Genomic DNA, 120,405 nt, shown 5'->3' with positions numbered 1-120,405 from the left:
TAAAGGCACTCATCTGCAATGGTGATGCTCTTTTAATTACACCAAGAACAGTCTCTTCCTCTTCCCCACCAGAGAGAATTTGATAGTCACTCAGCATCACCAACATCTCTGCAAGACACCTATAACTACAAAATCATGAAGAGAAAAAAGCAGAATGTGCTCACAACATCCTCTACTTCTGTCTCAGACACATCTTCCTAAAGACATCAACAATCATGATTTATCTTTAATGCCTTCTTCATCCAAGTTCATTTCCACTTTCTGTCCCAGCTGAGCTGTAATGGGTAGTAACATAAACACATTATAGTCCTGCTGTTATTTCAACCTAGATTGATTTAATGGGCATCTTGACTCCACTGTACAAATGTATCGGTACCAAGACCTCTATTTAGCTTCCTTTATACTGTTATTTCAGAAAATCTGCATCTGTTAAGTCTCTACAACATGAGTTTTTCTAGTTTCTGCAAGGTCCCAATTTGTTTAATTTTTCACGTACATTTAAATTTTCTGGAATTTTTAATAGGACCTCTCCAGTTCTCATAAAAAAACAGCATACCCTAGAACTGACTCCATTGTGCTAAGGAGAAAGATAATGTCCCATATGAGGCTGTACATTGCTTTGACCTTAATTCACTGAAGCATTTCTACTCAGAACAGTACACATGCCACATTTTGAACATCAGCCATATGTTTAAGTCCCAGTGAAGTTTAAATAGATAGATTACCTGAGACTGAGATGTTTTAAAGCCATCAACATAAAAGTGGTTAACAGTTAACATTATGGTGGATAACTTCAGCGCATCACACAGAATCACACAGAGTCATGTAGGTTGGAAGAGACCTCCAAGATCACCCAGTTCAACCTCTGACCTAACACTAACAAGTCCTCCACTAAACCATACCACTAATATATATCACCATATCACATAATGCACATCTAGAAAAAAAACACTTGAATTATTCTATTTTTGTGCTTTCTCATAACATAAAAAAGAGATAAGTACCACAGACAACCTAAAAAGACTTCAACTTTTCAAGTGTGTCACTGTGTTAATGTAAACGAGCTAGCACAACTTATGAAGGGTAAGACAGAAAATAAAGAAAACATTCTATGAATCAAAAATTTTCTATTAACTGTAACAGCTGTGGCCACCATATTTCCAAAGAACATATAACAGATGCATAAAAAAACAAGTTGCTATTACATAATGAAAAAAAATGAAAATAATATCTAACTATATTGAAAGACAGCAAAACTGAACAGATGGAATTAAAAGCACATTAACTCATAAAAGGGAAAAACAACCTGGTATTCTTAAGCTATCGGATAGTACTGGGACCAATGTCATGCAAAAGCAAAAAAGTAATTGCCAGGAAACTTACAGTATCTGCATTTGAGAGTGGGTTTAAAATGCAATAAGGTAGAAGTCATCACTATAGTGGGTCACAGTCCAGTTAACACATATTACAAATGAAGTTCCCTTGTACACAAACACAACAAAATTATTTAACTTTCAAGTATTTATTTTTGCCCATTTTAAGATTTAACTGTTAATTATAGCAAATATGAAGTTTTGTCTTATTACCTACAGTTTTAAAATCAACAGATAACCGCATTTTTCATCTTTTTGTTTGTAGCATCAAAGTATATAAATACCCTGTATTTCAGAAAAACGTTTGAACAGGTAACTGAAGTCATGATGTGATGTGATGTTATGGTGCCACCTTGTGAGATTTCATCAGAAATGCCTCTAACGGGTAAGCAAACAAATACTAGCCCTGGGAAAAAAGAAAAGGAGATTGCGTATTTCAACAGCAAGCTACACTGCAAGCTTACCAATCATTACAAGTTCCAAAGTAGAGAGCATTATCACACCTACAGAAATGGCAGAAGGATTAATTTCTATATTTTATCAGCTATTTCAATAAGTGTAACATGTTTCAGCCTTTGAAAGATTTAACTTTACAGTAGTTGGAATAATGAGTAGAATGGAAGTTAATGTGCTTAGCCCAAAAATTCTCAAGGCACAACAAAATGCGTCAAAAGTTTTAATTGTTATGACTTTGATACAGAAGCCATGTAAGTGACAGAGCCCTTCTATTAACTGTTAGAACAGTAATACACGTATGATTGTCTTCAGGCCGCAGTACCTAAACAGTACTGGAATAAAATAAAAAGAACATAGCTGATTTCCAGCTGAAGAGGAAGGAGAAATACAGAGCTGCATTCATGCATTTTATGGGAAAGATTGCATAGCTCATTTAGAAAAAAATGTCTTTTCATGTCCTTAGTAATAGTGCTGTGCTTCTTTAATTTCTTCATAGGTAACAGATGATCGTATTCTTCTATTCAACACTATCAGCCCATAGAATCAGTAAAATGCAAGACTTCCTTTGAGATTAAGGACACAGTTTTAAAGTTCATCTTGGAAAGAAATGAATCACATATGCAGTTATCATAAACAAAAGGCAAATATTTCAAGTTTCATAAGGACATGACAATCCATAAAATATTGGTTGAAGGTAAGCACCAAACCCAGCACCTGCCATTTCAGCAACTGAAAGGCAAATCTGGGATGTGGTTGTCTTCAACACTGGGAGTTTGATCTTGACTGCAGTTCTTTCATGTAAGAGTATTTCCATGCAAGACCCCCAGCTGTACACCACAGTGATAGAGGCATCTCATTATTTAAGGCCCATGCTTGCTTTCTCTTGGAAAAGTCACCCAAGTTCATCTTCCTGTCAATCTTCTTTTTTTTTTTTTTTGCTTTTAAGAATAGTATTAAATATTCATAAATATAAAAACTATGTGGAAATACCTTTAATAATACTCTGATGATATTCTGCCTGTTTTTAAAAAAATAACCACAACCCAACCACCTTTGCCAGAGTACTTGGCCAGCAGTGAAGATAAAAATGCAACTGTTCCAAATATCCTGTAGATCAAATGATACTTCTCTCCCTTTGTGCACCAGAATTATTTCAACACTTTTTGCGTTCTAAGAAGCCACAGTTAGAGGACAAAAGTCCCCAAGGCGCCTGAGATTCAGGAAGGCTGGACTGGCAAGTCATTTCTGATAACACCGGCTCACAGAAACATCTTCAGATTCTTATGTGGAAAGTACTGCAAAGGAAAGAAAAAGATTAAGAGAGATACATAAATTTGTCATTATATACAATGCTTTCATTAGAGTATATAAAGAAAGGTGCTGCATAACAAATCTGAATCTCTGGTCTTCTTTGTCCTGTCTCCTAGCAAGGACATTTGAGAAGATGAAAAATTGAAGCACATTCTCATTTACACTGAAGTATTTCAAGATGAAATGCATTTTTAAACCTACTAAATTCTACTTCAGAAAGTACAATCATTCTTTTACTGAATGCCTAACAATTAGGAAGATCAAGTACTAAAATATAAAAATAAAAATTAGAACAATGATAGAATGAACAGAAACTGCATTTAGAGAATTTCTCATTTTGAAATCTTTTACTTATCAAAGAGGCAGATCTAATACTTTAAACTTCGGTTTTATTAGAAAGCTTAAGATCTTTTGGACAAGGGAGACATCTTCTATTTACAATCACGAATTGTTGATAAAGACATGAACAGACTGGCAACAAAACTACTCAATGACTTCCATACATCTACACCATCTGAACTGCAGAAATCCTGCTCTACTGTTCTGGTTTCAGAACATGTCAGAAGGACAGATCTTCCCATAACCTAGAAGTCACCTGCAGAACATTGAGCTACAAATGCAAGGATTGCTAATATTCAGGCATAGGCAGGATGCTTGGCAATGACACAACAGTCAATCGTAAGGCCTGATCTAACCTACAAGAACAACAGCGAAGTGTTCAGGGACTCTTTTCATCTGTAAATTACCACCATTTCGATGGACCTCTGCTTTGTTGTGATAGGAATAATCTAATTTTTCTTATGATTACAATAATACAATATTAACTCGAGAAAACTGCCAGAAAACTACCACTGATTAAGTCACTTGGGCAACTGCTTATAACATTAATATATCTATTAATATCTCTATTATATCTAACAGAGGAAATGAGTAGCTGACAGAGCAAAATGTTAACTCTCAATAGGCAAATGGACAAATCAAGCACCTGGCAAAGCTATAGAATGTTGGATAGGTCACTATATTTTCCATTGATTTTGCTAAGTTTCTCCTCTGGTCAGGCACAGGCAGCGCATGAACAGAACCAGTCAGTGTGTTGTTATACTGCGAATTTTTGTAGACCCACAACTATAGTACTTATGGGGGAATGATCCCAAAAAGTTTTTCTTATCCTATATAGTAAAAAAAAATAAAAAATAAAAAATACTCTGCTTAAGTGACACTTCAGACGTCAATATTTGGAAAATAGTAAACTTACTCAAAAAGCAGAAATGCACTATAATCTTGAAAAAGATGTAAAAGTATTATTGAAATTCAATATTCTGAAAACCTGACTTTACAGAAACTGTTCTGCTGAAGATCCTACAGTGACTGCTCTGGCTGGAATGCCAGCATTGTAAGAAAAAAGCATATACTAGTATGCTCATCCTTTCCTTGCATTTTGCAATAACAGTGAGTAGATACAGGATGGCGATGCCACTTTAAAAACATACCAAAGGTAACCTTCTGGTCTTCTAGCATAGCAGCATCACCTCCACAATTTCACAGAATAGTAGTGAAACAGAATAGTAGTGATTCATCTCTCCATTTCACAACTTCATTTTACAGTCTGCGTTTAATTGAAACTGAGCTCCAAGCATTTCTCAAATGTACTGTCCCTATGTGCAAAGTATCACACTGTCAATTAGACCTAAAAGAACTTCAATTCTAGTTGCAGACTGAGACGGTAAGGTTAGCTAAATCATCATGTTTCCTTCAATCATATAAAGTTTCATTAGCCAGTCAGCAAGAAAAAACTCTGTGTCTAGAATGACCTCTTTGTGTGTACAAGGTTCTCATCACTTGTCTAACTATAGAAATTCAGAGGAACTCATAATATTTCTTTCAGATAAAAAAGTTTATCCCAGAGCACAATATACAATGGGATATTGATTTCATAAGAAAAATTAAATCTTAGTGCAGGAGAGATGGTCCCAAAGATCTGTGATGCGGATATAACAATATCTGAATCTGAAAATGTGCAAACATCTTGCAGTCTTTAGACTGAGCCAAACCTAGATGCTAGCACTGGAAACCTCAAATCTTTCTGTAACAGAGAAAAGAAAAAAATACAAGAATATCTACTTATTTTCTGGTTTGTACGACAGCCATAGAGTATAGATTAATTACTGACATTACAAATTGTCCCATTCTCTGGGACAGTTAGAATCCATGATTGGCCAATGCATTTATGACTATCAGTTATCTGCAATAACAAGTTTTCTCTCACAAAGATTTACATCTCTTGAACACATTAGATCACAGGGCAGAGCACAGTACTGGATTAAATCAATTATCCATTGGCTTACTTATTGGATATACAGCAGAGTGCCATTTCCCAGTTGCACTTTTGATATAGCACAGCATTTGGGTTTCTATGCACATCAAACTAGGTAGATAAATTTATCATTTCTCTCGCTAAGGAACAAGACATTTTGATTATTTATCCATGGTTTGCACTGTAATAGAGGTAAACAGCACAACACATCCTACAACTGCTATCAGTTTTCAGAACTCTTGAGAAACTTGTCAGGATGGTAAAAGATACAGGGAAGGCTTTTCTACTTGCCCTCTAGGTGATAATCTCTGCTCAATGTTGTGACAGTGCCTACAGTGTTACAAACTGGATGTTTCCTTCTTGACTGATATCAGAAGGTATTCATCACGTTTATTTACATGCAAAAACTGTAATTTTGGTGCCTATATGGAAGAAAAGAACTTTAGAGGTTTGGAGCATTTGAGAGGCTGAAGTGTTCTGGACATACGGTTTTGGATTATTTTCCAGGGAGGCTGCAATTTGATTACAGCTATTTGATTTGAATCAGGAATTCACTGAAGGAAAGCCTGTGGTATGTATACAGAGGAAATAAAATTTTATGTTCACAGTAGTCCCCAGGAACTTCGTATCTTGAAATTTATTCAGTCTGGGTGACACTGAAATGTATAGAAAGCATATTGTAATGCAAAGAGCTTACCGATATTAACACTTCAGAAAAAAAGAATAGTAAACATTTAGTTCAGAACTCAAGAGATGTATAGAGACCTGCACTAATCTAGGATATTTAAAATTTAAGTCACATTGGCAATATCTACATTCTAAAAATAAAATTTAAAAAATCAGCATTTGAACACATTTTTACAAATGACACCTTAAAAAATTCATGTAAATCTACTTCACTGGAAAACTGTTTAAGGTTGGGTTTTTCTTGATATTTCTATCAGACTGTCATTTTGGCCTTTGGAGATAAAGCATTTTACTAATGAGAAACTGAAATACATTGTGAAAAATACTGATAAAAATCATTTCTTGTCATTGTTTGCTCACTAATCATCTCTTATCAATTTGTCAATAGCTTTGACTTTAATCCTTAGAAACTAGATCATCTGCAATTTAGGACAGGTCTTTTGAGATGCACATTTCTTGAGAGAGAGCTCCTGTCACATCAGCTTTGGGTAGGACTAGAGTCATGACATGGCCTGTTACATAGGTAAAGGCCCACAAAGGTTTCACAACAGTGCATATCCAATGAAATCTTTGTTTTATCTGTTGTTTCTGTCTAGTTTTGGCACCTCCAAGGTGTTGTTAATGCCATGATCTTCTCAAGCTCCATTTTAAATTGTTATAGTATGTTTCACCCCTGGGCCTTCAAATAAGTTTAAACTTCCAGGATGATTTATAAACCAATTTCCTGTGGAAAACGTACCCAGTCTTGTAGAACAGAACACTTAGCTAGTGCCAGTTCAGAGTGCAAACGCTTCCATTAAACTGCAAGTGGCTTCTTGATAACAATTGAGTGAAATAAACCTACTGCAATCAAATTGTCTGTACTAGCGATTGTCATTATTATTTACAGCTTACTCTACATTCAAGAATAAAAGCCAAAACTGTATACATCATCTTCCCTGGTCTACAATGAGCAATATTTTCTTCTAGTCTTAAAAAAAAAAAAAAAAAGTGTCATCAACAGCAGCAGCACAAATCAAGCAACAGACTTTACTGCGTCTTCATTTATTTGACAGCAGCCCAAAGCTTGCAAAGACTGTCTGTAGGAGATTAAACCTACATGGGGCCATTAGAGGTTTGAGAAACAAGTGGTGAGATAATGAAAATCAGTCAACACAGAATGGATGAACTTTAGCTCATAGCAGGTCAAAGCCTGGATCATAGTGCCAAAATTAATGGTTGCTGTATATATTATATGCTGTATATATATTATGCATGATAGTATGGCAGCTTAAAAGATAATACATTGAGCTGTGTGAAAAAAGTGCTTCAAAATAGGAATTACAGAAAACCTTTAAAGGTAAGATTCTTATCAACAGGGTAAAGATATTCCTCCTCAGTAATTTTATACCTCATTTTAATGATGATGTAGATTTTATAGTTGGACAGATCATCTTATAAAAGTTCTCAGTGTCTGTCAGAAGTCAGGTAAGCACTGGACCCATATAACAACAAAGGGAAAGTAATATCACCTATGGCTTAGCAGCAATCACATAGTGAAATAGTGGCAAAGCCACAGAAGAAAAAACTTGCATCTAAGCTTCATAATCTTTTGTTTTAATGAAGTGGTTTTTGAAGACAGGAAAAAGGTAAAGAATAGAGTAAGAATTTTTTTACTGACAACAAAAATTATCTAGGGTTTGGAAAAGCATTTAACATTTTTAAAAGGATCCCATATTAGGTACCCATGTGGTATTCTAGGATCCAGTATTAAGAAATACTGTACATAGTCTCTGAAAACTGCAGTTGCCCAGCATCTCCAGTTGCTCACTGGCTATCATTTTCAAAGGCGGCCATTGCTTCGATGCATTGGTGTCTAATTTTCAGAGCTGCCGAGCAGCTGAAAGTATAAATCAATAGGCACTTTGTTTTCCCTGAAATTAAAGTTTGGAGTGTATTCAGCTGGGCACAAAATGTGGAGATACACAAAACCAAATTAAAATTACTGCTGTCTCTGGACATGTGTAGGTTGGTGTTTCTTCCATGCATCTGCTAAAGACTTCAAAAGAAACAATTTGACTAAGATAAAAAAAAAAAAGTTTTCATATTTTTTTGTACTATCAAGAAGATGGTTCAGGCATAAGTTTAGCATTCACTTGGCAGGGTAGTTCATGCCTGCACCAACACATCAAAAGCTTGTAAAAGAAAAATAATTATAACAGTCATTCCAGTGGGTATGGTGGAGAATATTCTTCTTCTCTGCCACCTTCTCAGGAAATGATTTGGTTGCACAGCATCCACAGCTTGGATTTCAGTCAGCAGTTTGCAAGCTTATACACCACAGCACTAAAGTCAGTCATGGCACAGGAAACCTCTGAAACTACAGCTTCTGCTGAGTCTTTACAACGGTCTTCAATTCTTCACATTTGATCTGTGCTATCTACCAGATCTGTAGGTACATTTCATGGCCTTTTCGTTGCTTAAAAGAAATTCAGCCTGATCCCAACAGTTTCTTTATGGAGAACAGTGTACAGAGAACATTTTTTTTAACTAGAAATATGTATAAACACAACATTGGAATGCGTACTCAGCTGAACCTCACCATAATGATATGTACATGTATCTTGTTTTAAAAGAATTCCCAGAGACACGCTTGGATTGTCAAGTAGTGCCTGATGTGTTTCTATAGTATAGAAGACACTCACATTGACTTGTAACGTATCCTCTTGAGATGCTAATGTTTCCTAGGATTCAAAGGAATGGTGTCCTCATGCTTTACATATCATTTTGTTACAATGCCTCTCCTCAGAAATTTAATTTACCAAAGAAAAACTCTTCTGTTTTCTTCAGGACGCTTCAAACTTGAAATCATACCATATACCTGCCTGCAGTCCAGATGATTGTTAGATTCTTATTTTCCCAAATGTTAGAACTTATGTTACTGTCAATTATCACCAGTCACACTACCAACTTGGCAATACTGTGTATGAACAAAGACTTTGAATTTTTTCAAGTTATCATGCACTTACTATTAGATGTAGATAACACAGCCCACTGATATTTGGTGAAAAACAGACCTAGGCTTTAGCTTCAGCCTACACTGCCAATAGATTCAAAATCCAAATTAAACTCTTCTCAGTCTTGAAGTATCTTACTTTTGCTGGCTGTTCCACTGCAATTTCTTAAAGAGGCTCTATCCTTGTATTACTTGAGTAAGTCTTATCCATAACTTATGTAGAATGTTTCATTAACATGTAAAAATTAGAAGCCAATGGTATTTTTATAAAAGTTCCCTTTAAATATGAAACACGAAAGAAAAGTTCTACCTTAAGAGAACTGGGTTTTGTCTACAGAACATTAAGAACAGACAGAAATCAATTAAAGAAAATAGTAAAATAGTACTTTTTTTAAAGTATTATTTAACAGCACATCCAAAAAAACCCACAGCAATAGATCATTTTAATCAGTTTTCTGCTACCAGTATGAACCTCTAGCTCTCACCTTCTCAATGAGAATAATCCATGTTTCCATGTAAAATGTATTTATGCACATTTATAAAATCTACGTAGCCTTCACCAATAAAGCAATACTTTGGTATTTTCCATTAAGGGAAAAAAAAAAAAAAGGGAACTAAACCTGCCACGACACTCAACATGTGTAATTTTATGAATAAATTTTAAAAAACCTGGCACATTGGACACACTGTGCCACACTACACAGTCATCATCCAAAAAGAATACCTGAAAATACCTAGTGACATACTTTTTCTTAAGGCAATACCTGAGAAAGTCTGGTGCTTTGGAAATCATGTTTTCAAAATCTGCAAATCCTAGCTTCCCATCACCATCCATGTCAGCTTCTTCTATCACTTTCTCACAAACTAAAGTGATTTCTTCTGCTGTTAGCTCTTCTCTAGTTAGCTTATTGAGGGTTTTTTCCAGGTCTGCTTTACAAATGAAGTTATCTGTGTTAAAATCTAAACAGTAAAAGAAACAAAGAAAAGATCACCAGCAACTCTCACTTTAAACAAGCAGGGCATACAAAAGCATCTCAATACTGTACCATAGATCTTAAAGGCATAGATTGCTTTCAGCTCTCTGGGAGCCATTTCACTGAGGACAGAGAACATGTCCACAAAATCATTGAAGCTGAGGCTCCCCTCTCCATCTTCTGAGAAAGATTCCACAATTCTTTCCTTGAAGGGATTTTCCTGTAAAAACAGAATTATACTTTTTTATTATTTATTATTTAGAACATCAACAAAAACACAGACTCCCTGCAAATAAACAGTAGTCGGATGCTTGAGGATCACTTTCTGAAGACAACTTCTTTCTCCCAAAGCACATCCAAAAATTGACATTTGCACGCTTTGGCACAAAGTGTCAGTAAAATATACTGCCACCACACCACTTCTCACCCAGATTTTCTCAGTTCAATTGTTACTAATTGTTTCTAAACCGATGGTCACCTCATTTCTCCAATGTGAAACACCCGCTTTGTAAATGTTAGGATAAGGCCACTAAGACTGTGAATATCATTTGCACATAACTGGTTCCAGACCAGCTGTCAGACTAACAGAGCCTAGAGGATTACTGCTCCTGCATTAAGATGTTAGCAGATACAAACAGGGAGTGACACAAGAAGGGAACTCAGAGACCAAGGTGGAAAGTCAATGAAACAAACAGGGTCTTTACATCACCTGGTAATATCTTGCTGGAGGAACAACTATTATTTATGAAAGCATGTTAGGAAGTAAAAATCTGTGCTATCCATTCTGTTTGATATGAAATCATCAATCTACTCATTAAAGATGTAGAGGCATACCCCCAGTAGCATCTTGTAGAAGGTTCTTTCATTTTCACTGTTACCAAATAAATAAATAAATAAATAAATAAATGATATCCAACTTCTGCTTGAACTCTGGTTGAATTCAAGAGTTTTGAACTCAATTTCCTCTGTACAGAGATGATTCTGAGATTCTATTCTGCACCTCACCAACCCAGCTGGTGACCAAGCCACTCTAAAAAAGCCAATATTCTATAACCATAATAAATACAACAGTCAGGAAGCATGAGAAAAGCTGCTTTAGTACTCTGAAGTCCAAAAACACTGTTTTCATAGGAACAAAGCAACAACTTTCCCACAGCTATATAAAAATCAAGATGAATTTGTAGCTATGTCTATAAAACTGGCAAAAATTAATTCAATTGGATAGGAATAAAACCAATGAACATCATCTGGACTGCAAGCAGCATCTCATCAAGTCTGTTCTATAGACCTTGTCTGAAGCCAAGAATGGCAATTAAAATATTGATCTCCTATAAATGCAGTCAGCTTTAGTCATTATTTTTAATATGCTTGCAATGTTTTGTTTGCTTTTAAAAGCAGCAGTATTGTGAAAACTCAAAAGTTCACTCATATCCATTTCAGTTTTTCCCCACAAAAATTTAACTAACAAATATTCATAATACCTTCCAATTATTTTAAATAAAATTCCATAAAACAGCTATATTAGAGAGGTAAATGGCCAGAAAGCGTTAATCTTCAGTTTACTATAATTATTTATTGATAATACACACACAGCACATATGCTCATACAAAACACAGTATTTCCTGTGTGCCCCCGGAGGCTAAGTACCAACAGCATGTACAAAGCAAAGTTACATGAACAGATTGATGCTTTATATTCAAATATCCTTCATCTTACAGGAGCACAAACTTCCTTACGAGAATTGGGTTACTTACACTAATATGCAGCCACCTCTGAAGTTAAATTCAACAACTGTTTAATGGTGCACAACAGCTTAAAACAAGAGCTAAAGATAAAGACATCCAATTGAAATCACAGGGGGATCTTGGAAGCATAATGACATTTGTCACACATACACATAGATAACATTTAAAATATATTTTGTTACAACCTCAAGTAATGAAAACTTTGACATAGTTCTAATCTACCAAAAATTTCAGATCAAGTTTATGAGGGAAATGAAAATTAATCTAAGCCAACATGGACTGAGATATCATAAGGCAATTTTAAATAAAACTTGTGCCTAATCTTTCTAGCTCATGCTAGTTAGCACAACTCTGACTTATTGCATTTGAGGACACAGCCTGGTAGAACCCAAATTTCAGGCAGATACAGATTTTGTAGTTTAAGTTCCAATAAAGAATTGTAGCTAAGTTCCAGGAAAACCATTGTTCCTCTGTAAGTGTTATAAAAGTGCCTGTTGTATGACCACTATGCGGTTACATAACAGGCTTCTGAGCCTCAGCAGTGACTATTAAAGTATGCTCCCCTATGGCCTCTTTCATGTGCCAGTTACATGTTACATAGGGGCACAGACCAACATGCCATTTATAGATCATTTTAGCTTTTAAGGATTCTTATTAAAAGGCTAGCGTAACATACAACAGCATAAATGCTCCAAGAGAAACATGAGGTGTGACTGTGCACAAGGACAACATTTCAAAGGACATCCAGTTCCTGGAAAGCAGCATTTCTTTCTTCTTCGGGTGATTGGTCATGTGTGGACTCTTACTGTTGGATGACTCCTTGCAGTGTCTTGCTCCAGGATGCAAATACAGAGAAGTGGTTAAACATTTGGTTATGTGGCCTGGATTGAAAAAAAGCTGTCCTATATCTACATACATTTAGCAAGACATACAGCCTGGCAAGTATAAGAACATGTTTTGGCAGCCTTATCAGCTAGAATTTGAAGATACTTTCATGCAGAAGCTAACAGGCTATTCATATCCTCAGAGCATACCTGATTTTATCAGATTTCTCTTCACTGGTATCATAGGACTCAGCATACACTAACAACCTGAGATGCCTTTGAGCTTTTCAGTTTGCACTCTACAACTACTTCCATGGTAGAAAGTGATTGGAGTCTGCCAAAAGCCATATAGCCATCCAGTGCCAAACAATAGAAGCGTGTTTGTCAATCTTTTGCAGATGAGTGAGGCTCTCAGAAACCAAACTTGGAAGCGTAATTAATCTCTTGGGACAATCAAGATTTACAGAATAGCCTTTACCAGAGATTTTAAGTACTGCTAAATGCCAAGATCTCTCCAATCTTTCTGGCTGAGATAACAGCCAGAAATAAGGCTGTTTCAAAAGATAGCTGAAGTAGCAACCACAGAGCCATGGTCTCAAATAACAAAGCATTAAGGCCATCAATACTAAATTCAAATTCTGCTACATTGTTTAATGAGTGAAGTAACTCCGCAGTACGGAGCATGGCTACAGATTTCAAAAGGTAGAAAATTAATGACTTCACTGTGCTCTGAACTTAATATGAGAGTCTGAGCTCACTATTCAGATGAGGAAAATACAGGCCAATTTAAAATGAGAGAAATTAAATACAGATTAAAAAAGGGGGATTCCTGAAAATAAAAAGATGTCAAGCTCAAAAACGCAACAGGGTCACAGCTGTAAAGAGTTACAGTACAAAAAATAACTCCCCAGAATAAGCCAGGTGGCTGAGAGGAAGTGTTGTAAAAGGATACAAAACGATCCCTCCCATCATTTGCATGATGTGTAGAGGAGGTATAGGTGTGCATCAGTGGGTACCACTCAGAGCATCTGACTCAAGTGCTTAGAAGTACACCTGCCTTGGGTATGAATATACATATAGAAGGCCACTCAGTGGAAAAATAGCTGATTCTATAGTTTCAAATGGTCGGTTTATCGTGAAGACAAAGCACGATTCAGTTGGGCTATACAAGATATGACCAGTTTCTTTCTCAAAGGACACAAAACAGCGTGTCTGTTAAACGTGTAGTATTAGGAAATGCTCGGTATCAGGCTGGATGAGAAAACATGTTAGATACACTGCCATTCTGAACTGCTGTATTGTTTTCTTCAAAACCAACTCCATCAGAACATGGTGGCATGGCATCAGCTGGAAACTGGCATCTTATTGGCAGCATAGGGCAACAAGCAGGGACTACACAGAAGCAAATATCCCTATGAGCAGTGAATATAAAACCAAGGACTTTCTGCATCGTAATGTTAGTCACAATCTCACTAATATATTGCAGTTGCTTAAGATAAATTATCTATTTGGCATGTCAGAGGCCTTGAAATTACAGATAGGTCAATAATCAATTAAATGGACCTAAGCATACTTCTTAAGTAACTCTTTGCCAAATGGATCTCTAAAGTCTAAATGAAAAATAAAATCTTTCCTCATATTGATTTCTTTCCTTTAACTTTCTCATATTGTGTGTCTTCAGGCAGTATATCTGCGGTTTACACAATGGAAAGTATTAGTTTACCTTCACAGATACTTTTCACATCCTTTCTGTAATTTCATTACCTCTACTCTGAAGAGCACAGATTAGGCTTCCATCATATTTAAAGGAAAAGCCATGGGGGAAGGGAATAAAGTGGAAAATGATACGGTTCCCTCATAGATTGTTTTCCTTCAAGCACTAATTGTTTAAAAAAGAATCCTTTTACAACTAGAAACCTACATTTATCTTGTTAAAAAGCTTTTTCAGTCCTCTCATAATAAAAATGAGAGTGGAGACAGAAACCATAAAGAACTGTTACAGCCAAAACTTGGCTGTTTTGCTGATTGCTGCTGTTTAAGTGGCTTGAAATCATCTTCCTCAACATGCCATCTATCTTCTTAACCATAGCTTTTTCTACTCAATTGCGTTTCTAAACATTTTTAATATGCTGTTACATCTATTCTGACAGAGACTTAGAACACAATATGATAAATCATGACTTAGTTTTCTAAGACTGTGATTATAGGCCTCATGCTTGTGATTACAGTTAAATCTTACTGTGGCATTTGTTATTTACACCCTGTTCTCTCACTTCCATCAGACGCTCAAGGAAAGCACTGTGTTGTCCTTTTGCCCTATCTGTTTTTGTAATCATCCTGCAGCTTGACCACTGAATTTGAAGCACTTTGTCCACCTTTCACAAGCTGACTGCATTTTCAAAATAAGGTGCCGCAAGTATAACTATAACAATTCTCTTTAGATCAAGATAACTAAACTAGAGAGGCTGGGTAGTCATTACAAAATGCTCAAGTTTCAGGAGTTACTCCTAAAAAATAGAAATGTTTTTTTATTAGACAAATATTAACATAAAAATGGCTAAATTGTTCATTACTAGACATCCAAAGGAATGGCTGGCACTATGGAAGAAACATAAAAAGTGCAAGAGCAAATTGTCCCTGGAGCAGACAAAAGCACATTTCCATATTTTTTTTTTTTTTTTTTTTTTTTTAAGTCTAACACCTTCCTCAAAAATCAATTACAATTTTTATTTATGTTTAGATTGTTTTATTTATGTCATCCCAACTTCTCTACAGCAGCTACAACGCGCTGCATAAGAAAGTCCTGCACAAACCAAGGCTAAGATACAGCTAGATTGATACATTTACATCTTCAACAAACAACCATATCTGTCTGTACATGCTTAATAAAGCTCTTATGCTTATTAAAACTCCTAGAGTTTCTAATGAGAAATGCAAAATGCATTGAATTTCAGTTTTGTTAAATATTGTAGATAAAACAGGTGAATGGAGTAGGCGACCTTTTGAGGTCTATTTCAACTACAACTTTAAAAGTCTATAAAATTTAAGCCAAAGTGAATTTTACAAGGTTTTGAGCAATTGCACCTGTGCAGAAAGCAGAGATGTAAGACAGCTTGGCAACAAGCTTACCTATTTAATGATGATTGCACCACGGTCATGAGGGCCAAAAAAACAAAGATGCCAGTTGCATATGGGATTGCTGATTCTTGCAGAACATAGTAGTCCATCATGGCAATATAAGGCATTGAAACAAAACCTGATTCACTACAGCAAGAAAGTGTAGAAAATACTAGTATAGAGCATCAATAGGTACAGATTTAGAATTTAGAGAAAAAACGGCCCTCACTTGTTACACTTGGAGTGCTCAGGGTTAACTTGAGAAACACTTGTTAAAAATGACCTTCAGAAAGACAAAAGGAAAAGTCTAAAAGGCATAAAGCATCCCACAATAACTAGAAACAACTAACAGGATGCAGGGACAAGGATGTCAGGATGAGCTAGAGGCAAACGTTAGCCAGAGCAGGGTGAGGGTCTGGGAAGACAATCAACCTGCTCTCTTGGGTGACACCATCCATTACACAGAAAACTTTAAAACTTTTAAAACTGAGGACAGATCTTTACTTAGCACCAGTGCAACAAAATCATTGGAATGACTTCTAAAACTCAATCCTCTTAAAATTATAGGAAATTATTTTATTTTTATTTTGAAGCAGCATGTATGTGTTCATGTTTAAACTTAGAAAAAAACAGGGTGCTAACACTGATTCTGAAGTGTGATCAATTCTCTGTTCCCTGTGTGTCCTTTTTTTCCCCTGACTGATTCCTGTGCCTGCTGGTCATTCTGTTTCAGTAGTGTGTGGATTTATGAACTACCTCACTCACCACTGCAGCTAATGACAAGGCCTGTGAGGATCAATGAAGTTACTGCACAAGCCAAAAATGGAAAGCAACAGACTGTAAAGTGAATGAAACAAAAATGGTTCCCCTCCAGAAAGCCCTTTTATGACCTCGTCTTGACGCAAAGATTGCTACGCTGCCACAACCAGAAACAGCCGTGTGCCAACTTGAAGGTTCTTACAGTCAGAGATTTATATATCACAAAAACGGCAGCCACACATGTAGTCCTGCATCCTACAGAACACGTGTGATCTCTGTGATCAGGTTACATTCCCACATCTAATTATGCGGAAATGACAGGGATAATGCAAGTGAAATCAGCTGTGTTTTGAAATAAAGGCATCTTCCCTTTTTACATGGCCTCATACTCAGCAATTCGTATGGTTGTGACAAATTTGCAGTATTAATTAGCATAATCTCAAATGTTCTCATATGCCCTTGAATGAACTTAGTAGATTTTTGCTTGTGTAGCCAAGATTGTCAAAATTAGAGGACAGAGACTCCAATGGAACAGATGGAGTAAACTCGATCTGTTAACTTCAGTGTAATGGTAGAACTAATCAACTTAAAGTATCTGCCCCTTCTTTATTTATTTGTTTCTTGCCCTGACTTTCAACTTAAGGACCACGAATTAGTGAAAAATTCATTGCCAATTTAAGTTAGTGAAGATCTTTTTTTCCTTTGAAACACAGACATATTTAAAAACATCCTGGCTCAAAACATTAATGCGTGAAGTAAAGATATTTCTTTATAGTAGCAGAATCTAATTTAGAAAAGTGCATTATTGATTCTATCCATTTGTCAGAATCTGCAGTGGTATTAAGCTCAACATTGCCAGTAACTAGAAGTGTAATGTGCATATGAAAAAAGCCAGGTGCATTGAAATTATCACTAATTTTATTAGAATTCAATAGACATTTAGTTTGTTTGTTTCTATTCTGAGATTCAAATGTCAGTTTTGTCTTCACCTTGATGAAAATTTACTGAATAAACAATATCGATTTATTTAGCAGTCTGGGAAAGTTGCAAAGGTTAAGGACATTTTTTCTTCGTGTATGATCTGAAGTCAATACCTAGACTGCTTGGAAAATGAACTATAGGTGAAAGACTTGTTCCCCTGTCTTTATAAGAGATAGGGAAATGCTTCGTGACCAACGCTGGCCCAGGTTTATGACTGAGATCTTAGGTGACATTTTAAAACCTTTAACTGTCAATATTTTGAAAGACCCTGGGAGGTGGGGCAGATCCAGTCTCCTCTTTTAACTGTTATTTTACTGGAAACAAGCTCACCAGCTATGGAAGGTACTCCCCAAACTCAGTTCCTGAAATGATTGGTTTGACAGCAGTATTTCTAAGGGTTTTCACAGCCTTGGGAAACTTGGGAGAGAATTATTATTAAATTTGACACTGAGTTTTGTCCTGCCACTTGCATGAAACCAAATTCAATTTGTCTCAGGACAGTCTATAGCTGGGTCAGAAAGCTTCACAGATTTGAAGGGGTGAAAGAAGATAGATTTTGATCCACCTTAAATACACCTATGCAAATTTATTACACCACTACCACCTAAATATGTTACAAAAGTGACATACGCTCTTGTATCACAAAATCTAATCATGGGTCAACATAAAACCTATGTTTTATATCTCAGCTTACGCACCACACTGTCATGTAAAAAAAGCAGTCCACCACTTAACATTTTCACAGAACAGCTGTTCCCTAAGTGTCTCATCCTTTATCTCTGAAGACAAAAAAAGTACGTGTGATTACCATCACTTATTTTCTTTTCTGAACTGTAGGCTGAAATCAGCCTGCCAATGTCTCACAAAACAACTACCAGCCATCTGGCAGCTAAGCCCTTCAGAGTTACATAACTGAGCCAGAAAATTCCCTATCACGCTCTCAACATCCTAGAGATTCTGCCTTGATAACTACGTAAAACTTAAGGAATAGTGAGTCTCCCGACCTGAAGTGCCATTACAAACACCTAAGATGCTACAGTGATGAAAGAGTTGCAGGCATGACATGATAGCGATATCAAACTACTTGCAACAAAGAATGAGTCAATCAAAAACCCTTAAGAACCATGTATTTTAATCACAAATCTAAAAAATCAATATTTGTGCATAAGCAAAACACAGCAGATGGCTTAATACAATCAGGATACTTCAAGATACTCCCATGTACTTGACCACATGAAGCACATACTATTTTATCCTGCCAGCTACTGGAAAAGCTGATGAGCTTATTTTAATTTTTATTCATATTGGTAAGACCATTAGTAACTTCTGCTATTGCATCTCATACAAGACTAATTTGCATTTTTATATACAGCTGTCCATCCAACATGTCAGCAAGTCAGAAATATATTCATATTTTAAGATAGGTTCCAGGTAACTGGCTGGTTCAGGATAACTGTTAAGAACTGATCCTTTAACTAATCTAAAGCAAATCTCACTGGGACATTAAAAACAAATTCAACTCATCTAGGGATCACCTCTAAGAGAGAAAAAAAGAGTAACCATCAAAATCATCAGTCCATCCAGTCCACCAGCCTAACTCTAACTGGAACCAGCAGCAGATGGAAATAAAATTCAGAAAGAAAGAGATCAGTGCAACGAATATGAAGGACTTCTGAGTTACAGAGATAACATCCAAATCATAAATCTAGTTAGTAATCTGTGGAATTATTCTCTGTATGAGCACTTAAATAGTTTTTGAAGATATCAGTGCTGTCTCATCCACAATGTGGCAACGGGTTCTCATTGTTCACGTGTTGTCAGCCATCTCTCTAATAACTTCTTGCAGTAAACTCCTTGTCTTTCTGAAAAGTAGTGCATAATTGCGCTCAATTCACCTCTCACCACTCATCTGATCCCATCATAACTACAAAAGATAAAGCTTAGAGCAAGCTTTCTACTTTCCAACTTTTAGCTCCATTAGCAATTTAACAATATACTTCAGTATACAGCCTAGGGGCCTAATTAGCTCTGCTTGTGCTAGCTACTTATCTCAGGCTACCAATTTAGATGCCTAATTATGTTTTAAACAATCTAATTCTAGATAATCAACTTAGAAATCCGTGTTGCTATCTCCAGTTTAGACTCAATTTGAGAGAGGAAAAATATAAAAAAATACTTTGCATTTTTGCAAAGTATTGCTAACTTGTCCTGTTGCCTAATTTTCTTATCTGTACAATAAGAAAAGAGTATAAAAACATCTGTGTGATGCAAAAACTTGCAGTATATATTTATGGTATCTGAACAGTTAACATATAGTAAGATATTTTATGCCAACTGATGAACTGAAAAGAACATTTCAGCAAGATCTTTATACCATCCATTTTCAAGCTCCATGATTACTTCTCCGGATGCACTTTCTTCTTCATTAACTCCATAGGCACATAATTTAGGCTCTTTCATAGATATTTCAACATATTTACACACATAATATTGTTTAAAAAAGGGTTTATAGAATGCTGCTGCTGTTACAGTTTCATACATAAACAAACCTTAAATTATACTACTTGCACATCCTTTTCCTAATTGATGCTGAGTACTGTAATGGGTGAAGAATAACTTTTTAAAACTGTAATACCTACATGATTTAGTAAATGCCATTCATTTCATTAGAGATGAGATAAGAAGGTCAGCTTCATAAGCTGCAGAGGAGGGAATTACACCAATAGCCCTGGCAGTCAAGGACACAGACTTGGAAAATGCAAACAGCTGATACAAAGCTAACCTGTAGCTGAATTCTAATTTTTATGTAGTTTGCATTACATAGCTCTAGGAGTTACAAGGGTGAACAGCTTTCAACTGGCTGATGAAAGAAATATTATAATAACTCCGGGAAAAACTCATTTCACATCTCAGGTTTCAATTTTGTAACTATTTTAACAATAATGAGGTACATACTAACTACATTCCTATACTATACAATATTATTAAGGAAAGTCATCAGCAAAACAACCCACTGGCTTTGAAAGGATATATGATGTGAAGAGAGTGTTTTAGTTTTAGTTGTTACTAATTTCCTTTAATTTCTATCCCAACTATCTCTTCAAGGGAGACATCCACCTAAATATTTTCCATTTTCCGTGGCTGGCTTTGCCCTTGAACAATAACTGGAAGGGGAAAAGATACCAAACTTATTTGACACTATCTCTGGCAGGAAAGCTTTAGAGCTTATCAGAATACAGTTTGTAAGCAGTCAGAAGCCATACCTTTAGCTCAGGCATGTTTATTATAAGCTGCATAGGTAGTTTAACATCCGGGTCCTTTGTATAGTCCATGGGCACAACGTTTGGTGCCATTTCATGGTACCGGCCATGCAACCTGTAAACAAGTAGAAAAAAAACAGTCATTTTAAATAACCCATTCAATTCATACAGTAGAGAATCCTAGATAAACCTAATCTGGAAGGGACCCATGATTATCTAAGTCCAACTCCCAGCTTCACAAAGGAACACCCAAAAACCAAACCCTGTGTCTGAGAACGTTGTCCAAATGCTCCTGAGAACGTTGTCCTCTGGAGGGCCTGGTGCTGTGACCACTTCCCTGAGGAGCCTGTTCCAGTGCTTGACCGCCATCTTAGTGAAGAACCTTTCCCAGTTATCCAACCTGAGTAATCAAACAAATCTGGCTAATCATTATCTGTAAGTGCATAAGACTGACATATCCAACCCCCATCTTTTTGGAGATAGAGGGCTTTGATGTAGTATCCAGCACAACTGCTGCTAACACTGACATGTACCTTCAGTTTTTTATTAAGCAGGGTTTCACACCATTTGTATATAGTTTTTAAGCACCGGATTCCTACATGTACACAAGAAGCAGGCCTGGACCAATGTACTAACACTGAGCAAAACCCAGGGATCAAGATACAGGCATGAAACTGAAAAGACAAATAACATGCCATCTATGCTACAGACAACAGCATCTTGCGAGACCTTACTTCTCAGTAAAAAAAAAAAAAAAAAAAAAAAAAAAAAAAAAAAAAAAAAGCCCTTTACCTAGCTGTGCCTCACTAGCAAAGTAGATCTAGACTTGTAATTGTAGCACTGTCACACAGACCATTTCCATTTCACTCCATTTCACACAGTTTTGCTTCATTCTTGTCTGAGCTTATTCCTCAAAATGGTGTATTTTAGAGGCAATAAGCAAGTGTTTTTCCTAGAGAAACCCTCAGCAAGCTATTACAATGATTAGGTTTTAGCTAAAAACTTTGCTAAAGGACACAGAATAAAAGCACATAGCTTTGCTCTGCTGCCATAGAGTATAATAAAACTCCTTTCAAAAAAGAAAGATGAATGAGTTCAGGCCAAAAGTGCTGAGCTGAACAATACATTTGTTGACAGAATTTGCTTAGTTTTTAGATTCACAAAGAGAAATACACGTTTAGGGACAGGAAGTTGGTAAAAACCACCAAAACAAGAAAATAACTCCCCGGTAAGATGTCTCTGCTGTAATATATACATATACACACACATTCCTAGGTATACACGTGAGTACATGCAATTTCTGTTTTATTCAGCAACATCCACAAGAAGTCAACATCCATTTCTACAGAAAGCTGTTAGGACAACCTGTTCCCCGTCAGTCCATTTACAGTTAAGTCTGTTTTGCTTTTTCTCTGAAGCAGAGCATAAAGGACCTGCCAGGCACTAACAACTAGAGAGCCTTCCAGAACACTGCCTCAGGCTCAGCAGGACTCTGTCAGATGTAGCTAGAAAGAAGACAAGGGATGGAAAAACATGCAAGTAATTAACAGCAGATTTGTGGGAAGCTTTCTTATCCTGTTCTCCTCCCACTAATTCTCTCCCTAATTCACCAAATCACACAAAGGTCCATAGGAATAAGAACTTTCCACCTGAGTGGATTTCACACTAAAGCATCCAAATGAGCCTGTAGGAAGTGGCTGTGATCCAGGTTCCTGCAAATAAAATTACAGCAATAAAATAGTCTTTCACAAGCTTTTAGCTGTAAGGATCCTACAACTCTATTTGAGATAGCTTTATTATATGGCATTATCACGATGAAAAACACAAAGGTTCTGAAACCAATATGCAATATGTTACACAAGCACCATTATCCTTCGCAATAAATAAATAATAGTAATTAAAAAAAAAACCAAAACACAATAAAACCAATCAACAGAACACCACAACTTTTTTTATTTTTTCCTCTGCTGGGAAGTTGTAAAGACAGCTGGAAAGTTATTCAGGGACACCACATGCCATTTCATGATAAACTAAGCACTAGATTGCCAGTCCCTCAAACAACTTTGTGGGTAACTGGTAGAAAAACAGAACTTCTGCAGCCCCTTATAGGATCCTGAGAAAGCCATATATCACATAGTGTGATACAGTCCCTTTTGCATGAATTTTAGTCAAACTTCCATGCACTTGAGTAACCTGCATTACACTGGGTGAGTACTTACTTTTTGGCAAGGGAACTGGACACTTCTCATCAATCATTCTATAACACAATGCAAAGATCAGTGGACATAAAGGTTATTTCCTCAGATGACTACTTGGGTTAGTCTAGAACCATAAACCTCCTGCATGCAACAGCACTACATCGATCAGCCACACTATGGCCATACCTGGACCAAGTACTAAGACCAACACAGAGAGCCAGCTTCAGCAACCATCTCCCGAGAGCTGTGCTGATTGCCACTGTACACGCTGCTGTGCTGACACATTTGACACAATAATATTAATTACTAACTGGAAATGGCATATGAGTAAACCTCCATGCTAAATGTTCTACTATTCCTTCTGTTTGTATAGAAGCAGAAGGCACTTCAGATGATGGCCTGAATTCATACGGAGCTGTGACCTGGCTTTGTGTCCTTTCGTTCAGCATGTCCCCGAACGGGAAGCATATCTGAAAATAATGAAGTGGCTTTGGCTGTCTGCCTTAGTCATAGACACATTTATGCCTTATAAATAGAGCAATGTGAAGCTTTGCAGTGCAATCTAAACACACATAGATTTGGAAAGGCTGCCCTCACCATGCACAGACCATTAGAAATGCTCACAAGCCCAGGGCCTGCAACAAGCCTCACTGCCTTTGCAGCAGTGACTACAGATCCTGATGTGGTATTTGCCTCAAGAAATTCTTCCAGATGCCTGCAAAAGCATCTCTCCATTCCTGGATGCACTCCCCCTTTGTTGCCAGAATGCTGTATTTATTCTGCATGGAAGGAGAAGAAAGGCTAGTAGCATTTGTTAGTGTTTTCCTTCCCACAGATTAGAGTAGAAGAAATGTAGTGACAAACGTCATAACAGACAAATGACACTGTTTCCTCAGATTTTGGTGTATGTTTAAGCTTAATGTACCATACCCAAGGACCAAGGCTGTGATTCTCTCACAAATTAATTCCGTCCAAACCCGAACTGCTGATCTGCACTTACAGACTGTTCAGGCCTGCCCATCCACTCACCTCCTTTGCATAAGCAGTAACACTTAGGAAACTGCAGCAAGGTCAGGGAACTGATGTGACTGAAAATACGCAAGTTTCACAGCTCCTTGAGGTAGCTCACAGTTGCAACTGCAACACTGCTTGTGCAAGTAACTGAGGGTATACTTTTTCTATTAATCAAACAAGGACAGATCAAGACCTACCCCTGTAGACAGCAGAAGCTGTTAAATCAACCCAGCTCAGTGAGCAAAATCAAAAACAAACAAACAAACAAAAAAAAATCAAACCACTACAGCACCCTATGTTTGGTTCTGCTATTTCATTCTACCATGTGAAAGTGTTTTAATTGGCAAAAATGGTGGGTCAGATTCCTTACTCCAGTTCTCAAGGGTGTAACACCCTGGAATCACAAAAGGGCATGTGCTAGACATGGCGGAAATGGGATCTCTCTAAGCTCATAATGGAGCCTCTAGCTATACCTGAACAGACCTAAATAAATAAATAAAAAATTTCTAAGCACCCTGCAGTGATTGTTTTAATTTGCTATTGAGCTCGGAATGAAAGTCAGATTGTCCTTGAGGTCACCAGCGGGTATGCTGAGAAACAGAGAAGCTCTTCCTTGGCTTGATACACATCAATCACCACCGTTAAATGTTGCGACATTACAGCTAGCTGGGCTGCTTCTGTAATAAGAACTCTGCACTAAAGGAGTGCTGAAAACAAAAGATAAAAGCTGGTAATGGCTCACTGATTAGACGGAAGCAGAACCTTTAAAGCGGCCTGTAGAACCTAATACCTTAAAACATCTCACCAAGTCTGGTGCTGCCTTTGCAGTACCAGTCACTTCATTTTTGGTATGGAAAAAAGAAAAAAAAATTCAGGAATATCTATCCTATTTTAGGCTAAATAACATGAATACATTCAAAATACATATGAATGTAACACCACAAACCATAAACACCCCAAAGACTAAATTCTAGACTGCTCTGCATATTCACAGAAAACGAAGAGCAATACGGCAATAAAGCAAGGCCTTGAGTGCTGATGAGCAGTCCCACAAGGAGCTGTACTGGGTCTGGCTGGGATGTTAACTTTCCCTGCAGCAGCCCATGCAGTGCTGTGCTCTGCACTTGGAGCTAGAACAGCAGTGGGATCACAGCAGTGTTGCGTCTGCTGCTGAGCAGTGCTGGCACAGCATCAGGACCCCCTCTAACCCTCCTAGGGGGTGAGCAAAAATTGAGAAAAGAAACATCACCAGGGCAGCTGACCTAAACCAACCGAAGGGGTATTCCATACCATATGTTGCACTCAGCAATAAAAGGTGGAAAAAGGAAGAAGAGGGGAGGGGTGGGCTCTCATTATGAAAACTTCAGTCCTCCTCCCAAACACCAGCTACATGCATTGTTGAGGCCCTGCTTCAAGGACATGGTCAAGCATCGCTCATTTGTGGGAAGCAGAGAGTAATTTCTTTCCTCTGCACTTCCACATAGCCTTTATTTGTTTTGTTTTTCCCTTTCCCCCTCACTTTTCCTATTTTCCCTTTAGTTAAATTGTTTCATTAATAATAATCTTTCCTTAATAATTATTTTTTCCCCTTTAATTTAATTATCCTTATCTAACCCGTACGTTGTTCTTTCCTTTACATCTTCCCCTCCTCTTCGAAGGAGGGGGAGTGAGAGACCAGTTGTGGTGTTCAGCTGCCTAGCACAGTAAAAGCACCACAGGAGCTCATAGGAGCCACACCTTAATCTAGCCAAATGTCAAACGTACAGAATGGAATAAACAATGAAAAGCACATCCAGAGAAGCACTCTGTTGCTGTTCAGCTGCACTTTCAGTTTCCCACCAAAATCAAAGCTACTGGCTCTTGTTCAGATGTATGAGTTACATGGAAAAGCTGCAGAACAGCTTCTGGGAACATGCAGGAACACTTCAGAGATGAGCAGCAGCAGTGATTTGTCTGCCCACAGCCCTGGGAACGGACAGATTGGCACTTGTGAACTCCCAGAGATATGGACAGCTAGAAGCAAAGGAAGCACCAACATTCAAGACAGAATCGCACAGACTGCAGGGAGAATGCAACATACTGATGGCAAAGCCAGCAGCTGGGAACTGATTTTCAACTGCTGCCAGTTGTTGTAGCAATGCAAACTGTTAGAGTGCACACACACTTGTCCTACAGCGCTGTTATTGCAGACAGTCAAACGTGGGGTCTGAGAGCTGGGGTGCAGATGACTCTCCGTAAGTCTGCCACACACAGAAAAAGTTACCGCAGCTCGAAGAGAAAGAGGTTCGTGGAATCATAGAATATCCCAAGTTGGAAAGGACCCATAAGGATCATCAAGTCCAACTCCTAGGTTCTTCAGTTTGGGGCTGAGAAACGAGGGACTTTCAGGGCTGTCTGCAACTGGTTAAGGAAAGATTCCTTTCAGGGTCTCAGATTTATGCCACTGGGCTTAAATGGCAAGGATTTTATTCTCTTGGCAAAGCCCTTTTTCTCCAGAACTGACAATATGGGCACTTCCCCTTTCTGCACGTGGGCCCCAAACTTTTTGAAAGACGAGATGTGCTAGGAAAACAGAAGCTGTGTTCTAGCTTCTCCCTCCATCTGCACAGCAGCTTGCTCCCAAGGGAAATGCATCTCTAGCCCTTTCCCATATTTGTTCCCTTATAAGGAAGGCTTTCCAGACACTTGGAAGAAACCCCTGCTTTTCTTCCCAACTTCACTCTCAGGCAGGTTTTGGGTTTTAAATCCATCATATAGCTGGATTGGCCAGAATTGGCTCCTCTGTACCTTATCTTTTACCCCTCAAACACACGCCAATGAACACGCAGAGAAGGGAATGCAATGGAATTATAAATGTTCTTCTGCACGAGAAGGTTCAAAGCTTTGCTGATTGTCCAGATAGTGCCCAACTTGGTAATTTAGTGCCATATTCTTCTAGCAGCTGTCTAGCTAGGTTAAACCAGTCTCAAACTCTACAACTCTAATTTACAGAGTTCATACTTTTTGGCTAGGACAGATATCCAAGAACACCTGTGTTTGAATGCTTGGGTATTTGCCAAATTGTACTAGTCTAGAGGGAGAAATAGAAACAGACGGGTTGGCTAGCAGATAAGCATTATTACTGGAGTAAAAGCTTGGCTGCTAGAAAATCAGATTTACATTTCTCAGGAGGAGAAATACTGCCTTATAGGAGACAAGCATTTGATCCCATCTACAATCTCAAGACAGGCATGTTATATAAACAGATTAATTATTGCCATCAATAACATGTTTTTCCAACCTTTCTTCTTTCTTGTTTTTCCTCCACAAATCCTCTCATTCCTGTTTCTCTCTACTGGACCTTTCCCAGTACAACAAATCTCTTTTGAATGGTCATGCCCAAAAGTGGACAGTCTGTTCACACTGAGGTCCCAGAATGACATGCTGACTAGAATGGAATTCTTCCCTTTTACACACGATGTTTAAGTTAACACACCCTAGAAGTACCCCCTGCTCCCATCCCCCCCCCATTTTTTTATTTTTTTTTTTTTACAAAGGTATCCAGGGAGGGTGGGGCGGTGTCAGTTTGTTTTTTAAATTTGCTTAGATCAATTAATCCCCTTCCCATATATCTTAACTACTAATGCCATTTACCATTCTGCATTGACAATTTTTTCTCCTATCTATTGACAGTTCGTAATACTTGACTGTATGAATTTCAGTGCAGACTGTTGGTGATGATCTTGGACTTTCTCTCTAATACACTGAGCATGGCTTTAAAAGGTAACGTTGATCTTCATAGTGTCTCCAATCCCCCCTCAGCTCAATGCTTCTTGCAGTTCTTACAGTTTTTTTCAAGTTTGTTCACTGGTACCTTAGCCAAGAGGTTAGTGCACTCATACAACAGAGGTAGAAAAGGACTAATGCATGCAGGAAAATGCAAAAAGGCTTTACTACAATAAAGATATGTTGCATCTGTTTCTTCTCTCTTATCCACAAGAGCAGTCACTCATGAAGGAGGAGATTTGCTTTTAGCAAATCCACAGTGGCTGCATCTGAGCACGTATTATGTTCTAGGCACTTAAGAGCTGATCATCAACTCAGCGGTCTGGCATCTTTCCATACACTGAGGTTGCGTCCTGCAGTCCTGGTGTAATCTCCACATTCTCAGGCAAAGTGGGGTATGCTTTCAAAGCCCTAACACACACCTATCAACAGAATCAGTAAGGATTCTGAACGTTTGTCAGCTGTCCTGTAAGTATTTTAGATAATATTTTGTCATTGATAGTACGTACACGTCTACATTATCCACAGATCTTCAACATGCTCTTGCCCTGGGTTCATTTAATGAGTTGTGTTAAGCACTTCTCCAAGAGAATTTTTAGATTTTTTGGTGATAAACACTCAACTGAAAAATAATAAATAATTATTTGTTTCTTTTCTTTCACCAGGCATGATTATCTTTTCTGCAGTCCATTAACGTAGTAGTTTTCCCTCCTCCTAGATCCATAATCATGGGCCACAATGATATTTTCATTTCTTCTTCACCTTAACTTAAATTGCACTATTTTCTTATAGTTTATAAACATACTTCCTTCCACACCTAGATTATCGGTCAGGAGAACGTGTCCTCCTTTGACAGCAGCCTGCATTTATGTTGACTTAAACTGATCATGGTACCGAAGTCTTACAGTGACACTAGACTAATCCAATCTAACATCTCACCTCCACTGAAATGTAGAGTCTTGCTCTCCTTTACTTTCCTCATTTTCAGTCCCATTTTCCTGTTCTGGTTCTTGTTCCAGCTTTAGCACTCACCCTTGAGAGAGCTGATTCAGCTCATTAAACCAAAAGAAGAAAAATTTGTTGTTTGGGCTTTTTGATAGTCTATTTTCCCGCACGGAAAGATGGATAATATCACTTAGCCCATTTCACCTAATTGCAATCTCATGCTGTTTTGCATGAGTTTAAAGTCATCTAAATTGGAGCTGCCATATTTATTCCTTCATCCCCATCTAAGCAACTGTGTCCCTTTGCTTGTGTCATCACTAACACTCATACTAATAGATGGTGAACCAGCCAGGGAGGCTGACTTCAGCCAAAAACTATTTGCCTTTTTTTTTTTTTTTTTTTTTTGCTAAGTCATTTGTTTACATTTCTGTGCTTTTTAGAGAAGCAGCCCTTATTCAAATCTATCAGGGTTTTTCTAACTTAAATACTGTTTCCCACAGTCATCTCTTTATTGTATTTAAACTGGTCTATTTAAATGCCAGGTGATGATGACACCTCTCATGGACACCACGAGCTTCAGGAAGTATTCAGACCAGCATTTTCACTACAACAGAATGCAAGCCCTATAACTAAGACCATTTTTAGCATTCTGGAGGTAAAATAGTTTGGTTTATTCTTACCAGGAGGAGCTTGCAACCTCAACAATCAAGATAAAAGGAATATTTTCCTCATACTTAAAAGGCACAAAAATATTAAGACAGACGAATTAAAGAGGCAATTTGTCAAAGATGCTTAGTTGCTTACATAGATTAGTGAAGGAGTAACAAAGCAAACCAACAACTTCCAGTTCTACAGTCCCTATCCCATGCATAGTCACCATGTCAAACTTTATTAGATAAATAATCATTATCTTGTTCTTAAGCAGCAGAACCTTTGCCACAGTTCAGTGCTCCTTCCTTTATCAGGAAGTCTTATGAATCGCAGTGACCTCCTCTACTCTGTCACACTTACCATGCGAGGACAAAAAATCATAAATCACCTGTCTGCAAATGCAGTTTCACATTACACAGCTCTGAGACACACCCGAGAATACTGTTACATAAACATTCACAAATCCAGCTCATTTATAATTGCTATTTTTAGAATGTTCTGAAACATTCAGTGCCTTGATATCAAATTTCAACAAGTTTTATTTCAGTATCATGCATCAAGAAAAAATCCAGAATGCATGTAAAAAAAAAAAACCTTAGGACATTTCTGTGAGGAAATCTCTCTTCATTTCTGTCAGTCTTTACCTGCTTGTCAAAACTGCACATTGGAAACTTCTCTACTACTATTTTTTTTTTATCCACTGCAACCCAGAAAAAAAGAGAACAAAAGTTGCTGACTCCTCAGTTCATAGCCAGATTTCACGATGCTGTAACATTCCTGCTTGCCTATCATACAGTGACATTTTCTGACTTCAGAACACCTTTTCCTGAAATCTGCAGCATATTTTTTCAAAGTACACTTACTGTGTTCTCTCAGTTGCTCGTGATGGTGTAAGTTTTCATTATGGAAACGCTGTTTTCCAAATGTCAAAGTCTGTGTACTCAGATTAACAAGTTTCTTAATTACATCTTCTGGGGAAATATTTGATTCCTTACTTCCTTTCTTTCATCAGCATTTCTTTCATCAGCATATTACAGTTCTGTGTCCATTCTCCCCCTGCCAACATTACAATCTTGCTAGAAAATTAGTTGTGTTTTGTGTCATATTCTTTAATTTGGGCCTGTATTACACATGCTCTAGACTCCTATTTGTCCACAAAGTTTTCTGTAGATGTACCTTAGATGCACAAATACCAAGAACAAAGGTATGTAAGAAATTAGCTGAAATACCACCAAAAAATAAAGCAACCCAATTTTCACCTCAACAGAATTGCTGAACATCAGTCTTACTGAAGTTTACTGCTAAGGCAAAGAACACCTCTCACAGAGACCACATCTATTTCTGATCTCAGAGCAAAGCACTTTCCAATGTTTATGAAAACAACGGCTGTTTCCCTGATACTGCTTATGTCTCAGAAGCTATTCAAATTTGAGAATCTAGAACATTATGAGCTAAGTTACATGCCATATCATGCATCCTAGATACATGCCACAGATGTAGTCTCACTCCTTATTAGGACAAAAATCCTGAGCAAAAACAAACAGAAAAGCAGCAAATTCTATTCAGAAAGTCACTGACTCCCTACTATTCAATGGCTTCTCCCTAGAAAAGCCTATGTTATTGACGTTAACCCAACAGACATCTTTTGCTTACATACATTTACATATTATACATGTACCCTGAGCCCCATCCTACATTCATTTATGCAAAACAACTGGTTTCATTTGTTTTCCTCACCAGTCAGAAAAAAGCAATTTTGTTCTTTCCATGTGATGACAGAAAAAATAATACAGTTTACTTACCGAAGGATTTCTTTCCGAGTGAAGAATGTGCAATCCTGTTAAAAAAACAAAATGTATTACCATACAATAGAAATATTGAAAGTGGGTGCAAAGGATTACTTTTTAATGTTTCGGAGAAAACTGAGAGCTGGCAGAAAAACATTAAAGATACCATTTATGTACCATCTGGTTTTGATTTGGAAAGCAATATATGCTATAAAGTAACTCTATAGAAAGCAATGCATGTTATAAAATAATTGAAATATCCTAACATGTTGTTTTGTTTTGTTTAAAGGGGAAGTTATGCCCTGTATTCAAAACTAGAAACACTGATGATAATGAAATACTGGATGATCAGTTCTGCACATTGCTCAGGCCCTGAGTTTAGAGAACATGCAAGTTTGTGTCTCAGAGTTACTGGCTGATGGGAGGGTGGGAGCGCCAGAGTGCTAGATGCTAGTATAACCAAACCACAACACTCCTGATGATTACCTGCTTCTCTCACAGGCCTGGGTGATGTGGCAGAGCATACGCTTAAGAATTCAGCTCCTATCATAATAGGTTTTCTCCTTTAATGCAAACATTTAAAAAATACATCCTAAAATCAACTAGTGACAAGATAACAGACAGACTTGTTATGCTGTACATATGAGCACATAGAGCTACTGCACCCTCACCCTGGTCCTGCTCTTCAGTCAACTACTGAAAATGCATTTTGTCCCTAAGGTGAGAATTAATCTGGCTAAATGCCTGCTTCTTCAAGGGGTGAGGGGGGGGAAAGCAAATGATCACAGCTAGCTGAAGCAATCAACCAGCTCATCTCAGGTATCCAGGTATGGTATCAGTCCTGCCTGGTATCAATTATTGAGTTTGCTTGCTCTCCTCTGCACCAAGCAGGAGCAGAAGCAGCTTTCCCTTCTGTGTATTGTGTAGCAGAATAGTGTTACAAGGCAGGATAGGAAGGCACACCATGAGCTGCCAACAAAGATGTCACATTGTCTGGAACCGCACAAAGTGAAATAGGAGCCAGCTGGGTAAGTCTTCATTAATTCCAGCTTGTTCACCACTTACAGTCAAACTGCCACTAAAGGATGCATCATTTACTAATGAAAGGCAGGTGCAATCTCACAAATGATGGTGGTGCCCTGAGCAGCAATCATCCTGTAATTATATAGGCTTGAGAAAACAGCAGACACTGTTACTTAACTAGAAAGCTGACACAGAACTGATACGCAGATAGAGATAAAGACGAACAAGATGAGTTACCCTTCACCTTCTAGAACTCTTGTGAGAGCACCACTAAAAACCACAGCAAGATGTCATATCATAAACCTTTTCCAATGAACGTCCACATTTATTTTTTTAAATCTGAGTCACTTCACTTCTTTGACAGCAAACATTGTATTCCATCTTTAGTTTTATCAAAGGAATTTTTTAGTACTGTAATCTAAAAACATGGACACTGGAAACCTTTATAACAAAAGACAACACAATCCTGTTTCCCTGTAATAGCAAGTATTTGCCTGACCACTGATGCTGACTGCAGTATTCCAAATACGCCTGACAATTACATGGCATTAGGGGTGTCACAAAATTTACAATGATTTCTGAGACCACTTTCAGAGAGCTTAGAGCTATTCAATGTCAAGGCACCAAGGTCAGGACCGTGGCTTCTACTTCCAACCCACAGCAAGACCTTACACACCACTTAAAAAATGCTTTGCCTGGCTGATCCTGAACAGCAAATGCAAAAGCCACGGCTCCAGCCTCTGAGAGGGAAGTCCAGCCAGCTCTCCTGCTTCTCTCAGCTAATTTCTGTTCTTCCTTTATGCTGACTTCATGCCAATGAGTAGTGTAACTGCATCAGAGAATTCAGAGAAGGAACTAATGTGTTTGGAAACTAAACATACAAAAAGGGATTCGTTTTCAGCTTGGATCACCTCCTTGTTGTGGCTTGGAACAATGTCACTAATTCTAGCACCAGTGTTGAGAGAAGAAACTAAAACAAGTCATTACTGGTGGGAGGGAAGAGGTATAGGACTACCCTTTTTGTTGGAAGCACAGCCCCAAGTTGGATTAAAGTCACCATGGAACCCAGGTCTAAATATAATTTCATTTTGTATTTGCTGTAACTCCATCAATTTAATTCAAATCTAATTAAAGACTTTTGGCCAGAGAAACAAGGAGGTGAATCATCCAATTTTCTTCTGGCTACTTCATTCATACAGAAAACACAAAATGATGGACAATAAATAGTAAATAAACATGTCAAATTAAGTCCCTCATATGGAAATGTGAAATGGGTCCTGGGAAGTATGCATATGCCTACATCAATCTTCCTTTAAGCCATGAATATCATGGAACACATTGTTACCATGTAGACCGTATTTTAGTCTACCATTGATTTACAAAGCAATCTGCCTTATTCTGTTTGGACACTAAAGCCATGAGGAGTTCTGCTAGAAAAGCACAGGCTAAACACTCAAAGGAATGTGACCACAGTTTTCATAATTTGTATCAGTTCTAGATTTCCAGCAAGAACTTATCCTGGAAATGGAGGCTTTTATTTCTAATGCTACACAACGGCCTGAAAAACTACTGCTAACCGGAGGTCCCCTGTGGGTTTCAGATTATTTAGGACAGAGGTCTTGCCTTGAAAGATTACCTACTCCTGCACTTGAGAGAATACCCGCTCCTTTTCTAAGATCAACTATCCCACTTGGTCTGTCCTTGTGCCCTCAGTAATTAAACTAATTAGAAGTGTGACAAAGGAACACTGAATATATATATATATATATATTTTTGGAGATAACACAAATCTGCAATTACATGCTTCCTTATGGCTAATGACGACTGAAAAACAAAGCAAACAATTTTGTCCATTGATTTCAATTAGATCATTAACTCATATAATGGAACTTGATTCTCAAATGTGGCATTTAGGTAGCTTAACTGGTTCTTAAAATATTCTGCAGAATAAAGAGGCATATAGCTGGTGTGCTTTGGTTTTATGGGTGGCTTTGCTCTTGGCTGGTGGTGTGACCTTCTGCTAGTCACACAGTGCTGCTCAAAGCTAGATTAACAGTCTCTGCTCTTAAAATTTCCTTTATAAAAGAGCACAATGTAAAGAGTTTAGCAAAACCAGAACTGGCATTTTATTCTTTCACCTGCTATGTCAGGTGAATGCAAGCTTAGGACAAGATGGTAACAGACAAACACAGCAGTCCACTACCTTGTCTACTAGTCTGTAAGACTTCACTGCAAACTCCTAGATCAGTTCTACTTTATGTTTAGCTCTACAGGGATTTGAGCAAAAAATAGGAGTAGAGTTAACCGTGCTAAGAATGCTGATTAATCAGCATTGATTTTATGTAATGTACACATACAGAGTGTAATGTGCAGTATTATTCTGGAACTGGACCATGTGTAATTTGTTCTGCAAGATCTACTGGCTATCCCAGAGAGCAGAATGCAGTTTATGAGTTTTAGCAGTCCACTGAATAAAAGATTATCACTTACCACCTTTAGAAGCAAAGATTGTTGTGCATAAAGCACAATTTTCAAATAAAATTAATTGTACATAGAGAAGGGCAATATTTATCTGCAGGATGGAAGAGAAGAAAAACTGGATAACAACCAAATGAGAAAAGGGCAGCACTCAAATGTGCAAGTCTATTGCAAAATAGCATTTCATACACCCATTATATTTCTCTTCAATAACAATAGTTGTATAATTGTGTCATTTATGTGCATAATTTCAGAAAGGCAGGATTATTTTGATCCTGCAACAGCTTCATCAGAACATTTTATAAGTAAATAAATAATACAAAACAGTCCTAGCAATATAAAAGTCACTTCAAATTAGAAGGAATCTCAAACAAGAGCCAACAAGCCACAGATAAAATAAACCAACAAATAACAGGAACTTTAAAAATATCCTCAGGGCAAGATAGATTACATACTTCTAGCTATATTACTGAGCAGCTTTTAAGAAAATGACAAGTACTGAATGCTGCATTTTAAATATTAACATTTTAAATATATATTTCAGGGGTTTCGCTTATAAGATCACAAATGATCTTTTGCACTGTGACAGAAGTACTCAATGTGCCTAAGAGCCTTTAAATGAAACACCAAGAAAACATCACCTTATGAAGCAATCAGAAACCAAAAGTTAAGAAGACAAAAGGTGATGGACAAAACCTATTCTCATATAGGTAGATGCTCTACTATTAATTCTACTCTTTTAACATTTTTACAAGTGCAGTACTTTATTATTTTTGGATTCTAATTGCCATACAAATAAGAGTGGTATAGAGCTGTGCAAGACTGAGGCATCAGTACATTCATGTATCTTCGTCACTGTAAATACAAAGTTACTGGAAGCCAATGAGACTAACACCAGCCTGGAAGTCGCACATGTGTGCAAGTACTTCAGTAAATCCCAATTTAAATGCTAAAAAAAAAAAAAAAATGTCACAATCAGTATCTGCACTAGTAACAGTACTGTTATATGGACTTTTATCTTGAAAAATGCTGGTTGCAGCAGACAATATCACTGGAGATTTTCACATTCTCTTTATTTGTAATCATGTTGCTGAACTACAGCCAGAAAACCCCTAAAATCCCCACCAAGTTTCAGTAAGCAAAACCTGCAGCCACAAGAAATAGTTTGTGTATTTGTACTGAGGCACTGGAGTAGAAACAGCTAGACATAAGGAAGTACTGATGAAGAAGCAAACTGTCAGCAAATTTAATTTGGCTCAATCCGTATATGCACCAAACAGTAACATGAAACCGGAATCAGACTACAAGATAATTTCACAAATGCTTCTTCCATCATTATGCTACTTAAAGTTTGCACATTAAAAGCAATTCTTTATGAAACTGAAAAGTGCTTTTAGCAGAAGGTCCTGTAGGACCTGTGACAAGTAGGCTTTTTGCACTTTTGCCCCCAAAAGGGTACATTTTCATCACAGATCCTGACTAAGTCAAGCACAGCTTTTTAAAAAATCCAAAGACAGCTTGATGACCTTTTTTCAAATTTAAAAATGGCATTTACTGACATATAATGTAACTTTTTTCTTCTGGTTTTGCATATTTCACGATATATAGTCGAATCCCACTTTGACCAGAATTTTAGTACAAGGAAAAAAGTTAGCTAATTGACAAATTCTTGTTTAAAAGACAATAATGTTATTTTTTCAAATTACTATTATTTTTTGCAGTATTGCATAGAAGACAACCAACTGGCATAAATACCACTTTCTTTTAGTGCTGTATTAAACATATGGGGAAAAAAAATCTAGTAATTAACAAACACAAAAAGAATTGACTTAGAATAAAAAGAGTAATACCTGATATAAAATATTTGCGCCCTACATTCCCTAAGTTATGTCTATTAAGGAAATAACTGGAACACAATTTGTGTCAAATTCAGGCCACCTTTTCATGTAACAGCGAAAGCAGTGAGATTGCTTGAGGAGTAGTTTGTTCAAACTCCAAGCACAGCTTCTACACATTTCTTACTCAATGTAATCATGTTTCTCAGTGAGAAATGCAGTGCACTCGGGCCAATACATGCACCTGATGTTACTGCTTTGGTTTATGTCTTAATTTTCTCCTGCTCCAATTATATTTATATAGCACAACTCAAGGTAAAATTCCTGGTTAATTTACTTTTCTCATTATGGAACTTGGTATCCAAAAGTTGTCCTGTAGACAACTTTTAAAAGCTTAAAATTAAGACGTTATTTGATTGCTAACACTTACCTTTCCCCTAGTCAGACCTTGGTCAGATTTTGCGTTTTATGTAGTAAGACAACAAAACAGTCAAGTACTCTAAGGGCACAGGAAAAAGAAATCCCTGACAGAAATCATTTTCTTACATGGCTAACATTGTAACGAGGTGAATCTCAGTGAGGAAACAAATGCCTGCAAAAGCCTAACTCCTTAGATTTCCCTAACATTTCACTAAGCCTATGCCTATGCAAATTTAAAGAGCTGTCAACTAGAACAGGAGCTAAATAAGTTTCCAGGTGATATGACAAGGTGTTAGAAGATTTGCAAGTTGCCAGTCCTTCTTTAGTTAATGTCCTTCTACCTATTCTGAGTATAAAAAAAAGAAAACAATGAGAGGTTTAATGTTACTGAGTTCTATTATTCATCTCTTCCAAGAAAAGCTTCAACTGGCTCTCCCATCATCACTCTTTTAGGAGGCTAATTAAAACACTCATCTATTTTAAAACATTGGTGCACCTTGCAGCTGACCACATTTACATTTCATTTAAATATAAAGGTTGTGCTAAAAGGTGACCCTTCAATATGATCATTTATATATTACAAAGTTTTCATGTGGGCATTTCTGAAAAGTTTAAACAAATCAGGTAGGGAGAGTTATTTTATTTCTTTAATATCATATTGATGATCTGAGATTACTGTATGCTAGCTTTTCATGCAGGTGATTTTTCTGCAGCTTAACTTTTACTCCTGAAAACTAAAGTAATTTGCATGTGGATTTACTGTACTTTAAGCAGATTAACTTCTCACTTTTCCATTTTCCTCTTACTATCGGAAGCACCTTCTATGAAACAAGCTCTTAAAACATAACCTGAAAAAAGACTTCACTGCTAAAGTAACATTCAAATGCTGTAAATCCAGAATAACTTGTGTTGAAAGACAAAAATGGTGCAAGTTACCACCAAGTAATAAAATGACCTTAAGCAAATAAATTACAAGTCTAACCATCAGGAGAGGGAGTTTTTGAACAGCTTTCTAATAGGTGCTGATCGACTCTCTTGCTTCTGACATACTGATATGATTCAGTAACCCTGAGTTCTATGATAAGGAGCAGAGCATCAACTCACAGACATCAAATTCTCAAGAAGTTGCCTAGCCCCCATTTGGGATAAGAAAAGGAGTAACCCATCTTTCAGTTTAAAACTTATTTATAAGTATATACCTGGCTACACACTGGGGCACCTATATGCACAACAGGTTGTTGCACATCATGTTTTACTAATGCTAATGAACTACAAGTCCTCCTGTAACAGAGAAATCCCACAGGCTGACTCAATCCAATCGCCCTAACTACTGCAAGGCTTTGAGATCAATTACCCAGCATTATGAAAGGCAGGGGCTGCAAAAGCCATTAGAGGAAGGCAATTTCTAGATGAAGAATAATGAATTAGGGATGACATTTCGGCTCTTGCATTTGCCAGTTTATGTCAAGAAGATAACATTAATTACATTTGGATTTTGTTTTGTTTCACTGCAGTTGGGCTCTGTTCTGTGTTCACTTTTACTGGTAGCAGAAGACAGACATCAGTGTTTTCAGAGATCTGTGATTTCCCTCTTGCCTATCTCACAGGGATGTTAAAAAAAAAAAAAAAAAGTCTGTTTAGAACTTTGGCAACCCAGTCTGCAACTGGTATATTACAGCGACAGACTGCTGGTGAGGATGAGATGTGTAAGGAAATGGAAATTAAAGAAGCTGTCGTTGTATGAAATGTGAAAATGGAGCAAGAACAATGACAAGTATAAAATCCTGATACCAACAGAACTAGGAAATTAATAAGAACATTTAACTTATGCCTTATTTTCACAATTGGATAACATTTTAGAGCATTTTTAACCTGTATCCCTAAACAGACTTGATGTGGATAAATACTTACACCTGTGAAATGTCCGTGTTAGCACTAACTCCCCCCAAAAATTGGTATTTACAATCATAGTTTCAACTACAGGGATAGAAGTCAAAGTTCACAAAGGCAAATACAATGTTATTTACTTTTGTGTGCCTTGGATCTGTCCTTCGGTTATCAGGAGAAACTAAATGTTGATTTCCCACACTGTTAATTCTGTCTGTATTTATCACTTCTTGTAAAAGAACAGAGCGATGCAGCCAGCCCTGTCTGCATCTCAGAACAGGTACTCAGTGCTTCCGTCTTGAGCATACTTCTATTTTCACATATTGCCTCACTTGCTTTTTCATAAACTTGTTTTAAGTGCCCACTGTGCAGAGAGCTTCTCTCAAAGCATTTCAGTAAGATTTAGAGTATGCTAAAACATGAATGAAGACTGGAAATTATTTATTTTCTCGAGTATTAAAAATTCAGTTAAAAAATTGATGTGACAGAAATGAAGTGCCACCAATAAACTATCTCCAGAAATAAGAAGTGTAATTCTTCTGTCAAGAAAGAAACTACCATCCAGGAGTGGATACAAGCATAAAAATACCTATTTTAGATTTACATTAGGTATATTTCTATGAGTCACTGTTAGAAGTGAAAGTAGATGTGTCCTTTTTTTTCCCCTCACACCTAATACAGCAAAGTCAGCACAGATTAAATAAAAATGTTATAGATACACTTCTTTACAAAATGCTCAGTAAGAAGATTGCACCAGAAATTCCCCTTAAGCAAGCTGGTCACAGATTTCACACTGTTTCCCAGCCAGGACATGAGCGATTTGACTCCTCTGTACACAGAGAAGGAAGAATTAGACTGGGCATATTGAACAACCCATCCTTATTATACAAGTATGAGGAAGGAACAGTAAAATATATACATGCATGCTAAAGAGCAAGTTTTTGTTTCTATTTGCAAAAACACTCCCCAAACAAAAACAAAACAAAAACCCATCAACCCACAAACATGCTGAGGTTACTCCTTTCCTTTCAAACTAAGATATCTTACCTGGTAGGCATCCAGCTGTTCATCAGTAAATATTGTCTGCTTATTACCCATCTTAGAAGAGGAATTCTTCCTTTATGCAAATGCATCCCATTAGAAGTAGCTGGATTCCTCTGTGTTGTAGGCATTTAGAGCATGTATACACTGTGAAAGTGCTGAAAAAATCCCAAAGCCTGCATTGAACTGTTTTTGCCTGCACCTGTCCAGCGAGGAAGGAAGCGGTACTGGAAAATCTTTGCAAAGGCTTGACTTCAGTGTGCCAGGAAGAGAAGTGTTGAAGTCATAGGCAGGTGTCACCCCAAAACAATGATGCCTATTTTCCCCTTTTTCAGACGCTTTTTTAACTGACACACAGAGCTTTCACGACTTAAAAAACAAGCAGGAAGCACTTGAAGAAATCAGCTCTCTACTGCCTCGGTGTCTCCTTGCTCAGTCTGCGAGTTCAGGGTGCTCTTGCTCGGCACCTTCACGTTTCAGAACAGCTCTGCGTCACCTGATGGCGCTCGGTAGCGCAGTCATGTAACGCACACGCGCAGAGCAAGGCTAGGAACTGGAAGAATGGAGTAGCAAAGCAAGCGTTTCTGCAGTCAGTCTCCCCTCAGATCAAAGTACATCCTCATCACTGCTTGGATCTCACCTGCTGTAGCATGCTGCCAAAGTGGGAGCCTCCATCCAGCGGTGTTTAAGTGCCCAAAGCATCCTCACAACACCACCAGGTGCCACGTGGGTTCCACAGTAAACATTTGTGTTCACACTGCGGCTCCATCAGCCCTGGCTACCCAGGGTATAAGCTCGCTACCAGAGGTGCAATACTCTCAGACAGACCAGGAAACGTGAGTATTCCTCTCACGTTAAAGAAACAAATCCGGAAAGTTTAATTAAGTAGCTTAAACAAAAGTTAATCTGACTCTTTCGGCTCAGGCAAACAAAGCTGGGAAGAAAAAATATGCTACTACAGCCTGAAAGAGAGGTGCAGAAAATGCCGCTAGAGGGCTCACAGCATACGTTAAAACAACACGACCCTCCTGTATTTCCTGGAAAGCGAACAAAAAAAAAAAAAAAAAAAAAAAAAGAGCACGTAAGAGATGCAGGCAGGCAGAATGAATGAATAAACTCAGAAACAAAATCATATTATCTAACGTCTGCAGAAGGATGAGCTCTTATAATACGACCAGGAGGAAAGCTGGGTGAGAAAGGATGTGAAGATGGAGGCAAGACCTGTTACAAATAAGCCTCTTCAGCCTGCTCGCTGCCCAGTCGTAAGCATAGGCAGAGCAGAAGTTTTAAAAATGTTTAATAAAATTCCTTCCTTTACCTATAGCTCTGACCATGGTCGTTATTCCTTCAGCAAGTTAGTATATTTAGTATCTGGAGAATTACCTTCTGCTTTTTTCCTACCTTTATCTTTTTTCCAGATAATGGCATCGGATAATAGGAGTTGAGTTTACCTTCACATGCAACAAGGAACAAATATTTCACAAAAACACTGAAAATACATCTATCGTATACAGTGTAATGTTCTATGAAATGTGTTGGGTATGTAGTAAAAACATCCAGTGAATGGGGAACAGTCTCTAAGAGACCATTTATTTAGATTGCAACATTTAGAAATGCAGATTTGATTAACTGTAAACCAGCACTGCCTGATGCTACTAAAACACAGTATTAACATATGTACAAAATTAATTTACTGGGATGAGAATGCATTCAATAACATTTGTTATTAGTGTTAGCTAGCATCAGAATTTTATCAGTGACAGAAATGGACACTACCAACAGAATATATTGCAGCAGTTTCAAAATAAGAAAAAGCTACACTAATAAGGGTAACACAAACTGAATGACCGACCTCCAATCAGATCAACAGTGCAGCAAGCATCTATTCAAATAGCACCCACTTGAATCAACCATTCGCTACCTGGCCAAACTGACCTCTTTTTTATCTAGTCACCAGTTTTTATTTTTTTCACCAATGTATAATGGCGTTGGATTCTTCTTCTGTTCCAAAAAATTACCCCCAAGACAGAATATAAAGAAGAAAAAAGCAAAACATACAAATTAGAGTATTTCTATTTCAACAAACTTTTTGAAACTGAAATCCACCACCCATAATGGCCCTTTGAGATTAAGAAGTTTAAGAACTTCCAGAATGTCCCAGTTCTTACACACCCTCAACTCTGAATAAGTTGCATCACTGGCTTTAGTGGTTAACCATAACATTAAGCACGTTTCTTACTCATGATCTGGTGCTACTGAAATGCACCAACTAGCAGCAGATTGCAGTCATATCAGAACAGTACATAGTCAAGTGATCTGTGTGAAACAGCACTCCTTTCACAGCCACCTGATTCAAGCTGCCTGTCTATGCAAATCGGATTAAATATAAACGACCAAACTATCCTCAATGCCATCATACAGAAGTGAATCAACACCAAAGATGGATTGGGCTCCCTATCTTTTCATCTTGTGACTCGGCATACTTGAGAGTGTTATTACAGTGGTAAGACTGACATCTCATTTCTTACCTGCTGTTACATTCTTGGCTTCTTGGTCCCACTGTATCCTAGATGACACACATCAGCCAGTCTTTAGAAACCAAAAATTAAAAATAAAAGAAGAAAGGCTAAATGGAAAGCACCAAGTAGATATGACTTACTTGTGGATACAAAGCAGGCTAGAAGTAGAGTTCCTGAAGTTCACACATTCCTGTTTATTCTTTTGCACCCTCTTCCCACTCTGTCCTCCTCCACTTTTCCATTTAAAAATGCTTTGATTTCATTCTAACATAGAGAAAGTACGTAAGAAAACTAGTATGGCTGAAAGGGATGATTGCTTTAAAAGTTACAAGTTCTTGCTTAAAAAGAAATACATCTTACAAAGGCAATGGCACCCACGGAGCATATGGACAGAAAGCAAACTGTTTCTCTGCATATTCTGAAGATTTTAAATTGTTAAATACCTTTAAAATGTACAGGATTTTTATTATTTTTTTTTTTTACAATAACTTCCAAATACTGATTTTTGAGGGCTCCTGTATACTAGCTAGCTATTTCTCAAGCGTGCTATAGCGGTATCTATATTTCATCATGTAATGATCTTGCTACACTAACCAGGTAAAATTTCAAGACAGCATAAAGTACAAACTCTTTTTCACTCCTATCTCCTCATATATATCAAAGCTCAGTTAAATTTTTCAGTTTGCTCTTTTTCACTTCTTCTGTTTGTATTTTTCAATGATTAGTATAATCTGCCAGTTGAGCGTTAAGCAATATTTACTCCTAGCACATTACTGCCACAAATCAATACTTCTCTATATACACAGCAGACTCTAATCTTAATGTTATCAGTGCCAGTTTTGCATCACTTCGTGGTATTTGAATTTCCCTAAACTGTTTGTCAAACGGACTGATTGTAAGCTATTTAGCAGCACACAACATATACCTTACAAAGTTGCAAATTAAGTTTAATGAAGAGGACAAAATATATAAACACAGTAGTCTTGCCATTATACTGGCCATTATAGCAGAGATTATGCTTATGTAGCCACTTCCCATCTATTTCAGAAGTTTAATTAATAGATCAGAAAATAAACTACCAACCACATACACCAGATTTAACATTTTATAGCAAGGCGGCTGTCAGCTGCAATTGCTTAACACCCATCTAAGGCTGCAATCTGACCCCAGCTGTAGGGACTTGCCTCCACAGCCCAGGCAGCTGAACAGATCGTGCTCACAGTTCTGAGTCCCTTCAGTGTAAAGTCTTCTGCTTTGAACTGTTGCTAGCTGTGGTTGCTAAACCAGGTGACTTTGCTCTGATTTATTAGTAGAGGTCTAGGTTTAACAGCCTCCAATAGATAGGTCATCCTACCTTAAATTGCCTCTATAAATTATACAGCAGGAGTTTGACTGTAGTCTAAGAACGAAAGCTCTTATTCCTCCAAGGAAGATCAAGCTACCGTGAACCCTGGCCACGTTACCTCTGAATGCCTCATTCCATGGAGAATTTTCGCATCTGCACACAGTTAACAAGCTGCATATGAGCTGCATTCACTCCCAAAGATCACCTGCTATAAACTTTCTAAGTTTTCATACACAGATACAACACAAAGTTAGGCTTTAGACTGGGGAAAAAAGAACCCGCAGGTTTTTGTGCCCATTATACCAGATACACCAAATCCCCTCCTGCACAGATGCTTCCTTGCAAGTTACCTCTTTGTAAAGTTCCACTCTACTTGCAAAATGGTTTCAATCCAAAAGGGCAGCCCATACAGTTATGTTGTTGCTACTTGTCATGAGTTAAGTTAGGGCAGAATATTAAGAATTAAAAAGTTACCGACTTCCTGAGGCGACATTTGATACCAGGAATTCCTTTAAAGTAACTCTCAATAGAACGAGGGTAAAGAAACTACTGCTATCTCTACAGAGGCATCTTTTGCCTAGGGAAAATAACTGGTGCTTTTATTACTGTGTTGTTTGGCCCTTCTCAGAAGGGATGCACAGCAGCCACTCCTGTGCATCTTGCTTGTTATTGTGGTGTAATTAGAGTAACACCTACGCTGCTTGGGGCTTTAAATCAAAGCTGACACAGTCGTTTGTTCCTATAATTAGCTTCTTGAACTCACAACAAAGCAGCTGACATAAATTGTGTGATAATTAAAAAAATAAAACAAAAAAAAAAACGTGCACACTCTGGCAGTACTGTTATTTAAGACAGCAGAGCCTACCGTGCCGCAGCAGGCTGCCTCCACACAACCGTTTGCCAGCAGGCCACACGGAGGCTGAGGCGATTCCCCCATCTCCCGGGGGTCAAGCCCCTCAGAGGCCGCTACCCCTCGGCTGGAGGTGCCTCCACGCGGTGCCAGGCTCCTAGGGACGCTCAGCGCCCCCAGGCACATGCCCGCAGTGGCCTCTCCCCCTCACCGCGAGCACTCAGTGCCCCTCAGGGCGGCACCAGGGACTGAAGGGCTCCAACCACATTTCCCCCCCCCCCCCCCCCCCCCGCCCCCGCCACCTCAGCGCGACCACCGCGAGCGCTGGGCGGGAAACGCAGCGCATGCGCACGGCGCTGCCGGGGCCGGGCTGCCCGGGGCGGGGTGGGGCGGGGCTCGTCCCGGTGCCGGTGCCGGGCTCCTCCCGGTTGCGGGCGCTGTGGCCGTGCCTGCGGGGCCTGCTGGGGCGCGGCGCCGGGCGAGCCATGGCTGCAGCCGCGTGGATGCCCGCGGTAGGTGCGGGGCCGGGCCGGGCCGGGAGAGCGCCGCCGGTTGTGTCGGGCTGAGGGGGAAGCGCGGGGCTGCGACTGCCGGTTCTGAGGGGAGCGCGGGCGGGGCGGGCGGGGAGGGGGCCGCCGGGCGCTGCGGGGCGACTCCCGCTGCCGTGACCTTGAGGCGGCCCGGCCCGGCCCCAGCAAGATGGCTGCGCCGCCCGCACGGAGGGAGGGATGGCGGGGAGCGTGGCGGGGCTCCGAGCGGCCGGGCACGGGGCTCACGCCCTGAGGTGGGACCGAGCCGCTCCCGGCGCCGTGCTCGGGGTGTGCCGCAGCCTCCGCCCGAGGCCCGGTGCCCGCTGTGCCCGTCCGGGGCCCGGCGCGATGCGGGGCCGGAGCCGCGCAGGCAGCGGCTGCTCTCGCCATGGTGAGCGTGGCCGTGCCGCGTGCCTCGGGAGGAGGCTTCCGCACCCCGCTGCGGCACCAAGGGCACGGGTGTGGGGCAAGGACTGAGGCACCCAGCGTGCCCTGCAGGAATCTGCGCCGCTGGAAAGCAGCTGTGGAAGCGTGACCTCAGCACCAACGTACTGCTGGTGAAACAAACCTTGCGCTTTGCTATCTTAAGCCGCGTTGTATCATCTCCTCAGCTGGAGTTATTGCGGCTGCTTCCCCGCTGTGTGGCACCTGAGGACTCGGGCTGCTGTGCAACGGCTTCCCCGCACCTCCAGGCACGGAGCAGCACTGCGGCACGGCGTGCCTGGCCCGGCCTGACCCTGCCGGGAACACCCGTGTGCGGAGCTGGGTACACTGCTTGTGGGCAGCTTGGCAAGGCACCAGCTGCTCGCTTTCGAGTTGTGTGCTGGTTTGAGACTGGACTTTAAAGTGACAGGACTTTAAAATGCATAGTCGCTGCACTATTGTTAACTGTTTAAAATCCCTTTGGTGCAATAAGTTAGCAGCTTCTTGTTCTGTGTTTCTGCAGGTTTCACGATTGCTAGGTGCTTTCAAAAACCAAAAACAGGTGACCAGAAGTTTTGGTAGTGCTGTGAGTATGATAGTACCATTTCCTTTTTCTTTTAAGAAGTTTCTCAAGAAAGAGCTCCAGAAATTGACCTTTATAAGATTGCTGCTATTAATTTTATCTTCTCAAAAATAAGGCCAGAATAAATGAACATATAGGCTCTTAATGCCATACTGGATGTATATTGGTTAATCACTGTCTTTGGCTACTTTATATAAAAGAGTAAGTGCTAATTTAAAAAACTCTACTAAAAAAAAAACAAACACCTTTTCCCAAAATATGGGTGTCATAAGCCAGTCTTCTGAAACTCATCAGGATATAGGCAAATTAGGAAGATTGTTGAGAAGCTTCTCATCTTTATTTTGCAGACATTCTGCTACACGCTGGATTTACTCTAAATCTTGCTGCTTTTAGAGTACTTTGCGTTTACAATTCTGCCTTTTCAAGGCCCTCTTTAATGTACTTTAGACACCGGCTGTGTATTTCCCTGTAGATGTTTTACCTTCTTTTTGTGTGTGTTTGAGGTGCCCACAGGCCTTTTTTCAGTGAAGATGGCCTTGAAAACTGCTCAGGCAGAAGCAGGGCTCAGCACCACTGCATGTACCCTTAAGCAGGACTTAAGTTTAAGGAAAAATTGTGGCTCTTAACTCTAAGTTTTCTAGAACTGATGGTGGAGAGAAGAAACTGAAGTGTAGCTTGTGTCTTACACAGTATAGAAAGTTGTAGAAGGTAAGGCTCCTCCAGATCTGCTTATACCACATTATTGTTTCAGATAAAACCTTCTGAAATTCTGAGTATCCTCTTTGGAGGAGGATGGCAGCATATCTTGTCATTTGATTGTAGTTGGGATTTGACACGTAATGCTGTATCCGAGCTGCCTTTTTGTAGGTAGTAATGATTCCTTACAAAAATATTGGAAATTTATAAGTAAAATCAAGACTTAGGGCATGGAGGATGAAAATACCAATCATCAATATATTTTTTAATCAAAGCAGAGTACTTTCTTCCCCTGTTATCCAGTGAGCCTAGGGTTTGTGATTTTTTTAATCAGTTTGAAGATGACATAGGAGAGAAAACTGAGAAAATCATGGCAGAAAAATAACTTGACAGGATTAAAAATGAGTGTGCATTTTTTTAGAGAACTGCTTGAGAAGTTTAGATATGTTTTTGTTTTTATTTTCTATAAGCTTTACATAAATTAAGTCTTTCCTAGCGTAGGTCAGTATTACACAGCATGTTGATAATACTGGAGATGTATGGAAAACAGGTGACAGTGCTGTCTCCTCTCCACTTTTCAAGAAGAAAGCATGTTGAGATCACTTATTTCAAGGAGCACTGAGCAGGAACCTGTCTTTCAAGTTAAATCTGTGTTCTAAAATAAGAACAGTAGGCAAATCTTAAAAAAATTCTCTTAAAATGCTTGCACGCTCCCTTTGAAAAAAAGCTTGTCATTCTTGCTTCTCTGTTCAATACTGCTACCCTTCATAGTGATTTTTGGTAACTCAAACTTTCTTTTCTAGTAGTTACTTGGTTTCTGCAACTTATGAAAATGTTTCCTGCATTGAACATAGCATTCATTAGCTGTGCTACTGGTATTTCTTTGCCTAGGTACAAACAGTAACTTTAATCCCAGGAGATGGCATAGGACCTGAGATTTCTGCTGCTGTGATGAAGATCTTTGATGCTGCCAAAGTAAGTCTACTTGTCTTGCTGTGAGCACTGTAGCTTTAACTACCACAACAGACATTATCTAGGTTATAGTTATAAATGTTTTTAACTTCCAAACGATTGAGTCATGTTTAAGCTATTAAAACTTCTTGGCAATACAAACAGTCTGAAGCTTCAGATGTTAAAAGATAGTATTGCAATATGGCAGTGTTTGAAAGTGTTAGCTGGCAGAGTAGTAGTGACTTGAGAGCAAATGTTGCACTTAAGTTCTGGAAATGTCAACTCAATGTATCATGTGAAATCATCTTGTTGATGTAGCAATCCTGAGCGACTGATAGGACGCTCTTTGATCCGTTGTGACTTCTCAGTGCAGATCAAAGCATATGTGAAGGGAAGGAACTATTTTATTATTAGAAACCTTACTGCAGTTATTCTGCTGCACTGTTAAATTGCATTCACCTTTTGTGATAATGAAAACAGTCCAAGAACTGTTTTCCTACTTATCCCAGGAACTTCAGGAGAATTTGTATCATTTGCTTTGAATAAAATAGTGCTCTTTCCTGAAGAGCTGTTAAATTGCTCCCTGTTAGCAATAGTGTCAAAGCATATTCACTTTTTGTTGCAACTGTCCAACTTAGATTTGGAAAAGGTGAAGTTATCTTTAATTACACGTGAAAGCTTTTAATAGCTATGGCTGTTTTGGGGGAGAGAGGCAGGAGGTATGGCAGAGTAAAACCTACCTTTGTGTATGAGTGCAGGTTTTCAGTCCTTACTCTGATCTGTTCATTTTCAAGGAGATTCTTTTTCTAGTATGTTAAGCCTAGATTGGTTCTGTTTGCTTAGGTAAGACCTTGCACCTTTTCCTTTATGGCCTTCCCTGATGAACAGGTAGCAGCCTGTTTCCTATTAGAAGAATCCCATGGTGAACGAAAATTCAGAAAGCACTGTGGAACACTTGCAGATTCCATTTAGATAACAGATATATCCATGTTATGCACCGTCTTTCAGGCAGTTTGTATGATCAGTTCTCAATGAATTCCATTTTCAGATGTCTTGTGCCTCTTGAATACAGGGAACTTGAGAACTCTTTAAAGGTTAAAGGAATTAGCATGTAAATGCAGTTCTCATGCTACCTGTATATCATTACTAGGGAGGCATCTTGTGATGGTGAAATTTGTGCTGGTATAGTATATTGATCGTACTATTTCATTTGCAATTGCTTGTGTTTTAGAAGTTCTTATTTTCAAGTTCAAGCATCTAATGCTTTCTGTCACTCACCAGAGAAAAAATGTTTAGGAAGGTTTGGACAAAATTCCTCGAGCACCTTGTTGTGAAAAATAAGCTAAAAGTGGAAGCAAAAGTCTTGATATTGAAGTTAATGTAGAGAAAATGTGTTTAGGCTCCTATTCAGTGGGAAGAGAGGAATGTTACAGCTATCCAAGGACCAGGAGGAAAGTGGATGATACCTCCGGATGCCAAAGAATCCATGGATAAAAACAAAATGGGATTAAAAGGTACTTGGGGTTTAACACAAAGGTATTAAGTATTGTTTTATGGTGAGTTTGGTTTAAAGCAAAAATCCTTCATCAGTAACATAATATAATGGCTAATTCTTGGGGACAGTCTGTCAGGTTGTCTTCTGTAGTCTTAAAACAGTTTGTCATGTCAAAGCTGTGTCACAGATTTTCTAGGACATATGTTAAAGGTGGGCAGTACTAAATATCAACTTTACACTCTAAACAGAATGCATTTCCAAGGTAGTTGATTTACAACAGAATGTAATAATTATACTCTCAATTAATAGTATCTTCATTTCAGTAAAAACCTTTTATAAGAACTCCTGTTCCACGTGAATGAGGGAAACAGTTTGGCCTTTGAACAGCTGAGTTATATCACTCTGTAGTATTTTTGATGGCACAGAGAATTTCTGTGGCATTTCAGTGTAAGGGTTACAGAGGAATTTGGAGTTCCTCTGTCAGAGTGCCACAGAACTTTACCTAGAGTTTCAACTCTGAAATTTGTGGAATAATATTATCATCTCATTTGTCTTATTATTTCTTGCCTTCAGGCCCTTTAAAAACCCCAATTGCTGCAGGACACCCATCAATGAATCTGCTTCTGCGTAAAACCTTTGACCTTTATGCAAATGTACGTCCCTGTGTCTCAATTGAAGGATACAAAACCCCTTACACAGATGTAAACATTGTCACGATAAGAGAGAACACAGAAGGCGAATACAGTGGAATTGAACATGTGGTATGTTGCTGGAAGTGTTGTATTTCTGGAGGGTTTCTATGTTTTGTTAATAACTTTGCCCATCTCAGTCGTTTCTTACTGAGAGGCTGAGTGGTGTTTTTTTAAGTTCTTTACCCACAAAAATGGTCTTTTATTGTGGTATGCATTGTGCAGACTGTCTTGCTGAAAATTCTACTATTTTGTTGTTAAAAAAACATTCATACTATTGGTTTGAAAAAATAAGCTTCTGTTTCTACTAGCAATGCAACTGTTGTCTTTCAGATTGTTGAAGGTGTCGTACAAAGTATCAAGCTAATCACAGAGGGAGCTAGCAAGCGTATCGCAGAGTTTGCTTTTGAGTATGCCAGAAACAATCAGAGAAGCCACGTTACTGCTGTACACAAGGCAAATATTATGTATGTTGAAACTTCCTTTTAAGAACAACAAAAAATAATAAGCTTTTATAAACCGCTTTAAATTTTCCTCAAATGTCTAACATTAATGCTAGCAGGAGTAAGTAAAATGTTTGAAGTAAGTGCCTCATAAGTAAAATGGACAATATTGACCTACTATTAATAGGTCTGGAGTGACCTATTAATGTTTGTATTCTAAATCTAATTGTAAGACTAATGTTTGTATTAGTAAGTCTGTGGGAGTGCTGTGACTTTCTTCCCACAGCTCTTACTTTAAAAATAAGCTAAGAAAAAGAATTTAAAAAATGAGGATGAAAATAGCTAGTGTCCTTTGTAGCTTCCAAAGCACTTCATAGTGAACTGAGTCACGCTGCACGTGATAGATAGTACATGTCACCCATCTGTACAAATTTAGTAAGCCTTTAGTAAAAGAACAAGTTGGTTTGGGAATTAATGCGTGACAGTCAAACTACTGCTCCAAAAACATTTTAGATGGGAATACAAAAGGGTTAACTTCTTTGACTGTATCGTGTTAAAAATGTTTGTATTTAACATAAGGGATTAATAGTCAGCAATTAGGTGTCTGCACTCTAATGTTTTTCTTTATTTAAATTCCTGTTGCACGCATTCTTTACCTCAATATTTTGTTTACTTTTCAGTAACAGCCATATTCTCTCACTTAATTGCAGGAGAATGTCTGATGGGCTTTTCTTGAGAAAATGCAGGGAGGCAGCAGAAAACTGTAAAGATATTAAATTTAACGAAATGTATCTAGATACTGTGTGTCTGAATGTGAGTATTTATCTGGTTTAGTTATGGTTATTTTTTAGTTAACTTTCTTAGCCTTAATAAAAATATACTTCTTTCTAGATGGTTCAGGATCCGTCACAATTTGATGTGCTTGTTATGCCAAACTTGTATGGTGACATCCTCAGGTATGGAGATTTTGATTTAAACTAAATCAGCATGTAAAATACTGTTCGAGAAAGTTAATCCAGTTACATGCTAGCCAGATGAGTGACTGGTTTTTGCATCCAGAGTTCTTCATGTTGTGGTTTAACCCAGTCGGCTGCTAAACACCACACAGACTCTGAATAGGAAGAAAGGATGGTATTATTACACTAATATTATTACTATGTAGTTGGAATGAGCTATATGATGAGAATATGCATATTACTAAAAGAAAAAAGTTTCTGCAGATAGAGGCTAGGAATATTACTCAAATGGGGTTTGGTGTAGGAGAAATTCCTCCAGAAGCGTGAAAAAAGTTAATGACTCAAATTGTAGCACAGAATGCTTGGGCAGACAGTAGGAAAAACTTGCTATTTTTAAGCATTAGGAAAACTTACATAAGATGACTGTGGGAATATCACATTTAAAGCAAGCTATCCATAGAGGTAAATGATTCTGAAGATTGAAATGTATGGCCTCTTACTATCCTACCAGCTTTTGGGGTTTGTATTGTATTTTTTTTTCACTTTGAGATTAAATTTCATATTTTAAAAACATTACTACAGTTACTTGATGTCCTGAAAGCCAAGTCAATCAGCAGACATTTTTTCCGTTCTGTAAAAATGTTTAAGTAGAATGTAAACTCAATTACTACTGCTTAGTAAAATTAAGTATCTTAATCTGAACTTTTCCAGTGTATAACAGAGCACTGCTTCTCTTTGCATGTCCAAGGAGAGATTGAAGAAAACAGCCTTGGAGTTTGATTAAAAGTTAAATGACAGCTTAAGTCTTTAAGTTCATCTCCTGTTTTCTGTACAGATGAGTGTAAAAGTAACTGATGCATAAGAAGAAATGTTCATTCAGCTTTTCTTAAGATAGCATTCTCCCTCTGATAAGGACATCTGTCACCTCTAAGAAAAATCAGACTCCAAGTCATGCTTCTTGTTTTAAGAACTGGTAGAGAAGTAGAGAAGTCCACAGGGCCCTCACAGCAGACATTGCACTATTAATTGCAAGATGTCAGATCAGTTTGAGTCCCATCATCGGTACTATTTCAACTTACTTTACCTAGTTCAGCATTGCCAGTTTTAAAGTTCTTGTGGAAATCCTGTCAACTTCATACTTCCAAAAAGCTTCAATAAATTTGAGTCTTTCTTGAAGAAGTGCACTTGTGTCACTGGAGAAAGTCACCCCCTGTGCTTTTTTAAAGCATGAGCATAATGCCAAAGGTTTCTTGGCCTGAATAGATACAGAAGGAATCTCCATCCTGAAGCATTAAATACCTTAAGTTACAAGTTTAGACCGTATCTGTTTTTTTTCTAAACTATAGTTGATCAATTTAGGTTAATTTAAAAGATAGTTCTGCAAGCTCATCCAAACTTATCTGCTTTTTATTCATCTACTAGGTACCTTGTAGACAACAAAACAGTGTGCTAAAATATTAGAGTTTTAAGAGCCTTATCAGTTTTTTCAGCTTTGAGGGTAGAGAATGAAAACTGTAGGCAGAGTTGGTTTGTCCTTTCCTATGCTAACTTTGGAGGACACTACATGCAAATTACTAATGTCTGATGGTCTGCTGATGTCAGATTTATGACTTTCAGGCTGTTCAGTAAAGAGAAGGGTAAAGCCAGTCTTGTGCCACTTGGAACATATTCCTTAAGTCTCACACAATAAACTTTACTAGTATTTCCTTAACTGAGCAAAATTATTCAATTTTTTCTAGAAGGTCCTTATATACAGTAAGTGGTTCTGTGGCTTCTTCAAGGGAAATAAAACTTAGATATGTACGTATGTGTAGATGATACATCAGAATTTTTGGTAGTTCTTGAGGCTTTTACAGATTTCTTGTGCTTTGAGTACCTTTTGTTGTGCCTGTGTCTTAATAAGCTTTATTTTACTATTTAGAATTTCCTTTTTGTTATTCCTTATTGAAACTTCTCTTGCTAGTAGTTCTGCAAGTTCTCAAATGTTCCAGTGGAATACAAGTGGCTAACAGGATCTATACTTTCATAATATTATTCTTAGACTGTCTTCTTAGAATATTGTCAAAATAAAATGAGAATTAACAAAGCTATTTTAATACATTGCTGGGAAACAACTATGTGGAATGAACTTGTGGATTTTTTTTTTCTAGTGACTTGTGTGCTGGATTGATTGGGGGTCTTGGAGTAACACCGAGTGGGAACATTGGTGCTAATGGAGTTGCAATTTTTGAATCGGTAAGTCTTCTTATTAGTGGTCTAGTAGTAATAATTATTTTGTCTCAACTTGAGAATCTAAAACTCCCATGACACATAATGTGACTATTAAAGTAAAAATTTTACTCAAAAAACAGAATATGTATTACACACAAACTTGTGCATGTTCTTTTATGGACTATTTGTTCATTTTTAAGTTAGTTGCATACTAGAATTAACTAGGACATTTTTATCAACATAGTAACTTTGTAACAGTAAGGCTCACTTTTCTTTTCAGGTTCATGGAACAGCACCAGATATTGCAGGAAAAGACTTGGCAAATCCAACTGCCCTTCTTCTGAGTGCTGTAATGATGTTGCGTCATATGGGACTACACAAGCATGCCACAAAAATCGAGACAGCTTGTTTTGATACAATTAAAGATGGAAAGGTAACATGAAGATGTGGAAATACATAAAGTGAATTAAAATAATATTTTATCATAGCTAAACTTAGAACATCAACACCAAAACAGCAGATGCCCTGCTTTGCTGGCTTGAATCTTGAGCAGTACTGCAACTGTTCTCTTATAGTAATTATGTTACCCTCAGTGGTATCAAGTTTGCTCAGCTCACTATGAGGGATACTCTGTAGCTCTCCTTGTGTCTCAATTTCCACTAGCTCTAAAACTAAAACTGGATCTCTGTTTTTCATGAAAGGGATTGGACATTCAAGTAGCTAGTGTTACTTTCCTTGTGAGGCCTGTAATACATTAAAATCAGGACCTTAAAGTGAAGTACGCTCATTTGCCTTTTACAGGCTTAATCACTCATTTCAGTGCTGACTGTAATACTTCTGCTCCTATTTTTCAGGTCACTTATTTTCTTTTTCACTCCTAACTACTTTGGCTCCTTTTTGGATTACTAAATAACAGTTAAGGGCAAAATTATATCTGGTATTTACCTTTTCCCTTAACACTGTATGCAATTTCCCTTGGGCAGTAAACTCTCTCCAGATTCCATACCCAAAGGGGATTGGGGAGGAGGGGGGAGGAAAGAGTTCTGCTCTGAAACCTGACCTGAATTTCTGCTCAGAGTTCTTTTGGTTCACTCACCTACTTTGACTTCCACCTTTTCGAAACATAACTGGAAAGATCCTGATGATTCTCTTTAAAGAGAATTAGTATTTAGCCATGCTAGTGCAGTTATCTGGGCAAGAGCATGAGAAGCTGCTTTGTAATTAAAAGTAACAAGCATGCTTAAACAAAAAGCTGTCATCATTTCATAAGTGGTCTGTTTGCAGCTACCTTGCTGTGTGTAGGAGCCAGTTAACAAACAAACAAACAAAAAAATAAACTTACAAGTGAATAAAGAGGTGCTCCTGTAAAGTTTCCATTTACTGCTCTGGAAATGAAATTCTCCATCTGCAGGTCAGTAATTCTACAGAAGATAACAGTGCAAGTTTTGTGACATGGCTACTTGTTTACTAGTCGCTTATGATGTTATGATTACATGCTCACAATGGAGAGAATCTTTTTAAATTGAAAAAAGCATGATGCAATTAAAATTACAAGATTCTAAAATAGTAACATTTTATTGCCTCTCATGCTTGCCGTTTTTTCCCTTCCCCACCCCAAGCTGTTTAATTGGGATCTGTGTGTGTGTGATATAAGGGGAGAACTAATGATTTTTAAATTACCTCTTAGACTGCTTTAATCTGACTAGGTTGGACAAGCAACGTTGCCCACTTTCTTAATTATTATTTTACAATCCTCATGCTGGCAGACAGGAGTTGTACTTGAAGAAAGTTTAACTGTCTGTTTTCCCATCTCTTAACTAAGCAAACATGAGACAATTGTTAACGTGCAGCATTTTGAGAGCTGTCCGTGTGCTTTTTCCATGTGGAGTTCCTTGGAAAAATAACCCCCCCCAAAAACCTTACTGAATGATACTCTTAATTAGTTAGCTTTGTGCTGAGTCCTCATATATGGATTTTACTTCCAAAGGACAAACTTGTTAAGGAAAAAAAAAGTTAATACTTAATTGAGAGCGTTGGCCAAATTTGCTTTCTTCCTGTAGTTAAGACAAAATCTCACACTGAGATAACAACGCTCCATGTTTGTACTCACTTTTCTCTACCGGCCTCAGTTTGCATAGTTGTTATTGATGAAAGCTATATGGAATGCAGAAAAACTCATATGTGATGTAGTCTCTCATTTGTATTCAGTACCCATGTACAACATATAGAAGATAAAACATTTAATGGGGGTAGTCCTGCCTCTGCAGTTTTATTAATACCATTTTTTCTTCCTTCAGGTCTTGACAAAAGACTTGGGAGGTAATGCAAAGTGCTCAGAATTCACAGAGGAGATCTGCCGCAGAGTACAGGACACAGACTAAACATCTCATACGGCTTGTAATAACTCTGAGAGGATGCATCCCAGTAGTACGTTGTGTAACCTGGTATCTATATGCATATAACTTTTGTCTCTTAAGAGAGCAAACGTTTAAGGAAGGGTCTCTTCATTAATAAACTTAGTCCAAATGGCTACAGAGGATACTTGTGCCTGCTTTCATTTGTTTCTATCTGGTGAAAGTTTTCATGTAAGTAAACTGTTTTCTTTTCTTGTAACTGTCTACCATTTCAACTAGCTGGTTTTCACTTTCCACAAAGCAAATTTATGTGAATATAATATTAACAGAATCAGTGAATTCTAATAGCACCTTAATTTTTAAAGCCTACTTTTATTGGTCTTACTGAAACTTAAATAGCAGATTTTCAGCCTAACAGTAGCACAAGATAACCTTTATAAAAAGAAAAGGGTATGAAATAACAGCAATTTTGCATTAAAAGCAATGAAAAAACACTTCCAGATGGTCTGATTCATGAAATACAGCTTTGCCTTTGAAAGTCATGAATAAAGAAATGCAAAAATCTAGAGATTTAATTTATGTACATAAAGAAACAACAAACCAGCTAGGTGTGAGAACTAATACTAACAGAAAGTTGTTGTTCACATCTGTACCAAAGTTGTTCTTAAATGTTTTCCTCTCTCAAGCACAGTTTAATTTATAACAGAGTTCTAAAGAGAGAAAATTATAAAAACTTACTTCTGCCATATATTGTGAAGGAAAAGTACTAACTTTGCCAATTTATACTAAATATTTTATGGCTTCTGCTGTATTGCTTTTTTGTGTTGTACTTTGTTTTTATGCAGTGTATCTCATTGCACTGACTAGTAATTTTAGTCTATAAACTCGGAATGTAAGGGACTGGTCCTAAAGGGATTAAGACAGAGTTAAAGGCTTGGCTCTGGTACCTACATTTCAGAAATACATTTCATCCCTATTGGAGGGAATCTCAAATTCTTTTTTTCTTACTGCTTACTAAGTCCAGTAAGCACAAAAGCACCTTTTTTTCCTTCCCTCCTTCATCACATACAGTTCCTCATGAGTCGCTCTGACCGACATGTCTTAGGGTATGCTTTCCATTAGCATATCCTACAAGGAAATGCACATTTTTACAAGTCGTGGCTATAGCATGGGATTATACCTAGTGCCAGAACCAGACTTCTTAAAGCTTTATTGTGTTAATAGGTATTACTCCTCTTAGTTACTTTTCAGTGAGACTATTTAGGCTGGTTGTTTCAGACTTGAAACTAGTTTGGGTAATGTCTGTCTTCTAGCATTGCTCTATACAGTAAGCATCTCAGCTATTTTATACCACCTAATGCCATGGTGGTAGAGGGACAACGAGCTTTATTCCTTATGTACTCTGCTTTTGGTGAATAGGATGACAGTTCCTTCTATGTTTTGCAAGTTGCTGGCTGTGTTGTTTCCTTTAATATTGTTTAAGAACTCCTGAAGTACCATTACGCACAAAATAGGGAAAAAATAAAGTTTTCCAAGTCCAATTGCTTGTTGTTTTTGTAATCCTAGATTGCTGTCATGGCTTGTGTATTGATCTGATTGTTGGTACTTGCAACAAACTAAATTTACAGGATGTTTAAGACTGACATGGAACTTTCATAGAGAAAATAGCCTGTTCTGCAAGGTGTTTTTTGTGTTTTTGTTTTTAAATCAAGAATTGTAGTCTCTGTTGTTGTTAGCTATTATAACTCTGCCAAATATTACTTACTACCAGACCCTTTAGCCCTTCATGTGATGTGATTTATATTTTATAAGGGGAAGAAGAAATACAGTTCCCCTTTGTAAGCATTAGTACAACATTAATATTGAAACACAATGATACTGTTGCAATACAGATAAACTTTCCTTCTAAATATTTTTGCTTTAAAGAGTTCACAGGACTCTTTAAAACTATGATTTAGAACACAAACTTATTTTTATGTGAGAGCTCTTATATTACCTAGTTTGTCTTTCACTCTTAGGAAGCTATTCCCCCAACTTCTTGGAGTGCTTGTTTTTAGGGGAAATAACGCTTATTTCAACATGGATTTAAGAAGTGATGACCTCCTGCTTTCAGAGAAGTCTCACTGAAGTCTAGCCCTTCAGAAGAGTGTTGGTTAGGCTCCAAAATGGTATGCTAGTGAAAATTTGCTTCTCCCTTGGACAGAAGAAAAGAGGCCTTGTGACTTATTTTTTTTAATAATCATCTTTATCAGTGGAATGGTATAACAGTTTTGCTTAACACTACTGCTAACTACTGATCTACTGAAATAAAACATGAGCTACAGCGAACCTCCTACAGAACAACACAAAGGTAAATCACTGCATAAAGATTTTCCTTCTGTTTCAGTCTAGAGGAATTAATTAGTTATACCCACTTCATACATAACATGCAGGTGTCTTTAATCTTGTTCATTCAGGACATAAAGTAAAAGCTATATTAGAAAAAGGACACACTGTAGATGCTGCTATACGAACAGGCCAAACTCTCACGTGAGTATCAGAAATAACTAAATTAATAGAGCAGTTTTCTGGTGAAACTAGACTACATAACAAAGACAAATTTTCCTTAATGCTTATGATTAGGAAATACTTTCTTTAGCTCACAGGTCTTCCTTAATGCTTGGATTAAAGACTTCTTATTCTTGATAGAAGGAGTCTACTTCTTTTCTGTATTTCTCAAGCACAGTGAGCCGTTTTAACTTCATTGTCGGACCTTAAGAGAAGATGTTAGTCACAGCAGCAGAAACAAAAATTTTTTACTTTGTTTAATCTTTGGTTCATAACATTTTCTACTGAATAGTGTTGCATGGGAGAGTATCTACTTTGTTAGTGTAGATTTCTGCTAAAGGAGAAGCAATTGTATGTAAGGTTGCCTCCCCCTAGTGAGCACTTCAAAGGCAACTGTGTATAAGGGAGTGATATCTGACTACTTCCAGGTGTCCCATTGCCCGCCCTGACCCCGAAACTAATTAAAAGGCTGATAGTTTTGAAACCTTTTAAACAATTCCCAATTTATTCCAAAAAGCCTGTGTTTGGGGCTCTGTCAATCCTTCACTTTATCCTCCATTTTTTGTTAGGATGACCTTTTGGAATCATTATTGTGAAATTGGATTTGAATGCTCTTAGATCAGCAGCCCCATTACAGTGTGTGCTCATCAGGATAAATCAACAGATCTTACCTAGTTCTCCCCCAGAAATGGAAAAATCTCTTGGCAGAACTATCCATTTTTGAATACAATGAACCCTATTTGTAGCACTCATGTTGACTTTGTTGATTCCCTCTTGAATGGCCTGGTAGATTGCCTGATCCCTTGTAGCTACTATCTCTGATACTTTAGTGGCTTTACTACCACTCTTCTGGCAGAATTCTCTAGCTTGCTCAGTGAGGAGGTCAGTGGGATCTGATGTATCTGGATCCAGTACACTCTAGAATATCAGATGAAGAAAATCATCAAATGGTTATTCTTACAAGGCATTAAATGTTTATTAAATCAATGATCATTAACTGATCACGTTCTCCCCAGCTTTTAAGAATCAAAGCAGCCAAACACCAACACCCAAATATTATTTAAGCCTGAAAAAGCAGAAATATCTATCTATAGATGGTAATGCTTTATTTTCTTTCTACTTAGCTATCAAATGCAAAAAAAAAAAAAAAGCTTAAAAGCAGAAGATATGAACAGACCTGAAACACGTCAATTAAAATATGTCTAATGACCTTGAATTTCTACCAGACCTACCACTTATTTCATCATTACAGAGAAGCATTTAGCTCAACACTGCACTGTTTGTCATTGTATCATCTAACCATAACAAGTTCAAATCATGATGACTTGGTCTGTAGTTCCCATGCATTTTTTTGTTGTTTAACCAATGCCCTCCTATCAAATTTTGTGTCTTTCTACCAATGGTTCACAATCCTCCTCATTTTGTTAGGTGCAGGTATAACGGTTTCACTGATATGAGTATTAAAACTAACGTACTTTTAGGGTCAACAACATGGACAAAAACTTCTTTTTGTCTCCAATCACCATGGCATTACTAACAATTGGGAGTTCTTTTTTCACAGCATCTTCAATTGGAACTGGAGGCACATTTTCACCTCCAGCTGTAATAATCAAATCTAGGAGAAGAAAAAAAAACACACAAACAAGGGCTATTAGTTGAATTCAAATAAACTCTAAAGAACAGGTTAATTCCTGGATGGATCCATATTTCTTATTCTGACATGCAGAAATTCATAGTTTTCAAAAAGAACCAAACCTATTAAGTTGTTAGTATGATTCTCTTCAAAATAGCAATGCTGATAATTTCGAGTATGTGCTCAGATTTTCAATTCTCCCTCCACGTCACACATTTGCTCCCATGTACACACAATGCAAATTCCATTATAACAAGCTCCAGATACAGAATAGTTCAGTTAGAAGGAGACCTTCAGAGATCATCTAGTCCAACTGCATATAGGATAATATATTTTTATACAATCCAGTAACCGTTACATCTCATAAGTTGTATGACACATACCTTTTCTCTGAGCAGTCATCTCTTCCCAACTAGTGTAGGATTCACTCTTTATTTTACTGTTGTTGATTCACCAAAAAGCAAGTTCATGGTTAACATCATATTTAATTCTTAGAGTCACCAACAGGGGCCAGACAAAAGCAAGTTACTACTACATGAAGGCTCCACAGAAGCAACATGGAAAGAAGGGAAAGGAATGTGAGGAGGGAGAGGTCAAGATCTGGGAGAGGAAATTCACAGCGGAAGCAGTCATTCCTGCCCTACTCTTGACATGAGAGGAGTATAATGACAGACTGGAATCTTAGTATTTTTGAGGTTTGTAAACAGTGGTAGGGGTACTGACCATTGACAAGGGCATGTGTAACTATTTGAATGCATTCATTCTTAAGTATAATACACCCATTTACTGAAATTTTCATGATTCAGAATTATCCTGTTAAGTTTCAACCCTGTTTTCATTACACTGTTGAGTTCTCCCTGCCCTCAAATAATAGTCTTGGCAGGGTTTTAATAAGTAACATGCTTCAAGAAATAAATAACACAGGACAATGGCAGACCAGTCCTTTGTGTAATAATGCAGATTATATATGAAAGATTGGGTTGATTCCCAATCCACTGCCAGTGATAATAGAATTTAGATGCAATCAACGGAATATGACACCCTTTCAGCACTCACACATGTGTTCTTTACCATCTCTACTGCTCCTGAACAGCAATGATCAGAAGTAACTCCCAATCCGTACTCCACATTCTGGTAAGGAGTACACATTCATCTCATAATTACAAATGTTATTTCTCCCTAGTCAGCACAGTGAAGCATGAGGAAGCATGACGTGTTTATAGAGAGATTTCTGCCAAACCACATAAATACAGCAAAGCTGTTGTGTATCCAAACTTGTAAGGTTTTCTTTTTATTTCCTTTCCTTTTGCCCTAATGCCATTTTTTTCCTAGTTTTTCAATCTGAAATGTCAGCTTTTTCCCAGCTGATCAGGAAAACTGTAATAATTGCAATAACTTTTTGCACAACTATACAGATACTCCCTGTATGGGCTCCTCTAGCAAAATCTTGGTGCTTTGCAACTTCTCTGGATCTCAGATATCAAAAAGCAACTTCTACTGTTTCATGCTTAATATAATGAGTCCTAAAACTTGTAAGAAAAAATCAACCAAACAAAGAAGTCACTAAAAGAAGAGCTTCTTTACTACCTTCTGTTACATTTTACCTTATTTGGACTTGGATTTAAAACTTGAATGAAACTGGACAGATGCTTATTTTATCCCAGATGTATCCTACCCTGTAATTTAGAGTAATCGTTATTAGTTCAACAATCAAGGAAGATGCGAGTGCAACACAAATGTTATGACAGAATGAGACTAGAAGATGTTAATAACTACCTGAAAGAAAAATGGATCAGATGAGAAAGCAAATTAAAATCAAGGTAACTGTATTTGGTGCAGGCTATTAATAGCATCTACTGACATCCTGATGCCTAATAGGCTACTGTTACGACAAATTCACTCATCCATGTTCTCTCCCTAGTGATTCATCACATATTCTAAGATGATGGTTACTCAGTTTTTAAATCTTCTTCTGTTATGTCTACCATGACAAATCTCACTCTACAAACACACATTTTGAAAAAGTGCTTCCACAGTACCAACAACCAGTGTTATTCAAGCAAGACTTCAAGCTATATACTGTAATAACACCCAGGTTTATTGCTTTAGCTCTCCCCTCCACTTTCGAATTTCAATAGTGGCCTCTGCAAACAAATTGCCTAAGGCATCAGAGGAACCTAGCTCTGAGCTACAGCAATAGCTTTTATATAATAGAGGGCTGTCTCCTGTTACTGTCTAAACATTCTAATGTGTAATTACGACAACTGGGCAAGATTCAAAGGAAGAGCTTAATGGACCATTAGAATCAAAGGCAACACATTAAACCTGCATTATTATTTTATATGACTTAGTAATCATGAATAAGGGCCTGGGAAATGAAAAGCCTCATTGTAGGAACAGAATTATCCCCACCTATCACAGATTAGAGGAAAACCTTCCCTAAACAAAGTATGCCACAGTTTCATCATAGGAAAGTTTATTTTTCTTTCCTGTTAGATAAATTCTGCTGGCATTAAAAGAAAAACACTTATTTAGATGCACCACATCTGATATATGACTGAACAGTGATGAATAGTTACTACGAATATGATACAAGATTTTGCTTATTACCTTTAATTCTTCCAGTGACATAGAGAAAGCCATCCTCATCTAGTTTTCCTAAATCTCCAGAATGCAGCCACCCATCCTCATCAAACGCTTCTTTTGTTTTGTCTTCCATATTTAAATAACCCATGAAAACAGTCCTTCCCCAGAAACAGATTTCTCCATTGCCTTCTGTGTCTTCATTCACCAATTTCACTCTGCAGCCAGGTACTGGTTTGCCACAGCTATTGGGGAAGAGCAGCAACACACACAGGGAACACAGCAATACTAAATTTAATATCGGCAGGACATCTACAATACCAAATCCCTGAACCTACCAATGTATTAGTGTCAGTTTTCAGTTGTGTATCTTGCCTTGTGCTTCCTGTTCCCCCCACACACACCCTGCGCTGTACCTTTAGGCATAAAAATACTTTTCTCTTTGAGGCCTCGTATCTGAAAGTTATCCTGCCATGGGCCAGGGCTATGCTACACGTCTGATTTAATAACTATGTCCTGCATAAAATGCTTTAGATCACTTTCAGTGCTCTTGACTTGGCATGCTATGGAGGAAATGTGTTCAGTTTCTGACTTGAATGTTTTGTCTCCCAAACTCACAACAGACTGGCAATGCCTTGAGAGAAAGTAAGTGGTAAGATCATTGCTGAACTCAGCGAATACTTTTCTCATAATGAAATATAACACACAAAATTAACTATAAAATTACCTGTGCTGCCTGTAATTATATGGCCCAGACAGGCAATGTGGGCCTGTGGTTTCACTCATTCCATAGGCCTCATATAAGGTGATGTTCAGACCCAAGAAAAAATACAGTGTTTCTGTATTGAGTGGAGCAGCACCACAAAAGTGCTTCTGACAGCAAGAAAAACCCAGAGCGTTGCGTATTTTAGCAAGCACCAAGTAGTCTGCTAACCTTGTCCAAAACTGCTTTAGGTCACTGCTGAGTACAAAACACAAAAGAGGAAGAGATAGTAGTAAGTCAGATGAACCAACAGAATTTCCATAACAAAATCAGATGCAAGTTTTGTTTAGAGATATATTTGCCTTTTGGTTTTGTGTGTTGACAGAAGTCACATCAATAAGAACAGGAAACTTATTTCTCCTTGTTTCATTTATTTAGTGTCTTTCATTACAAGTGAACTCCAACTCCTAAGGTGTCGGAATACTGCAAATTGAAAAAGAGGCTACAAAAATGTACTGCATAAGACAAAGTTCTGGTATTCCTGATTTTTTATCAGTTAAATGAACATTTGAGAAACACTAAAATCTGAAATTTACACTACTTATCTGAGCAGTTGGAAGATCAGACAAGGAAATCAGTACCAATGTGCAGTATCTTTGGAAATTCCATTTTCAGTAAGTAATTTCACACTTCATATTTCACATTTTAAGAACTTTGGAACTATGAATTAAGTTAATATTTGAATTTATACAATATTCAGTATCTGTGTACTCTTATCCAGGAAAATACCTGTTATTCAGAACAGACTATTTAGAGCTCACAGAATTCAGGGGGTTGGGATAGTCCCTGAGTTTGTATCACGATGAGGTATCCTTGCTCCCATGGTGCATACTCCAAATTGTCATGAGAGTTTATGTTTGGGCTGCCCTCAAAATGAGAATTTTCCCCTTCTCACACAGTTCCTTCAAATTCATGCCCTTTCTTCATACCAGTAACTAGTACTTGCACAGTCACATGGTAGGCTGGACCTCTCCCAGCTGAAAACTAGCCAGTTCAACTCACAGAAGACACAGAGTTCAGGGAGGTGATAGTGGAAAAACATCCTTGGAGAAGATGGAGGGACCCATTTAACAGTCACTTGGGTTTATGATTAGGCTACTGTAATTGATAACTATATCCTCCCTCTTACATTATATTTGCGGTGTTGTTAGGCCAAATTTTACCTGTTTATATTTCAAGAGTCTCACTGAAGCTTGATATTTCTTTTAAGCAGACAGCTACTTCAGGGATGATGGAGATCTCACTCGTAATAATACTTACCTGCTTGAGCAGTTCAGGTTTCTCTCTAAGCTAACTGACATAGCCCATGACAGCATTTTCCTCTTCAGAAATCCTGACTGAGCAGAAGCATCCTTCAACTTCTCCATGATTTTCTCCCACACTCTGGGAACTCCCATGTGAGATGTTGGCCGCACTTCTTTTAGTGTGTTGATCAAGCTGCCCTGTTAAAATCATTTCAAAACGTTGCAAAAGGTCCACATCAGTGAAAAAGAGGTTTGGTGATACAGTCTGCATCTTGCAATAACAATATGTAGAACATCACTAAACATATAGGATATGAACAAGGACTGCTGAACCTATTTCCATCAGGTATACTCACTAATATGGATCTGCTCTTACACATCAGGGGAAGCATGTACTCCAAAAGGAAAAAACACAGGTGGTTTAGTTCCATCTGCCTCTCTTTCTCCCCCCAAAATCTTATACTTCTTCTGCATTAGAGGCACACGTCTGCCTTAATTAAAGCTTACAGACCTGGACTACCAGATATATATACATTCAGAATATTTTGAGTACAAATTGTTAAGTTAGCTGTTAAATTACGGAAAACACTGGAACTAAGATCTTCTCAGTCTCTGTTGTATCATTTATGCATTTATGAGCTTTTTGTGGGGGCAGGTAAGGGACCAGTTCCAGGTACACTCTTCTTATAGCAGTTTATGGACTCATAACTACAAAGAGACTCTTTTCTATGCAGTTTCGCCACATGGGTAAATGGAGTCCAGGGCACTGCATCTTGAGTCTAAAGGATTTTAGTTTTCCATAATTCTTAAAATAATAGACTCTCCATCTTCTGCACCTCTTCAAAAAACACATTTCCTCCTTTGGATGTTTTCTAAGATGAAAAAATGCAAGCTTAATCAGGTGCAATGCAAGGCAGATACCTTGAGAGCATCTGGCTCAGCAAAGTAAACTTGTTCTCCCCATTTGATTCCAGTCCACAGGTCATATATCTGTGCAGCTATGTGGCTGAGTGGAAGATAACTGACTATGGACTCTTGTTGGACCTCTGCAGGTTGCATATCTCCTGCTCTGCTGCAATGTGCTGATGTCCAAGTTATCTATTTAAATAAAAAATAAGCAAATTAGATTTGTTTTTTTCTTTTAACACAAACTAAGGATCCTTATGCTATGCCAACAAACCTATGACAAGTCTGCTTACAGAAATTGCTGAAGACACTTCAATCTTTAACAACGTACCAGATGGCCATTCCTCTGGTGCCATCCAGCCAAAAGCAAGATGAACTCATCTAGTAGCAACAACAGCCTGCAGATAACAGAAGTAAATGCAGTCTTTCTGCTGCCTGACCTGCTGTGAACACTATCAACTCCCCGGGTCCTAGTGGTGCACTAAGTAAGGCAGCTTCAGCCTGGATGGACAAGAAAACTGATCAGCCCCTTCATTTGCAAGTCTCCTACTGTGCACGCTTTCTATCTAGCTGGCACTTTTCATCAGTGTATGTCTATATGTTTACCTGAAAGAGAACAATAAATACTCAGTGATCAGTGAGCTCACAGGACAGTTGAGTATCTGCAAGAAGCTCATCACATTGTATTGATCACCACATGATTAGCAGCTGTATCCTGTTCCTCTGGAAGTCTCTGGGAGATTCACCACAGTGGTTCACAAGTGACATCCACACACACACCTCCCATAAGCAGAACTACATACGTGAATAATGGTTAAGATTCACTGCTTGACTTCTTAGTGAAACTGTGTTTCCCCCTTTTCTTCCCAGTTCTTTACGTCAGAAGATGCAGCCGAAGGATGCTAAATACACGTATATTCATTAACAGAATACAGTCTATGCAAGATCCACAAATATGTGTGATGGTAAGAGGAAAATAAATATACACATATGCATAGCAGAAAAAGAGGAGATGGCTTTTTCAGAGGAGTCTAATCTAAACTGGGTAGGATAGGACACACAAAAAAAGTTACTCAGCATAGCAGGGAAAAGATATAAATTGTGCAATACCTGCTCTCACGGTATGTTTCAGCCAGTTGCTTTTCTTCAAAATAAATTTTAAGGTTAACATGAGAGTAGGTTTGGTCTAAAAAAAAATAGCAATTCTCCAGAAAAGCTTTTAAGGAGCAGCATGCTGTCAGGACAGGCCACTCCAAATTTAGGTGGCAGCATTGGTCAAGGAGCTATTGGAGACTTAAACACGGTAGGCAGAATGGGATGTCTTTGAAACGTAGATATATTGATTGCTTATCCTCTTTATCCTCCAAAGCCTCACAGCATGCAGGCATGCTCACAGTAGATCTCTGTGGGTGCATATGACTGACTCAGCATTGGTTTTACAGATGGACAGTGGCAAACTTCTTTTGACTAAAGAAGGCAGCAGCAGTTACAGGCAAGGAGTGTTTTCCACTGTTGGTCAACATAAAAATAGCCTGTTTGTGATCATCAGCCAGAAATAGTTTGGCAGCTAACATGGAAATGACACCAGACTCCTTTGAGACAGAAGAGCATGGAATTTGCAATGTCAGATCAGTCTTTTTGTCTATTGACTACACTATGTTCTCCTTCCAGATATTACTGTGCTGATTCCCTACATTTGGGTGAATTGCTCACTATCTGTAGTAGTTTCTGCATTCTTCTAAGAGGAGAGGTGACAACTTAGGCCAGCCCTTTCACAGAGTAAGTGTTCAGAGAGGCTCTCTACCACTTCCCACTCCTGCTCAGCCACCTTAAGTAAAATAAATCAACTACAGTCCAGATCTTAGCTAGTAGACCTATGGAGAGCCATTTTTGCAGTTGGCTTTGCTGTTCTTTCATCAGTAGGCAATTTACTATTCACAACAATACAGCTAAAGTGATTATGAGTACTTGAGTACTAGGACTTAAAATAAATAAATAAAATTTGCAAAAGTAGTCTGTCTCAGGCTCTTACAGCAGCTGGCTGATGCATACGATTTGTTTTAAGATGACAAAACATCATTGAAATGTTATGGCTATATATAAATTATTTGCAGAAGTACTGTATCTCACAAACAACCCAGCAAGTAACAAAACGCATAGTCATAATCTACATTCAAATTTGTGAAGTGCTACTTAGAATGTAGTTTTATTCTTCACTGTGCTTAAACATAATCAAAATGAGATGACTCCATTTTGAATATTGCTTTGTAGTACACTACCCATGTTGCAAAACCAGGGAAATTTCAATGCTCTTCTATTATGCACCAGTCATTTAAAACAAACAAACAAACAAACAAAAAAAAACACCACCAACAAAAAAACAGGAATAAGTATCCTCATACTTTGCTATTTTTATACTAAAGGAGGAGTTTAAATTACATACATTGTCATGACTCAACATGGCTCCTTTTGGCTTCCCAGTTGTTCCGGACGTATATATTAGTACACAGCATTGATTCGGCTTTTGGGAGTTAATAATATCATCCAAAGTAGCATCAGATATGTCATCTCCCAAGTCCAGAAACTCTTCCATCTAGAGCATGTAACAGAAAATAGAGGGTATTGTGAACCTCCTTGCAAGTGGAAAAGATGCGGCACCTTACCAGCCTAAAAAGAATGGCAGAAAAAGTTTAGTGCCTTACTCTGGACACATTTCCAAGACAAGTTTACTTCAGGTCTTGCCTATGTAAAGAACATAAGACTAGTGTATAACTTGATGTGGAAACGGCAAACAGACTGTCTGAAATTATGCTGCTACATGTCTTCCCAGTGCCTATGAAGGGAATGGTAGTTCCATTCCTCATCTAAGACAGATGTTACGTACAAGTCGTAGAGGATAAAATTCTGTTACTATCTTACACCTAGAAGGACTGTGATTCTTATTTAAAAGAATCTGGATCTACATTTTAAGAGCACACTTATGACATTCAACTTATAATTCACCGTTCTTGTACCTAACTATATAAAGCAAAAGAATGAAAGCTTCTGTGCAAAAGCATCATCATCTAGATGTGTGAGTGCTTGCCCAAATTCCCTGCTATTTAATAGCAAACAGAACATATAATGCTGGTCACAATCTCCATTCAGATTTGGCTCCATCTAGAATGAGCTAAGCTTTTCATGATGGTGGACTTTTGTGCAGCACAAATTGGTCCCAGAAAAATGCTGAGCCTGATCGTCTATATTTTATTGGTCGTCCTCAGATGCATCTACCACACGCACCTGATATCCTGCTGGGTATGCCACTGATTTCAATGCAATGAAAACTAGGGTAAATAAAAATTAGTCAATAACCCAAGAGTCAATTTCCCATTGAGATCCAATGATTCAACCAGTGCTACAAAACTGTATTATCCAAGAGCAAAATGCAGCACCTCTGTTCCACAATGATTTCTTGGAGATATATGTAGGACCACAGAGTAATGAAGAGGATGACGCAAAGGACAGCAGAGGTTAACACCTCCCCTTGTGCATGAGGGGGAATTCATTCCTTCCTTCCTCTGCTCTTTGCTAGTGTGCTACTAAGGTTACAATAGCTAGCCTCTGTGGCACCCAGACTTCCTTTCCTTGGGTGGCAACACTGTCCTAGCATTCTGCTAACCACCAGTGACAAGCTTCATACGTTCTTCCACCATATCATCTCTCTGGGAAGAGGGGGAGTACAAAGCACAGCTCCATAGCAAGAAAGGATTCGTCACATATTATCTCTTCCCACACAATACAGCCATATCTATTTCACCAGCTCCTGGAAAGCCTGGAGGTGTCAAGGGCGTAATTGTTTCTATGTGACTTATCATTTGCTCCTGTTTCCCTGACCTTACTGTCTTCTCATACCAGAATGCGTTAATCACTTGTGCATCTGTTGCCCAGGCTTTATTTACTGAACAGTACCTGCAATAGCGAGTGTTCCCTGTTCGGGAGTATGAAAGGTACAAACAGCCACACACATTACTGACTGCATTTGGCTTCTGGTAACACGCGCTGATAAGAGAACTAAAGCTTGGCCCCTACTGCAGCAACTGCTCATTACATCTCTGCTGTCAACTTGTAACATAAATGTCTTTCATCATATGCCATGTGGTTTGGGTGCCCTGCTTTCCATCCAAGTTATAAAACCATTTCTGCCTTTGGTGATTTGATCTCCAACTTTTCCTTTACACAATATAAACTAAGGCAACTGTCAAGACTTTCTCAAAGCTACCCTTCTCCATTGAGAAAACATGTCTGACCTGGCACTTGAACAGGGCGGTTTTCTGATGTATCTTTCAGTAACAGAATAAACATGCATTACTTCTCTCTTCCCAAATTCTCAAGCATTTAGGCTTCAGCAACAGAATGCTGTTCCAGAATTAACTGCTAGCCTTATTCCTTTTACTATGAAATATAAGTAGCAAAAAAGTAACATTTTTATTATACTGGGATGTAAAGCATACTCCATACTGATATGTACAGTGTTGTAACACTGGTTACTGTCTATAAACAGTTTATGAAATTCAACACAGCATAAGTATTGCTATGCTGTTCCCTCTTCATTAAGAGGTTTTTCAGACTGGAATCTGATAATCCGAAGCCAACTAAAAAGAAAGGTTTTGTAGTCTTATTACATTAATATTTTCAACATATTGAAAAAAACATTTTTACAAAAAACAAGTCCTAACATTTCTTAAGTGCTGGACTTCTACGACTCAAATTTCTGATCCTGCATTTGTCCCTTTTTCAGCTTTCTTTTTTACCGTGTGACCTGAAGATTCTGGACATGCTAAGAAAATGCGCTCTGCTTTGTGTAGCTTGTAATAATTTCTCTTCACCTGTTGCCTGACACCAGAAATATTTGGTGCAAACATGATGCAACTATCATCAGTAGAAGTACAGACATTTTCATGTCCTTGGATCCAGTGTAACCACCCACAATGCAGCTTTCGCTACAGCCAGTGTACAACTTATTTTTAATGGTTTGAGAGTACATATTCTGACCTGAAGCCTACAGGTGTTTTGTTAATCCAGTTAAAGAAAAAAAAAAAAAAAGAAAAAAAAACATTACAACAAAAGACAGTCAAGCAAGGTAACTAATTTTAAATGTCAAGCATCAAAAACCAAGTTACACTTAAATTCAATAGAACGCGCTCATGAAGCTTGTGAATGCTTTTGCTGGAAGACAGCAATGCATTCTGAATGGCAGACATTCCACAGATCAAACATAGTAGAAATTCATTAAATAAATAATACCCTAATAATTGTAACTCTGTTCTAGCATTTCACATACCGTATACAGATTTGGACATCTCTCTGGAATGGAGTCCTTGTACAGCACAACTGCTTTCAAGTGTGGCAAACGATTCCAGATCTGTTAGGTTTTTTAAAAACAAATTTATAATTTGTTATTCGTATCTTGTGTTTTTCCCCACTGAAGTACTGCCAAAACTGTAATTGGGTCGACAGTCAGAAGAAAGCTCCTGTTTCCCTCCTCCCTCAAGTATTCTCCCCTAAACTCACAACCAACTGGCTCAAAAATAAAAGAGGGGGAGGAGGAGATGCTACACAGTCTGCTAATCTGCTAAGTCTGGTTTCAGTCAAAAGACTTAAATTACACCAAAAAGGTTCATCAGTATCCTTTCTCTTATTGCATCAAAGGACATATCAAGGAACAGTCAAGCTCAAGCTGAAAGTTGACCATAGCTCCTGTGGTTCCCAATAAAGATAGAAGAAACCATCCCCAATAAAAACTGTTAAACTGCTAAAAATAAATAAATAAAATGTTTTATCTTCCTAAAAGAGAAGAAAAAAAAGAAAAGGGAAGCAATTTGCATATTTTAAGGATAAATAAAAATATAAAGCTGCAGGCTTACAGTCTTTCTCTGCTTTGGATGGCCTTCAGAGAGCATTAATTTCATTCAACTTTGTGGGACCCAGTGGCTCACATATATCTTTGACTTTATCACAGAACTGAACTGATCAGTCTGTGCTTTTACAAATGGAGTGGCCTGGCGATAGCCACTACGCATATATCATTAGAAGTATAACAAGTTATACTTTTTTTTTTTTTTTCTGAAAGAAGCAAAGACTGAAATAATAGCTCCAAAAAACCCTCAGATGGATACAGCAGTGATTGCCACAGCTGTTTTTTCCTATTTCTAGAAAGAAACATGTATGAACCAAACCTCTTGAGCTCTACAATTCCTATTCTTCTATGTTGATGACAGCATAGCCTGGTATTTGGTCAATTAATTTTTGAGCCACTTCATACCTGCATTATCTTGTCCAGTTGTTTCCGATTTTCCACAACCATGATGTTGGTTTTGCTATCATAAGCAATGTAGTGGCAGGCCTCTGGTGAATTGGTTGTATATATTCCTGTGACAATTCCTCTATATCCAAAATTATATATTAGAACATATATTTATATACACACATACATGCATTTAACATCCAGAAAGAGTAAGAGATCACATGAAAGATGAAAATATGAGGATGTGGAGGTACACATCAGCACAGCTATCATGTTTGTTTCAAGTATTCAGATATACTTGGATGATATATGCAAAATAAATCCCTGAACTCTATGCAGTAGGAGATGCTGTAGGCTAGGATTCATTATTTTAGCCTACTTGAGGCTACAGGGGAGTTAGCTCAATAAGTGGTAAAACAAAACAGAACAAAAAACACCATGTGCTCTTTTTGTTCAAGCTGCACACAGATACCAGTTTGAATTTCACTGGCAGAGAAACAGACTAAGAGGTCAAATCCAAATTGTATTAACACGTATCAGGACAGAAGGAATCAGGCTAGCGAGTATTTTATCTGTCACTTCATTCACTTGAAGATATCGTGTATCACTGACATAAAACTGGGACTGTCCTCTGTATCCTACATCTTCCAGTAAGAGAAGATATGTGACTGTCACAATTAAGTCCATAGCAAACAGGTTCAATTTATGAGTGTCCGGACTATTCCAGATACGCTCAAAGCTATGAGACTCCAGTAGGTTGCTGAATAGGCTAATCAGCTGCAGCACAACTTCCAGGATGTGACACCAAATAACGATTTGCTACATTTCTAAACCTCACACAACTGAAACCTTGAAATCCCTACACAAAAGGGAAGCAAATCCTACCCAGCAAAAACAGCTCCAACAGCTGAGATGAACCATTCCGGAGAATTAAATCCAAGGATTGCTACGCTGTGGAATCGTTCAAGACCAAGCTAAAAAGTAATAAGCATGAAGTTATACAATATAGGCATGTTGGAGAGAAACATACAGCACAATTTTTATTTTTTGTCTTAAGACCTCATGATGAACTTTGTACCTATGCCTGAATGAAACAGTGGCATTTACCTGCAAAGATGGAAATATTATCTCTTTGACTGAAAACAATTTTAATTATCATTTATTTATTTATTTATTTGAGGAGACAAAGGGAGAAAAGGGAATTGGTTGTGTTTTCTGTACCTACCTTCAAGAAGCTCTTGGCTGCTTTCCTGGAAAAGCAATAATACTCTGAAAAAGTTATCTTCTCCCACTTTCCATTCTTTCTGCTTGCCAAAGCATTAAGAGATCCGTATTTTTCTAGGCTCTCCTTGAACATCTGATGAACTGTTATGGGAGTCTGCGGACATGAGTTATCTATTCTCAGCCTGACTCTGCCATCAGCAAAGGAAGTCCACAAAGCCTCTGGAAAATAAAGCATTATGAGGGTATTCTCCTAGTGAAAAATACTGTGTGACTACACCAAAAGATAAGAGGACTGAACATAATTCCATCGATTCCCATCTTTTGAGAAAAGGGCTTTCCAGTTTTATAACTTTAATGAATATTCTATGTAGACAGAAAACTATTTCTTATACTTTGTTCTGTGTCTTGAATAGAAGTGCTAACATCATTCAGAATTATGTTGATCTTCCATGGTACAGGCACACCACCAATTTGTGAAGACTGTTCATGCTCAGCACAGCACAATCCACTATCCCTTGAGCTAATGGAGCAGCTCTTGAAGCAGAAGGCTATGTGGCAATCTGAAATCCCTGTTCCTGCCCGGCATCCCAGCTTCTTTTGCTCATCCTAGCCCTTTCTTCCCCTCTGTTCTACCCAGCTGTTCTGCTCTATCCTGCCCCTACCCCCCCCCTCCCCACTGCTTTCTACAGTTTTTTTTTTCCTGTGGTCATCTGCCCTATGTTCTAGTATATTTATCTATGGACCTCCACTCACCCCTGTCTTGTCCCATTACCACATCAACTTTTGCCTTCTGCTCTTGCCTTTCTCATGCTAACCATCTTTCCACCATTCACTTCAAAAAATAAAAATATTTTCTACCCATTGCTGACAGGACACAAACAGGGAATACCACCAAAGTCTTTGCTGCCAAGGACTGTAGGTGTCCCTGGCATTCACAACAAATGGCTGCCTCAAAGATCCTGCTTAGCTATTGCTGACCCCGCAAGAAGCAGGCTTAATATCAATACGTTCTTTAGAGAACTTAGGGGTTAGTAAATTGGCAAAATTTACGTGTATTCTTCTTAAGAAAGACAAAAAGAATGCTCACAACCCCCCTGCCAAACAGCTAGTTCCCATCCTTCTGGATGAAACAGTACAAGAACAGTTTAAGAATATTATTTTCCTTAGATTTACTTTCATAAATGAAGCTGGTTTGCTGCCAGCATTCAGTGAAACTATTTCTAAAGATTTCACTGCCCCCATGCTTTGTCTTAACACGTAGAAAGCATTTGGAAAAAAATACTTAATTAACCTTTCTACCCCTTCCCAGGCAAGGAGATACTAACCCTGGTGCAGAAAGTAATTAGAAAAGTCAAAGCCATGATGCGTGTCAATCTGGGATTACTGTTCCTGACTCATATTATGCTGCATATTATGCTGCATTCGTGACTCACACCCTAACATTTGTTCTCTTGACCATCCTGACAAACAGAAAGTAATAATGACAGAAGTAAATACAAATAAAGCTGCTTAATCTCCATGTGCCTTAATTTTCTCATGTATAAATTGTATATAATGATTTCAAAACATAGGTGTGGAGCTTTACCAAATATTCTCACGTGTCTTAAGGTCAATGGATAAAGGGCACCACAAATCCAGGCAGCAGTAATGGAGGAGGTTAGGTAATGGACAAAGAGACTTCGTTGAAGTGTAAACAGTGGCACCCAGTAAACATTTAAGTGTGAGGGCAAAGCAGGTGTTTCTGCTTTTAACTCCAGTCCTGGTGTGAATAGGATGAAATGAAACCCGTCAGAGAAGGAAGCTACTGGTAAGCCAAGTGCTTATTTTCTGCACGCACACAAAGCCTGGGTGAAAAACCCTCTATGATGTTCTGGCTTCTAAACCAACAAAGATGGGAAGGATCACAGGTGTGAGTGGGCACAAAATCATACCATACAGAACTAAATTACAACATCTCAGTTTACCTATTACAAAAAACTCTTCAAAGTCTCTTTCTCGCTCTCTCCAATGGAACTAAAAATATTAACAGTGTTCCTAGAATAACATTGCAAAAGTTGCTGAATCACAATATTTTCACTGCAGATGTTCAGCAGATAGTAGTTTCCAGACAGGAGAGCAAAAGATCACATCATTGCAATATCTATAAATGAAAACCAAAAGTGTACTTTGAAACAGGGAATCGTTTTGTTTTTATTTAAGCAAATTTTCCGGTGTCAAAAAGGCTTCTTTGACTCACACCAGAAAGCCTAAGAACAGAATCACTTTCACAGAGACTCAACGAGCCACCTTAATAATACAAAATATATACTGCAAAGTAATATAAACTTGAACACTCATTCAGTATCTGTATTTGCATGTATTTGCAGGTAAAGCTTAAATCTAAAAATAGTTCTTAAATCTAAACCTAAGCCAAAAATAATAATAATAATCTAAAGATTGCTCTCCCACGGAGTTTCTAAAAACAGCAGAAAATGAACAACATGCTCTTGTATGTACACAAAGGGATATTAAGCAGAGGGCTCGTTCTTCCCAGAAAGAGCCTGGGAAAGAATGCCTGGCTAAATACCGAATGAACTGATTATAAAGTGGGAAAAGCAAAATAGGTGCCCTGCCTCACTAGCAGCTGAAAGCTCAACTGCAATGCCCATGATAGAAATGAACTCATCACCTGAAACGAAGTGGAAATCAGAATAAAGATCCTTTAAATAAACTATGAGCATTGATGCATTATACATCTGTAGGTTGACATAGAACATAAAAAGAAATAAGACAGGATTCCACCTCAAAGTACTTAATGCCACTGATAGTTCTCTATATGCAAGCAGAGAGGAGTATTTGTTCCTTTCCTCTTTCTTCTAGTAACTCCTGCTATCTGCATTACACTCTGTACCCCAAAAGCTTCTTTATTCACTAACATATGACCTCAGCTCATGTCCTGCACATGAATTCAGTTAGTCAGAGATGGTGAGAAAATATCTGCTCCTAGAAAACCTATTTTATTAGATAAAACAAATGAGCACAGATTTTATTCAGATAGGTACTCACCTTTGAATATCTGAGCCCCTTCAAGTGTCCCTATCCCACCCCCTCAACTCCACCATTCTCCTCCAAGGCACAATTCCTTATCAGACTAATTTTTCCATGTACCATTGTCTTTGCAGCTGGAGGAAGAGGCAGCTCAGAGTTGCTGTATACAAAGCGTGTAACAGGATGATCATTTCTGCCTTTTGTCTGGGAAATTGTTCTAATTACATCTGATAAATTATTCTGAATTTTAAGCACACAGTGTTTCCAGTAAAATTAAAAAAAATCACTATGAAACTTTACAGGAAATAAAAACAGTTTAAAACTGTTTTCTATTTAAAAAGTACTTTGAAAGTTTTCAACTGATCTTTCGCAATTCAATCCTAGACTTGTGAACCATCTATAAGTGAATTCTAATTTATGAGTTCATTTGCTAATAAAATATTTCCTACCAAATTTGAAATAATACATAATATAAACATATCAGAATTTTTCTATTTTTGTAAGCCAATTATTTCTTTCCACTCTGTACGGCTGAACAGTTGCAAGATGGTAGAGGCTGTCTCTTCTGGACTAGATACCAAAAGACTGTTTTTAAATAGGCAAGCAAATAGCAAAATGATACACTTTTCTCACATGCATAGTATGTCTGGCTGAAATGCCTGCACCTTTGGAATATATGACAGAATGTGTGCTATTAAAAAAAAATAAATAAATTGCAACTAATCCTATAATTTAAAGCTAATACCTGAGACCTCCCCTCTGTTCACTACTCGTCTTTCAAGTACCCTGGTGACTGACTGCCAAAATACATTTTGGAATGTAAATGAAATCTCATGGAAGAACTCCAAGCTGTAGGAAATGCAAAAGAACCAAGGTCACCTTTCACACAGGGAAACAGGTAATAAAGGCTGATTGTGGAACAGCCCCACTGCATGACCTCAGTTCAAATTGTTATGCCATGGATGTGCCTGAGAAGCAGAAACTAAAACAATAATTAAATTTCTGCTTGAAACTCTTTCAGTTTTAACTCACAGAACAGTATCTTGATTATATGCCACTTCCTGCAAAACATCACTCTGCTCTAATGACAAGAGAAGGTATTAGGCTCTTAGCTGGAGGCATTTTTTTTAATGGACAGTTGTCATCCCAGATTCCACAATTGTGATGCCATCACATTCTGCTGACAATAGAAATACATCATTCCTCCTCTCACCCATTACTGTTGTTAATTTTCTTCAACACGTCTTTGGCCCTGAAAAATAAACTTATTTTTAGTGAAAGCTGAAGTTGAATAGACAGAGACTGGAATAAGAGAGCTTGGCATCTGCACCAAATTTTCCCTTGTGCCAATGAACAGATTAAACAGAAAAATACAAAACTGAATTTCAAGTGAACCTGAACATATGAGCCAGAAAACATGCACAGTGATACTTTAAAAAAATAAAAATAAAAGAATACAGCAACAACCTTTCCCTGTTTCCTGTATATAGCTTAAACTCTTAAGCAGAAAAAAACTGAATAAAATAGACAAAATATTTTTAAATTATCCAAAAACCACAGGAATGTTTTAGTTCATGGAAGCTTTTACCGTTTCCAGTGGACAAAAAGGGAACGTCTATGAATCATAATAAAATATATTGCTCTGCAGATGCAGGAAGCTGCTACCAATGTGGATCAGAGATGAGAGATATCCTTCAAAGAATGTTTTTACAAACTGACATGGAAGGAGTGATGCAGCAGAACAGACAACTACGTACAAAACAAGCTTTGTAACAATTGTGACACTTCTAAAACTGATGGTGATGTACCAAAACAAAGGTGTGTGCATAATCACAAGGAAACATCACTCCATAAACATTGCCCAGGCATGCAGAGATAGAAGGTCCAAAGTCAGAAGGAGATGAAACTGGTAAGGGACGTGAAGAGCCACAAGGGCTTCTGCAAGTACATTGGAAGCCAAAGGGATACAATGGGCAACTTACTGACATAGGATGTGAGGAGGACTGACAGACTCAGTGCCACCTTTGTCTTGGTCTTTACTGACAAGGTTTTCTGAGCTCCTGTGCCCAGTGGCAACAGATAAGAAGTTCTACCTACCATAGCAGAGGAAATTCCAAGTAAAATCCTCTAATGCAGAATTCTGTGTTACACATGCAAAAACCTCCCTGGGCCCAAACGGGATTCTTCAGGCTCAGAGAGCTGGCATCATGCCATCCCTAGGCTGCTCCCATCATCTTTGAAAAAGCATGGCAATCAGGTGGGATCTCTAATGACAGGAAAAAGGCAAATGTCACATCCATCTTCACAAATAGGAAGAAAGAGTACTTGAGTAACAACAGGACAATCCGAATCACCCCAGACTGTGGGAAGGCTATAGAACAAACCCCCCTAGAAATCACTGTGAGGTATAAAATGGTTACTGAGACCAGCCAGAATGGATTTTCCAAACCCAAATCAAGTCTGTCCAATCCAACTGCCTTCCACCATGAGATGACTGGCTCTGTAGGTGGGGAGAGGAGAGCTGTGGCGGGTCATTTACTTTAACAAGGTCTCCCACGGCATCCTTGAAGACAAACTTGGAACGTTTGGACCAGATGGAGTTGGAGTAGCAGGTGAATCAAAACCAGGCAGGATAATTAGTCTTGGAGAACAGCGGTCAACATTTCCAAGTCTAGCTAGCAGTCAATTACAAGTGGCATTCTTCAGGGGTTAGTCCTAGAAACAATATTGTTTTAATGACTGCATTGCCGTCTTGAGCAATGGAATGCTCCCTCACCAGCTTCAATGACGACACTCCACATGAAGAATTGGTCTGGCACAAACCTCAAAGCCCAACAATGGCAAATGTTAAGTCCTGTACATGGGCTAGGATAACCTCATGCAGCAGCACAGACTGGGTGCTGGCTGGCTCAGCAGAAAATTCCTTGTGGCTCCTGGTGGAAAACAAGCTATGTAAGAGTCAGTATTGTGTTCCTGAAAGGCTTGTTCCTGGGCTGCATTAGCAAGATAACAGCCAGCAGATCAAAGGAACTAATTATTTCCCCCTACTCAATACTCAATGAGGTTGCCTCTGGAGCAGTGTGCAGCTTTGGAAGTTCCAGTGCAAGAGATCCTGACAAACTGAAGGAAAGTTCACAGGACTGGAGCACACCTCACACAAGAAGCCCTTGAAAGAGATGGGGTTCTTCAATCTAGAGAAGACCAAGAGTGAATATAACGACAGTTTGCTACAGACTGGAGGCAGGGCAGGTGGGCTATAGAGAAGGCAGATTCCTCTCAGAGACACACAGTGGAAGGACAAGAGGCAATGGACATGAGATGCAGCAAGGAAAATTCTTGCTAGATAAAGAAAAATAATTTCACAATGCAGGTGGCTAAGACCAAGAACAGTGTCTGAGCGACTCTGAGAGGAACCCTTGTCTTCAGAGGTTTTCAAAACTCTGCTGAATAAGGGCATGAGGTCATCTTTTAGCAGGAAGCTGGACTAGCTGCCCTCCAGAGGTCTTTTCCAGAAAGTTATTTTGCAGTTCCATCAGAGTATAACCAGCATGCATGAGTTCTCATTTACTTTTACACTGGTTTATAACCAATATAATGCTTGCTGCCAAGAGTGAGGTTATTCTGGTTTTATACATGCACTATTACGAAAACCAAAGTGTGGCTTGGTTTCACAAGGATGAGCTTCTATAAGGTGGTGGAAAATAAATGGTAGAAAATTCCAAAAGCAACTTGAGGTCTTCATTAAACATATTTACATCTGAAATTGCAGAACTATCAATTATAAAAAGAGACAGTTCACAACTACAAAGCATCAGAATCTCCTTTTCACCTGACATACGAAGCAAACCCACTGCAGCTGAAGACTGATTCATCAAATTAGAAATGTACCTAAGCTCAAATAAAGGAACTGCTCAATTAAGATGAATGGGGCGTGACTTGTGATTGCAGAAAAATTATCATGGAACAGCTGGAGTGGCTTCTACCCTTCGTTGTTTGCCTCGCCTTTCTTCAGATGCCACAGGCACCTAATGTAGGAGTGGCTGAGGTGGCATGTACACTCCTTCCTGAGCACCGTGGTTTATAGACCAGAGTACTACGTACACTGGAGCCAGTAGCAACCTCTGGGAGAGAAGCGGGACGGATAGCTGGTGACAGTAACCAGCGTCCCAGATATATTCTCTTAGAAAAATAGGTCAGAGCCTTCACAAGCACACAAGCAGGTACTCTGCAGAATCACAGCCTCAGCAATAATCTATGCACACAGCGTGTCTCCAATAGCTCAATAAAACATGCTAAACATTTAAAAAGAGAAGGTAGTTGTCACCTTTACCCATACAAATTTCTCCCCTGCTTACTAAACAACAAAATGCAAATGGCTGGCAGTGCAATTCTTGGGAAAAAGAAAAAAGACAAGCAAAAAAAAAAAAACAACAACCAAACAAAAAGCACTGTTGTGGATTAAGGAATTGCCTTTTTAACAGTATATATACACACGTATGTATACAAGTGCATATTCATATGTGTAAAGTCTGCAAATCAGATTCCTACATAAATTTGTTATTTCTTCAAGATCTGTTTGTAGTCACTACTCCATTTGTCTCCTAGTACAAATAACACCATATTTAAACAAGCACATTTAGATAGCAGTCTCAACAAGGCATCAGAGAGCTCCCTTGGGGCTGCAAATCTTCCAAAGCAGCTGCTTATATTCTGCTTGCAAACCTCCCTTAAGCTGCATGGTAGCAGAGCTCTTTTAATATAACACTGCACTTGGTTTAAACTTGCAACAGTATGCATGTGCTACAATACAATGCAGAACTGACCCAAGGACAGGTACTCCTTCACAGCCCCCAGTTATTACAGCATGGCAAATTCTCGATAGCTACTAGCTGGTAAGCAGGCTGTAATGCCAAAGAACACCAGGATGGGGATGGCTTTGCTGGGGATCAGGCTACTTTTCACTTTTATATAACAATCATCTCAAATACAGACAAAAATCATGAGAAGCTACTGAATTCATGCAAGTTTACAGAAAACTCCTGAAAAGTTTCAATTGCCTGATTCTTTTTTTTGGTGGGTTGGGGAGCGGGGGGTTTGCTCTTCTTATCATAGCCCTGAAAAACAGACAGTTTGCTAAAACAGACACAAACGTTACATGTAAAAATTCTAAAAGGGGTTCCAAGTTTCAAAAATCACCTTTTGTGTGCTTACCTGCTGGCTCTTCTTGGGTCCCTTCTCTTGGGTCTCCTCTCTCATCTTGGGTGTCCTCAAAACAAGTCAGCAAATCTCTGCAGATAGGCTGTGTATCTGTAGATATTCTGAAAGGAGATATAACTATTAAAGATGTAACGCTTAAGCCCACATACTAATATACCCAAAGGAAAATAGGAACACACCTGGCACACAGCTGCAAGGAGAAAATACACTGCAGAATTATGGTTTGTTGGTAAGATGCTCTATCAACACCAAAATGTTGTAAATATCTGGACTTTGGCTGCAACAGTTAAGGCTGGCGTTCTGCATAAATCATTTAAAGTTATTAGTACAGGGACAGCATGTTCCCAAATTCAACTACCAATTTAAAAGGGAATTTCCTATATAAAATTTTTATTTAACTAAAGTGTATGATTACAAAGGTAATATGTAAAAACCTCTACAAAACACACACAAAAGATTTGAGAGTAGAAGTCATTTTAGCATGCCAATTACAACAAAACGAGTTCAAGTTACACAGTGCTGACCAGCCAGAACTCAACAAAGCATACTCCTGTGCAACTCCATTAGCATGAGGGTTTTTTGAATGACAGTACTTCCTGACAGGCTGGGATTTAATGGTGAGGTACCATCCTATCAAATAAGACCCTGTCAGCTGCCTGAAGTCAAGAGACCAGCCCGCCCCTGAGGCAGAGGCACAGCAGGCTCAGGCTGGCTGGCCCAGAGCCTGGCGCAGATCCCAGAGCAGCTCCAAGTGCCTGCAGCTACCGCCCTGTGCTACACCAACTGACTGCTAGAGCATACTGAAGCTCCTCTCACGTATCAGGTGAACCAACAACCGAAATCAAGAGTCTGAACATTCCCTGTAGTGGATTAACAAAGGGAAAAATTCCATTCGTTGTTTCCAAGACCGAATCAGCTCCAGTCATTTCTGTCTTTGCAAACCAGCAGAAGTAATGCATGTGCAACAGGGTACGAGCACAGCAGTGACTGAAGTAACTGACAGACCTCCCGAGCCCTTGCTGTGGGTGAGGATTCTGCAAAATAAAGGCAACCAATCTGAGCTTGCTGGCAGAGCAGTTAGCCTACGGAGAAAAACAAAACAAAACAACAACAACAAAAAAAAACTTTGAACAAATCCAGTGAATACAGCACTGTTTCTTCTTGGAAACAAAGAAATTTAATGGAAGAGCTAAATCTCCCCACTCTGATCATTATGAAATGGCAGTCCTCATGTGCTTAATGTCATACATTAGGAAAAACTGTTATTTGTATGATACTGAGTGTCTGATTAATGACAGTCCATGTTGTGACACTAATTTCTTCCTTTTTTTCTTTTTAAAACTTCAAGAAACTTCGGAAGCACTTCCACAAGCTCTACTTTTTTTGCCCTGATACTTGGAATTTCTGCATACATCTCACATCCTAGGTCAAATACAGTCAGCTCATTTCCTGTGCTTAAGGTTCTCTCCTGATGAAAATACTAAGAATAAAACCTAAAAGAATGAATAAAGTCAACATTTAATATGATAATGAACTGATGATTTCTATGGAGAGCAAAAGTAATTCTTACTTTAACACACCTCACAAAATACACACATTGTCCTATACAATTTGGTTAGAATCTTTTCTCCCGTATTTCAAAATGAGGAACTAGTTCAACATATTTTGGCCTTAATTCTGCAGAGTGCTTCCTTAGATAAAAAACTGTACCAGTGAAATCTGAACTTTGTTACACAGCAGTCAAATTATCATGAAATTTAAGGGGAAGTTGTTAAACTCTATGTGTAGTGGCAAACAAACAGAAAGCTCTTATTCTTTTTGTATTCTTTTGTATATTTTATCACAATTGCTCAACTTCTGTAGCTTTCTCATTGTTAGATTTTTACCAGTGAGCATTAGGGTTTTTTTGTTTGTTTGTTTTAAAGTCAGCTTTCTATAAACTTGCAAAAATATGAGCAGTTGATCAAATGATAAAAGTCTGTGTATATTGTTGATATATTATTCAGTACAAGTTACTTTTTTAGGCTTCAGGATATTTAGTCACAACCCCTTAAATATATACAGAAAGTCAAAATACTTTAAGTCTGGAAATCACATTCACAACTGGTAACAAGGAAGGTTTGAACAAACAGGTTTTTTTGCAGTTTAAACAGTCAGTAGTTTGGGCTACATTTCCATCCAGAATCCACTACTGCTGTCAGGATTTAAGATGATGCCACCATCTCTTCCTCCCTTTCCTGGTATTTCTAATGCAGAAGCTTCTCCCATTGCACAGCTGCTCAGCTCTCATCTCATTCCTGAATCATGTTGTACTACATGGATGGTGTCACCATACAGTGAAAACATTTTTATTAATAAATTTTGTTCTCAGGGAGATTCTTTGTTATCTTAGGGAGAAGATTGTGCAAATCCCCATTTGCACAAGTATTTATTTCTCAAACACACTTTTGTTGCCTTATGCTTTCCCAATTATTAAAAATTAATCTTATTTAAAAACATGCAAATGAGACTGAACTGGAAAACATGCATTTTTTTCCAAGGCAGAAACCTCTTCATAAATTTCATTTTCACCTTTCATTGCTTGCTTCTTCTGAGGATGACTTGTAAATTCTTATAGTTTGGTTGTTTAATTTAAACAGTAATAAAGCAGGTGAAAAAAAAATCTTTCTTCCAATCAGTCTGTGACCAGTGTTATGAAATATTTGTCTGTTTTAACAATTGGACTTTTTTTTTTTTTTTTTTTTTTGCCCCCTAAGCTTTTGTTGCATGGGCAACCTAGCTATATATAGCAGGGCAACCTAGCTATATATAATACACCAGCTTTAATCTACATTGGAGCTGTTTTGGCAGTATATTTCGGGTCTGCATCTGCACTTTCCAAAGTACTTTTCATGGGGTGTTAGGCATTTTCAACAGGTCACTTGGCCATTTTAAGTTAAGATGGAATCATTAAGTAATCACTTGACAATTCTTTTGGCAGCAAAAAGCAATGGGCCAAATTACCTCTGGGTATCTCTGAAAACTTGAATAATCCTGGCATTTTGCCCAGAAACTTCAGCCACTAGCCATCACCATCTGGATCCCATTCATGAGTAATCCTTTCCCGATTTCCCATGCGTCTTGCAAGTGCTGACTCCAATATTTTAAAACAGAACTCTGGGGAGAGGATGTGGGAGGGAGCACAGGACAATAAATTTAGAATCATGAATCTGTCAGAGATCTAGACAAAGACTGTGAAATTACTCAGATTCAAATCTGAGTCACACAACATAACTTGGCCCCCAGGTTTGATAGCTCATCAGATAAATCAAATTATGTGAGCAACACAAACAGCTGAGTAGCAAATACTACATCTCCTGACTGAGAAGCTATTAATTATTTCCTAAAACATTTTTAAATGGTTTCTCATCTTCTATTGCATCAAGAAAAACAGACAGTAATGGCACACAATACTAGTTTTGTAAATCCTAATTTTGTATCACATGCAAAATTGTTCCTATGTTAAGGAGCAAAGTAAGGAGAGTCAGAAGATGTCCTTGTGGTCCTTTACAGAGGTACTGCTGTCTATTATGAGTGGTCTTATTTACCAATTACTCCTCTTTTTAAATTAGGGAAATATTATAATACTTTCCTTATTTGTTCTATTTAAAATTTCCCCTTCTCCTTGAAGAATGGGTTACATTCAGGTTTTAATTAGTTTCATGTCCTTATGAGACTTAAAAAGGGGGCAGCCCAGATATGTGCCACTCTTGCAAAAAGGCTCAGCTGATTAAACAATCAGCTTTCTTCTCAGAGTGCACAAGAAAACCACCTTTCTCAAGTTACTAATATAACTTCTTCCCACACAAAGGTATCTTTAAGAGCAACACAAAAGTTTAATAAAGAACAACGAAGATAAGAGCTGAGACCTGTTTTGCCATATGCCAGACTTGACGCACACCTTCTAGTAAAGCCTATCTTTGTTTGCAAAAATAAAACTTCTTTTTATCTTTTGTATGACTAATTTCCCTCAAAAAAAAAAAAAAAAAAAAAAAAAAAAAAACAAAACAGGCCATTTATTTTGGCAAGCAGACTAGTTCTACAGATAGCTGAGAATTGTGTGGGTGAATAGGAAGGAATACATCAGCCTTTTTACTCTGTTCTACCCTACCCAGCAAAATCCCCCACCTGAGCCTGAAATCTTCCAGTAGCTGCTTCTGTACAGCAATCTGTAGGGATTAAGGCAAAGTTAGGTCATGCAGAACTCATTATTTCCTCTCTTTCTCATTTTTGAGGTCATGCTGATTAAGTTTCAGACTAACCGAAAGTCTTTTTATCTCTGCACATTTTTGCTAGAATCTTATATTTTTGTCTAGTTTTCTCTACCTGAAATCCTACTGCCAGCATGAAAAAAGAAACTTTGCCAAACTTCAAACCACACCAGGTGAACACCACCACTTAGCAGGACAACAAATATGCACCAACTTCTTCAAAAACAAGAAAGCATTTAAGCAAAGGAAACTGAACACATCAAAAGCATTCAGAGTTCTGGTCTGACATTCTTTCAATAGAAATTCAGAAACAAACCATATGCCAAACATTTTTTATTGAAATGAAGTAGTACATAAGACACTTAAACTTCCTGTTTGCAATGGTTGAAAACCACTATATATTTTAGAATTCTTGCAGCAGTTTTTTTAAATAATGGAAACCCAGAACACCTTCTTTATTTAAGCACGTCACAAGTAGAACCATGCTTGGACTAAAACAGAGGCATTGTTACTAATTTACAAAAATCCTACCTTCCTCAGGTCAGTGTGTACATGTATCTACACCAATCCCAAATCAAACTGTTTCATGGGTTTGGGGCAGATTTAAGAATGTCAATCTTGTGTTAAATATTTTACTACTGCAAAAGAAATATATATATATATATTATCAAAAGCTTTCCAAGATTTCTTCAATTTTTTTCTTTTCCATAAAGTCTTTTTCCACAGTTTACTCCTGAGTGTGCTTATCTGGGATTACAAAGCCCTGAATAGAAGAAACCATTATGATAAAATGGACCCCGGCCATCTGTTTACCTGAGAGGATCAAGCAAATCTTTCAAGCAATGTAACATGTAAGTTCTTATCTAAGTAAAAGTGAAGTTAAATCTAACTTAACAGAAAAAAGTCTACCTAATACGATAGTTCAGTACATGGGAATCAATAATTAGTACTCAGTGATACTGACAAACTTACAATAAGAAGCTAAAATATTTCCTTTGAGATTTGTTCATCTATTCTGAAAATCTTGGGCATTTTGAAAAACTCTAAATAGAGATGGGGAGATTTTCTCACAGGAAATATGATTACAGCAATGAAGTAACAGGAAAAGGGAAATGTTTTTTCCCTTTTGTGTTGGCTACCTAGGACAAAAAGAAGAGAGCAGCCGATAGGGTTGTCTTTCATGTAAAAATGTAATATCAACTCTGAAGTAAACCCTTTTAAAAGCAAGTTCCCCACTCCCTGCTCAAAGAGATGGGATACTTTTTAAGGTATCCCATGATTTAAGTTCAGTTGCCTTTGATGGAAAGATGATGCTTAACCACAAAGGCAAATTACGACCTAAGGTTTATTCCCTCAAATTTAGCAGGGAAGAGAGCTCTACATTCATAGCTGCAGCAGGGTATTTTTGAAGGTCCATTCAAAGTATGAATGGTAGTATGTGCAGAGCAAACAGTACCGAACTTTTAGTCTTTGTTGCTGCTCTATTCATTGGAGACACATGAAGGGATGGTTCAGGAACATGACCACTCTTTTCTTTAAGACTATCAGAATTTTGCTATTTTATGGTATTTAAGAATGTATGTAATCTTACCACATGGTTGGAAAGCCATTAATCATTCAATTTACTGCAGTATAAGAGTCTAGTATCTTACCAGCATTTTCAGCTAGCATTCCCTGTCTTTACTAAGCTGTGAGCAACTGAGACACAGGAACTCAATGTACCTCTTGTTGGAACTGCTATACACAAACCTCTGCTGAGCCCATTTCTGGGACTCTGCGCTATAAAATGAACACTACACAATTAGATACAGGCAAATAGGATACAAGCAACGTAGTTCATACTGAGTGAAACAGTTAGGATTAATGCCAAACTAGAAGTTAGCATAGGAGAGTAAATCCATTTAGAATCTTCGTTACAATTTTCTCTCATTTTAGCCTCAAAAGATACTTCTTATTCGGAATCAGATTGAGTCACTATTAAGAAAGTAAGGTTCTTGTGGACCCACATGGTGGTAGAAGATGAATTTAAGTCGTGAAAAACTGGAAAATCAGTTCGTTAATATAAATACGTAAACTACTTTACCCATTTTCATCTTGTGATTTTTTCGGAAGAGTCTCTCCACTGTTAGGCATGCTGACAAACCCTCTAAAGCTGGTGACAAATATGCTAAGAACTGTGAAGGTTGGGCATAAATAAGCCACTTGAACAACAGAAGAAACCAACACTAACTGGTTATTTGTTAGAAAAAAACAACACGTAATAAAGAGGAGGAGACTACAGCTACAAAAGCTGTTTCTTTCTGATTTTAGCATGCTTGAAATGTCGCAGTGCCTGTGAGCTGCTTACTGCTAAACTTTCTTTTTTATTCAGTTTTCTTTAATTATCCATGAGAGGAATTTTAATGAGCCTACAATGCTTTAAGATGCAAATCATTTCTTTTGCCAAGATTTTTAACAAATTAGTTCACAGAAGTTGAATCAATTCTGATTTTTATTACCTCTATTTTCAAAAAGGAACATTCAGCGAAGTTAATTTCTTAAAGAAAACACAGATTAATTACATTAGGAAATGCCTGCAAGTCAATTATACCAATGAAACCCAGTACTGCAACAGCCAAGCACCTCCTCCAGCATCACAGCTACCAGTACTTCATTCACTTCACCAAACGAGGCCTACCATATATTGTAGGAGTTTCTACACATGACTGAACCAATTAGTTCCCAGGATGTAATAAAGTCCAGTTTGTCCACTTAGGCTACTTCTCTACTAATAAATAAAAGCCAGGGAATAGCTCAAGCCACCCACTGTGAGGATCTTCCCTGCAACAGCTTTGGTCTGAGCCAACTGGTATTTCCCCACACAACTGCCACAGACAGAGGGGTAACTTAAGCCACGGGCAGTTACTAGAAGACTGTGTTAATGGCAACCCTTCTCAAAGGAGAGAAGGATGCAAGCTGTGCCCTGCCATTTCCCTCAGAGCCACAGAACATGCTCAAGAATGTTATTTACTGGTACAAAGCCACGTTGATTAGGAAAATGTAGGACTAGTATACTTTATAGATGCTTTATAGATTGATATTTTATTCCAGAGTATTTGCACCATATCCAAATGCCTAATTACTCATAGTGAAATTTGAAATTAAAGGAAAAGAAAGAAAGCTTCACAGTGGGATTTTAAGTGCCCTATTTTCACCACTCACAGAAAGTCACTTAGAAAATCCCTGAACACAGAACAGGGGATATTTCAACTGTAAAAAACACTTTACCTCACAGAGATATGTTTTGTTCTGTTTTTGATCAGGGCTGATTTAATTCCTTTGTTCTGGAATAATTCTCACTTTGCTCCAAGGACTGTTTTCAGAAAGCCCCTTGATATCTTACCTGAGCTTGCAACTAGCTTTCCAGAAGTACTTCAAAGAAAAAAAAAGAAAAAGAAAGAAAAAAAAAAAACAAACCACAGGTTTGAAACTCCGTTGCAAGAAGTCTCACTTTATCTTTTCTTCTGGTCATGTGAAATGTTTTCCTTGCTATGTTAGAGGAAGGAATCCAAATAGATGATCACATTACCTTGTATAACTTGTATCTTGGTGTTGAACAGCTAGTCTCATGGAAGAGAAATGGCTGTTTATGCTCCAAAACTTGTGCTTTCATTTAATAAACAGAAGAAAACATTTCTAAATAGAGTATATATAGAAGAGATCTCTTCTATAACTTAATTTTAACTACAAAATTATGAATGTCATGCTGTAAGAAAAAATTCCACAATGAAATTGTCTTTGCTGTCCTAGTACAACGTTTTTCAGTACTCTTCAAATACATCTAGTAAATGAGGATAACTTATGTAAAGCTCAGTAAGGAATCTTGACCTTCAAACAATTTTTACATGCTGCAGTTTACACAATACTGTTGTTAGCACAGTGTTTTCTTTGATTCCTGTATGCAACACGCATGAGATTGTGCTCAACTCACAGACTGAATTCTTGCAATGGGACAGGCTGCTTCTTCCAGCTGCAGGTGAAGCTTTCTGCGGATTGACAGGCTCACAAAGTTATGAAGGAAATGAAGAGGTGAATAAAGCTCATGTGTTGTTTATGTCCTTTGTTTTACAATCATGATTGGTACCTTCCAGGAATTAGTGTTAAGACACTGTCGCTGCAAACTTGTGCTGTCACAAGATCCCAAACAGAAATATTACACACGCCAAAACAAAGCCGTGCTGTTACCATGGCTCGTAACCAGCTCAACCACAGTGCAGAGATCAGCCGACAGGTGGGTGGAGTGCTTGGCACTCCATTCATATTTGGGATGGGGTGTTTCAGGTTTAATTCACACTGCTGCCATGGCAACATAAAGTTGTCCATTGCTGCATGCTCTGTCATTTCTTCCCTAAGGCAAGCGTGTTTGTCTCACTACAAAACTTATGTTCATTTAAAACAAGTGGAGAAATATACTAATTCTGGATGCTCCTTGCTGTTTATCCCAGTTAGTTTAAGCAGGCCGTTGATTCATGCAGCTGAACAACTATGCGTGATTGGCTTTTTTTTTTTTTCTTGATTTCATGACTGGTAAAAAACTTCTTAATGTAGAACAATGGTTTCTGGTAGAAGCATGATGCTAACCTGGTGGTCCTATTGTTATTTCAGACTTCCAGCACTGAGTCTAAAAACAACAACAAAAAACATAACCAGAAAAAAAGGTCTATAATACTTTTTCAGTTCCTACTTCAAAGGCTTTATGACATTAGAACAAAACTCTAAGCCCAAACAGTACTTTGGTTATGCTGCCAGTAACTCTTACTAGATAAATGTGTACTAAACCACTCCTGGAAGATCAACTAATTTAAGTTAGCTTGGACTAAGCAGTAGTTAAGAGTAGGTGGTTCCATAATGAAAAACCCTAGGCAAGCAACATCTTTCTAAACTCACGCATATGTCTTCTACCAATTCACTTCTAATGAACAAATTCTGATTAAAAATAAAATTAAAAAAGGACAACTTTTACCCTTAGATGTGTTTCCCTACACTTCCAGAACTGAAGAGAATTTATCTGCACTCAAATCAGCATCTTCTTTACCATGAGGGTTGTGAGGGACTGGCACAGGCTGCCCAGAGAAGCTGTGGCTGCCCCATCCCTGGCAGTGCCCAAGGCCAGGCTGGATGGGGCTGGGGGCAGCCTGGGCTGGTGGGAGGTGTCCTTGCCCATAGCACGGCAGTAGAATTAGATGATCTTTAAGGTCTCTTCCAACCCAAACCATTCTGTGATTCTACAGTCTCTAGGCTAAAATGAGGCATCTACTTCACAGACATTGGGCAGGAAAAACGCAGTTTAACCCACGAAACACTTCGCTATCCACAAACATATCCAACTGCCATGTATTTGTATATCAAGAAATTTCCAGTAGCAATCTCTAAAAATGTTTTCTCTCATTGGCCATGCTACAGTGACAGGAATTTCACCTTACCTTTCTGAAAAATGCACTCTGCTTTTAAGGAATTGTTCCACAATCAGAAAAAAAACACCACACCACAGACCAGTTCCTGTAAAGCTGTTGGAGCATCTATACCCAAAGCATCAAAGTTTGCTTTCAACTACAGTTTGTACAGATGGAGGAAGAAAATTGTAAGAAAAAAGCAGTTGTGAATGCACACAAGGAAAGAGCTATTTCTGAGCACCTAGAGAGAAGAATGTGACCCATAAGGTCAAAACAACTGTTGGTTGGTGGACAAACACATCTAGAAACAATTTTGCTGCTTCCTTCTGAGGAAAAGCCTGGTTTAGACTGCAAGCAATGTACAATCTCACAGTTACTCACAGGTGTTTATGTATCCAGTTTCAAATTGTATACAGGCCCAAAACACTCACAGCTGCACAGCCTTAACCAATTAAAATGGTACTATGGAAACAGGTCTCTCTTACTCACTTTGTATTACTATCACTTGAAGTTAATTACTTCAGATTGTCATATATTTTAATTAAAACTTGGCTCTGAAAAATCCTCTGAAGATGCTAATCTCTCACTATAAACTGCCCTAACATCTTAAAACAATGCCATCATTTCCATTTCCTTACAGATATTAGTCTTTTACTTTTCACCAAGAACAAAAATGCTTTCCTAAGAGCTGATTTCTGCCCAAATTATCCTTTCAATATTTCATTCTGTGGAAAGAATTCCAGTACCACTTGAAGTCCACTACATGATACTGTTCTAAAACTTTCTGAAGCATATCTTAAGAAAGACTAAAAACTATAGGTTGAGTATGTTATTTAAAAGGTATTTCTCCTAATGCACTGTAGAAATCATGATATCTGTTTAGGTTTGGATACTGGAAAAATCCAGCTCAGCAGCAAGGAAGGTTGTTGTGATTCAGATTTCACCTTTGTGAGGGACAGCTGAAGCTCCCTTTATGCAAATGTCAGTGCCTTTGAAAACACAACTCCCAAGCACCCAGATTTACCTTTTTTGTTTGTTTGTTTTTAGGTTATTCTTGGAACATCTTTACAAAAAGTCAAGGGTGCTCAAAGAAAGCCCTGCTGCAGACTGGGCTCTGGGACGCCACTTCCAGCAACAGCTTAATTGTTTAGAAGACACAGTTCACTACATATGGTGTGGCCAGGTAAGAGAAACAAACACAGAGAGATTCTGTGAGTATTTCATAAAATGCATACTTCTTACAACCTATAAAGATGATGGATGTTCCAAAAGTCAGGATGGAGGGAACGTTTTGACTCATTTTGTGCTAACAGTGAGAATACCTATTTTAAAACCAAATACAGAGTCCCCTGGTGGTTAAATGAAACAGGCAGTAGGAGCTAATTATTCCCCAAGTCCCAGTCCAGTCCAGTCTTCTTGGAGAGAACAGAGCTTCTCTGCTTTTTTTTTTTTTTTTCTTTTTTTACACCTAGACACAGACTTGGTAAGTAACAAGTGACAAGGTGATTCATAGTGTTGCATGCAGCAGGAAAAGAAGGAAGGAAAAGGAGAGCAAGAGATCGAGTGTTCATCTGAGAAGCAGGTAAGCAACTGCTGGTGATGAACAACCAGCTAGAGAAGCGTTGTGCTCCCCTCAGGTACCGCAATCACTGTGGTTGTCAGAGTAGAGGAACGCAAACAATAGTGATGGACTGACACCACTTCCATTTACTCGAACCCCAAACACCAGCCCTTGCTACTTTCCCTGCTAATTCTTTGACTAAATAATGAGTTAGGTGTCCCAGCTGGCTCCAAAGATGGAGAAAACGAATGCTTGATAGTAACTATAACCTGATAGTTGATTAAAAGAACACAAAGCAAGAGGCCCAATGCTCTTCAGCAAAAACCCACAGCAGAGCAGCTTCTGGCAGGGTACTCACCAACAGCTGTGACTGTGAGCGCACTGACCAGAGCTCTGAGCTGCCCTGTCCTTACAGAGGGTTACATTTATGCACACAGGGGTTCCTGCCCCCCACAGCCATGCACTGCCTGCCTCTTTGCAACTTGCTTCAAATTGACCTTTGAAATTCAATTTTTGGTGAATTCACGATGTGTTTGCAAAGCCTCTGGAGCATTCAGCTACTGCAAACCTGTTCACTGGTTTAACGTTACAGCTAACTTATCTTCAAGGTAAAAACTACTGAAGATTATTTTTTTCCCCAAAAAATTAAATTCCCACCATACAATTTTTTTTCTGTAGTCATTTTTGGAAGTTTCTTTACTTGCTTGCCAAGTAAATCTGTATCACAAGTTTGCGATACAGATTTAGGTGCTTTGCTGTTACTAACCATGCACCCAGAGGACAGCGGTTACCGACGCTGACCCTGTGGCGCTGAACCGTTCCCTTGGTCACTGCTTGGATTTTTCCCTGCTCCGTGCCCTCAGGAGCGCCTGCCCGTTACCAGGAGCGGGACACACACCGAGCAGGCGGCGGCGGGGCCAGGCAGGGCCCCGTAACTCTGGCTCCGAGCCCGCCAGCCCTGACAGGAGCGGCCGCAGGGCCGGGCGCTGAAGGGGCCGGGCCCAGCGCAGCCCCCCCGAGGCCCCGACGGGCGGTGGCGGCGGCTGAGGCCTGGCCCGGCCCCGCCCCGCCGGTTACCGGCGGTGACGTCACGCGCAGGGATTCTAGACCGTTCCAGGGCCGTGACGTCCGGCGGCGTCATTCCAGAAGATTCGGCCGGCGCCGCTATAAAAGGCGCGGAAGAGGCGGGGCTCGCGCAAAGCCGGGCGGGCGGGCAGGCGGCGGGGACGGGAGGCTGCGGCGCTGAGCGGGGCGGCGGGCCTGGGGCCGTGACGGGCGGTGAGCGCAGAGCAGGGCACCATGGTGAAGGAGACGGAGTACTACGACATCCTGCAGGTGAAGCCCACCGCCTCCTCCGAGGAGATCAAGCGCGCCTACCGCAAGCTGGCGCTGAAGTACCACCCCGACAAGAACCCCAGCGAGGGCGAGCGGGTACGGAGCCGGGGCCGGGAGCGGGCCGGGGGGCGCGGCGGGGCTCGGGGCTGCCTGGGCCGGGCGGGCCCCGCGTGGCCGCCGCCTGCAGGCCTCGGGGCCCCTCCGCCGGGGGTGCGGGGCCGCGGGGCGGCCTCCAGGTGGCGGCTCCTGGGGCTGGCGCGGAGCTGCCCGGCTCCCTGCCGCCCGGGGGAGCTCCTCTGCTCCAGCGCTGCCCCAGCACGACCACGGACGCAGCGCCCTTCCTGCGGCACCCGGGATGAATGAAGGGTGCGGGTGTGCAGAGTGGGTGAAGAGGCCTCGGCTTGGCAGCAGGCCTGGTGCTCGACCGCGGCAGGAGGGCACGATGAGGAGGAGAAGGGGGTATCGAGGCTCCTTCCCCTGGGCACTGCTCTCACCATTCCTTACAGCTGCCAGGAGGAGTTCACTCTTAGCAGTGATGCTTTTTGAAGCAGGTGAAGCTAGAAGGACTCCTGCTGCCTTAATGGTCATCGTGCTGTATTGGATGTTGTGAAGGTCAAAGCTGGATCCACCTGCCAGCACTACTGTGCACGTTGGGGTTGCAGTGGATGGATTTGTGCTTACGAACAGCATGAGTTCTAAAAAAAACACAAATGCAGGTGGATAGGGTAACTACCCAGAGGAAGCCATTCCATTGGGCTGAGCCATGAGTGGACTGTTTACAGCACATCTGTTTTATTTAAAAAGAGAGACCCACTCAGCTTCCTACATTGTGTATGAGAATAAAGGAGCACCACAACTGGAGACCTATGGAAAACAAACTTGATTTATAGGTTTATTTACATAGAAATGGGTCTGATAATTAATACCCTAATGTAAGAAAGGAAACACAATAATTGTGCATGTAGTATAGTAATTCACAAACCTAAACTAGTTAAATAGTAACATAGGCCAAGTTAACTTCTAATGCTTTTATTTTTGGTCTGCAAGTTTACCTGGTCATAAGCAGATCATGTTGAAAATGAGCAAGCTGAACAAGCCATTTCAGCCCATTTTTCAATGCTATTTTCTATTACTATTTTAGTAATAAGATTTAGTAATAGAAGCCTTTGGATGGCTTTTTAAAGAACGTCACATCTGGATAAGGTTGATGTTTTGATTTGTATTCTAATTCGTTCCATTTGTAATTACACCAGTGCTTTGTCACTTAAATATTTGCTTAATTTTAGCTGAATATAGGAGCTCAGCAGCCATTAAAGATCCCTGTGTAGCTCTAGAATGACTAGTGCTGCTGTGGCCAGTGAGCATCCAGGGACCCCAAAGACTTAGGGGATAGCATCACATCCCTTCCTAAACAGGTTTGTTAGAGGTGTATCATGGCTGCAACCCATGAGCATCAAAGGGGCAGTTTGCATATGCCTGTAAGTTGGATGTGACTCTAAGTTTGTGTGTAAAATGCTGGTGGGTGGGAGGGAGAAGACGGCTATTTTTCCTGGACAAAAGTGTATTATTAGGCTCTATTGTTGAGGGAGTTTACTCTTGGAAAAAACAAACACTGCAAGAGTATTGTAGTGGCTCAATCTGAAGATTGAGTTGCACGTGAGAGGGTTACATTTCCTCTTGGTCATAGTTGTTCAGAGCTTCTTTTTTCTTTTTAGTTTAAACTCATATCCCAGGCATATGAAGTTCTGTCGGACCCAAAGAAAAGGGACCTCTATGACCAGGGTGGGGAGCAGGCTATTAAAGAAGGAGGCCTGAGTGGCGGCAGCTTCTCTTCACCCATGGACATCTTTGACATGTTCTTTGGTGGTGGAGGCCGAATGAATAGAGAGAGAAGAGGTACACAGTTCTAAACAAGTTCTAGAAATTCTAACCATGCACTTAAGCATAAAACACGTGTGCTCTGGTACTGCTGTTCTGCTAAGTGCACATAGTGTGGGTTTTATTAGTTGAATTGATAGATCACGTAACCTATGAATTTTAGTTAATCTAGTAGTAAGATTCTAATAAAATAGATAACATGATGTAGCCATAGCAATCTTATTACTTGTGCTTATTTTATTTTTGTTAAAATGGGTATGGGTAATTTTTAGGGGAGGGGGGAAGTACTTGTCAAGATGGCTAGCAGATAAGTTTTAAGTTATCTTCTTTCTAAATTTGTGCCTCACCTGCTCATATGCTTTGGGCAACTTGCTTCAAAGGACACCATCAACTTAAGTTAATGTTGAATCCCATGAAAAGATTTGGGAGAAATTATGTGGCACTAAGTACATACTGTTGCCAAAAGCACAATGATTTCTTCTTGTTCATTCCCAATGTCTGTTGGAAGAGCAAGTAGTAACTTGCTGCCATGTCTTTGAAATCATGCTATGAAGTGGCATGTAAATATATAGGTAGGCCTAACAGCAATTTCTAAATTGACTAGATCTGAAGCTGGTAGTGTCCTTGCATCTTTCTGTTTTGGTTAAGCTTATAAAATTATGGGGAGAAGGAGGGGTCGGGTGGCTTTAATGATGCTTTACTTAACTACAGCTCAACTTTGTTCTGACCTAAGTGGGTGCAGCTTAGTGGAAGCTGATGGAACTGCACATGCTTTTAAGGGGGCTGAGCTCTGTTCAAAGTCTGGAATTAACATTTCTTCAGTGAGACTGCATGTATGGACAAGTATAGAAGCCTTTAAATAAGCATTAGTCCTCCCAGTAGCTGGGAGGACTAATTTTTCTTTCTCTGTTTTTTCTTTCTTTTTAATTTTTCTTTCTCTGTTTTTCCAAGGCAAGAATGTTGTGCACCAGTTAGGTGTATCTCTTGAAGACTTATATAATGGTGTTACAAGGAAACTGGCACTGCAGAAGAATGTTATATGTGGGAAATGTGAAGGTAAAATAAGCAGTGGTTTCAAGCACCTCTTATTCCAAGATTTTCTTGAATAACATAGTGGAGGGCTGGGAACAAAGTATGATTTTTTAATATATTTTTCTCTTCCCCCCGCCCTGAATCAGGCTGCTTTATGTCAATCTTTATTCAAGAGTAAGGCCCTCTTCCTAGACAGTGGCGTTAACCTATTGCTCTAATGGCAGACTTGAAGTCTATAAATTGTCATCAAGAGCACCTTTATTACATACTTGAATCGGAAGCTTTAATCAACAGCTGTTTTGTTAAACTTTTTCTTGAATAATTGGCAGTAGAATTGTAGCTAGGGTTGTGCAACTCGTTTTACACCTCTTAAGCATCCATAATGCCTGATCTTCACTGAGGTAAATCTTAATGTAGCCTTGTATCTTAGTATGTTTTTACATTTTTACTGAACCAATTCTTACCAAGGCATTAATGGAAAATGTAGCTGTGGAAGGCTGTACGTTGATGATTCATTCAAAACCAAGATAATGGGGGAAGGGGGGGGGAGAGAGCTGGTGGTGCAGGGACACTATTAAATGAGCTGTGAGTAGAGAAGTTGGCTTTCTTTTGTATGTTAAAACTCCTAACTTGTGGGACATGTTTGTCATGGAAACTAAATTCTAATTAAATTGGAATTGCATTACAGAACTACTTAAGTTGCCTAAAGGTTCTCTTGAAGTCAGTGAGTTGTAGCTTGACTATTGTAGAATAACTTTTTTTTTCCCCTGAGATCACCTTTAACTTCTTCTGTTAAAGGCTATGGTGGAAAGCGAGGGGCAGTAGAAAAGTGCCCTGTGTGTAAAGGAAGAGGAATGCAAGTTCTAGTTCAGCAGATTGGACCTGGCATGGTACAGCAAATCCAAACTGTGTGTCCAGAATGCAAAGGCCAAGGTGAAAGAATAAACCCAAAGGACAGGTGTGACAACTGCAATGGCTGTAAGGTTGTAAGAGAGAAAAAGATCATAGAAGTTCATGTTGATAAAGGTGAGAGACGTTTATTTGTTCTGCATCCCTAATCCCATTTTAATAATTCTGTTGAGAGTTCACTGCTTTTCTTCTGCAGGTATGAAAGATGGTCAGAAGATAGTATTTCATGGAGAAGGTGACCAAGAACCTGATCTGGAGCCTGGTGATGTTATAATTGTACTTGATCAAAAGGATCATGCTGTCTTTCAGAGGCGAGGGCATGACTTAATTACAAAAATGAGAATTCAACTCTCAGAGGCTTTATGTGGCTTCAAAAAGACTATTGATACTCTTGACAACAGAGTTCTTGTCATATCATCTAGGCCAGGTAGGTCTTCAGAATTCTGATGCCATGCAAACCGCTTGTCTTCTGGACTGTGCTAGAGCTGCTTCTTAATCAACTGTTGCAACAAATCTAAACTGTACTTTTGCAGTCGCAGAGTCAGGAGTGGCAAAACTATGAACTGAAACTCTGCATGCAGAATTACAGCTAATGCTGTCAAATGCTTAGGAAGTTGCTACTTCAGTTGCAGGATAGACAGGCCATGAGAGGCCAGAAACTTACATATTAATCTGTGAATTCAGCCTGGAGGCTGTTCTAAGAAAAGCTGATTTGCCTACAGTAGAGGAAATACTCAAGATGAACTTCTATTTGGTGTTTTGATCCCTTTGCTTTGTTTTAGTGTGTTTCAGTATGCGTGGTTTTCTGTAGATTGCTCTGTAACCTAAAGTTTATTTTTATTGGTTATGAAACTCCTGTCATGTAAGATTGCTTACAACTCCTGACCTTTGTGCAGGTGAAGTGGTAAAGCATGGTGACCTAAAGTGTATCTACAATGAAGGGATGCCTATCTACAAATCCCCAATGGACAAAGGCAGTTTAATTATACAATTTTTGGTAAGTTAACTACTTGCTTTTTGTAGCAAAGAAATCTATTAGCATCAGGAGTAACTATTTGTTTAAAAAAAAATTGTAGGTCCAGTTCCCAGAGCACCACTGGCTTCCAAGGGAGAAACTCAATCTGCTGGAGGCTCTGCTTCCTCCACGAGAAGATGTTATGATTACAGATGAGATGGATCAGGTAGACCTTGAAGATTTTGACCCTAGTGAGCAAACCTACCGTAACAGTGGGGGAGAAGCATATGAAGAAGATGAAGAGGGTCCAAGAACAGGTGTACAATGTCAGACATCTTAAAGCAAGGTGGAATGGCTATCATCTAAAATGTAAATTTTCACAATGAAAACTGCATGGCTGTAATAGCCACTGCTTCTGGTTTTTGTGTTCAGCAAATTGAGTTGCTGCGCTGTCAGTATCACTTTTTTTGTAACTAATTTATATTGTGTTCTTGTCTTTATATATAAAGCAAACGTCACACAGCTGAGAACCAACTGAGTTGGTATACATTTTCTTGTGCTGTGAAGGTTCTCACTTTATTTCACCTATGCTATTTATATAAGACTCTGGCAATACTGCTAAGAAGTGGAGTGTCTTATGTAAATATTTTCATACTGGAAATTAATTTCATAGAATAAAACATAGCTAAAGTTACTTCTAATAAATAGAACTTCACATTTTGTTTTTTCTCTTCGTGCTTTGTAAGCTAGTCTTCTTAAACATGTTTCTCTAAGTTCCTGCTCCTTTGTTCAACTAGTTCAGATGTCTTTGTGTATGCAGTCCATTAACCAGCTAACTGTATTTCAAGAGTATTTTATTCCTGCCCCACTACTTCATAATACTGTTTTCCTGTCTCTTCCTTTTCTACAGATGAGAGTAGGCTTTTTTCATCACCTTAACTCTTAAGTGTAACAAGAAAATTATGAAGTATTTCTCTGTGTATACAGTGCTTGACTTCAGAATGATTTAACCAGAGGTACTTCCCCCTCAAAAATGACTTTTTTCAGAAACTGATGCTCTTCATCTCAGGCTTTCCTAGAAGGTGTTGTGGCTGTACAACAGAAGGCTATGCCTTGCATATACTGTTGGTGCTTTGTACTGTGCCAAGATAGCAAAGTAAAATTCCATTTCATCTGTTTTTATAAAAGCAGACTTTGTACTGAAGTAGGGTTGAGAACAAGTAGTACCCATTAGTGAAATTAAACCATGATGAAGGTGCCACCTGTCACCATACAATGGCTGGAACAGGTGTTCAACTTAAATGACCCTATCCCACACAGAGGACCAACACTAAGATGAACGAAGGCTATCATAATCTCAGTCACTCTTCCTTTTCCTAAAATAAGCTTGTTCAAGCTGGTCAACAATTTCTAGCTCTAGTCTATTTATGTGGGAAAGCCAGGAAGCTAGATGAGATACCAGTGGTAGATTAACTGAGCAGTTACCTCATCCATGACTGTATATTTCCAAAAATACATTTTTCCAAGGATTAGTTACAAGTTACTTGCAACTATAGCTTTTATTTTAAAAAAGTAAAGCTTTCTTTCATGCTCAACAATAAAGATTGCATATAAATTTCTGATTTTCAGTGGGAAATCAGATCAGCATTACTAAAATGCTTTTTATAAAATAAACAAAAACAAAAACCAAAAAAACAGGATTGCAGTGTTAACCAAAGACATTTAAACAGGACAATCATAGATATGGATTTCTTTGTCATTTCCAACAGATACAATTTTGGACCCACTTCCATTGTATTTCACTCCCCAAACCTGCAAATAGGACATAGAGAAGATCATAAAGGGGAGGTACTGAGACAAAACATTTATTTATCTTTGCAACAAATAATGTATATCAACTACAAGAAGCAAAAGAGGATTATTTAAGAACACCCTCTCAGAGCTGATACAGTTACGATTCCTGCTTTAACAAGTGATAAGGCTCGTAACAGGGGATGAGACCTCTAGCTGCCTGGTAAATTCTTGCTTTCCACTTCCATTGACTACAGATCATGCAGCCTTAAGATACTTGGAAAAATACCAAAGTGTACTTGCCCCAAGTAGCATAAATCTGTCTTAACGTTATTCACTCTTGGCTCCCATCTTTTCCTGAGTGTATTTTGAAGTGCTTTTCATGCAGACTGAGCAGCAGTGTATGATAAAGAATGACCTAGTTTATCCTTGGGTTAATTGAGAGCCATTTACTTACCAATGCAAAAGCAAGAGAAGTTCAGGTCAGTCCTTTGGCTTGAGCTAAAAACTTATAAACCTGTAAATGACTCTCACTCATCCCTTTTATTAGGATAACATCAGGAAGAATGAAGTCCATCCAGCACATTAATACAAGATTACAAAATAGCTGTATCAACATGTTTTGGGGGAAATCTCATACGCCACTTTTCTATCTAAAAACCAGAGGGATCAAGTGTTCCAGGGGGCTGACATATCCCTGCCTTCCACAAGTCCATGTAATTACAACTAAAACAACACTAGAAATCCAGTTATGCTTGGTATCAAAATCCTCACAGATGTAGATAACTGAAAAAGGGGTTACCAGCAAAAAAGTATTGTGGAAGAAAGAGTCTAAATAAAATATGCAGGAATTTCCATTCTTAAGTCTTCTCTTAAACATTAAAATACAGCCTTGTTCTACTTAACACCTGGCATTTGGGGAAAAAAATAAGCTGGTTCCTAACCTCTTTACTCAATTATAGCTTTTCTTCAGCAAAAATAAAACAGTTTCAAGGATGGTTTGAAACATTTTTTAAAAATACCATCCTTTTAAATAACTCCTTCCCCCTACACCTGCACACACTCTGTAAGTGATAAAAATAAATAAGACCATGAAGATAAAAAATACAGTCTGATAAGAATCCATTTGGCCACTCAGGAGTGCCCTTGTTTGGACCTGTAAAAATGGGTTCCATGAAGAGCTCAACCTATACCACTCTTGGAATATTAGATTGATACTAAGTGCCTAAAAATAGCAGCTTTTAAGATTTCATTATAGTAAGCTGAAGTCCAGCTCCACTTTTAAGCACAAGCACACACAACTGCACAACTTAAGTTTTCCTGTTTACAGTGATTTAGGTAAAGTGATGGTAGACCAGACAATATTAAGCTCGTAACATACCTGATCTTGGTGGTCAGAGAAAGTGTGAACACAGGTTCTTGTTCCGGCATCCCAAACTTTTACACTTTTATCAGATGAACTGGAAAAATAATCAAAATTTAAGTTAATAGATTAACTAGTTTAATTCAGAGCTTAAAAGATAGGGATAAATTAACAAAGATTTGCGTCTTCTACCAGGTCCAGTAACCTTTAAGATACATCACTGTTTCAGTATCTGCAGTATGAAAATGAGGACTCCTGTTTTAGTCAGAAAATTCTTTGAAAATTCTTTATCCAGAGATCAAGAAATGCTTATTACATATACCAGGTCTCCCAACTGTCTAAGCTGTTTTAAGTGGCAGTTCAACTCAATCAATATGTACTACATTAGGTTGTACTTGTTTTTTAACAGCAGCTTTTCAGATATTTAGAATCAAATTGCCCTTTTTTTCGTTAAAGTATTTTTCACTTGTAGGGAACTACACTGCAGTGAGATGACTTACACTGTAAAATAGTATTGACTACAACTGCTATTACATCACAAATCGGCTTGAGTCTTTTATTGTTATGTTTGCTATTCCATTACAAATTTCACTGCAATTTGAACACATCTACTTTCTGATTAATCTCCATTTATAAATATAAAACTTGTTTTTTTTTTTTTAATAAGCATAAGAGTTTAAAATCCTCATTACCTGGAAACAAAATGGGTATCATCAGGACAAAATGCTACATTTAATACCCAGGATCCATGACCACTTAATGTGCCAGCCAAGTTTGCATGCTGTCTGTAGAAAGAACAAATTTAGAACACAGAATTGTAAGATCAACATTTGGTTTGTGAATTCCAGGGAGAAAGCAACTAGAATATACTGTAATCAGTGCAGTCACAAATAGTTCAATGGAAGGATCACGGAAGGAGGACATTTTTTCAACCAAGCTGTCTTGTGTTGCAATAGGTTCTGGTTTTCCATTTCCAAACTTAAAACCAGGTCACTACAAAGATGCATAGGTGGACAAAACAATTTGGCCTGGAAAACTTCTACAAAGAATGCACAGTAATGCAGGTATAGAGGAGGGAAGATGACTGAATCAGTGCCTTTTCCTTCCCAGGAAACTCCTCCAATTTTTGGCACAATGCAAGAGAAAAAAAAGTAAACAATGTCACTTCAGGTAGGTACAGATGTTTCTGATGTGTAAACACAAACACACAGGACAGATATACAAAACAATTAACCTGTTGCTTACAGGGGAAATATGAGGAAAACTGATTTCAAACTAAGACTATCATCTACCTATGTACTTCTTAAAAACTAGAAGATTTAATATTTTATTATTTAAGCTAAGGTTACTTATTCAATAAAGAATTGTCCAAAAGACGAAGGGAATTTTACATTTTTTACATCCTCAGCTTTTTGGAACAGTTACTTTACTGTTAGCATATCTTGCAAAATGAAAACTCACACATCGTAGATTTTGATATAGCCGTCATCTGAAGCAGTTACAAGTAACTGAGAATCTGGAGAAAATGTCAGTGAACGAATAGGCATCGCATGACCTGAAATTCAAAGTTTTACATGGCTCAGAATTTATCTCTACTGCTTACTAATGACAGTAATACTAGTGAGAGTTACATCAGAACAGCATTCCCTGTTAAAAGAAAGCAACTTCTCTATGCGTCTGCTGGCTTCTTCACACAACATACAATGGAAACTGGCAATAATTCTGAGCTTTGAATGTTAAAGCATGTCCAAGGCAACACAAAAGTACTCTTTTCAGCTGAGGATCTTAATTAGAAGTGATGTAGGAAAACATAATTTTCTGATCTCACAATGCTTTCTAATATGACAAGCGTCATGTTTTCTAACATGATTTAATAATGTTTGAAGTTGTTGGGTTCTATATTATGCACTGGGCAGAATCTGCATGAACAGTAAAAGCTCACACCTTAAAAATGCGTATCTTTTACAACATAGTATGTTCAGTTGTTTTCTGAAACAAGAATACTTTGCTATAAATCTGATACCATATTCAAAAGAAAAATCACATATAGCAGCATAGATTCGGCTTAGTCTCACTTGTAGTGCACTACAATACAAGAAGCAACTGCAATTTGAGAAATGAATTAAGCATTACTGACTTGATATTTTAAGATAGGGATGGGATTTATGCTACAAGCCTGAGTTTACAGTTTGCCTCTTATTTTGCAAATTAAGTAAATGAATAAATAAAACCTAATGGACAAAAACATAAATTCATTTATGCTGTGGCTGTTGTATCCAACTCTGACTTATATCTTTCAGTTTTCCTGAATGAAACCAGAACTTAGGTACTGCAAATAGGCAAACCATTACCTTCTAGCGTGTGCAAAAGTTTTCCAGTTGCAATATCAAAAATATTGATAATGCCATCTATCGCTCCACTGGCTAAGTATTTCCCATCTGGACTCTGTAATAAAACACAGCAAGTATGCATTTAACAACTGTATGAATTTATGCTATGTACCTCCCCTCCCGATGCTCTTAGCGGCTTGTCACAAAGCACGGTCGACAATATCACATAGAAATAAAGTGATGAAAGAAAAAAAAAAAAGGCTTATAACATATTACCACATATTTCATATAAGAGATGATCAGTTGTTCTTACATATGCAATGCTAAGGATGAACTTTCCTCTGGTATCCAGAGAATATTCTTTTTTTCCAGTTTCAGCACCAAAAATATTTACTTTTCCCACATGACTTCCTGTTGCAAGGTACTGGGAATCAGGTGAAAAAGCCAGAGACCAAGCATCAACTACATTAAAAAATAACAACAACAAAAACAAACAAAAAAACAACATTCAGTTATCTGAATACTGTTGTTAGTCCTTATCCAATGTCAGTTCAGAACGCATATGTTTAGACATTTATCCCTGGCTACTCTTAATACTCCAAACTCTACTAAATACTCCAGGAGCATACAAGCTCATTAATGTGAACTTCCTTTTAATGGAGTAAAGCATGAGATATTTATTTAAGTTTAGTGAAAGATGACATTTTCTACTAAGATCTCAAGTTTAGTAGCCCCTACTGCAACAACAAATTTAGCATTTAAGGCTGCATATGTTAAGTATAAACTCATTCTTTTCTCCTCATGCTGACAGGTATTGAACCAGTGTAAGAAAGCAACAACTAGCAGTTAGCAATGCACATAAGATGGAGAAGAATCATGCAGATATATGAATGTAACGTGGATCAACATGTGTTACAAGTGAATTAAAAAACCTTTCAGAGTAATATAATATATTTATCTGGCACAACGTAATTCACAGATTTTTCTATATTCTTATGATTAATTACCTAAAACACTCCAAGATTGTTCTTAATTAAGGGACTGCCAATGGATCAATGAAGTAACAATAAAATCTTAGGCCGTGTTCCAACTCAGAGAATGCAACATCAGTCTAGACTTCAGCTTTCCCCTACTTTGACTTGTTCCCTTAGGCTTGGATGTACTGCATAAATAAGCATCACATATATGGCTTAAATTCAATTCAGATATAACTAGAAATCAAGACTCAGACTTTCTTTGTAAACCAGTCTGAGTAAGTGTTTGGATCATTTTTTAAAATACCTTTATATTAACGTATGTGTAAGAGCAAGCTGGTTTCCATTCTGCTTTATCTAACAAGAAAACATATCTAAAAAAGGGTAAATAGTGTAAAAATGTAAAATCATCTGATATTACTTTATGTTGAGCTGATAAAAATCACTCAGATTTTAAGATTCTGCAAATCAAGAAAGATTTTAAAAAATCCCAGTCATCTCATATACCCTAATTATACAATGTACAGTAGTTACCACCTAGGTTTAGGAAATTTCTTACACGCAGATTAACACTGATATCTTACCAGGTCCAGCATCTATTGACTTGATCTGTTTGCCAGTTTCTAAATCCCAAAGGCGAATATGGGCATCTAGGGAGCTGGATGCTGCAATGGAACCTGTGTGGCTGATATCCACAGATACCACACCTAGTTGGTGACCCTCTAACGTCCACTGTAGGTTCAATTTTTCACCATTCCTTTTGTTAAAGGGAAAGAAAAGGCCAGTTATGAATAGCTGGAGGTACTTAACTGAAATCCAACCTCAGATAAAACAAATAAACAAATTAACCCACACTTCTCAATTCTTGTCAACCAACAGAAGTAACCATGGAAAGTGAGGACAGCTATGCACAAATTGCTCACTGTACTCAAAGAAAAGAAACAACAAATCATTTATCGTATTTCTGAAAAGCATGTACTTCATTTTAAGTTTGCAAGGAGTCCCACAGAAATCTCCATCACACAGCAGTATATGACTACTTGCACAGCAGACCCAATCTGCCAGCACAACATGAAACAATGACTAACATTTTTAGAATATCACACAAAGCTAGTCAAGTAACTAAAGTGAAGCACAGACTTAATATTGCTCTGGCTAAGTGAGAGGAAAACATTGCAAAAGTACACTTCAGTGTCACTTGTATGAGGATTATGAAGATATATTTCTTTTTTTTTTTTTAAGTAAGAAAGGAAGGTAACATTTTCTCTTTTACTTTGTTCTCATTATTCCTTTCACAGTATATATGCACCCAATGCATTGTCTCATAAAAGCTTCATTTCTAATTCTTTGGTTTCAAAATGCATCAAGTTCTACCATTCTCTAGCAGAAGACATATAAAATTCAATGTATATTTTCAGAAGGGTTTGTGTTCTTCCCAATTTAAAGCACATTGGAACACTACCACTCCTGTAAAAAGCATGTACCAATGAAGATAAGCTTGCTCAAGAGCTGTGCCATGCTACCTGTTGTGGAAATTTAAGGTTGCTTTAACTCCACACTGACTACTTCCCAGGGTTAAAACCGGTTTTAACCATTCAGTATGGAGCAGTTCACTTACCACTTCCAGACCTTCACTAGATCGTCCAAAGAACCAGAGATCACAATTTCAGAACCATCCTTTTTGTTCTTTCCCCAGGCAACTGACCAGATGTCATCATCATGAGCTAAAAGAGAATATAAACATAGAAACTAAAAGTTAAAGTGGTTTCTTTTGATGGAAGATAACAACCAATTTTTACTTCCCATTATAGGCTGGACACCTATGTAATATTCAGAGCAGATAGCCCAATTAATGTCTTGACATGACACAGAGTAATTCAATTTAAACCAGGAAACTGCCCTTTTTTGTGTTCTTTTACAATTTTAAGATTGCTCTGACAAAGGTCTATATTGTAGCTGTATTTTGACATTTTTATGAAAGGAAGTTTTAAAGCATATGCAGCTGGTTTATCAGGCAAAAACCATGGAGTTTTTTTATCATAAGTCTATTGCATCTGCTGCAGCAAGAACATGCTACTCTAGTCACAGTACCTACAGACTTCTCCTGGGACTACTTCAGTATGAGAGTCCAATCACCAAAAAAAGTGACGTAGGCTTTGGTAATGCTAAAATTGCCTGTTTAATATTAGCAGCAGACCCCCTTGCACTTCATGTCTATCAGTGCTCTGGGAGCCTTATCACTGCTTTTATTGTTTCAAGGCACACAAGGTCTATGTTTACCAAGGTCACTGTTGAAAAACTGCACAGATATGTTTAAGCTATTCAGATTTACATGTCATATAAACATAACCCAGGTGATCTCAGACACATATCTGCTTTACATTGCCCAAGGAAGCCAGTATTATTTAATAAATATTAGTGTCTTCTCACCTTGCTCTTGCTTGAAGAGAATACCGTACTAGAAAGAAAAAATAATTAGTATTATGCATAAGCAGCCTAAAAATATATATATAGTATATATATCAAACCAACAATTACTTCACTTAAAATTAAGTTCTCATTTACCTGCGTGGTCATGTCTTTATGGAAGCAATCTTAGCAGGAATGCTCTGGAAGGAGAAAACCCATTAGGCTCAACAATAAGACTCAGGCTCAGAAACACCGCTCTGCAAGGACAAAACGCGGTGGGCACAGGCGTCAGGCGTGAAGAAAGCGCTGCCCTTGGGGCACCCCCGCCTCCCCACGGGACCCCCACCGCCGCCACCACCACCACTCCTCCTTCACGGCCACAGCACGCCCTGAGCTACCGGGCCGAGCCGCGACGGGCCGCGAGGCACCGGGACGCGCCCTGAGGTACCGTGAGGGGCCGTGAGGTACCGGTCCGAGCCGTGAGGTACCGGGAGGGGCCGAGCCGGGCCACCGGGATTTCTGTCGCCGCCGTCGCGCAGTGATGAGGCCTTCTCGGCGCCGCGACGATAGAGAGGGGCGGTGGCGGCGCCGCGCTCTCTGCCGCCGCCATGTGGCGATGGAGGCTCCGCTCCCCGCGCCTCAGCTGAGCAGCGCCGCTGAGGTAACGCGGGGCTGAGGGCTGAGGGCGCCGCGGGCTGGTCCCGCCGCCTTCACGCGTCCCCTCCGGCTGCTGCAGGTCCTCGGGGAGCGCCTGTCCCTCCCTGGCTGCCTGGCGGCGTGGCCGGGACGCTGCCACCTTGCCGCTGATGGGCAGCAGGCTGCTCGCCGCCCGGCCGCCCCCGGTTCTCCCGCTCGTCACACGCAGGCAGCGACCCCAGCGGGCTGAGGCATCAGCCACTGTGCTTGTAGCTGTCCTAAAGCAGTCAGCGTTTTTTGGGTGGCCTATAAAAAACAATAATGCACTTTAGTGTCGTGAGGGCAGCTGTGGGAAACGTGAGGGACTCGGGCAGCAGCAGGGCTGGAAGTTGCTGACTGAAAAGTGAGGCTGGCTGGCTTTTGTCAAGGGTGTGGAGGAGCAATGCCAAGCAGTCAGGGAAGACTGAGCTCCAAATTTACTTCTTATCGTAGGTATTGGGTCACTTCACAAACAGCCGTCTCCCAAGGATCCTGGAGCTGCTGTAAATGTTGAGCAACACTGCCCGTTTCCCCAGCCAGAGTGCCGAAGTAAGCTTTAATTTCACGGGAGGGAGAGGAAGCTGGTGACAGAGGGTGACAAAAAAGATAAGACTTTTCTTGGAAGCTGACTTTTTTCATGTTGCATTTACTGCCTCTGCTTAAGTTAGAGCTGGGAAAAAAAAAGAAAATCAGAATTAAAGTTCAGGAGAACAAAGCGGCTTCCCTGAGGCTTTAAGCTAAAGACAAAGGATCAGTGGCCTTTCACAGTTTTTAATCAGTCTTTATGTGTACACAAAGCTCACGGAGATCAATAGAGCTTGTCAGAGTAAGCAAAGTAACAACCAAAACAGGAATTCTGAATGTGTCTTAACACAGTTCTGCAGTCAAGAATGAAAATCTGGGTAAAACTCTTACAAGTAATTACAGAATCCTTAGTTCTCTTATTATTTAGATTGAGCTTTGAGAGGCTTTTAAGGCAAGCTGCTTTAATACACTGAATTTCAGTTACTAATGATACACTGGAAAGCATTGTTTCAGTACTCAGATAAATTAGTGTATTTATGCATCCTACCAGGACTCTCCTAAGAATTTTTCCATTTAAATTTGTGCTTAAAATATCCCACTTTCACCCTATGTCCAAATGTCCATGACTGGGTTCTGCAATTCTGTGGTACTGTCATGTAATCTTTGAGAGTCAAAGTGTTTCTAATCCCTCCAGAATTTTCACATCACGCAGAGTTCTCCTATGTACCAGTATTAGCCTTGTACACAGACCGTTAGACCTTCACGGGAAATGGTTGTTACTGTTCTCCTGCAAGTGCAGAGTGAGATTGTGGGTTATTTCCTACAACACTTATGACACAAATCTGTATTTGTTAAGAGTTAAAGCTGATTAGATGCTGCTTTGGTGCATCAAGAGGATAATCTGAAGCAGTGTGCCACATGTTTGATTTCTAGATAAACTGCCTTCTTGGAATGGTTACCAAGAGTGTGTTTCTGTATGTTTGCCCTTGTTCTGGAGCACTAACATGCTCTGTATCTGTATGGATATTTTAACCCTAATCAGAATAATACTTTATGAGTGTACATGTGTTTAAATGCATTTTTCTTAAACAATGTTACAAAGATGTATTTAAAATACAGTACCTGATGTATTTAAAAATACAGTACGGTCACCTTGGTATTGTGAACAAGAACAAGTGATTTAGGTTAAGATATTTTTTTTCCCTTGGGATGCCATACAAAAATTGAAAAAGGCAGTTCCCAGACAAAAGCACAGTTGCAGAGGACAAACTGAGAGCCGAACAGCTAGTTTCAGAAATAATAGGTTGAGTGCCCTTGTGGCCAGCTATTGCAATCATAATTCAGGATCAGCATTCACAATTCAACACTTGCTTGGCCTTTCTCAAAAGCCAAATGCCAAGTGAGCCTTGATTTATGAAGGTCTTAAAGACACCTGAACCTCCATAAAGCAGAAAGGCTAGGTAGTTAATTTAGAACTTCAGTTCTGCAGTTAGATGAACACTGCAGTATTCAAATGTTGTCAGACATGCCAGCTCTTCTCTCTCATCCATGCTAAATAATTCCTTAACTAGTGGGTTTGGGGAAAGTGGTAATGGTATTTGCAGTTATGGGTGGTGTGTGCTGAAGTGGGCATGTGTACAGAGATGACATGAATATGTATTCTCATGATCATCAAGATGGAGCAACACGGTCACTTTGGAATGGGACTATGTAACATAACTACCTGCAGAGGGCTGGATTGGATGACAGGTCCCTTTCAGGGCTGATCTATCAATTTCAGGTTTGATTTTCCATGTTAGGGTTCTGGTAGGATCACTTGCAGAAACTGTAGCACCTGCAGGCAGTGCAGAAACAAAGAGCTTGGTGTCAGCGTGCAGAGTTATACCATCTGCCCGTTGTGGGGCAGCAGCATCAAGATAATCTCCACCTCCTTGTAGTAGCAAGGGGTTGGCGTACACAATGACACATTAATCATTCTGAGTCCTTTACCCTTTAGGGACTCTGAACAGTTGTGGCAAGGGGAAAGATTCCTCTGTTTACATTACCCGATGTGCCCCTTGGAAACTGCTAAGAGACTGTTCCTGGGAGCGAATTGGAATGATATTTGTACTGTTTGCTCATTCATTTCAGGTATTTGTTCCCTTCACAAGCTCTAGGAAGACAGTTACACATAGAACTTGGATGTTTTTCTTGAAAAGCAATGTATAAACATGTATAATCCACACACCAGCTTTGTAGCATGTTACTGTCAGGGTAGTTGAGACAAAAGCAAGAGCCACAGAGAATCAGACCCTAATACAGTCTACAGTTCCACTTTAGAAGTGATCCCTACACATTGACATTGCTTTAAGATTGCATTTAAATACTGAATTGCTTCTCTAGCAAGAAAGCAAGCCTTTCTATGTATTCAGTCAACAAGCAGTGAAAAGTTTTTGAGACAAATGAAAATGGAAAAGAAAATCAAAGCCGCCAGAGACTGAGCCAAACAAGAATGAAAATAATACTTAGCACTTGCAGGAACAAATCTCTCTGACTGGCACCCTGCAGTTCCACCCCAAGGCACCTTTGTAGGGTACTGGTGAGAGGACAGCTTGGCCTGGATTTCGAATGGGCGAGGTGGGCAGTGAGACTGGAGTGAATGAACAGTTTATTCTGGGAAGAAAAGAGGCATATAAAGCAGTTAATTAAACCAATAAATCCTAAAGAAACAGACTCCCTCCTCCATGGAAGCAACCTCATCCCCACCATTGCCTGCAGAGAAGCCAGAATGCTCAGATGTAATTACAGGCCTTTTAATCTCTAGGTTATAGCATTTATAGGCTGAGAGGAACCTTTCAGAGCACAACTGTTTTGAAAGGAATAATAATAGTAAAAAAAAAAAAAAAAAAAAGTGTTGTTCGTTGTGAGAGACATTCTAACAATTGGTCTGTGCTTGGTGATAACTGAACCCAGACATTATTCTCACCCTGTCTTTTTTTTCTCCTCGTGAAAAAAGACTTCAGTTCTTCCTTCAAGTATTTGCTGTATTTAATCTGAATTACTATATTTTATTCTTGATTTTGTTCTTTCTTGCAGCTCTCTTTCTTATGGGGGGAGAGGTGGGTCAGAGAGAGTTTCTTAGATCTTCACATGAGCCTGAAATGTTGAACGAGTATATGAAATGCAAGTATAATAAAAGAAACATCTGGTGCTCATTTGTCAGGATTGGAATAAGGCACTTTAAAATGTCATGCATATGGTTGGGACTTGCTTTTAGAAAGCACAAAGTTTCAACTAGTACATCAAAACTCGTAGTAAAACTTTTCTCTCCATTATGATGTATCTCAGATGTTTCACCCAAATTTATGTATAAATTGCTATTGTCACTTCAGATATACATGGCAGCTCATGAGAACCTAATCTATGACCGTAAGCACTGAAAGCAAAGTACCTGAGCTCTAGGAAAATGTCTTTGGTTGTCACTAATAGGCTGTTTAGTTCTGAGCAAGTAAATAACGATCATGTTAGCTAAGCTGCTATTTTACACCCAATTGTGTACTTTTTAGTTTGGTATCCATTCCTGAAGCTGCAGCAGAAAATGCTCTTACATGTGTATTGGTAGGCTTTCCTATGCCAAACATCACCCAAGCAGCCAGTTAATTCTCAAGTGTAAATGAACGTCTGCAGTCACCACCTGTAAGGTACTGTTCTCATGAGGAAGAGTATGAAGGTATCAGGGATCCTGTGCTCCTGTGCACCTTTTTGTACCCAGGATGCTAGTTCTATTTGCATCTGGGTCGTGTGAAGTTAGGACAGGTGGTGGCAAAGGAGACAAGGGAAGCATCTTTTTTTTAATCATTATTTTATTTTTTTTCCTTTTTCCCCGATCCCTGCAGACAAATGTTTGAATGGGTTGCTGAACTGAAGGACGGGAGGGAGAGAAGGAGTTTTTTCCACTGGCTGTGGGACATTCTCTGCCTGACTAAGCTGTTCACAGTTCACTAAAGAGGGAGAGAAGGCACAGTGGTTCCAGTCTCTGCATGTGTTATTTGCTTCATTGTAAAATGTTATTAATTTTATACTTCTTATGGATTCTCTTTCTAAAGTGACAATCCAGTTAGCTGCTTGAATTGGCTGTAAGCCTACTTTTTGTTGGAGTGGAGAGTCAAAAACTAAACTGGCACTGTGGCATCTTTGTAATTTTAAGGGTCTTTGTGATATGAAAAACATTTACAGGATCAAATGCGGAGGGTGCAACTCTGGCTGTTGTGAACAATTAGTAAGAAAACTCAAATTAGTACCCTTTATTCATTGGCAGTAAATGGAAAACAGGTTTGTAATAATTAGCTAGGAGACTTTCAGAACATTTTCAGAAGTTGTACTTAGAGTTTGTTCCTATGTATTTTTGTGTCACTACCCTAGAATATATTTACATACATGGACACTCGGATCTTCAATGCCTAGTATCCGTTTGCATGGTTTGCTGGCAGGCAGGCTACGTGGACTCACACTTGGCTCAACCAGCCAATTACTTTACCACTTATCTTCATGTCACTGCCCCACTTTGTTACTGCAGCCTTCAATGCCACTTCTGTCTTCATCAACACTGTCCCATTCATGCTGTTTGCTTTGATGACTTTGCTGGGCAACCTCTTTCGTGTCCTTGTCTCCTTAAGAGGGGGACTTATTCTTTTTTGGTTTGCTAGTCTGGCTCACAAGCCCTTGTGAATCAAATTGACAGTATTAATCTTACACAGAGGAGCCACGCTGGAGGATAAATGCCAGTGCTCTGCATGCTCTGGCTCCTGTGGAAGTCAGTGGGAAGAGGACTAAGCATGGCACATCATCAAACATTACATTCAGCTACTTTCAGATGAGATGCTTGAACCAAACTCTATAAATTTGGCAAACCTTTGAGTCATTTCCAGGCCGCAGAAGCCCATTTTACAGCGGTGATTCCACATACTATTCCTGCACAGCAAAAGAATGTGTTCTTGTCTCAGAGATCTTACGAGATCCAGAGCACACGTGCAAGTTCTCTAGTGATTCGATTCCATAGATAATATACATCACGTGCTGTACGCTTTCCCCTGCTATTGTGAGTTCTCATCGTGATGACTTTTGACACTATACCATCAATGAGAGTGTCATATAACGAAAAAAAATCCAGATTTCTAATGAGATGATTGCTTGTTGTGGGCCACCTCTGTTTAGGGATGTGTTAGCAGATAAGCAGAAGTGTGGCGTGACAAAATCAGAGATTTTGTCTGTGAGACGAACATCATCTAGGTCCCAAGCTTTCTAGGACAGGCACAGAGCAAAAGAAATAACAGAGGAAAAACTCCTTTTTATTTCGGTGATCATCAGATCAATCTCTGTGACTGGAGGATCATTGCCAACAGCACAGAACACCGTACTGGAGTTTGGACGCTGATCCCAAGGCAAGCTTCAGTACTACGAGTTTTCCCCAACAGGAAATCCTGTTCTTCAAGAACTGCAACATTTGAGTTAATTTACGAGGTGGTAGCCAGAGCCCTGAGCTCCTAGTAAGAGATTCTTGAAGTTTGCTGGTTTCAAAATGCCATCTAAAATGCAAGTGCTCCTCCCAAGCTGGACTTGCAAGTTTCCAGAACTGTGGAGGGAAACAGCTGAGGAAAGGCTTTCTTGCAGGGATGGGTCTGTTGAAAATACTAACTGCAATTCCCCTTGTGGTGTGTTGGTCCCATTGAACCTGCTATCTCAAGAGTGGACTTGGCAGTGCTAAGGATGAGGAGCCCCTAAACGTGCTCGCTGCATGAGGTTTGACAAGTGTTAGTGAAGAGTGCGCTGCTCAGGAGTCTGAGCCTTCTGTGTTTATCTGCAAGAGGGAGCCACCAGCTTACGCAGCTGTACTGAGCTGTGCCTGGATTTGTGACCGAGCTAGCTGAAGCTCTTGATGCTTCCTTCAGGAGGGAGGTCACGCACAACATTTCTGTAATGACACCTCAGCCAGAACTGACCCTGCAGGGAAACATTTACCCACTGACCCCAAAACATGTGGGGTCAGGTATGAAGAGAGATCTTTTAGGCCCTTGCTATACACCCTCAAGTTTAGTGCAGTGCAGTCAGCAGCTCTCATTTACTACTCATAGTTCATGTGTTGTTACTGGCAGTGATTAGCAGCTTACAGTTTAAAGTGCAACAGCCACCAGAGGAATGACTGGGATAGTTCAAATCTGAGTGCCCTCACTCGGTATAACTGGAAAGAAACAAGTAATAGAATATGAGATTGGTGCAACTCTGTCACTGGGAGTTTCGTGGTAAAAGCTGTATTGTGGAAATTTTCCCCCTAAGAACAGTGGTGGTAAAAATGTGTGGAGTGTTGAGCAGTGCAGCACTCACCAGTCTAGTGCAAACTGGCAAAGACAGGTCCAGTTCCTGCCCGCAGCAGCACAGTCTTAGAAAGCAGAGAACCATGGTTTCGACCCAGTAGCTCAGTATAGAATAAGAGAAGGGACAGCAGTGATCCTGCCTGGACTACGACTATAAACAGGAATTTTATGCGAATGCTCAAAAAGCAGAGGGTTTTGTTTTTCTCTTTTGCATGGCTGGAACCAGTACATACAAGGTGTTGATCCAGCAGAGCATTTAAGCATATGCCAAGCATGTTAGCATTGAAGTAAAAGTATTTTGAAGCACGATGTTTAAGTATTTTGCTGGTTCTGAGCCTTAATAACAGGAGTTAAAGGTAGTAAAAGTCCTTTCCCATCTGTTCTGTGAAGGTTGTTGCCCAGATCCTGCAGAATCAATTTTAAGGAGGTATTTTATACTAATATTTTACCTAGGCTATATTCTTCAGTCCCTGAATTGGGGTTCCTCCCAGAAGAGTCTCCATGCATTTTGATAAAATGCATAAGGGTCTGGGGGCCCTCTGAAGTGTCACTTTCCAGTATAAAAGGTGCTCTATCGAGCAGCAGAAAAGAGAATGAGAAACTCAGGTTCACAGCTGGGTGGTCTAAATATTGGCACACGATCCTCTGCAGCAGTTTTAGATTTTGAAAAGCAGCTTTTCCAGCACATGTTTAGAATTGGAATAATTTACAGTGTGAAGAAAAAACAAATGACAGATTTCCAGTGTAAGAATCAAGGACCAGTCATCTCTCGTTTCCATATACTGCCTCTTGTGCCAGGTTCCAGCTTCTGAGGAACTGAGTAATGTCCAGGAGAAAGCCTTTGCTGGGAGGATAATGCACAAAAGCTAAAAATGACTTAGTAATGTGAGCTGCAGACTGACTTTCTTTGAACCTTTAAGTCCTGGAAAGCTAGAATCTAGACACCTTCATTCTGACCCTGTGAGTGGCATTGTCAGCCATGGCCAGTTGTTCCATGTGCGTTCACCTCTCCTCCTGTGCAAATCACAGCAAGAACAGCTTCTTTTCCAGGGATGGGAAGTTCCTGGGATTATCAGATGTGTTAATAGAAATACGTTATAGCAACTGCTGATGAAGCACTGATTTGAAGTGATGCAGACTCTAAGTCATGGGTTTCAGTGGGCAGTGTTGCCTTAGACTGAATGCAACAGAAGTTTTTTTGATTGTCTTCAGTCAACAATATCTTGAATTTGAGAGCTGGATTTCCTCCAAAAGCAAGTGGACAAAATCCACTTGTTGTGCAGAGTGAGTCTGTCTGTGAGGATTTCACATTGTCTAGCTCCTTAAAGAAGATCTCATCTTGCTGAGTAAAGGCAAGCTCCTTTGCTTTGCCATCTTTGCACTGCTGTCTGCACAGATTCTTTTTATTGTTGCTTTTTTTTTTTTTTTCTTTTTTCTTAAACGCGAAGTGGGTCACTTTCCAGTCTTCCTGTATTAGGCTGTGGTGACAAAATGCAATGTGACAGCTCCCCAAATGTTCTGATGTTTCCAAGAGGGAGGTGTGAGGCAGTGACGAGAGGCTCTGCCCTTGAAGGAATTAAATCTCTTGGAAAACACAGTCTCAGGTCATTCCACGTGCTTCAGTGACCAACGTTCCGGCAGACTGCTGGAAACCTAATTGGACTGTTTCAATTGGTAAAGCAGATCTGAACCTTCTCAGACTGCTCCATGTGCAAGAGGAAAACAAAGAGCCCCAGGCTACTGCCACTTCCTTTTACCTTCTTCTCTGTGGTGAAGTCTAGCTGGTCCAAGTCCCAGAGACCGCTTTGCTGAGGCTGGGCAGAATGTGCAGATGCTGGGCCCCAGGGAACCAAAACTTCATCGTGTGCACTTTGAGAGGGGGTTGGAGGGAAAGATCGAGGGAAGTCCACAGGAGCAGAGCTCTCAGCTACCCGTTACATGGCTGCATCGTGCTCTCCATGACCTGATGTGGCTGCAATACAGTGGCTGAGGATCATGATCACCCCTCTTTCCTGAGTCTTCTTTGTCCCCTCTTCCTCTTTTAGGTGACTGACTAAAAAAGGTGATGAGAAATGCTAGGGTTTGCTGGATGGCTCTGCAAACACAGTCCCTAACACAGTCCAGTCAAGACAGCAATTTTTTTGACGCCATGCCTGTTCCATTTTGGAGTGGCTGTTGTCCCTACTTCTGATGAAACAAAATCTCCAATTCGTGTTTTGAAACATACAGCACACACTGAATTCTGATCAGACACGTTTATCTGAGTGTTAAGATGATGAGCATGTTAATATCAGTGGGGTGCATTCCACTACAAGCATACACACTCAGATAAATTAATGCAATAGATGCAATACTTGTGGTTGAGGTGCAAGTTTCCTTGTAAAATTGTTATAATTGGAAGCCCTGATATCAAAAGCCCAGGAATATAGAACTGGAGTGATCTAGCTGCTCTCAGTGGGCATCCGGAGATTGCATACAATCCATTCCGAGTAGGAGAAAGAAAATCTGTTCTGAATTATTATTGTATAATAAATAATCTCCAGATGAAATCACTGGATTGATTTCAAAATCAGTATCCTCTGAAATAATAATGTAACAAGAACAGATGTATCATCGTGTTTACACGCATTGCAAACAAAGTAAATAAATGACTGCTCAACATCCATCAGCTTCTATCTTGTAATAACTAGGGTAAGAAATTATGAGTAATTAGCATAATGACATAAACTCACATTCAATGAGAACCACAATATTGCACCATTAGCTAGTTTAGAAAGCTTTCAGAGGCAGTTATGGATAGATTTAAAGCTGCACTGCTGAACCCATAAGCTCATCTATTAATCTTTCATCTGTGCCCAGGGCTGCCTTTGCAGTTAATAGGAGTTGTTCTTGGTAATGATGAAACTGTTTAGAAATGAGCATTGGTAGAGACTTAATTAAATACCATTAAAAGATCCGAAGTAGCTCTTGTGGCCACAGAGAATCATGCAATCATTGAGAAATGATTGGATTTAACAGATTCGCTGAGCAAAACGCCTCCTTTCAAGTCTGAGTTTTAGGCTTTCCTAGGACAGCAGCTGAAATTCCTTGTCATGAGACCATGCATGATGAAGAATGGCATTTCCTTGTTTGGTTGTTCTTTTGTTTGTACAATGGGTAAAGCTCTGTTTCTGTGTGTATAATGCTTTATTGGAAAGTTCGGACTGATAAATTTGGAGTAGATAATAACTAAAAACCTGGGGATGATTAAAGTTTATTTTGAAGATGGGGAAGGGTGAAAACCAATGGCATATGTAGAATTCATGAAGTAAAAAGTCATCTTCAACTCCAAAATTGGCACAGATAAGTAATTATCTGCTTTTCATTGTATTTTCCCTTTGAGTACATACCCGTTTTTTCAATTACTCTAAGACTTTATTAATTAAAAGTACCACTCTAAGTTGGTGAAAAAAAAAATATTTGTTTATGAATGTGACATGCATTGCATGGAAATTATGTCAAATTGTGCAATGTTCCTAATGTTCCAGATAAAGCTCTGCCTTTTATAAAAGCTTTCTTAGCAGCAAAATCAGTCTCATAGATACAGTATTATCGTTCTAGCTGGAGGATTGCACAGTTCTGTTTTTAGGGAAAAATGGTGAAAGAGGTGCTGTATACAAAAAATACAGTGCTTTTTGACAGGTATAGTTCTTACAGTGGCAGCCATTCTAGTAGGAGATAATCTTCCCAGAACTGATCGAAGTGGTAGAGAAATAATGATATCCTAAAGCAGCAGAGCATATTAGCATTTGCAGTGGGAATTTATGTTTCTGACACATTGCCCCTGCAGTGCTTTACCACTGGGGTTCCTCTGGAGTTGTGAAGTTCCTCAGTAGTCTCTTCTTTATTTTCTATTCCTGCCCAACACAGAGGCTTATTCTGTCAATGTGCTCCTGTGAGGATGGGGATATCACAAGGATTTTTAAAATTTGATTTCTGTTTTGTTTTGATTTGTTGTTTGTTTGTTTGTTTGTTTTCCTTATTAAGTTCCAAGCCTGGCATCTCACGTTTACACGTGAGCTTTCTTTCATGCTATCACTGTAAATGCTTGCCCTGGTGAGACACAGCTGGCAGAAAACAGTACCAATTTCAAGCAGTACATTTAATATAGAAATAGGTGCTGCATGGAGTCTTTCTGGAGATCTGTGGCTTTGCTACCACTTCTCTTACTTTTTTAAAATGTTTTTCTTTACACTGTAGCTTTGATAAAGATATAAAAAGAAATGTGGAATGACTAAATGCTGTGGCCCTGGCTAGGATTTACAAGATTTCCCTCTCCTCTCCAAACTGTAACTAACTTGGTAGAGCAGAGCTGGCTCCGAAGAGAATTTGAAGAAAACATCAGAACATACTGGATGCTGCAATTCACAAAACGAACAAGTTGAAAAGAATATCAGAAGAATGTATTTTTTTTTCCAGTTCTTTTCATTTATGGGAATTTGTAAGAAAATCACAGACAGATATCATTTTGCTTCTTTTTCCTTTAAATTATGTCTGTTTTATGTGAACATAATATTCAGATTATTTCAGATATTAAAACTTTAGATTCCTACCGTACTACTCTCTTTATGTTGCAAGCTAGGGGAAGTGATTTTTCTTTACTTTCTTCTGATAAAATTCCAGATATCAATTTTTGTCCCACAAGCGAAACAATTAGACTGGGAGAACTGCCAAGAGCTTAAAACCTCTTCCAATATGTTGGCTTGTACATCTGATAGCTTTGCTAAGTAAATTTTTTCTAATACGCCCATCATTTTTCTGCATATGTACACAGTGCTATCCTAATGTTCTCATCTGCTACAACACCACATGGTGTCTAGAGACCGTAAAGAGTCAATTGAGCGGAGTCTCTCCAAAACAAGCAGTGGTATCATGAATAGATGACCACCTCCCTCGTATTTCTGTTCGTGCCCAGGGCCAGGAAATGATAGGTTTTAATCTGAGCTGAAACCAGGGTGTTGATGTGCTGCTACTGGGCTTTGACAAGCAGCAGTAAACAGTCTTCTGACTAAAATATTCAGGACTGTCATGCATTTAATTAGGGCTATATGAGCCCTAGCTGGCCTTACATACTATTTACCTTTCACTTTTGATACACCTTTACAATCATGAGACCATGATGCAGACCTTTTTTCCAGCTTACTCATGGGTGTACTGGTAAGAGCTCGTCTGTGCCAAGAATCACGTTACAGATTCTACAAGGTGCGGAGGACTTCTGATTCTTGCTTCAAGGAGCATAACTGCCTCAGTGTGAGTCCCACACAAGTAGTCTGTTGTCTAT

The 120,405-nt window shown here is 38.8% G+C and overlaps 5 protein-coding genes across 32 annotated transcripts; 2 read left to right on the top strand and 3 right to left on the bottom strand.

Moving 5' to 3' along the window:
• Positions 1–2,036: 2,036 nt before the first annotated feature.
• CIB2 (calcium and integrin binding family member 2) lies at positions 2,037–45,869 on the bottom strand. Of its 11 annotated transcripts, none has more exons than XM_068695529.1 (9): positions 45,654–45,869; positions 42,501–42,624; positions 42,370–42,407; positions 40,482–40,878; positions 31,173–31,207; positions 20,801–20,912; positions 10,183–10,330; positions 9,901–10,096; positions 2,037–3,124 (listed from the first exon to the last, which is right to left on the bottom strand). In XM_068695529.1, exons 4-9 carry the CDS (start codon positions 40,491–40,493, stop codon positions 3,103–3,105), a joined length of 525 nt encoding a protein of 174 aa, XP_068551630.1. In that variant the 5' UTR covers positions 40,494–40,878; positions 42,370–42,407; positions 42,501–42,624; positions 45,654–45,869; the 3' UTR covers positions 2,037–3,102. The 11 variants fall into 11 exon arrangements, with proteins under 11 accessions (XP_068551630.1, XP_068551627.1, XP_068551629.1 ...); XM_068695526.1 differs by lacking the exon at positions 45,654–45,869 and adding an exon at positions 44,571–44,709; XM_068695528.1 differs by lacking the exons at positions 42,501–42,624; positions 45,654–45,869 and adding an exon at positions 44,571–44,710 and having other exon boundaries at positions 42,370–42,430.
• On the top strand, positions 44,915–56,071 carry IDH3A (isocitrate dehydrogenase (NAD(+)) 3 catalytic subunit alpha). Of its 2 annotated transcripts, none has more exons than XM_068695514.1 (11): positions 44,915–45,067; positions 46,032–46,070; positions 47,679–47,762; positions 49,138–49,252; positions 49,807–49,994; positions 50,256–50,389; positions 51,076–51,178; positions 51,257–51,321; positions 53,472–53,556; positions 53,813–53,965; positions 55,830–56,071. In XM_068695514.1, the coding sequence occupies exons 1-11, from the start codon at positions 45,041–45,043 to the stop codon at positions 55,911–55,913; spliced, it is 1,077 nt and encodes a 358-aa protein (XP_068551615.1). In that variant the 5' UTR covers positions 44,915–45,040; the 3' UTR covers positions 55,914–56,071. The 2 variants fall into 2 exon arrangements, with proteins under 2 accessions (XP_068551615.1, XP_068551614.1); XM_068695513.1 differs by having other exon boundaries at positions 44,916–45,067; positions 46,032–46,094.
• A 1,137-nt stretch (positions 56,072–57,208) lies between these two features.
• Positions 57,209–93,760, bottom strand: ACSBG1 (acyl-CoA synthetase bubblegum family member 1). Of its 12 annotated transcripts, XM_068695500.1 has the most exons (16): positions 91,029–91,531; positions 89,537–90,226; positions 84,320–84,472; positions 81,311–81,417; positions 73,074–73,291; positions 72,734–72,822; positions 71,867–71,987; positions 70,886–70,966; positions 68,006–68,155; positions 65,578–65,754; positions 64,673–64,854; positions 63,377–63,610; positions 62,677–62,894; positions 59,909–60,048; positions 59,105–59,351; positions 57,209–58,638 (listed from the first exon to the last, which is right to left on the bottom strand). In XM_068695500.1, the coding sequence occupies exons 5-16, from the start codon at positions 73,203–73,205 to the stop codon at positions 58,562–58,564; spliced, it is 1,848 nt and encodes a 615-aa protein (XP_068551601.1). In that variant the 5' UTR covers positions 73,206–73,291; positions 81,311–81,417; positions 84,320–84,472; positions 89,537–90,226; positions 91,029–91,531; the 3' UTR covers positions 57,209–58,561. The 12 variants fall into 12 exon arrangements, with proteins under 12 accessions (XP_068551601.1, XP_068551602.1, XP_068551603.1 ...); XM_068695501.1 differs by lacking the exon at positions 84,320–84,472; XM_068695502.1 differs by lacking the exon at positions 89,537–90,226.
• Positions 93,761–93,855: 95 nt separating this feature from the next.
• DNAJA4 (DnaJ heat shock protein family (Hsp40) member A4) lies at positions 93,856–99,389 on the top strand. The gene is made up of 7 exons (XM_068695516.1): positions 93,856–93,990; positions 95,610–95,790; positions 96,724–96,828; positions 97,603–97,830; positions 97,910–98,140; positions 98,610–98,710; positions 98,790–99,389. Exons 1-7 carry the CDS (start codon positions 93,859–93,861, stop codon positions 99,006–99,008), a joined length of 1,197 nt encoding a protein of 398 aa, XP_068551617.1. The 5' UTR covers positions 93,856–93,858; the 3' UTR covers positions 99,009–99,389.
• Positions 99,390–100,208: 819 nt separating this feature from the next.
• SKIC8 (SKI8 subunit of superkiller complex) lies at positions 100,209–108,157 on the bottom strand. Of its 6 annotated transcripts, none has more exons than XM_068695519.1 (11): positions 108,024–108,157; positions 107,692–107,792; positions 107,557–107,584; positions 106,745–106,850; positions 105,711–105,883; positions 104,466–104,614; positions 104,174–104,267; positions 103,284–103,377; positions 102,515–102,607; positions 101,841–101,919; positions 100,209–100,480 (listed from the first exon to the last, which is right to left on the bottom strand). In XM_068695519.1, exons 2-11 carry the CDS (start codon positions 107,701–107,703, stop codon positions 100,391–100,393), a joined length of 918 nt encoding a protein of 305 aa, XP_068551620.1. In that variant the 5' UTR covers positions 107,704–107,792; positions 108,024–108,157; the 3' UTR covers positions 100,209–100,390. The 6 variants fall into 6 exon arrangements, with proteins under 6 accessions (XP_068551620.1, XP_068551621.1, XP_068551619.1 ...); XM_068695520.1 differs by having other exon boundaries at positions 108,004–108,146; XM_068695518.1 differs by having other exon boundaries at positions 107,984–108,143.
• Positions 108,158–120,405: the final 12,248 nt, after the last annotated feature.

The sequence above is a fragment of the Anas acuta genome, chromosome 12, assembly GCF_963932015.1.
Source record: "Anas acuta chromosome 12, bAnaAcu1.1, whole genome shotgun sequence".
Taxonomy (NCBI): Eukaryota; Metazoa; Chordata; class Aves; order Anseriformes; family Anatidae; genus Anas; species Anas acuta.
This window is presented reverse-complemented; position numbering and strand designations above follow the sequence as displayed.

What these genes read in the sequence shown, in the direction of transcription:
- ACSBG1 (XM_068695497.1), bottom strand. Translation starts at nt 87,699, where the DNA reads ATGCCTAACAGTGGAGAGACTCTTCCGAAAAAATCACAAGATGAAAAT. An exon ending in AACTGGACAAGATAATGCAG is followed by an intron (nt 70,967 to 71,866) that starts GTATGAAGTGGC and finishes AAAACCTAACAG; the next exon opens with ATCTGGAATCGTTTGCCACA. An exon ending in CATTTCTGGGGGAGAACTAG is followed by an intron (nt 58,639 to 59,104) that starts GTAAGATCTGTT and finishes TCTTCTCTTAAG; the next exon opens with GTCCGACAATGAAGTTAAAA.
- IDH3A (XM_068695513.1), top strand. Translation starts at nt 45,041, where the DNA reads ATGGCTGCAGCCGCGTGGATGCCCGCG. An exon ending in AAACAAAATGGGATTAAAAG is followed by an intron (nt 49,253 to 49,806) that starts GTACTTGGGGTT and finishes TCTTGCCTTCAG; the next exon opens with GCCCTTTAAAAACCCCAATT. An exon ending in GTACACAAGGCAAATATTAT is followed by an intron (nt 50,390 to 51,075) that starts GTATGTTGAAAC and finishes ACTTAATTGCAG; the next exon opens with GAGAATGTCTGATGGGCTTT.
- SKIC8 (XM_068695519.1), bottom strand. An exon ending in CTAGTGAAGGTCTGGAAGTG is followed by an intron (nt 105,884 to 106,744) that starts GTAAGTGAACTG and finishes CTTTAACAAAAG; the next exon opens with GAATGGTGAAAAATTGAACC. An exon ending in TATATCAAAATCTACGATGT is followed by an intron (nt 102,608 to 103,283) that starts GTGAGTTTTCAT and finishes TTCTTTCTACAG; the next exon opens with ACAGCATGCAAACTTGGCTG.
- DNAJA4 (XM_068695516.1), top strand. Translation starts at nt 93,859, where the DNA reads ATGGTGAAGGAGACGGAGTACTACGACATCCTGCAGGTGAAGCCCACC. An exon ending in TATATGTGGGAAATGTGAAG is followed by an intron (nt 96,829 to 97,602) that starts GTAAAATAAGCA and finishes CTTCTGTTAAAG; the next exon opens with GCTATGGTGGAAAGCGAGGG. An exon ending in TGTCATATCATCTAGGCCAG is followed by an intron (nt 98,141 to 98,609) that starts GTAGGTCTTCAG and finishes ACCTTTGTGCAG; the next exon opens with GTGAAGTGGTAAAGCATGGT.
- CIB2 (XM_068695523.1), bottom strand. Translation starts at nt 44,741, where the DNA reads ATGTGCCTGGGGGCGCTGAGCGTCCCTAGGAGCCTGGCACCGCGTGGA. An exon ending in ACTCGGAAAGAAATCCTTCG is followed by an intron (nt 20,913 to 31,172) that starts GTAAGTAAACTG and finishes ACTTGTTTACAG; the next exon opens with GTTGCATGGCCGGTACCATG. An exon ending in CTATGCCTTTAAGATCTATG is followed by an intron (nt 10,097 to 10,182) that starts GTACAGTATTGA and finishes TTTACTGTTTAG; the next exon opens with ATTTTAACACAGATAACTTC.